Source organism: Oryctolagus cuniculus, chromosome 7, assembly GCF_051225735.1.
Source record: "Oryctolagus cuniculus isolate XC-2025 breed Fujian yellow rabbit chromosome 7, ASM5122573v1, whole genome shotgun sequence".
Taxonomy (NCBI): Eukaryota; Metazoa; Chordata; class Mammalia; order Lagomorpha; family Leporidae; genus Oryctolagus; species Oryctolagus cuniculus.
In genome coordinates this window covers 83,649,491-83,793,669 of record NC_142873.1, presented here as the reverse complement: position 1 = coordinate 83,793,669, position 144,179 = coordinate 83,649,491, and positions in this window count along the sequence as shown.

Genomic DNA, 144,179 nt, shown 5'->3' with positions numbered 1-144,179 from the left:
TGGCCTAGAGGCACAGGGAGATGTGCATGGGCAGATGGGCTTCTCAAATTCTAGGTGAGTTCATCTTCTCAGCTCCATGGATTCCTTGGTTTGCGGAGGGAACAGCAATCAGATAAAGGCCAGGTAGGGTCCTGCAAAGCTCAGTATATAGTGCAGGAGCCCTAGTTGCCTGAGTCCAAGGGAATACCTCCTCAACACTGCTGTGACTTACTTAAAGGGAAGCCATATTTAGCTTTATAGAACCAGCAACTCCTGAGGGTCACTCATGCTTGGTGCACTGTAGGAATTTATGAGGATTAAGTAAATGAGTACATGAACCTTACCTTTCTCTGAAAAAAAAAAAATGGAAGTAATATAGCCTGCCCTGTCTATTTTCCAAAGCTGATGTTAGAGTAAGAAAAGTTATGCAAGACTGTTTTGAAAGGAGTGAAAGTTTTTAAAAATTAATCCTAACAATTTCTCAAACACATAGATGATTCTTTCTAGTTACTCTCCCAGATAAGAAGTAGCAAAAATATTTCATCAAGTCAGTTAGAACAGAATTTACACACACACACACACACACACACACACATTTACTGAACTCAGCATAGGACTGTAAGAATTAGGCTATGTTTATGGATAATAATGCAAGTAGGATAACTAGTATTTTTATTTCCAATTACTTATATTTCTTCCTTTCCCTTTAAAAATGTGAGAAGATCTATAACAGGGTGCTCAGACAAGAAGAACAGAAGTCCATTGGCTGGCATAGGGTGTTAATTTTTCTTAATAAAATGAGATATATTTAAGCTAGCCATCTTTTTTTTATTTTATTTTTTTTTTATTTTTTTGACAGGCAGAGTGGACAGTGAGAGAGAGAGACAGAGAGAAAGGTCTTCCTTTTGCCGTTGGTTCACCCTCCAATGGCCGCCGCGGCCGGCGCGCTGTGGCCAGCGCACCGCGCTGATCCGATGGCAGGAGCCAGGAGCCAGGTGCTTTTCTTGGTCTCCCATGGGGTGCAGGGCCCAAGCACCTGGGCCATCCTCCACTGCACTCCCTGGCCACAGCAGAGGGCTGGCCTGGAAGAGGGGCAACCGGGACAGAATCCAGCGCCCCGACCGGGACTAGAACCCGGTGTGCCGGCGCCGCTAGGCGGAGGATTAGCCTAGTGAGCCGCGGCGCCGGCCTAAGCTAGCCATCTTAATGCTCCATTCTTATTGTGACTTTAACACAGTTTTCTTTTCTGTATGCTTATTTGTATAAGAAAAAACAACTTCTGAGGTTTGAAAATGACCTTGGTAAAATGGAAAGGACAACTAGGATTTAGTACACACAGTTTCTATTCTTGATTGAGCTGTGTTCATTCATTCTTTTGCTACTCATCCATTGTGAAAAACGTACTGAACATTTATCCTGTTGTGAAAGTTGTAGAACATACAGAGATAAAATGGGAAGTAAGTCGTGAGATCTGCCCACAAGGAACTTGCAGTCGGGTGAAAAAGACAAGAGTAAGCCAGGAGTGCCATGCTGGTAAACATGAACATGTATTCTGATAGACAGACCCTTATTTTGATCCTGAAAATCCCAGAACAGCATTAAAAAATTGATGGGGCCAGCACTGTGGCATAGAAGGTAAAGCTGCCGCCTGCAATGCCGGCATCCAATATGGGCGCCGCTTTGTGTCCCGGCTGCTCCACTTCCGATCCAGCTCTCTGCTATGGCCTGGGAAAGCAGTGGGAGATGGCCCAACTTCTTGGGCCCCTGCATCCATGTGGGAGACCCGGGAGAAGCTCCTGGCTCTTGGCTTCGGATCAGTGCATCTCCGGCTGTTGCAGCCAATTGGAAAGTAAACCAGTGGATGGAAGACCTCTTTCTCTGTCTCTCCTCTCTCTGTGTAACTCTGACTTTCAGATGAATAAATAAATCTTTAAAAAAAATTTTGCCGGTGCCATGGCTCAATAGGCTAATCCTCCACCTGCGGCACCGGCACACTGGGTTCTAGTCCCGGTTGGGGCACCGGATTCTGTCCCGGTTGCCCCTCTTCCAGGCCAGCTCTCTGCTGTGGCCCAGGAGTACAGTGGAGGATGGCCCAAGTGCTTGGGCCCTGCACCCCATGAGAGACCAGGAGAAGCACCTGGCTCCTGGCTTCGGATCAGTGCGATGCGCAGGCCGCAGCGTGCTGGCTGTGGCGGCCATTGGAGGGTGAACCAACAGCAAAGGAAGACCTTTCTCCCTGTCTCTCTCTCTCACTGTCCACTCTGCCTGTCAAAAAAAAAAATTTAAAAAGTTGATGAGAAAGGAGAAATCAAGTCATCTAATTCATTCCTATCATGCTGTATGCTTGCTCAATTTTTGTGTGTATTTTACACTGCTCATTCAATGTGATCAACAGACTGAATGAGAAGCACCAAAGCCACAGGATGAAGACTGGCTTGTTCAGCTTCAGTGTTGGCAAGGCTGACAGGATCCTAGGGAGCAGAGACAGTGTAGTCCATTACTCCACTTACCATGAGATGGGTGCCACTCAGGCTTACTTCATTAGCATGAGTTGCTGAATCAGGCACCTGCATTCAGTTCTGACTTGTGTATCCCAGATTCTTATTCAATTGCCAGGAGCTTACACATCCTGTGCCTGCTATGAGAAAAACAAGGCTAACAGAGGCAGGGCTCTTTCTCATCGTTCTCCCTGCCGTGAGCTCACGTTACTATCAATGAGTTACAAACATGGGTTGAGGAAAAAACAGTGCCTCGTTGATTTCTCAGACCCTGAAAAATGACAAGACTCTTACAGGTAAAGCAAATTTGAGAATTAAAACACAGAAATATTGAGAAAAAACAGCTCTATGGCTCTCAACACTTTTCACAGTTGTATGATGCTATGCTAAGAAAATTCTAGCAAAAGGACCAAAAGATCCCAAAGGAGAAAAAACACATGACCTTAATATATATATAGACTCCTGACACTTAATACCTGAAGTGATCATGAACCGTGTTGAACCCTTTGTCACATTGTATATGCAATCTTTTCTGAGTTCCTGATACTGGCCTAGATTTGTTTAACATCAGTCTGCATTTACTCCCTTCCAGCCAAGGGATCGCATGTACCAGCTGTTTACACAGCTTTGGGAGGAAGAGGGGGAGTGGCTAGCTCCTTCTGCACACTGTCTCATGTCATAAAAGTTTCCAAGTCACTGAAGGATGTGGAAGACCACAGAGTTGAAGGAAAGTTTGGTCTTCAGTATTTCCTTTGCTGTCTTCTTACGTTACAAGTACTAAACACAGGCACAGTCCAGCTCTCACTTCGTGGGCAGACTGCATAGCTGTTTCTTGATGACCAGATTGTGTGGCAGTCAACTGTCCAGCCAGTAATGACCCCAAACAGTCCAAAACCTCCCCCAGCTACATAGAATATGATGTCATACACAGCTATCTTGCTATCTTTGGGACTTTTGTTCAGATAGCTTTAAAGATTTACCCAGGAGAGAGAGGGCAAAAACATGCTGGTGGCAAAGCAAAACCAAGAGTAAGATGAAAATTGTAAGAAAATGACATGACGGTGTAGGGAGGAGAGCTTTAACATTGACCTCCTGGATGGCCACTCAGTCTTCAACCACAGTGTCCTCCTCGTGACACGTCCAGGCAACACTTTCTTGTGTCACTCCTGGAAGATAAGTCAATTGTGCAAAGACAGCGCTGTTGTAAAAGGCAGAGAAACTGCACGACTTAAAGCTCCTTAGATTGCATTTGAGTTCCTAAGGCCATTCTGAGAACAGCAAGGTACTTACTATAGGCAAAAATAAATAAATAAATAATAGAGGACTAGTATTAGGAGCAGGAGGCTACAGACCATGGAGGAGGTACTCACACAAAAGACAAGTTCACCAGACTCCTCTTAGAGGACACTGTGTAAACAAGATTGCAAGACAAAACTTTTTTTTTTGTTTTAAATAGAGTTCTTGGGTAAATCAAATGATACCTTTTCAGACACTTAAAAATTTTTATTTATTGATTATTTATTTGAAAGAATTATAGAGAGGGGGAGAGAGAGAGAGAGAAAGAGAGAGGTCTTCCATCTACTGGTTCACTTCCCAGGTGGCCAGGAATTAGGAGCTTCATCCAGTTCTCCCATGCAGGTTCAGAGGCTGAAGGACTTGGACTGTCTTCCACTGATTTCCCAGGCCACAGCGGAGAACTGGATCGGAAGCGGAGCAGCCGGGACTCAAAGCAGCACCCATAGGTGATGCCGGCACTGCAGGCCAGGACTTTAAACCACTGTGCCATAGTGCTGGCCCCAAGCCAAGTCTTATGCTTGAGAAGTTTTACAAAACTCGATGCTAACTTACACTAGGCATTCACTGGACTAGGGGCACTCATGAGTATTAGCTCACACAATCCTTTCTGAGCACCGTAGAGTGGAAAGGACACACTGGGAAACAGACTCTTCTAGGGTAAGTCATGTTTCTCAAGGTCACGAGAGTAACAGGAAGCAGCGTCACAGTTGCCTTCAGATTCCAGCTCCTGGGCTCTTTGTGCTGTGGTAGGTGACCCTGAGAAGTCTACACCTAGGAAGGGAGAACAAATATGCAAGTACCGAGCCAGCAGAAACCTAACAGCTAATACCCTACCAATCTAGTCGCATGTATTTTGTCTCCTTTTCCTTGTTATCCATGCATAAACACATTACTTGTCCCAAACGTTGGTGAATTCAAAATTAATACAACCTATCTTCATTGTATCATCATTGTGTTTTAATCAGGAAGGGAAGATTTCTTCAAATGTGCCCACATGTTTACTCTTGCTCCAAGAATTAAAATGATCAGATCTTCATTGCACATCTTAACACTTCTTTATTTACAATAAAGATCTAGGACTATGATTGTGAAACCTCAGAAGCGAGTTCCTACTTGGAGGCAATGGCATTGCAAGGAAAAGACACACACAGGAGCACACACAAGTCCATGATGTCTCACTAACATCCTGCCATATCCTGCCAGCTATGTACTCAAGATGCAAACGACCAAACAGCAGAGGATAAATCATAGTCGCTGCCTGTTTTCCATTTGGTATGCCTGCGTTCACAACCTTGATAGCAATAAGTAAACCTTCTGTTTCTTTTTCAAAATTTTTATAGGATGCTCTCATGTCCTTTTCTTCCCCTATTCCTCCTCCCACAATTCAACTCACTCAGAAAATGCTATAAAGTTTCAGAGAAGAGGTTTGCTCAAAGCAACTGCAAATAAAGTGCATGTACATAAATAACTTAGCCTGACTTTTTGTTTAATGTCCAAGATGATTGGAACAGATTGTATCATGAACTACTTTCCCTTTGGCTAATTAAATAGCAGTCCCCACTTACCATAAAGCATATTCTTATTAAAACAAGTATCTATAGTCACTGTGCTGGATAAATTACTCCCAAGTAAGTGCCATAAAGCCCATTACATTCCTGCTTTAGGAATGGAGCAGGTCCAAACAGACAATCAAAGGATTTCACTGGGATTATTTTAGATTAGAAAAACTGAGGGAGGCATGCGGCAGTGACAAGATCGTAAAGGCATAAAGGATAAATTAGCGCTTCCATACCAAACAAAGTGCTCTAGTGGTATCAGAGCCTATCCAAAAGTAAAAACAAATTCCTACTGTATTAACCTCCGCCAAAATGGAAATCTGTTTATGCAGAAATAAAAATGTCATGAACAACTGTTATCTCCTGTGCAAATCAAAACGACTATTTTGAATAATAATAAAAAAATCCTTTCTAACCTACAACTATGGAAATGTGCCATCGGAAAGAACATGTCTTCATTCCAATAAGTTGCATTTTGCATGTAATAGAAAAGGTTATGTTATGATTTATCATATTAACGAACCATTATTACATAACCATATTTTTCTTGCAATATATTACCTGCTAAATGATGCCTTTTTATTTTTTAGGAGAAAAAATCTCATAGAACAGATTCTATGAGAGTTTTTCTTGCTGCCAGTTGTTAAATCTTTCAAAAGCTGTCAGCAGCCTCAGAAATTAAGTACAAAATACCATAGGCAACGTGAGTATAGGCATAGGCTGGTCTATTTTTAAATTGTAACACAAAACTGCCAGAGAAATACCTAAACACAAACGATTATTTAAAACGAGATCATCTTATCTAGCTTGTCAATGTAAAGGACAAAGGCAGAGAAGGGAAATTTAACCCACAACTTCTATAAATATCACTAGACATTTGAGAGCTAAGTGATTTTTTTTCAGACAAATTTTTCCTTAAACTCATTATGCACTAGAGCCTGCTTGCACTAATCCCTCACCAACCCTGCCCAAGCCGGCCATGGGGACGTGGGGCACTCAGCATTCCAGGCAGTCAACTGGCTCAATCCCCTACCATGCTCTGGTCCAGCATGCCCCGATCCTTAGGAGTGAACGGATGGCAAAGACGTTGGCATCTGCCCTGGAAACTTTGGCAGGAAGCAGCCATACTTGTGTCTCCAAGTGGCACTCTGGGCTTTCTATGTGTCCGCAGGCACCAGTTTACCATATTGTTTCTGGAGGAGGCTGTTCTCATTGTAATCAGAGCAGTGTCAGCTGGGAGTGAGCGATCTGACGGAAGCAGAGGTGGGACATTTGATGTATCTCCCTGGCCAAGCTGCTGCTGCTGTCATACATTGGGTGGCACAGCACTGGAGAAATGAAAGTAGGTGCTGTCATTTCTTCAGGTCGTGACTGCCTTTGCTGTCAGCTGTGACTTTGCTCACCTGTGACTGCCACTGGTACATGTTACAGCCCATCATTCACTCCACACATATTATTCAGAGAATTTAATATGTGACAGACACATTTTAGGTGCTGGAGACCAAAGAGAACAAGACAGGCAAGACTCTTACTCTCAAGGAACTTTAGGTCTGGTGGAGGAGAAAAATACCAAGAAAATATTCAAATAAGTTGAGTATTTGGAGTCAGAAAAGATGTAGACAGGGGAAAAATCTCTACTCCATTTTTCCTTTTTTAAAAAATGATACAAATAATAGACAAATATACACATGTTGCAAATTACCTAAATAATTTCATACTGTAAAAAGACTGCTTCATTCCTGCAAATTTGTTCCTATAGGTAACTGCTCTGTTGACATTTAAAATTAACAGCTGGGATGTTTAGCTTGGTGGTTAAGGCATCCATGCCTCGTATTAGAGGACCTGGGTTTGATGCCCAGATCTACTTCTTGACTCTAGCTTCCTGATACTGCAGACCTTGGAGGCATTAGGCAATGGTCCAAGTAATTGAATTCCTGCCACTGTATGGGAGACCTGAATTGTGGTCCTGGCTCCTGGCTTGGGCCCAGTCCAATCCTGGGCATCCAAGGCTTTCAGAGAGGGAACCAGTGGATGGGAGCTTTCTCTCAGTTATTCTCTCTCTCTCTCTCTCTCTCTCTCTCTCCTTCCTCCCCCCATTCTTCCTCTCTCACTCTCTCTCTCTCTCCCCACCAAATAAACAGATTCTTTAAAATTTTGAAGAAATTCCCTATGTATTTAATTGTACACACATACAGTTTACTTCTTTTTTTTACATAAATGCGATTCTCCTATAAAGATTGTACAATTGCAAATTAAACCTGGAGACATTTCACAAACTATATTTTTGTAATTAAGTTCCCATATATTAATATAATATAATTAATATAACTATTTCCTCTAGTATTTTTTTTTGTCATTGTAACAAATAACTTAGCACAAACTACATGGTTTACAAGGACAGAAAATTTGATCATTCGAGGTGCTGCAGGCTGAACATCTGAAATCAGTATCATCTGACTGAAACGAAGAATCAAAGGGGCAAAACACCCCCCACGCTCAGGCCATAGGGTAGAGTCACTTTCTCTCTTCCTCCAGGCTGTGGTGGCTGCCAGCATTCCTTGGCTTGTGGCTGCACCATCGCCATCTCCAATCCTAACATCTTCAGATCTCCCTCTTCCATATTTACGTGGTCTTCCCCTCTGAGTGTGCCCAGTCTCCCTCTGCTTCCCCCTTGGAAGGACACTCATGTTTGCTCCTAGGATCCACCTACTTGACCCAGATAGCCTTCCCATCCCAAAATCTTTAACATAAATTTTATCTGTAAAGTCTTGTTTTGTTTTTTTAATTCACAGAAAATAACATTCACAAGTTCTAGGAATTAGAACCCAACAATTTTGAAGGCCAAGTTTCAGACAACTACAGTGGGCATTTGTTTATATTTTAAATACTAACATGAAACAAATGTGATCATTGAACATTTATATTTCTGCACTTGTGACATATTCTGTTCAGTGAGACTCCTAAAAACTAAATTTCAAGATCAAAGACTTTATTCCACAAAATATTGTCAAGTGCCAACATACACTTTTCTGCCTCTCTGAAAACAGAAAGGCAGAAAAAAGGAAGAAGGAATGAAATAAAGCAAGAAAGTAAGGAAGGAAAAAAGGAAGGAAGGAAAGAAAAAGAAGGGTAACATCACTCAAAAAAAATTCAATGGGAAAGGTCATTTTCCCACAATTTTCTCAACATTACATATTTTTAAAAAGATTTATTTATTTATTTGAAAGAATGACAATGAGAGAGGGGAAGAGAGAGAAAGAGAGAGAGAGAAGAGAGAGAGCTCTTGCATCCACCGGTCCCCCAAATGGCCTCAAAGGCCATGGTGCAAAAATTTTTCAAAACCTATGCATACAAGGTGTCTTCAAAAACCTCATGAACATATGTTTTATGAAGAACCATGCATGGTTTTCAAAATTTTTTCACTCTGGAATAGATTTACCTTTTATTTTATTTTTGCACAAACTTTTTGAAGTACCTTTGCATATATTGCAAATATATTTTTAAAGATTTATTTATTTATTTGAAAAGCAGAATACAAAGAGAGAAGGGGAAAGAGAGAGAGAGAGAGAGATCGAGAGATCTTCCTTTTGCTGGGTCACTCCCCAAATGGCCACAATGGCTGAAGCTAGGGCAAGCTGAAGCCAGCAGCCAGGAGCTTTTTTGGTTTTCACACATGAGATCAAGGTTCCAAATATTTGGACCATCTTCTGCTGCTTTCCCAGGTGCATTAGCAGGGCGCTGGATCATAAATAGAGCAGCCAGGTCTCAATCCAGCACCCAAATGGGATGCTGGGACTGCAGGTGCTTGCTTAACTTTCCACTCCACGGACCCAGCACCTGCAAATATTTTCCTCCAATTTATCATTTGTCTCTGTAGACCTGTTGAAATTTTAATCAAATTTGTCAATATTTCCTTTATAAATTTTCAGTTTTGCATCTTATTTAGAAATATTTTGCCTATGCTAAGAAAATAAAAATATTCTTATACACTTCAATTCGCTTTTTAGTTGTCATATATTTAAATTTTGTATATGATGTAAAATAGAAATCTAGCTCTGTTAGTTCTCTTTTTGTGGAACATCAATGACACTTTTACAATAGTTTTTCTTCTGCTAACTTGAAAAATTATCCTTAAGATAATCTAGGTACTCAAATGCACCCTGATCTGTTTTTGAGTTGTATATACCGTTCAGCTATATATGCTATTTTTGAGAGGTTTATGAGGGCAAGATTCTTGTCTGTTTCTCCATTGCTGTACCCTGGTGACACAAACCAAGTACTTGGTTAAGATTCCAGGTGAAGTACAGAACTTGCAGTTAGTTTTGAATTTCAGATAAACAATTAATATTTTAATGACTATCTCCCAAATATTTCCTGGGACATATATGTACAAAAAATTATTCATTGTTTATTTTACATTTAAATTTAACTTGTGTTGACCGGTGCTGCGGCTCACTAGGCTAATCCTCTGCCTGCGGTGCTGGCACCCTGGGTTTTAGTCCCGGTTGGGGTGCTGGGTACTAGTCCCAGTTGCTCCTCTTCCAGTCCAGCTCTCTGCTGTGGCCCGGGAGGGTAGTGGAGGATGGCCCAAGTACTTGGGCCCTGCACCCACATGGGAGACCAGGAGGCAGCACCTGACTCCTGGTTTCAGTGCATCGCCAGCCGTAGCGGCCATTTGGGGGGTGAACCAACGGAAGGAAGACCTCTCTCTCTGTCTCTCTCTCACTGTCTAACTCTGCCTGGCAAAAAATAAAAAAATTTAACTTGTATCTTGTATTTGTGTGTGTGTGTGTGCATGCATTTCATCTAGCAACCCTACTGCTTGCAAGTATTGGGTAAATGAATAAATAAATTATCTTAATTTATAATTACATTTGCTATATTATAAAAGTAGAATTTTTATCGGACACAACATATTCCTTTTCATTATTCTTCTTTTATAAATGTTTCTAACTAATTTACAAATTCTACTCCCTGTATAAAATTCAGAATCTTAAATTTTTGTTGAAATTGTTATTGTGATTTTATTGACATTATCAGTGGTCTCTGTTTTACTTTTTTGTTTCTGAAAGTGTGTTGGAAATAGGATGATTCATAAAAGAGAAAAATCTCTGGCCAATAATCATGTTTAATGGTTTAAAACTAAAGAAAAAGTATGAATGGTGAATTTAATTTTATCCTCTGTAAAAGACAAGGAAAAAGAAAGAGCTATAAATTTTGGAATAGAGAATTTATTTGTCTGTAAGTTACTATTTACTAAACATAAAAAAGAATTCAAATTAATATTAATTTACTTACTAATTTGACTATTTACAAAGTTAAATACACAGAAAGGTAACTTTCATATCTTTCAATTTAAAAGTTTGAAATTATAGTGAAATAAATATTTGTTCATAAGAAAAAATATAAAATATTTAGAAACAAATTTATTGAACTACACACAGAGTCTACAAAGAACACAAAAATGTAAAATTTTACCAAGTAAAGGACACAAGAGAACCATCAAATACATGTGGGATATGTCACATTTCTGAGTAAGAAGTTTTAATATGTGTATTGAAGATGTTATTTTTAAAATCACAATTACATCTAAATGTATCATCATGATTATTATAAGTATAGATGTTATATGTTTTTGTAAGTGTGAAAAAGTTTTCTAACATATTCTATGAATTTCTTTATAATGAAATCATATGACTATATTTTCTAAATTTGTGAATATTTTACAACTTTTATTAATCTAGCTTATTCATTTATCTATCTATATATGTATTTAACCTGAAATGATAATAAAATTGTTTGTTAGCTTTACATGTGAAAGACCAGTTATATTTGTACCCAGAGTTAAAAAATTACATCAATAAAAAGTTCTACCAATATTACCTGAGAGAAAAAATTTTGGTAACTAAATATATAAATAATGCATAAGACTTGTAAAAGCAGATGTGAAAGAACACAACAAAAATATAAAATCAGATTATATATTATCTTATATATTCTTATATCAGGTTTAATATAAGAATAGACAGAATATAGGACATAAGAGAAAATGCACAGTAGTACTAAAAAAAAAAAACAACAATGTACTTTAACACTCCTTGACACTTTTTACCCTCAACGCTGAGATGAAAGTCTTGCTCCAAGGGGTCTTTAACCAGAGCTTGGTTCCAAATGACAGACTTAGCAGGTGACTCTATTTTCCTTTCCTCTATGGTTCCCCTTAGTGTATTTTGTGGGGAATTGGTTTCAGGACCCCTCTGGGAAAACAAAACCTGCAGATATTCAAGTCCTTTACATAAAATGCAGTATCATTTGCATACAACCTAAGCATACTCTCCCACATCTTTTAAATCATCTCTAGATTACTTAGTACCTAATACAATGTAAATGCTGTGTAAATAGTTGTTATACTGTATTGTTCAGGGAATAATGAAAAGAAAAAATATGCTATGAATGTTCAGTTCAGATGTAATTTTTTTGTCTTAATATTTTTTTATCTGCAGTTGGTTAGGTCTGTGAATACAGACCCCACAGATGCGGAGCGCTGATTGTAGACACACATATGCCCAACAGCGCTGGTAACACGGAAAGAGGGAGCAGGACTACATCAGAAGGAAAAGAAGAAAGCCTGGGAGTTAAAAAGCAGGTGGTGCAGCTGGCGCCGCGGCTCAATAGGCTAATCCTCCACCTGCGGTGCTGGCACACCAGGTTCTAGTCCCGGTCGGGGCGCCGGATTCTGTCCCAGTCACTCCTCTTCCTGTCCAGCTTTCTGCTGTGGCCCAGGAATGCAGTGGAGGATGACCCAAGTGCTTGGGCCCTGCACCCCATGGGAGACCAGGGGAAGCACCTGGCTCCTGGCTTCGGATCAGCTGGTGTGCTGGCCACAGCAGCCATTGGAGGGTAAACCAATGGCAAAGGAAGACCTTTCTCTCTGTCTCTCTCTCTCACTGTCCACTCTGCCTGTCAAAAATAAAAATAAATTTTAAAAAAAGCAGGTGGTGCTGGACTGACCAAGAAGACACAACCTGGGAATCCACAGCCTAATGTAGTAGAAGTTAAGAGTATTTCTTCCCAACTAAAGAATGGTCAAGTCCAGGGTCATACATTTCAAGAATTGGTGATCTTTTCTGTAATAGCATAGCCAAAATGAAAGCTTAAATTATAATTTTACAGCTAGATTTACTTTGCCATGGGCACAGTAAACAGGCAAAACCTCCCTTTCTGACAAAAAAAAAAAAAAAAGGAGAGAAAATTTAAAACTGAGGACCTAGCTTTCCTCGTGCGTGTTGTCTACCTCAGAAAAAAAATATTATCAGAACACACCTGTGACTACAGACTTCTAGTTTAGGCCACTGAAGATTAGAGATGGGACTTGAGCACCCCCTTGACTTGCATCCTCTCCTCTGCATTAACAAAACCAGGAGGAAAAGAAAGCTAGGCATCAGAAGCAATGTAAAGATAGGGGGCAGGCCTATTAAGGCAGCTCTGTACAGTGACCTGCCCTCAAAGAGACCCACCAGGCCAGTCTACAACAGTGGCTTTCAATGTGGAAATCCAGGGCTTCAGCAGAAGTCAGTTTATGAAGAGCCCTGGCAGCTCTGCCAGTCAAGAGTTGGATCACTGGAAATGGAACTGCCCTGGAGTCGAAGGATGTGCAGGTCAGAGCCACAGATCTTGCTGGCTTTAAGCTGAAAGTCCTTCACTCAGCTCAACTTCCAAAGTGACCACGGCTGCTAAGGGTATGGCCAAGTAGGGTCAATAACGTTGCAGGCAGAAGGCTCCACCTGCCTTTACCTGGCTAGCTCTCCTCCTAGGCCAGCTCTCCTCCTAGGTCAGTTAGGTAATGGAAGTGAACAGGGTGCCTTCCCCAAGGAGGTTCACACCTCCCTTAGGATGCACCCCGTGTGAAGAGATAGGTAGGTCTAGGCCTCATAACTGGCAAGTCCTTAAAGCCCACCTGATTATAATCAGACCCTTTCTATCAGTTTCTATTTGCCTCTCAATCAGAGAACTTAGTTGATAGCAGCTCTCTTAGGTTCTCCAATAATGACTCTGTCCTTCATTCTAGACCCTGTCTAGCCCACTTGGTGCCTCATTCCTTTGTAATCATAGCCTCTACTCTAATATCAATGGTTCTACTCTCGATCTGTGTGTATTGATGGTCCTCTCCCCCACTTAATGATTGTTCAGAATTTCTCTACAGACAGACCCCTCTACCTGCAAAAGATGAATGGCTATTCTCCCAGTCTTGGTTGGGATCAGCTTTAAACCACCTCCATCAAACAGTCTTCACAAGGGTCCAGAGCCCCCCTCATCTCCTCTCCCCTATGAAATCCTTTCACTACCTGGTTAATGCCACTCAGGATCTCACCCTGTCTTTTATACTACAGTGTCTGTTTAAGTGTTTATAAGAGGTGGTAGTGGAATGAACCAAGGCCTTCAGCAACCAGGTAGTCAACCAAATGCTGCTATAGGGATATACTCGGCTTTCCACCTAGGAGGCAGCGGCTAGGATGGTATTGAACCCAGAACATATAGGATGAAGATGTCCTACGCGGTATCTTAATCTGTGCATGCCATTATAATTTCCTAATAGTTTCCTGTCTTTAACACTCTTTGACTAAGAATTCAAGGCCCATGACCAGCTTCTCAATAAAGAAAGAAGGCTTTTGGGAAATGGATCCCTACAAATCTAAGAGCAAGCTTCTGCTAGTTTCCTACTCTAAGTAGCAGTAACTCACTTTCTAAAAGTGATCTAACCACAAAGGAGAACTAGGCAGTTGAGGAAAACTAACCCCAGATGGAGAAGGAAAAAGATTGACAACAAGATAAAGGAAATTTGATCTTAGTGGAAACAGCAATGTTTCAAAGCGAAGAACAATTTAAACAATTCTAACAAGAATTCTCAGAACTTTTTAAAATCCTCTATCTCTTTCTTTTGAAAGAGGCATACTTATTTATTTAAAAGGCAGAGTGACAAAGAGGGAAGAAGGGACAGAGAGATTTTCAAATCAGCAGGTTCACTCTCCAAATGGTTACAACAGCCAGGATTACACTAGGTGAAGCCAGGGTCCAAGAATTCTAACCTGGCCTACCAAATCTGTGCCATGGGCCCTTTCATCGCCTTCCCAGACACATTAGCAGGAAGCTAGTGGAGTGACCAGGCCTCAAACCAGGACTGTAATATGGGATGCCATTGCCATAAGTAGTGACTTAGCCAGCTGTACCACAACACTGGCCCCTCTCCAATCTTTTACCTGAAAATGTATCTATAAAGTAAAACACATCAGATAATGTCATAAATTATAGTAGATGCAGTAGAATGGAAAAATGCATAGCTTCTGAAAATTGTAAGGCGTACTTCGTTATATAAACACATAACAAAGTTTAAGATTTGGTGACAGGTGAAGAGGGTTAGTTATAAAATGTTGTGGAAGGTGTAATCCCAGTGCAAAACACAGAAACAATTGGAAGAAGGTGTGGAGGATAGATCCCGACTGTTCTGCTTGGGAGGAGGAAGGAGATGGCTGGGTTTTTTTTTTTTTTTTAACTGCTTCTGTGTCATTTGAATCATTTTGCACTGACTATGGACTACTTTTGTGGTTAAAAACAGAGAGGTTAGAAGAAATAATTGCATGCTTCATTGGTAGAACTCTGATAGGTATCTAAGGCTCTGAAATTCACAGAAACTTGAAACACTGCTTTTAACAAAGTTTGTACATCAGCATGAACTTAGTACATGAGAGAGTCTCCATTCCTCCCCTTTCATTCTAAGCCCTTCAAAGCACAGGAGCGGTGTCATCACAGGGTATGAGAATGTCTGGCAACATGAGTTGACACAATGCCTCAACTTTTGCCTTTATTCACATGCGCCCTCGCACCTACCTGATAAAGATAAATTAGTGGGAGTTCAAAGCCACGTAAACAATTGATCATTGGTCTGAAGGGACTGACTCATGAGGACAGACTACGATGACTGAATATGTATTTGGGGAAGTCAATGACAACTGAGCTGGTGGGAGGAAAGAAGAACGTGATTAGGATCCCGAGTACTGGAAAAGGAAATGTTTCAAACACGGAGAGTCGGTGAATGATGAACACCCTGCCATGAAAATCCACTCTGAGGTCACCCTGCAGTACAGTTATTTAATTGTAGATTCTGCCTTAGGATGTTTTTCTGAACGATGTTCCCAGAGGATCATCTCTGGAATGGGAAGAGATAGGGTCTCTGTGTGCTGGGACCATGGAGTGTCAGAGAGCCTGTGCAACCCTCCATGGCTGGCTTGTCTCTGGCATCACAGCGATGCTGGTGAGTGGGTCAGCCGTGGAACTTTGCCCGCCAGCCAGCGTTACCCCTTCTGAGCCCTTGCTGCAGCCTCTCCGCCAGGGCTCCCATGGGCACTCTGCTATATTGTAGGATAGCGTGTTCTTTTGTTTCTATCTCTCCCACTACAGTGTATGGGCTCACCACCAGTTGGCAATTAAGCTTAGAGTCAAGGCACATAGTAAGTGCCTACACAATGTTTATAAATGGAAGAAGTCAAGGAAGGTTGACTATTTGTTAATTAGAAAGTCCAAGTAGAAAAATGTGAAGCATCTATTCCTGATCAGACAGCAAATGGCCTCAGAGTTCTCAGAAAGAACTGAAGGACATGTCAAAGTCAATAAAAGGAATGTGGTGGGGCTACCAGCACTTTAGCTTGACATACATAGAAGAAATCTGGAATCATGATTGCCTGTTCTTTTTATAGTCTGTTTTTTAAAATGTATCTTATAATTCCATTTTCCATGAACTTTAAAAGTTTAAGTTTATGTTCATTTGGTTAGAGAGAAAGATAGAGAGATGAGAACTGGACAGAGAGAAGAAGAGGTCTTCCATCTACTGGTTTACTCCCTGAATGCCTGCAACAGTGTCGGCTGGGCCAAGCCAAAATCAAGAGACCCAAACTCAATCCAGGCCTTTCATGTGGGTAGCAGGGACCCAACCTCTAAATTAAGCCACCAACCACTGCCACCCAGGGTATGCATAAGCAAGAAGCTGAAATCAGGAGCAGAAATGAGACTTAAATCCAAAAACTTTGATAAGGAATGCAGGCCTCCCAAGTGGGTTCTTTTTTTCTTCTTCTTCTTCTTCTTCTTCTTTTTTTTTTTTTTTTTTAACAGGCAGAGTGGACAGTGAGAGAGAGAGACAGAGAGAAAGGTCTTCCTTTGCCGTTGGTTCACCCTCCAATGGCCGCCGCGGCCGGCGCGCTGCGGCCGGCGCACCGCGCTGATCCGATGGCAGGAGCCAGGAGCCAGGTGCTTCTCCTGGTCTCCCACGGGGTGCAGGGCCCAAGCACCTGGGCCATCCTCCACTGCACTCCTGGGCCACAGCAGAGAGCTGGCCTGGAAGAGGGGCAACCGGGACAGAATCCGGCGCCCCAACCGGGACTAGAACCCGGTGTGCCGGCGCCGCTAGGCGGAGGATTAGCCTAGTGAGCCGTGGCACCGGCCCCAAGTGGGGTCTTAACCACTACACCAAATATCTGCCTTGTACCCTGAAGCCAGATGTGCTCAAATCCCAATTGTACCACATACTCTGTAACTGTGGGCAAAATGCTTGTAAATGCCCTAGAAATTTTACCTCTAAAATGGAGGTGAATAATAATGCCTACCTCATAGGATTGTTATGAGAATTAAATGTAATAGTGAGTGGTTGTTAAATAATAAATGGAATTGCCTACAATCAACTTCATATACCTGGTTGTCCTGCCTTACCTCCAACCCCCCATATGACGACTTTCACTAAGGGATTATGTGTACCCTTCACAATTTTCAATTATCCTTGCTAACCTCTCCCTCCTCACCTATCAATTTAGCCCAACGCCACCTCTGCAAAGCTGTCCAGGATGAGTTATTCAACCTAGGTGCAGCCACTTTTTTGTTTTCTCCAGGAGCATATTGTTTACATAATTGCCTATAACAGAGTTCTCACATTGCAGAAATTCTGATATTTATAAGTAATCTTGTGTACTCCTGTGAGGAAGAAGATGTAAAAAGGGAAAATACAATGACTAAGAGTAAAAGACATCTTACCCTGTGCCTTGTGATGATCCTTGATCATCACCTCTTTACTGTTTTACATCTGCCAACTGAAGTCAACCACTCTTACATCTCTGGTATTTGTTACTGGTACTAGCAAATAATAGGAACCCGCCAACTCCCACAGGAGAAAATAGAGAAATCTTCCACAATCTGAGCGTGTTTATCTTACTCCTCTTCACTGATTCATAATATGACATTAAGATCTAGCTTAAATACTGTAACATTCTACCTTTAAAAGAACAGGACTCAGTGGTTTTCAGTATAGTCGCAAAGTTACATAATCATCACCACCATCTTAGAACAGTCTCATCATTTCCCAAATAAGCCGTGTCCCCATTCATAGACATTAACAATTCCATCCTCCCGCCAGCCCCTGGCAATCACTAACCAACCTTCTGTTTATATTTGTTTACTGATTTACCTGATGATTTCATGTAAATGAAATCACACAGTACATGGTCTTTTGTGTCTGGCTTCTTTCACCTTAGTGTCATGCTTTCAAGGTTCATCCACCTACTGTAGCAGATATCCATACAAAACTCCTTTTATGACTGAATAATTCTCTATCGTGTGACTATGTCACAGTTTATCCATTCATCACTTGAAGGGCATTTGGGTTTATTATGCCTTTTCACTACTATGAATAAATTTTTATGGATATTACTATATGAGGTTTTGTGCAGACACATTTTCCTTTTCTTGGTATAAACACAAGAGTGGGATAGTTGAGGTAAATGATAACAATGTTTAACAATTTGAGTAACTGCCAAACTACTTTCCAAAGAGGCAGCACCATTTTACACGCCTATAAGTGATATATAAGGGCTGCGATTTCTCCACATGCCTGGCAAAACTTGCAATTATCTGTCTTTGTTACTATTGCCGTGTGAATATGTGTAAAGTGATATCTCATTGTGGTTTAATTTGTATGTATCTACTGATTCACATTATTCATCTTTTCATGTGCCTACCGGCCATTTGTGAATCTTCTTTGGAGAAATGTCTATTAAACTCCTTTGCGCATTTTTCAAAGTAATTTTTTGACTTTTATTATTGAATTATAAGAATTTTTAAAATAATTTTGAGTAAGAATCCACTTTGCAAATATTTTTCCCATTCTGTTGTCTTCTTCACTTTCTTGACTTGTTTCTCTAGGGAGCAAATGTTTTTCATTTTGATATCCTATTAGAATAGTTTTTCAGGGAGGTTTCAAGATGGTGGAATACGGTGAAAGCTTATTGCTCTAGTCTAGGGGAAGATAGTTAAAAAAAAAAGTGGAGAGTGCAATCTCAGGAAAGAGGGAGAAAATGGCAGAGGAAACTCCACGCAGGACACTGTGGACCTACGTGGAGGTGTGGATGCACACAACTCAGCACCACAGCAGCTGAAAGCCTCAGCACCAACTTTGGAGAGTGAGGTGAGACCAGACGGCAGCAGCCTGAGCCATTGACAATAAAACTGTGTGAGTCTGGCTTGGAGCCCTGTGGGGGACAATGTGCCTACCAACCTAGAAGGAATAAAAAAGAGATATCTTTATCTCTCACTGACCACCTGTTGCTAGTGTCCTGTAACTAGTCAAGAGAGGGCAGAGCCATTTTGAACATACATAACAGCTGGGCCAGCTCATTTCCACATTGCCAGCAACCAGCCAGGAAGAAAGAAGATGAATGCAGAAAATCTCCCAGCAAAAGTACAAAGGAAATCCAAAGTAAACAATAGAAATATTTATAGAAAAATGTTAGTGCCAAGCTACTCATCAATAGTCACCTTGAATGTAAATGGCCTTAACTCTCCAGTTAAAAGATAGACTGCCTGAATGGATTAAAAAACAAAACCCATCTATTTGCTGCCTACAAGAAACACAGCTCACCAACAAAGATACACACAGACTGAAAGTGAAAGGATGGAAAAAGATATTCCATGCTAACAGAAACCAAAAAAGAACTGGTGTAGCCATCATAATATCAGCCAAAACAGACTTTAACACAAAACCTGTTTAAAAAGACAAAGAAAGGCACTATGTAATGATTAAGGGATCAATTCAACAGCAAGATGTGACGACTATAAACATATATCCAGCTAATTACAGGTCACCTGGATATTTTAAAACAAAAATGAAAAAAAAAATACAAAAGATTCATAAAATGAAAAGCTGGTTTTTTGAAAAAATAAATAAAATTGACACACCAATTGCCCAACTAACCAAAAAAAGGAAGGAGAAGACCCCTAGAGATGAAAAAGGAAATATAACAACATACACTATGTAAATAAAAAAAATCAGGAAACCTAGAAGGAATGGATAGATTCCCTGGATACATATGACCTACCTAAATTGAGCCGTGAAGACATAGAAAACCTAAATAGAACAATAACAAGGATAGAAATTAAATCAGTAATGAAAACCTTCCCAGCAAACAAAAAAGCCCAGGACCAGACGGCGTCACTGCTGAATTCTACCAGACATTTAAAGAAGAACTAATTCCAATTTTTCTTAAGCTATTCAAAAAAGAATGGAAAGGGAGGGAATCTTTCCAAACTTCTTCTATGAAGCTAGCCTCACCTTAATTCCTAAACCTGAGAATGATATAACAGAGAAAGAGAATTGTAGATCAATTTCTCTGATGAATGTAGACATGAAAATCCCTATCACAATACTGAACAATGGAATCCAGCAACACATCAGAAAGATCATTCACCTGGACCAAGTAGGATTTATACCAGGTATGCAAGGATGGTGCAACATTCACAAATTAATCAGTTTGGTACATCACATTAACAAATTAGAACAAAAAACATATGATTATATCCATAGATGCAGAGAAAGTGTTCAATAAAATACAACACCCTTTCATGGAACTCATAGAAGAGTTTGATAAAAGTGGCAGGATATAAAAACTTTTAAACGGTTTTTTTTTTTAGATTTTTTAAATTCTGTTTATTTGAGAGGTAGAGTTACAGACAGAGAAAGACAGAGAGAAAGATTGTCCATCTGCTGGTTCACTCCCCAGATGGCTGCAATGGCCAGAGCTGAGCCAATCTGAAGCCAAGATCCCACGTAGGGAAAGGGGCCCAAGCACTTTAACCATCTTCTACTGCTTTCCCAGACCATAGCAGAGAGCTGGATTGGAAGTGGAGCAGCCAGGACTTGAACTAGCACTCATATGGGATTCCTGCACCACAGGTGTATTTTTAGCCCACTATGCCATAGTGCCAGGCCCAGGATATAAAAGCAACACACATGGGGCCAGTGCCATGGCTCACTTTGTTAATCTTCCACCTGCAATGCCAGCATCCCATATGGGTGCTACCTTCTAGTCCCAGTTGATCCTCTTCCAGTCCAGTTCTCTGCCGTGGCCCAGGAGGGCAGTGGAGGATGGCCCAAAAAGTGCTTGGCCCCTGCACCTTCATGGGAGACCAGGAAGAAGCACCTGGCTCCTGGCTTCAGATCAACGCAGTGCCGGCCATAGTGGTCATTTGGGGAGTGAATCAATGGATGGAAGACCTTTCTCTCTGTCTCTCTCTCACACTGTCTACAACTCTACCAGTCAAATAAATAAATAAATAAAAGCAACACACAAAAATAAATAGCCTTGGTATACACAGACAATGCCACAGCTGGGAAAGAACTTCTAAGATCAATCCCATTCACAATGGCCACAAAAAAAATCAAATACCTTGGAAAAAATTTAACCAAGGATGTCAATGTTTTCTATGATAAGAATTACAAGACATTAAATAAAGAAATAGAAGATCACATTTCAGTTAATTTTCAACACTTAAGAATAACTGTGCATCAATTACAGATCTAAACCAGTCATATTAAGTAGAACAGATAAAAAAAAACTACTAAGAGAGATAATGTATTAAGTTGTTCATTAACAGTCAGGGCTATGCTGATCAAGCCACCATTTCCCATAGTGTCCACCTCACTCCAACAGGTTTCCCTCTTGGTGTTCTGAAATGTGATCCCTGTTGAACATGGTGGTGGGAATGGGAGAGGGAAGAGATGTATAATTTGGGACATGCTCAGGCTGACTTGCCCCAAGTGGTGGAGTTGGAAGCATACCAGGGGATTCCAATTCAATCCCATCGAGGTGGCATGTACCAATGCCATCTCACTGTTCCAGGTGATCAGTTTCAGTTCACAGTTGGTCATGGTGAAGGGACTGGGAGTCAAAGGGAGCACATAGACAAGTCTAGTACCTGCTAAAGCTAACTGATGGAGTAAATAAAGGGGAGAGTGATCCAACATGGGAAGTGAGATACTCAGCAGACTCATAGAATGGCAGATGTCCTAAATAGCACTCTGGCCTCAGAATCAGCCCTAAAGGCATTCGGAGCTGGCTGAAAAGCTCATGAGAGTATTTCAGGCATGGAAAGCCAAGACACTCTGGCAAAAGATCTCTGCGAGTGAGATCCCAGTGGAAAGAACAGGTCATCAAAGAAGGAGGTACCTTTCTCTGAAGGGAGGAGAGAACCTCCACTTTGACTATGACCTTGTCTAAACAAGATAAGAGTCGGAGAACTCAGAGGGCTTCCATAGCCTTGGAAACTCATGACTGGAGCATAGGGAGATTACTGATGCCATAGACAGGAGTGTCAATTGGTAAAGTCAACAACAGGAGTCACTGTGCACTTACTCCTCATGTAGGATCTCTATCCTTAATGTGCTGTACATTGAGATTTAATGCTATAACGAGTACTCAAACAATATATTTCACAAACTGTTGAAATCTTTACTTAATGCATACTAAACTGATCCTCTGTAAAAAAAAAAAAAAAAAAAAAAAAAGAAATTATCAATTCCCAACTTGACTCTCACTGGGATTAAACATGACAATAGGTCTGATCTGATTTCATCATCATTTAAAAAAAATCATCTATTATTTTTCACTTTATGTTTCTGTGTGGGAGCAAACTGTTGAAATCCTTACTTAATGTATACTAAGCTGATCTTCTGTATATTAAGATAATCGAAAATGAATCTTTATGTGAATGGAAGGGGAGAGGGAGTGGGAAAGGGGAGGGTTGTGGGTGGGAGGGACGTTATGGGGGGGAAACCATTGTAATCCATAAGCCGTACTTTGGAAAATTATATGCATTAAATAAAAGTTTAAAAAAAAAAAAAAGAAATAGAAGAAGACACAAAGAAATGGAAAGATTTTCCATGTTTATGGATTGCATGAATCAATATCATCAAAAGGTCCCTATAACCTAAAGCAATTAAGAGATTCAATGTTATACCATTCAAAACACCAAAGATATTCTTCTCAGATACAGAAAAATGATTCTAAAATTCATATGGAAGCATAGAAGACTCTGACTAGCTAAAGAAATTTTACACAAGAAAAACAACTCCAGAGCCATCACAATACCATATTTTAAGACATACTATGGGGCAGTGATAATCAAAACAGACTAGTACTGGTACAAAAACAGATGGATAAACCAGTGGAACAGATTAGAAATTCCAGAAATCAGCCCATGCATCTACAACCAATTTATTTTTGACAAAGGAAGTAAAATCAATCCCTGGAGCAGACAGTCTCTTCAACAAATGGTGCTGGGAAAACTGGATAAACACATGCAGAAGCATGAAGTAAGACCCCTACCTTACATCTCATAGAAAAATACACTCAGAATAGATTAAGGACCTAAATCTATGACTTGATACAATCAAATTATTAGAGAACATTGGGAAAACCCTGCAAGACATTGGCATTGGCACAGGCAAAGAGATCTTGGAAAAGACCCCAGAGGAGCAGAAAATCAAAGCTAAAATTAACAAATGGGATTACATCAAATTGAGAAGCTTCTGACTGCAAAAGAAACACTCAGCAGTGAAGAGGCAGCTGACAGAATGGGAGAAATTATTTGCAAACTATGCAATTGATAAAAGATTAATAACCAGAATATATAAAGAGATCAATATACTCAACAGCAATAAAACAAACAACCCAGTTAAGAAAAGGACCAAGGAATTAAACAGACATTTTTCAAAAGATGAAATCCAAATGGTTAATAGACACAGGAAAAAAATGTTCAGGATCACTAGCCATTTGGGAAATGCAAATCAAAACTATAATGAAGTTTCACCTCACCCCTTTTAGAATGGGTTTCATTCAGAAATCAACAAATAACAAGTGCTGATGAGGATGTGGGGGAAAAGTTACCCTAATCCATTGTTGATGGGAAAGTAAACTGGTAAAGCCACCACAGAAGACATTCTGGAGATACCTTAGAAATCTGAATATAGACCTATCACATGATCCAGTCTTCCCACTCCTGGGAAGTAACCCAAGAGAAATGTAATCAGCATATGAAATAGTTATCTGCACCCCCATATTTATTGCAGCTCAGTTCACAATAGCTAAGTTATGAAATCAGCCCAAATGTCTGTCAATTGTAGAGTGGATAAAGAAATTATGGGATATGTACACCACGGAATACTACACAGTGATAAAAAAAATGAAATCCTGTCATTTGCAACAAAATGGATGAAACTGGAAAACATCATATTAGTGAAAGAAGCCGGTCCCAAAAGGACAAATACCATATGTTCTCCCTGATGTGTGATAACCAATAGAGCACCTAAAAGATAATCTAATCTATAGAAATGAAATTAACACTCCAAGATGCAATGACTTTAAGCAGCCCTTGTGTCCATTGTTAAGGAACAGATTTTTTTTTCATATAATTTGTTGAACTCTTTACTTAGTATAGAGTTCACTGTATGTGTATCACATTAGTTTAAAATAGATCTTAGTAAAGGGAATAGGAGAGGGAGGAGGAAGAGGAGAGGAGTGTGGGTGAGAGGGTGAGTATAGTGAGAAGAATCACTACATTCCTAAAGTTGTATTTATGAAATGCATGAATTTTGTATTCCTTAGATGAAAGTTTCTGGGGGAATAATTTTTAAAAAAATAGTTTTTCTCATAGGAAGTTTGCAAATCCAAACCTGTATAGTTCTTCATACATTCATACAGACTTGCTTCTAAGGGTACAGTTTAAAACTTACTTAAGGGACCCCAAACCCCCTTAAATTGGATTGAAAGAAATATAGCATTTTGAGTGTTAGAGTGAGCACGGGGGTAGGATTAAGTGATAAAATGATCATGTAGATAGGACTAAATGTTTGAAAATAATAATAGAAAGAATCAAAAAGAGTGAATGCTGCAACAACATGGGAAGCAGTCCATACAGTAGACTCATAGAATCACAATCATTTCAAATAATGCTCTGACCTCAGAACGCCTTAAGGCATTTGGTCTGGCTGAGAAACCTATGAGAGCATGTTAAGCATGGAAAGCCAAAACACTGTGGCAAAAAGTGTCCCACATAAAGGACTTCTGTGGGTGAGATCCCAGCAGAAATAAGTGGTCAGCAAAGGGTGTACTTTACACTGAAAGGAGGAAAGAACTTCCACTTTGTCCATGGCCCTGTCTTTATATGGAAGGGGTTAGTGGATTCAAAAGGCTTCTACAGCCTAGGCAGCTCATATCAAGAGCCTTGAGTGATCACTGATGTCACACATAAGAGTGCTAATTGTTAAATTAACAACAGGAGTTACTCTATACTAACTTCCCATGCAAGACCTCTCTCCTGAAAGAGTTGGATTATGAGAGTTAATAGTAAAACTTGATTGCAAAAATCTACCTTACTTTAATGTATTAAGTGGAGGACATCATTTATGTATCATAAGCTATAGTCATGTCTAAGTGCTGCAAAAGACGCACCATTCTTGGGTTCTTCTCTAAAGTTAACTCCTTCAAAAAACTAATATATATATACATATATATATATACACACACACATACACATATATGGATAAGTCAATCTCAGAAAGGTTTACTTTTATTGAATTAAAAATACTTTCTTCTTTTATTATACAAAATAAATAAAATAAAATAGTTTTTCTTTGATATTTGTGCTTTAGGTGTCATATCTAAGAAACCAGTGTTTAACTCAAGTTCACAAAAATTGATATTTTATTTCTTCAAAGAGTTTAACAGGTTTAGCTCTTATATTTAGGTCGTATAAAAATTAATTCAAAATAGATCATAGATCTGCTCCATGCTTTCATATGTGAATGTCTAATTGTCCAGAGCTTATTTATTGAAGAAACTCTCCCTATTCCAGAGATGTCTTTATACTGTTATTGAAAATCAATTGACCGTGAATCTAAGAGTTGCTTTTTGGAATTTCAGTTCTATTCCGTTAATATATATGTCCATTCTTGTGCCACCACCACACTGTCTTGAGTGCTATAACTTGATGATAAGCTTTGAAATTGGGAAGTATGAGTCCTCCAACATTTTTCTTCCTTTTCCAAGGCTCTGTTGGCTCTCCTGGGTTTCTTGCCTTTCCAAGTGAATTTTAAGATTACATTGTTAAGTAAAGCAACAAGAATTTAATAAGTGTTGTGCTGAACCTGCCTATCAATTTGGAAATAGTTGCCATACAACAATTTTAACTCTTCCAATCAACAAATATGATATGTCTTTCCACTTATTTAGGTCTTCTCCAATGTTTCTCCATAATTTTTTCTTCTTTTTGATGTATTTTTGTTAACTTTATTTGAGGGTATGGTATTCTTTTAGATCTATTGCAAAAATAACTGCTTTCTTAATATAATTTTTAGAATAATCATTGCCAGCATATCCTGTATACTTACTTGTTTATTGGTTCACATAGTGGCTTTGTGATTTCTTGGGATTTTTCTGAATCTAAAATCATACCATGTGTGAATAGAAGCTATGTTATACCCACCTTTTGAAACTGCATGCCTTTTATTTGCTTTTGTTTTGTTTTTAGTCTAATTTCTCTGGCTGAAATCTCTAATATGTTGCTGACAGAAGAGCATGTTTGTGTCCTGATGTTGGTGGGAGGGAGATGTTATAGTCTTTTACAATTAAGTATGATGTTACCCATATTTTGCTTTTTGGTTTCATGGTTTCATAGATACCTTTGCCTTTTAGAGATAAAAGATATTTCTTCATATTCCTGATTGTGTTGAATATTTTTGCCATGAAAATATATTACTTTTTTTGTCAAAAGCTTATTCTGTTAATTTCTATATTTCGAAAACAGACTTAAACTCCTGGGATAAAATCTACTTGGTCAGGATGTCTGGTTCTTCAAAAAAATATTTCATTTCTTTGCTTGTATTTTGTTTAGACTTTTGTGACTATCTTTGTGAAGGATAACACTTTTCTCATAATGTTTTCTGGCTATTTTATCAGGGAAATGCTGATATGAGGTGGTGAGATTTTCCTTCTTTTCTAGTTTTTGGAAAAGTTTATGTAGGTTCTGTGTTGATTCTCTATAACCAGTTCATAGACTTTACCAACAGAGACTACCTAAGCCTATTTTTGTTGTTGCTATTGCTGCTACTGCAGCAAGTTTTGTGTGAGTGTGTGTATGTGTGTGTGTGCTTGTGTATGTGACAAATAATTTAATCTCTTTATTTGTAAGAAATGTACACAGATTTTAAAATTTATTTTTGAACCATTTTCAATATTTTATGCCCCTGTATGTTATCTAAATTTTTGGCTTACAGTTATTCATTGTATTCCCTTATAATATTTTTTTTATTTTTGATAAACTCATTAGTAATGACTGCTTTTTCCTTCTTGATTTTGGAAATTGAATGCTTTCTTTATTTTTTTCTTTCTTCATCAGTCTAGTTACAGGTTTGTAAATTGTGTTATCTTTGCAAAGAAAGAACAAAATTTGAACATGTTTCCCTGCTATTCAGCCTGGATAATCTCTTTTGATTTTACCTTCATGTCTTTTGATCATTTTACTGCTAGTTACAATTTGTTGTTGAACTCGTCTAGTAAATTTTCATTTTAGTTATTGTACTTTTCAACTCCAGAATTTCAAGCATATTCTTCTTAGTAGCCGATTTAAATTCTTTGTCTAGTAAGTCCATTATGCGGGCATCCTCAGGGAAAGTTTCTACGATCTTGTTTTATCTTCTGTAAGGCCATGTTTTTCTCTTTTTGGTGAATTTTCTTTAATTTTTACTGTGTTTGAAAGTTAGATGTTTGTAAAATATATCCTAGTAATTCTGGAGGTTCCGTCTCAACAGATTTGTTGTTGTCATTTGTTATTCTTATTCTTATTTAATAACTCTCCTGCTGTTAATTAATCCATAAAAGCCTGTTCTCTTTGTTGTGTGTGGCCCCTGAAGGCTGTCAAATTAGCTTAATTGGACAGAGATTTCCTTAAATACTTTGATCAAATAATTCTCCCACCTTTGGCTAAAGGAAAGTGTTTAGATATTTGGGGTCATTTTTGATGCTCAGGCAGACAATTTATAGCTCTGAATTCACTTTTTCTTTTTTTTTTTTTTTGACAGGCAGAGTTAGACAGTGAGAGAGAGACAGAGAGAAAGGTCTTCCTTTGCCATTAGTTCACCCTCCAATGGCCGCTGTGGCTGGCGCACTGCGCCAATCCGAAGCCAGGAGCCAGGTGCCTTCCCCTGGTCTCCCGTGGGGGTGCAGGGCCCAAGGACCTGGGCCATCCTTCACTGCACTCCCGGGCCACAGCAGAGAGCTGGACAGGAAGAGGAACAACAGAGACAGAACTGGTGCCCCAACCGGGACTAGAACCCAGGGTGCCGGCGCCGCAGGCAGAGGATTAGCCTAGTGAGCCATGGCGCCAGCATGTGAATTCACTTTCATTTAGGCCTTGAGGCTTGTAGAGAGCTTCAAGATCAGTCAGAGTTTAGACATTAGGGCCTTCTGAGGTCTTTCATCAGCAGGTGCACAGTCCTACACACAGCGAGATTTTCAGTTTTTCAAGCCCTTTATGACCATCTCATTCCCCAGGTTTTCTTTTTTTATATATTTTTACAGTATTTTGGTAGGCTTCTTGTTTGCTCCGTTTTCATGAGTTTAGGCCACTGAGATGCTAAATAATTGCCATTGTTTTCAACAAATGTCCATGAAAAAAGTCTGTTCTCAGGGCATAAATGGCAAGTCAGGTCAAGTAAAGGCAAGTTTGTGAATGGGTCTTCCAAGGAAATCCCAGGCAAGTCTAATCATCAGAATTCTCTGGAGATGGAGAATTTGGGTCACCTTCTGTGGGTGCTCAGCCTCGGATTTTCATGGCTGTTGTGGTTACAAGGCTATTGATTTTCAAGGCTGCCGTGGAGAAGGGAATATGAACATGCTAAGTTAGAACACCATAAAACTTGCTGTTCTTACTGTGAGTTAGCAGTTTTTCTTGAATAAATACTCATAGGATTTTGCAAGCTTCAGTTAATAGTCACAGTTTTTAAAAGTTGGTTTTTTAACCATTCTTGTCAATATTCTCACTGTTTTTATAGAGGAAAAGAATTTTGAGGGTGGAAACTGTCATTCCAGCAGTGCTGCCCCTTATTGCTACATATTACCAAACTAGGTAAATGTATAAAAGTGAACCAACTATAAACTTCCAGTCACGTCAGTCCTACTCCTGGTGGTGGAAGAACATTAATAAGTAGCAAAACAAGCTTTACAAAATGAACACTTACTGAGAAGAGGAGTACATGTTTTTAATTTTCTCTCTCACACAATAATATTGTTTACTTTGAGACTTGTGATTGTAAGAAATGTAACTGAGAATCTTCATCAGTCCCCAACTCCGACTAATCATCAGACTTCTCTGAAGCTGGGGAATTTGGGTCACCCTCTGTGGGTGCTCAGTTACTGATCCTCATGGCTTTTGTGGTTACAAGGCTGTTGGTTTTTAAGGCTGCCCACAGCTGCTGCATTATAAGGACGTGATCAGTCCCAGCAGCTGAGAAACACTGACACCTCATTCGTGGGGGTTTGCTTTGAGTCCTGCTAGACACTTCCCATTTGTGGACTGCCTAGCTTCCCTTAAACAAGAAATTTTCAGTTATTAAATGAATGTACTAACACAACAGTTGCTGGTACAAGTAAGAGTTGTGAAAATGTGTAGCTCGTGGGGTTATTTCAACATAAGATCCATGTGATGAAGTCTGGATGGTATAACAAAAGAGACCCAGAAAGTACATGCAAAAAGCTAAAAATGCATAGCATCTAACGCAGAGTAAATAGACAACAAATTAATCACAAAGAAATAAATTTTCTCTAAATCTCTTGATTCTTGACAATTGCCTTTTCATGTTTAAAAATGTGTATGTGTCTAATAGAGTCATCTTAACCAAACGTACAATTGTATATGTACAATTCTGGAAATGAATTATTAGAAGACATTCCTTGATGTTATTTGTGAATTGGCTGTTGGTGATGCCAGGGTAAATCCTAAGCCTTTATGAGGAAACCAAAGAACTAGTAAATCCTTGTTTATTTAATTAACTATTAACCTGTTATATGGTCAGATTAAAACTGCTAAGTTTTAGAAATGCAGATGCATCTTGAACCAGCATTGTCTAGGAGAGTGAGTACTTCTGACACCAGTTGGCTCCTCATTGCTATGGTCTACTTCACCTATTTATGATTCTATTGGAGAACATTTGTCATGTGGCTGTTTCTTGATACAACCTTTAAGATAATTCAACTTTATTTCTCATTGAATAGTTGCCCAGAAATACTGTTTTTTTTTAAACGAGGAAGACAATTTCACAAGTCAGAAAAGGTATTCTTAGCAAATATATCTGTTTTTCATTAACAAATGGAGATTCTGAAGTGTAAGTCTAGCACTGTGAATGTGGCTGACATCAGTCAGTCTTCATTTTTACATTTTCTCAGCCCAAATAAACTCAAATTCGTATACAATTGATTCTACTGTGCTCCTTATCCATGTGTGTGATCCTACATCCATGTTAGCTCCAACAAACAGGCACCTGATTTTCAGTAGGGGTTTATTAAATGACTGCAATGACATAAAGGCCTCAAGACTTAACAACTCTATGGGCCTTTCTGGTTATTAATTACCTAGTTTTTTTTTTCTTCTCATCTTTCTGTTCTACCCAAACCCTGTTCTCCACGATAGAACCATCTTCCATTATCCCAAAGTAAAATTGTCATTAAACCACACAGTTCTTAAACCTAGAACTTAGTCCTTAAAAATTGTGCTTACACTAATTCTTTCCCACATGGCAAGAGCTCTTGTTTTGTTTGCTATAAATTTATAAATACATGTCTGTCTGAAAGTTGGGACTCTATTTTTACCATTCAGCTCAGAAACTGGGCTTATTATTTTGTTCTACATTTATTCTGAATATGGGTTCCATAGCATGTCATTTTAGCTTAGAATTTAATAAACAATTATAAAAATAAAACATCAAAATGATGCTTTACAAGCGGTTGGAGGAAAAAGTAGAGGAAGCCATGCTGGGACAGGAGCTGGTAGCCCCACATGACTGTGTCTGTGGCATATCTTAGCCTTTAATAAAAGAGTTTTTATGCACTGTCCTGCTTATCTGTGTGTTCACAGGTGTGTGAAAGACTATCATCTGTAGAATAAAATGGCCTGTGGCACCATGACAATAAAAAGTTGTGACTCTCATCTATCTTTGCCCGAGGAAAAGAAGGCTTGAGCGCACGTAGAAATGGAACACGGAAGAGAAAGGCAAGGCCACAAGCGAAGTTTAAATCGTTTCCGATTTGGGTCAGCAGAAGGAGACGCCCTACATAGAGCCAGCAGGCATTGACCTTGCAGTCCAGCAACGGCACCCACAGACGTAGCAGGACGGTGCAGGACAAGGCCCTGGCTGGCACAGATGTAGCTGGGAACCTGAATTAAGAAAGCAGAAAGACACATTAAAAAAGCAAGATAAGAACCTAATCGCATCTTTCTGGAAAGAAAGAGAGAAAGATATTGTTAATAGAATAGATTGGGGGAAAGGACAAAAGTACAAAGAAGTACCCTGAAGAATAGACAGGTTCCCTTTAAACACAAACTTGAGAAATCCAATTCAATGGGATAAATTTGGCTAAGTGACCTCGGAGTTCATTTATTTTGCTGTTATATTAGCTTCATCCTATCTAGTACATACACCAAATCATTAAATAGGATGAAATGTCTTTAAAGCAGAAGAAAAAAGTTTATATTAAAAGATGTAACATCAATGGTCCAAACTATTCTAAGCCTTTGTTCATAATGAAATATTAAATGAAATAAATGAACTCTGAACTGAAACTCAAAATTCTTTTTGTTTTAAAAAGATTGATTTATTTATTTGAAAGGCAGAGGTACAGAGGCAGAAGCAGAGAGAGGGAGATAGAGAGAGAGGACAGAGGAGAGAGAAGAGGGAAGGAAAGAGAGATCTTCCATCTACTCGTTCATTCCTCAGATGGCCACAGTGGCCGGAGCTGAGCCGATGTGAAGCCAGCAGCCAGGAGCTTCCTCCACATCTCCCGTGTGGGCACAGGGGCCCAAGGAGTTGGACCATATTCCACTGCTTTCCCAGGCCATAGCAGAGAGCTAGATCAGAAGCAGAGCAGCCGGGACTTAAACCAGTGACCATATGAAATGCTGGCTGCAGGCAGTGGCTTTACCCACTACACCACAGCTCCAGCCCCTAAAAAGTCTTTTCCTATTGTTAGCCAACCTACTCAGAACAAGACAAAGTTAGGATAAAGAGGTGAGGAAAACAGCACTCTCCCAATATCTCCACCTCATTGTAAGTCTCAAAGCATTGTAATGTCCCTGGAAGCAGAGCACTGGGGAGGCCTGAAGACTACTATTTCACTTAGGAGGACAATGGCTACGTGAGCAAACAGTCAGGAACTGGGCCTGATTTGAAACAGCACGGCTTCCCCTCAGTTGCTTAGCCAACCGGTAGATGGGCTACCTGTCACAGCACTGGCATCCACTTTCAAAGACTTCATCAATTCCTAAATGGAGGAAAACACACATTCGCAGACATGCAAAATAAACTCAGCGACGCTAAAGGGCATCAATTTCCTTATAGCTGAGATGCTTAAGCTTTTGAGTCAAATATTCCGGGTAAGGGTGGGAGGGGGTGCAGCCTGGAAACAGTGGGGCCGTGTGAGGCTGACAGCATCATGGCGGCAGATGGACAGTCTATGTGCGTGCAGAAGGTGGACACGTTTTCCCAGGTTTCTTCCTCTCTCCACAATTTTACCTTCCCAAGCTTGAATTTCTCGGCTTGGGTTTCATGGTGTAGTTACTGGGTTGAATATCAGAGGGGAGAGTAGCTTTGGTTTCTAGAGGATGTTTGGTGTTTATTCAAGGGAAACAATCTCCAATGCAGTTTCATTTTATTTTCATTTTCCCTAGGCCGGGAGGAGGGGGGTGAATACTGATATTTATGGAATTTAGGGGCCTGGCAGCGCTGGGAACTGCAGAACCATGTTTATCCAGAGTCCAGTTTCAATCCAGAGGGTGCCAATGCAAACTTCTGCAGACGACCACGCCAAAAATGTCCGCCCTGCCTTGCAGGAAGGAGCAGCCTTCCCGAGCACGGAGAGGGGCTCGGAGCCAGCGCAACTTTGAAGCTGGAGCGATGAAGCAAGCCCTAGCACTAAGCCATGCTGTCTCAAGCACAGCAGTTTAAAAATATGCTTTTTATCAGACTTTCCTCATATTGTCTTTTATCACATCAGGGGCCACCTTCCCCAGCTAAACAGATCGTGCCCTCCACCAGGGTCCGTCTTTGATATCTGTGTCCTCTGCAAAGGGCCTTCCCTTCCCCTTGCTCTCTCACTGGGGTCTCTCTTGGCACCCACTGTACTACCGTTACGGCCTCTGTCCCCCAACTGGGAAAGAGGCTCTCTCGTCAGGATCACCTGATTGTCTGCCAACAGTGGGTGCCGTGCACAGTGCAACCCTTGTCAGCATTTTCTTTCCATTCTTGAGACGTTACATCTCCACAGTCCTTGTGGTGTTTCATTCTAGCAGCTGGAAATTCCTGACTTTTCAGTACAATCTGCTTCTTCCTCTGCATATTGCTTGGTAATGAGGCCAACTTTTTAAGGCAGTTTTTAATGAACCCTTAACCAGTGTGTTAAGTATGTTAGGTGAGTTTTCCCATAAAGCTCAGCTAATAGAACAGTGTTGTTTTCTCAGGCGCCCTGGGGGAGTAAAAAAGGCAGGGGGAAGAGAACTGACGGTGGGTAGTTGATGTCGTTGGTCCATTGCCAACTTCATCCAACTTTCAGGACCCCCCACACCACAGGGAGCTGATGGTCTTGATGTGAGCTGTGCTTTCTGAAATCAGGAACTCATCTCCAGACGGGAGCGCAGAAGGACTCCAGCTTCAAGGATCACCCTTCGGGAACAGTGGGACTGCTTGGGAAAGCTAATCTCTCCAGTCAAAGTGAACTCTTTATAACTAGCAGGAACAACCCTCAAAATTGAACCTGATGCTTACTGCTTTCCTTCCAAGGTTTCCTGTCATGGCAGAGCCATCTAAGACCATCACCATGAAACTGTGAGGTTAATCCAATGCGATCCTAAGAAGAATGTAACAGTATTTATCTATGTTTTTTTTTTTTTCTGTTACCTGTGGGATTCTGTACAGTGCCTAGTTTGAAGGAGATTCTCAGAGTTGAGAAATTGTTTGGCTGTTCTTCTATGATCTCATCATTTTTGTTCTGGGAGAGTTGGCAAATACCTGTCAACAGCCAGAGCAGTTAGTTTAAGCCCAAAGCTTTAAAACTGTGAAGCGGGAACATGGTATTGGAAAAAAAAAAAAAAAAAAAGCTAAAAGCTAAAAGAAACACAAGCAGGAAATGAAGTACCATATACTAGCTAGAACCCCCGACTCTGAAGCCAGACTACCTGATTTTCAGCATCAGTCATCACTAGCCATGTGATACTGGGCACATGTTTCTGTGATTCAGTTTTTTTTAAAAGATTTATTTAAGTTTTATTTATTTATTTGAAAGGCAGAGTTAAAGAGGGCAGAGGCAGAGAGAGAGAGAGAGAGAGAGAGAGAAGTCTTCCATCTGCTAGTTCACTCCCCAGAAGGCCACAGTGGCTGGAGCTGCTCCAATCCGAAGCCAGGAGCCAGGAGCTTCCTCCAGGTCTCCCACGTGGGTGCAGGGGCCCAAGGACTTGGGCCATCTTCTACTGCTTTCCCAGGCCATAGCAGAGAGCTGGATCAGAAGTGCAGCAGCCGGGACTAGAACCGGTGCCCAAATGGGATGCCGGCACTGCAGGCAGAGGCTTTACCTGCTACGCCACAGTGCCAGCCCCCCTGTGATTCAGTTCTAGGAATAGTAATAGTATGGACTCATTTTATTAGACTGAAAGTTAATTGAATTGATGTCCGTGGCATCCATGAGAAAGGAATATTTCCTTTTTCCCTTTTACCTCAAAATTGTAAAAGGGAGAAACAGTGAACATTTTATGAGAGCGAGAACGATGGTTCATGGTTAGCGAAGCTCTACGTATTTTTCGCATATTGCTGAAACAGGTATACAGACCTGGAAATTACTGGGCAGGAGTACCTGGCATTCACATCAGATATTAAATAGTTGCAAATTTCCAAGGCATTCTGTCTGAAGCGTAAATGTTTAGTCAGTACTTTTTGAGCCACACAAGTTCTCTTTCTTGTCAGAGCTAATTTGCCCTATCCTCCTGCCAGCTCCCCACATATATGGAGTTCGAAGTCCTATCATCTAAGAGTGACAAGGCGCCTTATAAATTATGGGGTCCAATCTCCTTCTGAGGAAACTGCAGCTCAGCAAGGTGAGGTAACCAGCCTCGGGCCCCACAGATGCTCCGAGGCAGAATCCAGTGTTCTGGGGTTCTTCCCACTAAGTCAGAGGAATGAAGGGGTTTTGCTCAAGTTGTTGGGGAAGTGACAACAGCCATCACTTTTAGGTTTGGTTTGCAAGGCTTGCATGTGTGAGGCAGTTTATTTCCCTTTAGATACCGCATCGACAAGGTAGGCATCTGTCACCAGGTGAATAATGGTGCCTAAGTTGCAGTCTTCCTATGTAGACTGAGCACAGCTTCCGATTTCAGTTCCTGCTTCCGTTCATGTTGGGGGGTAGGAGTGCAAGGTTGTGTATATCATTTATGAAAACACACGCACATTCATTGGCCACTCTTTCTGGTTTAACTTTTTGCTATTTTAGCACTCACCAAATTTATAAGTACAAGGATACTTTAAAAAATCCATGGAAGTGAAATTAAAAGATACATTTTTGGTGCAAAAAAAAGATTTCAAAGAAAATTTGAAATCCATGGTTTTTTTTTTTTTTGTAATCTACATTTTCCGTGAACATTTTGAAGATCCCAAATATGTATATAATAAGCCACTTAACTGTAATAGGTAGGTCTAAATAACTACAATAGTTACTAATCCCAGCTGGACCCAACTTTGGTCTTTTGCTGACATAGAAAATAACACAATAAATTTGAACCTAATCTTGGATTGCGTCTGCCATTCGAGAGTCTTAAGTCAAAGGTGCTTAATCTTCCTGGAGGATTCTACTGTCCTCGGGTTTATACGGCATCCGAATCTGGTCTGACATTCCCTTGCCAGAGCTGCCTGACAGCTCACTTGCTATCTAGGCTCCCAGGCCTACTGTGTAATTTTGAGAAAGGGAAGCACTGGTTTGGTTCCATAGAACTTGGTGATGGAAATTGTTAGATTTCCACCTAGAGTGGAGGAGGACAATGAGTTTAATAAGTTGTTCAGGAAGCAACAGAACTGAGATGTGAAGCCGGATGTTAGGGCTCCAGAGTCCATGCTATCAGACACTTGCAGCCTCTCCAATGAGGCTGTTGTTCCTCTTAAAGGAAGGATGCTGTTCTCGTCCACCTGAAGTGTTCTGGAAAGCTCCAGTTGCTTACCAGTCTCTATGGCAAACCTACTTCCTTATACCTACTTCATATTTAGAGAGCAGGTTTATATTCTGTTGAGTAAAGTATGCATTATGTCAATATCATACATTATGAACAGTATATATTTCATGATACAGATAGGCAAAATATCATGAAATTTTAACATGTGGAAACAAAGTATATATCAGTTTTTAGAGATATTTTATATTACCTTATTAAAACTTATTTGTGTATTTGAGTTTTTTGAAAGTTGTGGTAATTAATCATGCTGTATTTTTAAAAACTTGACCAACCTATTGTGACTACTGAAAAAAGAGAGGAAGTAGTGTACAAATTAACCATATAAAAGTTTGACATAAATTATGCAAAATAGAATGCCTAATAATTGTAGTAAGGTGATAAAGTACAAAAATCAAATAGTAGGTTATAATTGCTATATGATTATTTCTATTACTTAGTAAAATTGAGATTTACTATTCTTCTTTTCATTTTTTTAGCTCCCAGTCTCTGAGCTTCTTCATTAATGGTAGACTTTTTTTAAAAAAATTATTTATTTATTTATTTGAAAGGCAGAGAGGCGGAGGTAGGGAGAGAGAGAGATTTTCCATCCGATGGTTCATTCCCCAGATGGTTGCAATGGCTGGAGCTGCACTGATCCAGATCCAGGAGCCAGGAGCTTCCTCCGGGTCTCCCACACAGGTGCAGGGGCCCAAGAACTCAAGCCATCTTCTACTGCTTTCCCAGGCCATAGCAGAGAGCTGGATTGAGAGTGGAGCATCTGGGACTTGAACCAGCACCCATATGGGATGCTGGCACTGCAGGTGAAGGCTTTACCTGCTACGCCACAGTGCCAGCTCCTATTAGTAGCCTTTTAAAACATATATGATCAGACCTTATTTGCCTACTCACATCGACATGCATCTTAGAAGAAAATATGTTCCACTCGACAAACTAATATCTACAGACTCCTCTACATGTTGGCTTTGTCACGACACAGAGACAGTGCTCTATGCACTGTTTCAATGCCGTCCTAGGACCTACCTGGTAGGTGACCTAGAGCCAAATATGGAGTTGCTTCCTCCCAGATGGTGAAAGTTATCCACTGAGGCCTCTGGGTCCCCAGGCTTGAGAGCAGGGCATTTTGTGCCATTAGTGTGTAGGGACTAAAGCTCTAGACAATAGCAGCATCCTTGCCATGTCAGTTCAATCACCACCCTGCAAAAGGGAAACTGAGCCACTGAGTGTAAGATTTCAAAGAGGCATAGTGGAGAGAGCTTTGTGAGAATGAGCACACCAGGGCTGTGCAGAAAGTAGATCAGCCCTTGTGGTGAGTTGAGGGGGAGAAGACAGGGAAGGTGACAGCGCCGAAAAGGCAAATAACCATGGGATTGGGACTGGGTCCCAAAGGGGTGGATAGGGAGGAGGGGTGGAGCAGGGGTTGAGAAGGTGGTCTAGTTCAGGGAGGGACTCGCAGTCTCTGGTCCCCCAAGCAACAGACTGAAGATTACACTGCAGGCTCTTTTCTGGTCTCCCAGAAGTTTCCCAAGCACCTCACGGGTAGGGGGAAGCAAATATAAGATAATTATTAGTTGGGGGGTGAACCAATGGAAGGAAGACCTTTCTCTCTGTCTTTCTTTCTCTTCTTACTGTCTAACTCTATCTGTCAAATAAATTTAAAAAAAAGATAATTATTCGGTGGGATTATTACTTTTATATTCTCTCTGGAATAGAAAGAAGTGAGAAACATCTCTCTCTCTCTCTCTCTCTCTCTCTCTCTCTCTCTTCCTCTTTCTCTGTAGCCTCTATTATTAATAGCTCTTATCTTCCAGATGGACCCTGATGAGCACATACATTGGGTGATACCCAAATCCTAAACCTCACCTGACTTAACTCCCATGAAGACAAAGATGCTTCCCTTATTTCATCACTATGAGCTATTTCACATTACAATTACAGGGAAAAATATGCAATGTGCTGTTTATTGCCCTGTAAGCAACAACATTTTATTTTTATTCTCACTACATGATTGGGCTTTCTTGTGTCCAAATTTCAATCAGGAGGGGTGTAAAAATAGACAACTTAGACTACCTGAGCCACTGGAATAAGTGTAAGGAGGGAATGCACTGGTATGTGGCCTATCTTAAGAAAACCTGACTATTCTACACTTTCACCTCACAGTGCTTCCTCAAGCTGCCTGGCGAAGCCAAGCCATACACATCCCCAAGATGGCAGGTGGCACTAGGCAAGGGTGTTTGTGTTCTCTTAGCTTCTAGGAGTCTCACTTTCCTCATTGGCAAAATCAGAGTTTTAGTAGGAAATTTCTGAAATCCCTGCAAGTCGCAATTTTCAAAATTGCCTGTGGTTTTTAAACATTTATTTCTAAGCCAGAAAATTTTTTTCTAATAAAATTTGACATGAAAAACTAATAAATAAAAGCCATGTTCTAAATAAAAATGGAACTGAGAATCCCGAAGCCTGTGGGCTCCACCACCTCATCTTTGCGGGTAACCTTAAGGGACCTTCCAGGGGTCCTAAGGAGAAGCTCATACTTGACATTTATGGAGCCCAGGGCAAGAGTACAAATGGAGGCCTCGTGTTTAAGTGTTAAAATGAGTCATTAGAAATGAAATTAACAATCATGAACTGAAACATGTTCCATCCTTCTACATTGTGAAATGCATCTTTATAATGATAGAGAAGACTGCGTTTAAATCTAGAATTCTTGGGTTCTTCAGTTTGTGATGGAAAGTTCTGGAATGAGAAAGACCACTTCTTGGCAACTGGCCCCTCATGCCCATTCCAGAATTGGCTCAACTTTTCTAACCATTCTCAGGTCTAGTCCCCACAGTGAGACTTCACATGCATTCTTAGTACCCTACTCACAAGTAGAACCACTGTCCACCATCTGTAGCCTGGCCTTACGGTATACCCTTGAGAGGCAAACTTGGAGGGGGGAACAGTTCAGGCTCGGATCATTTTTTCAGAGAAATCTATGGTCCCAGGTACCCAGACTGTGGTCTAGAGAGCAGGCATGGAATCCTGATGGGCACATTCCCTCACCTCCCCGAACCCTAGGCTGTACTAAATGGAGTGAGTTGTAGTCACCATGGCAAGGTGACTGACAGTGTTGGATCCTATCCAAACTCTCTCTTGCCCAAGTCTGACAACATAGTGTCTAGAACAAATTTCAAAACCATCCAGATGGGTCCCGAGCATCTGTTTTGAATGCAGTTTTGGTAGGACACAAGGGATTCTAAAGTGTGGTCTTTAAAATCAATCCCATTGTTTCTGCCTGGAGACTGCCCGGTCTACTCTTGCCAAGTTCCCCGCCTACCAGCCTGCCCTACAAATATCAGATCTGCCCACTCACACAATAGTATGAGGCAACTCCTTACAATCAATCGTATATGTCTCCTGTTGGTTCCTTTTCTCTGCAGAATCCTGAAACTATGCTTCACATGTCTGGTGTGGATCATATTGTTGATGTGGACATCTGGGAGCCTTCTCCTTCTTGGTGATTGGCTCTTATAAAGCTGTTTTTTTTTTTTTTTTAACAACAACAGCAACAATTATATCTGTAGGATTTGGTTGATTCACCTAGGCGTAGTCCAACCACTTAAGATATTTTTGGTCATGGCAAAAAGGCATAATCTTTGGCATGTGATAGACCTAAATTCAGATATTTTTTTTTTTTGATACTTAATCTGCTCCATGACATGGGGTCTGGCTTTGACGTCTCTGCCAGTTCACTACCTAATCAGTATCATCACAGTAATAAGAATCTCTGAGCTGATGGAATGCTAAAGTGAGATAAGACAGGGCAAGTACATGGCACTGAGCTTGACAGAGTAGCAACCTTAACAAATACTTATTACCATTACCATTACCATTAACCCCAGGACAAAAGCTATTGTGCTGGAAGCCAGTGAACACGGAGATATGAGAGCTATTTCAGTAGAATCTAGTAAGTGAGGGAACAGAGTGTGGGCTGCAGCCACAGCTGTGCAAGGGCTGTCACCTGCAGTCTTGGGCTGGTTACTTCGCAGCTCTGTGCTCCAGGTTGCTCATGTGTGAATTCTCTCTCATAGAGTAGTTTTGATGTTGTTGTTGTTTTTAAGATTTCTTTACTTATTTGAAAGTTTTGCAGACAGAGAGAGGGAGAGACAAAGAACGGTCTTCCATCCACTGGTTCACTCCCCACATGGCCACAACAGCCCACGTTGAACCAGGCGAGGGCCAGGGGCCTGGAACTACTTAATCTTCCACTTGCGTGGCAAGGGCCCTAGCACTTTGGCCTTCTTTCATTGCTTTCCTAGGCACATTAGCAGAGAGCTGGATTGGAAATAGGACAGCCAGGACTTAAACCAGCATTCCTATGGGATGCTGCGTCAAAGGTGGCTTTACCGTAACACCAGCCCATCTCATAGACTTTCGATGAGAAATAAAAAGATAATGCAGGTGCCGCAGTGAGAACGAGATCTTTGCTTTATACAAACTCAGTATGTTCCCTATTATTACTATCGTCATAATACATTCACTAATTTCTTTAACAAATGCTGAATGAATCCCAACAATGAGCAGCAGAAGCATGAATCCTAACAGTGAGCCAGGAACAGCTCCTGTCCCCACAGTATCATGGCCTGACTTGCAAGAGTGCCAGACTCCTGAGGGTTTACCATGACTAACAGAGCCTGCCATATTGATGAAGTCTGTTTTTAGTGTAGACTCTCAGATTTGGAAAGCACCACCAGTCCTCAAATACAGAGCACAGTCAGTAAATATTAGAAACTGAATGTGATTTGGAAAATCCAGTCTGGCAATGGCAGAATTATATAATTCTTGGATAACAGCATGGCTACTTAAAGGAAACAGCTCATTGTCTCAAACCACTACTATATTCACAATTAGAAATGGCATTGCTGTCAGGATGCATGCAAATCCCTGATGTTCTAACTTACGGAATCTCACTGCATTAAATTTACAAAGTACTTTTACTGGCTTATCCAAGCTGACCTACTGAAAGAAAAAAAAAGTTTAGGTAAAAGGATTGTTTTTTTCCTGACTACTAACAGACACTTAAGGGTATGACATTTAATATGATAATGGCATAAATTCCTCTGTTACTTATCAATTGAAAGTTACTTTTTAAACATAAACATTCTATTTATACAAAGGAAAGCAAGACCAGGAATGACAATTGTCATTTTTATGGAAGCCAGATCTCTCTAAGATAATTGCATGTGTACATTCAAGGGTAGAGATTTATAGCTGAAGCATACTTTGTAGATTTCAATGACAGATACAGGCCTTGAAATACATCTCCAATACAGGAGATCAAACAGATTTTTTTTTTTTAGTTAAAGCTCATGATAGCACAGTAAGAAAATGAGCTGACAACTTACTGAGCTAATCTCTCCTCTTTCACCTCCTCTACAATAGATTGTTCACAGTTCCTACCACTTTTATTGTCTCTTATCTCAGACATTCTCCCACATCACACCTGGAATTTGTGGCCACTGAGTCAGACCCCTGAGTTTCTCCCTGGGGGTGGGCAGCTCTGGCACAGAGGCTGCCCGGCCTGTAAGGGTAATAAGTACAGCTAACAGAGAGGATTAATGTAAACCAAACCCCGGGATTCTCACACCCCTGGAAAACCTGCTTTCACCCCTGGCGCTGGACCTTTGTCTGTCAGTGTTAAACCTTATGGCAACCTAGAGACATAAAACATCTACAGTTCCTGAACTTATGAGTTCATCAGGTATGGAGTGTCAGATTGTTGTGAGCGCCATATATTAATGTATGGAGGTTCTGCGGCAACTTGTACACTTGCTTGTCTGAATAAGAGATCCACAGAATCTCAGCCATGCAAAAGGATTTTTATAGTGAGGAGGGAAAAAGCGGATAAAGCAGGGTTTAAAAGGGTAAGGATGGCAGAGAAAGAGAAAGGAATAGACCAGGGCGGAGCCCCTGGAAAATAGCACGGTGAGAAATGAAAACCCAAGCTGTTCAGGTTAAATCTCACCATATCAAAGGAAATCTTCAATCCCCCAAAATATTTCCAAGTCCTATCAAATGCCTCACTTATGTCAAGGGAGATTTTATATTGCAAAAATTGCCTACAGCAATGGAATTTATATGACCCCCTTGGTGTGGTCTAGAATAAGAACTACTTGGAAAAAAGGAAAGATGTCTTGTAGCCAGATAGACCTACGTTCAAATCTTGTCTCTCTCAATCCAAAACTGGGTGGTTTTGACTAAGTCAATTATTTTATCAGCCTTAATTTCTTCATCTGCCAAAAAGGAAAAGTTTATTCTAGGATCTGGTCTATAATAGATACTCTGAAAGTGGTGGTTATTATTCAACAATATGACCTTAAGCTAGGAAAAAATACTGAGTTATAAACATTGGGCAAAAAATACAAGGCTGTCAACAGGTTGAGTGCTCCTTATCCCAATTTGCTCACGACAGCCTTGTGTACATTGCCTTGGCACAATGATTACCAGAATCTCCTCACGCAGTGGCAAAGGCTGTGGTCATCTTGGTAACAGGCCAAACACTGGTCAGCCAAGGCAGAAATGAGCAGATCCAGGCATCAGGCAATCAAGTGTCAAGAAAGCAGATGGTCCTTTCCTTTTTTCCATGTAGTTTTATTCTAGACAACACCAAGGGGTCATATAAATTCCATTGCTGTAGGTGAATTTGCAATATAAAATCTCCCTTAACATAAGTGAGGCATTTACTCCCTCATGCTCACCTAGGTCAGAAAATGTCCTTAAGTATAAAAGTTTCTAGAAGTTAGTTTTATTTTATCAAGTGTTTGTGGATACCTCCTTGGTGCCAGGTATTACCCTAAAAATGTCTACTTTCAAAAATATCTGGTCTTCTGTACAAGAAAGAGCCATAACATTTATTTCATATTATAATTGTCAAATGTGTTTCATATTTAAGTTGTTCAATTAAAAGGCTTAATGCAAGTCTATTGGGAAACTTCTAAGAAGAATGTAACTTTGCTTAGAAGAAAACAACCATGTTCGGTCTAGCTTTGAAATTTGGATAGGTATTTGCCAGGCAGACGAGGTGAGACCACTGCTTCTTGCAGTGTGAAACATCTAAAGACAAAGACATACAGGATGTCTGACTTGTATGATGATGACATACAGGATGTCTGACAATTCTAAGAATTAGATATGAGAACCGAGTAGCTCTTGTGGATGGCAGAAGGGGCTGTAAAGGTTGCCTGAGTCGGGTGAGAAAGACCTTGTTGAGGTCAGAATAATCTTGAGCCGATCTTGATTATTATATGTAATTAAATGACCAGAGAAGGACGAAGGCTTCAGCATGCTATCAAAACTGAATTCTTGGGTTTATTTTCAGTACAATTCCTGAAAATGAACATTTAGGAGGAAAAAAACCACTTCAGGAAATATGGTGACAGATAGTTGCTCAAGTTGAATTTAACAACCAATAAAATAAACGGAATTAGTTCTCCATGTTGTTGCTTTGCATGTCACCTTCATTGTTTCCAGTGGGCTCCTTTTCTGAGTTAGAGGCCCCTCTAGTCTCACTGTGAAATGGGACATACCTCTTCCACAGGTGTACCAGCAGCTTCTCTCTAGACTGCTGTCAAGTACAAAGTAGGGAGCCATTCTGACCCCTGGTCTAAACTTGGGAGTGTATAGTGCTGTTAACTTTCCAAATATTTTGCTTGTTTTTATCCAGCACCATCCATCTGTGGAAATAGACAAGTCGATTAACAGAATCTCAGACATCTAGAGATAATAAATCTTGCGTGAGCCACATGTCTAAATAGAAGTATTTATCAAAAGTAGTGTGTGGTAAGAGAAATGCTTGTCCAGTCATCTAATCCTTTAATTAATGCATTTATCCAACAAGAACCTATTCCAGACCAAGGAATATTATGGGTTTCATAAAGGATTCAAAGTTTGATGAGCTATGGTTCCTAACTTAAAAGGGAAGATCTGAGATAAACCCAGGAATCCATAATAGAAGGTAATATGCACAGTAGCAGCTTTCTGAGACAAACTGGTGATGTTAAGAATATACTAAACACGATTCTCTCCTCCTCCACGATCTAGAAATGCCAAGTAAAATTGTTAACTTTTCTTTTCAAAAATATATAGCTGAATCTAACTTCAAGAAAGGGAAAACTCTAAATGCCAGAGAAGGGGCCTGTATTTTGGCGTAGCATATTAAGCCACCACCTGTGACTCAGAACGCAGCTGAAGTGTTGGCTACTCTGGTTCTAATCCAGCTCCCTGCTAAAGTGCCTGGGGAGGCAGTGGAAGTTTGAGCCCCTGCCACCTATGTGGGAGACCCAGATGGAGTTCTTGCTTGGCTCCTGCCTTTGATCTGATCTGGCCATTGCTGTTGCTACTGGAGAGTGAATTTGGGAAGCGAATCAGCAGATGGAAATCCTCTTTCTCTCTGTCTCTCCCAATGCCTATCTGCTTCAAATGAATGCATGAATAGATTAATGAATAAATATTTATTTTATAAAAACAAATAAGTTTAGGAAACTGTTGTGATTGCAGTGGAGTTTTATCAACCTCTTGGTAACAGTAGTTGAAACTGCAACCAGTATCAAAATGTAGGTGCTACAGGGAAGCTGTCACAAGAACAAGCTAACTTCCGTAAAGGGAATTCTGTAAATCTCTAAGGTCTAGCTAGATCAAATCCTAAAGCTGGCTGTCCACCTGCGTCCACAATGTAAACAGTAATCCATAATAGATTCTATATTCTAGAATTGAGCTTGAATTTAAGCAATAGGATGTGGGAATACACAGAGCAGAGTTATTAATTAGAAAAACATAGGGCGAGTTTATATAGCAATATAAGAGCACCCTGTACTAAAGACAACCACAGTATCTAGGCCACACATGGAAGAAAATAAACGTAGGATATGAGGAATCCCACTATCAATGGGAGTCAGTGTATAACAGAGGGGAACATTTCCTACCAGGAAATTAGGGATAAGACAGAAAAATAAAAAACAGTGAGATCATGAAACAGGACTAATCAATAAAGAAGACATGAAAAAGAACCAGAAATAAATGAAGATAACAATGTAGTCAGTTAAAATATCTAAAGAGAAAGGTGAAAAGATATAGCTAAAGAGAGAACTAATTAATTGGAAGGTAAAACAGAAGATATCTCCCATAAAAAATACAGAGAAAAAAAAGCGATGGAATTAATGAAAGAAAAGTCAATAAATTTGAGAAACAGAATAAGAATCTCAAAAAAAAACCTGATAGTTTAAAAATGTTTAATTTTTAATTAAGTATAGATTCACAGGAATTGGTAAAAAAGAAACACCTGAGGGTCCAACTATAACATTTTTTTGGTGCATAGGGTAGAGAGATCTTTACAACTACATAAAAGAGAGAGAGAGATAGCCACAAAAGTATATATGTTTTAGAATTATTGAATGTAGGAGAAAACTATCTAAAAACTTATATATAGGCAAGTGCATAAGTAAATATGAATACTTATATGAAAAGCTATACAATAGTTTTTTTTTTTTAAAGTCAACCTGGCTATTTCTTATTTACATAAGTCACTGAGTAAAAAGAAAACAAGAAGCAGAACTGTATATCTGTCATGAAATCATAGTAAAGAATGTCATTTATCATTTGTGGAAGCATATCTAAACTTGTTTTTGTTTTTGCATTAAAATATAGATGGGACAGAATCACAGAAAATTCATAATGATTGCTTCTGGGAGAGAATAACAAAAATATTTACTCTTCAATTAAATATTTATCACTTTTATATAACAAGTAAGACATGTTTGTATAATATTTCTGTTCATATATAAAAGTTAAGTTGTATGTCTTAAAAATATTAGTAGCAAATAGAATGAAATATTACTGATATTAAGTAGTTTGAATGTGAGCTTTGTTTTGTTATTTTTCTCTTTTTTCATATTTTTAAATTTCTAAAAATAAAAAGAGATGAGATGAAAGTTCTACACTGGCAAGAAGCTGGGAAAGGCCTTAGATGGTGGAGGATGGAGGTGCATGGTCTTCTCAGAAGAAGCTAGAAGGACTATGACAAACATTTCATCCAGTGGCTCTCTGAGCAGCCTTCACGATTCTGAAAGGAGGGAAGCTGGCATGGTTTGGGCTGGTGGAGCTCATGGGAACAAGGTTTTAGACACCCATCCCCATTTCAGTTTTCATCTGTTTTATAAAATGGTTTTTCCTATCAGTTGCACTTAAACATACTGACTGCTCCATTGAGAAAGAAATTGTGATCCTGTGATCCACATCGGAACAGGCTCAAGGTAATGTTGGGAGCTGATGGCAGAGGCCAGTTATCCTGTCATCTCAGACTTCCCTCCAGGGTTTTTCTTGGCTGGCTTTCCGTTTAGTTGAGGAAATCAATAAGTTATATGATCTGGACCTAGGGTTAATTCCTAAAATGACTGCAAGATGCAAAATTCTCTGCAGTGGCCTGTGAAGGACCACTAAACTGTGCCAGACAAATTCTATTATTTTGTTTAATACAGAAAGCCACAGATTTGGTACCGGTGTCATGGTGCTGTAGGTTAAGCCATTGCTTACATTGCCGGTAACCCATTTGAGAGTGCCAGTTCCAACCCTGGCTGCACTGCTTCTGATCCAGCTCTCCATGTTGGGAGAGCAGCAGAAGATGGCCCAAGTACTTGGACCCTGCTTCCCATGTGGGAGACCAAGATGGAGTTCCTGGCTCCTGTCTTCAGCCTGGCCCAGCCCTAGCCATTGCAGCCATTCGGGTAGTGAACCAGTGGATGAAAGATCTTGCTCAGTCTCTTCCTCTGTTTCTCTCTCTTCCTCTCTCTCTCCTGCTCTGCCTTTCAAATAAAGAAATCTTAAGAAAGCCACAAATTTTGTTTTAAGATCTTGTATAAAAATAGTGTTACTATATAATTTTGGTTTACTGGTATCTTTAAATTGATATGGCATATTATTCGTTAGGACAAATAACCTTAGTCAAAGCTTTGTTTATGGGATTCAAATAAACATGCTTTAGTCCCTGTGAAATCTAAAGAACAAAGACTATGAAAACATTACATTTTGCTTTTAAAATATTTGTTACTATTTGGTGCACTTTTCTATTAATAAAGTATTTTTGCATATGCTTCTCTGTGATCCTTACAGCATTGCTAGAAGTCGGCATTAATGTCTTCTGTGTTTTATGCACAAGGAGACCAGAGCTCGGAGAGGTGAGTGCCATCCCTGGAGTCCAATTCCGGCATCGGTATTTGTAGTATCCTTACAGTGAGCAAAGCACTAGTCTACATTTTATCTCATGTGATCTCTGCAAACAGATCAGGCAGGTACAACAGAGAATATCCTCTGAAAACAGGCTAATTGCTGTGTGATTCAAGCTCCTTTTATAAGGCATTTTAGGAGACTTTTTGGCTATGTGGATTAGTGCAGTCTAGAAAAGACAACTATTGAACGGAATCTAAGAATCGTGCTAACTTCCAGTCTGAGTACAGTTTTAAAAAATGATTTGTTTTAAGCTTCAGAACATGTAAATATATATATGTGTACATATATGGAATTAAAATGATGGAAATATATATATGTGTACATATATGGAATTAAAATAAATGGAATTAAAAGATAAGTTCATTGTGGTATAGAAAATTTGGAATTCATCCATGGTGTTTTTCATAGTGCACATTTTCCATGAAGTATTTGATGAAGACCCCTCGTGTGTGTGTGTGTATAAAATTTTGAAATCATACACAATTAGAGAACATCTGATACCACGTGGAAAGCTCTGAAATATATTCTGTTCAAAAGAGAACAAATAGGATACAATATAACTTTCATTTGCAAAGCTTCTTTCATGCTAATCATTGCCCCCAGAAGCTTTCCAGATCAATATAATAGGAGGCAGCGGCAGAAAGCATATGGTCCAGTGTAAATTACTAGAAAAAAAGTTATAAAGACATTATATGACGAATAAATTAAAGCATTCAGTCATAAATCCAATAAGAAAGGGGGAAATTAAGAAGTAGTGAATAGAAGGAAAGAAAGGGCTCAGAATTAGCTCCAAGATGAAATAAAGGATGCACGTGACGAATGCGTGTCTCCAAGGGGTAGCAAAAAAAAAAAAAGGGAGTGTGAGAGCCTTGAACTCCTCCAGTAAAGCCTCCAGGAGCCAGAGTGAAATATTGGCAAGAACAGGGCCTCGCCAGGAAAATAAATATTGGGTCACTGCCTAGGATCTAAAAGAAATAAGGTTAAACCTAATGAAAATCAGACATCAGATCTAAAGAAAAATGTATAATATTCTGCTCTTTCTTTTTTCCATTTTGATTGGTTTTGATAGGAACATGTGTTTATGGGAGGACTCTAATCTATGCATGCAGATGTTTGTTTTCTTTTAAAACCCCGAGATGGAGAGGAATAGAAATGGGAGAACCCAGTGCTGGGAAATTGGCTTAAGCCAGTGCAAATTTTGTGGGATGTTAGATGCTGGCATCCAAAGAATATTTTTTAAATTATTTGTATACTTTTTATATGTTTTGGAGCTCAGAGAGCCAGGATTTGGTCTCGGAGGCCCCTGCAAGAGGCAGGTGAGGCAAGAACATATTCAGCACATTTGTGAAGTCCTTTATTTCAAAAATATCGGGGGACTGCATCCTAGAACCGAAGGGGAGCTTGTGCAGGTGACAGCAGCCAGGTTCCCAGTGGTGTCTGCCAGCCACACCATGGCCTCAGAGAAGATCAAAGTACCAACAGAAGCTTGTTTTGCAGTGCTCATAATTCTATTACAATCCATGGGCAAACGTCTATGGATCAAAAGCACAAAATCCTTAACTTCCTGGTGTATGATGTAAACGAAGCATTACAGCTGAAGTCAGCATGCAATAGACACATTCTTACACACGCAAGTGCATAGAAGTTGGACCACAGGGAGGAAGAAGGAAGCCTCAGTGGAGAAGCATTGTCTTGCCAGGAGGAGCAAAGGAGAAGGAACTCAGGAATGAGATCGCCCAGTTAACTTGAAGTTTTACTCATTCATTGGATCACAGACCATTAGTGAGCATGAGCTTCAGACCAGCCTCTGTGAGCCCAAAGATGAGGAAGCTGCTTCCACTGGCCTCTGGCCGCTTGGAATTTCAGGAGCTACTTTCAGGAGAAAAGCTTGAAAAAAAGGAAAGGAAGATGCTTTTCTTCTAAATGGTGTGATTGAAAGTGAAAAGGAGGTCAGCTCCAACTGAAAGAAACAAAATAAAGCGAGCTTGACACCGTTAGAGTGCGGGAAGAGACACGGAGCACAATGGAAAATGACGTCATGGGTAGTAAGAACAGGTCTGCTATCACCTTCAAAATATGAAGAATGTAGAATTTTTGCAAAAGCAAATTAGATTGTGGAAAAAAAGTCAACTTTGCAGGTTTGTAGCCTGCATGGAGAGGCCAGTAGGGGATAAATGCTGCCCAGTTGACTGACTTTCTTGCACGGAGTAGAGCACCCAGTTTAAGGCACATAGTCCATGCTGGCTCGAGTCAGGTGTGCCTCAGGTCTTGCTTGGTGGTGCAGAGTGGCAGGAAGCAATGAATGGCAAGGGGAGAATCTGCAGCCTTTTCCCAAAGGCTGCTGGAATTCCCCAGAGAACCAGCTCCTGTCAGACCTGGCACGCACACCTCCTCGTAGTTCAGAGGTTCATGACCACAGGCTGGCATGGCTGGTACGGCAAAGGTGCATGAAGAGGGCGGGGAGGGTGATGGAAAGAGGAGGGGAGAGAATGATCAGATTTTTGTAAATTATATAACTTGTTTATAATGGTCTGGACTTCTTCACTCTCTTCCTACGATTTTCGTGGAACAGCTAGCTCATAGTTAAGTACAAATTTGTTTACACTACTGTTTTCAGCCAAGAATACTTTAGAAAATGTCATAATTTAGGTTAGAAGAAAAGCTACAAGAAAGGACAGAAATGGAGCATATACAAAAAGATCTCAGAAATAGTTGTTAAGTGGAAGGGAAACAAAGAAAGCAAAGTTGGAGAAAAAGGAAATGTTACTAGTATTAAATTCATATTTAATTCAGTTAAGGCAATACATGTTACCACCTATGAATTGCAACAAATGAAATCAACCACAAATCAAATAATTTTGAATATTTTCTCAGATAGTAGAATGACTATAAATTAGTTTACCTTAAGCTATAAATATATTTTTGTTTTTTTCCAGAAGTCTATGTGAACAAGTTGACAGTGAACATTAAAAAAAAAAAAGACTTCAGAGACAGCTTGATATTTCACTGTCTGCTATTAATAAGCTCTCTAGCAGTGATTTTCAGTATTTATTCTTTTGGATTTTAACAAAAAGAGAAGAAAAAGTTTTTTAAAAGACCAGAGGGGAAGAGAATAACATTTGCATTCACTTTTCCAAGTTTAAGAAGCTTTTTTCTCTTTGCTTCTTCTTCAAACTCCTTTTATTATTTAAAATTTTTTTTATTTATTTGAAAGGCAGCAAGTGATGTACAGAGGGAGAGACTAACAGAATAGCCAGAGCTTCCATGTGTTGGTTCAATCCCCAAATGCCTACAACACCTGGAGCTGGGTCTGGCCAAAGTCAGGAGCACAGAACTCAATCCAGCTCTGCCACGTGGGTGGCAGGGATCGAATTACTTGAGCCTCAGCTGCTTCCTCCCAGGGTCTGCATCAGCAGGAAGCTGGAGTGGCATCAGGACTAGAAACCAGGCACTCCGATGTGGGATGCAGGCATCCCAAATAGTGTTAACCACTGAGACAAAGGCCTGTCCCTAAACGCTAGCAGGTTTTTTATTTTATTTTATTTTTTTTCACCTACAGAGGTCTCGCTCTGGCTCTCTGCTCATCTCACCAGCACATTTCCTAATGCCACCTTCCCTCATTCTTACAAGATCTTAATTGGTGCCAAATTCCACTGATGTATGTGGGAGCCTTTTGAAAAGAGGGTTTCTCTTGGGGTCTAAGTGCAGATCACTGCATTACAAAACAAAGCATTTGACTACAAAACCGATTTACAGCAAGCAAACTGTGCTGCTCTTCAATCACATCACCACTTAGTCATGCCATGCTTAGCCAGACACCATTAACCCGTTACTGTGAGCTATGACAGTGCTTATGTCCAAACTGTAATGAACATTCTAGGAATAATTATCTGTATGCTTGTTCCACTCCCATTGGAGATCAGATTCTAAAAAATGTCTGAGGGTAACTCATGGAGGATGCAGTGAAATTAGAATGGGCTGGGGGAGCATATTGAGAAAGCAGAAAAACACAACCTCCTTGGTTTCCTCTAAAAACAGACAATATTTTCGATGCCTAGGTGCCTCTTTAATTATTCCACTCAAGTTCATTCTTCAAGGGGTCTTGTCAATAAAGTCAAACCAGGCTCTTGGTGTAACGGGGTTTCTGAGGGTCTTTTTTGAGAGCTTCATTAAAAGCAGACAGTTTCTCTAACCTTTTAGCAGAACCTGTTATCTGATGACGTGAATTAAAGTCTCTCAAATGACTAATAATCATATCAGGGCTGCCATGTCAGCTTGTAGATTTGAATAAGAGGGTCTGAAAACATTTGCATGCCTCGATGTGCCAGTGCTAAGAAGCTAATGTGATAGTGCTGTCATAAAGCACTGGAAAGACATGACTTAATGTAATCTGTCATGTCATATGCTAATCTTCAACCATTACTTGAGTGCTGTAAGTAAGTAGAAAGCATTTGGGAGAAATCCTTTCCAATTTCTCTGAGTACCACTTCTGCTGCTGGTCAGCTCAAATGGGTTTTGTGCATTTAATGCAGAGCTCAAGTCAAGTTGGTTTAGGTCACACTTAATTAACCAGCACACTGATGGGCTGGGCTGCCACAGCTCCATAGAAAGTGGGTATTTCAGAGGCAGCCTAACAAGTAAATGTTTCATATGCTGAAGGAAGAGGAAAAAGGACACTTTCTCAGTCCTTGATAAAGAATATGTTCTTTTCAGAGAAAACACTATGAATCTTAACAAGACATCATTTTGGTTTCTGCTTGCCTCCTTCAGTGTTTGAGTTGAGTTTACAAAAAGCAGATGATAAATAGTTAAAGACATTCCTCTCACCCTGATACCAAGAGCTCCTCTGTGGAGAGCAGAAATGGACTCACCCCTCAGACAATAGGCGCTGCTTCAACTCTACAATCCCCAGAAGCAGGGGATGAATGATCAAAGGGAGATATCCACTTGGCACGTTCTTTAACAAGATGACAACATCTCTTAATACACAGTCATTAAGAAAGGAGACTGGGTCTCTGAGCTAAGTACAGTGTGTGATACAGACAATGAGTGAGATCAGAGGGACTGACAAATTCTTGTCCCCCTCCCCCCTTTTGAAGGAAAGTGTGCAAGGGATTGTGATTCAAAATATGAAGTTTATTTTTATCAGCCACACTGAGTCAAGTCAAAAAGATGCTTAAGAACTTGAAGAACTGCCTTCTGGAATAGCATTTTTGAGGCTGCTGAGCAGATGGCAGGAGTTTGGCCCCAACGATACTGCCTGAATTTCCCAGTATTCCTAGGAGGCCTGCTATTGGTAACCCAAGGGATCTTTAATGCCTGTGGGAGCTGGTTTTTTAATAGGGTCTAATTAGAAAGTACAGGCAATTCCTACCTACAGTATTTAAAAAAAATGCTTCTGTGAAATACTTTCCCTTGAAAAAATGTGTGTCAAATTCATGAAGAAGAAACAATTTGAATCAAAATTGATAGAGATCTGTGATGGTCATCTTTTCCTTTTGGCCAAGGATTCAGCTATTTCTCTTATTATAGAAATGCAGTGTTTTTTGTACTATTTGCACCTCTTGCACAATATCGTGACAATTGATCATGAGCTGATAGTTGACTCATATGGCTTCATCCTTTTATGTCTGCTTACAAAGTTGCAATTGACATTTAAAAGAGATGAAGGATTTGGGTGATTCTTGGTGCTAGAGAATCATGGCTTTGTATCTGTGTGTTTTCTTCTTTTCTTTTTCCTCCCACACAACCTAATCACCAGGAAACCCTTCTGAACTTTTCAGCTCTTATTCAACTGTGAAAATGGGTCAGATGACTCTGGCTGGTTAGAAGTTGGTCTCATTGGCACAGGTTTGCAAGGCCAAGGCCAATCATCGTTTGGACCATCCTTTTTGCAGAGCACTTTCAACTCAATCCAGGCATCTTGTGTTTGTACATTGCTAGCTCTGGGAAAGTTCGTTATTATTAAGAGAACAAAGTAACACATTCCTAGGGTTTGAGGTCAATGGCTTCACCTTCCAAATGAGGGCAGTAAAATGTCTTCTGCATCCTCCAGGGACTTATCAGCTTGAGGTTAACATAACAGAAATTTGTATGACTGAGTCCCAGAAAATTACTCTTTCTAACAACAATTAACCAAAATAAGCCCCCTCCCCACTTTTGTTCCATGTCTGCCTGTTCCTCAAGAACTATTCAAATCATCTGCTGCAATTTATTTCAACTAATTGCTGAAACTTCCCGATGGGCTCTCGAACTCCTGACTCCCCCACATGAAATTATTCCCTATCCAGAGTTCCTTCTGTTCTCTTTTCTAGTGCTCGCACCATCCTGAGTTTCATAAACACCCTTCCCTCCTCCTCCCTGAACCTTCCCTCTTACAAAGGAGACGCCTGCTACTTTTGCGTCCCTTGACTTCTTAGGCTGTAACCTCTATAAGCAGATTCAGTCTCTGTGAAGCATCACGTCTTGTCCCTTTTCATACTTACATCAAAATTTTTTTCAGTTTATCTGGGAAATATTCTTGGGTTAAACCAATTAATTATTAATATTATCATTGATGCTTTATTGGGCATTCTAATCCATTCACTCAATCAACATATATAATTTAAGCTCGTCTACTGTGTCAGGTATTGGGCTAACCAGCAGTGAAGGTGGCAGAATAAGGCAATGATTTTCACTTACAGATTCGTCTTCTGTTAAGTAATATGACAGAGCACTAAATATGTTGGTTGTCTACTCTTCTATTTGACTTTTTATATTAGATGCGCCGAAGGGTCCTGTTCAGAGATGTTTTTTTGACCAGGCCTACTACTTTACATTCTGTAGCAACATTTTCTTGTTCTTTCTCAGCTTCCTGCCTTATGGAACAGTCCGGTCAGTTTTCTTGTGGCGGTTCTCAGCTCCGTCCTTCAAAGACTTATTGACCTTTACGGGTCAACTCTGTAAATAGCACTTTGTAGAGCACTGGGTGAGATAAAAATGAATCATGATACACGTCCCTGATATCAAGTGGCTTTTCATCTTTAGTAGAAGATAATATTTGTACATCAGACAACAGAATGACTCAAAAAAGAGCATGAAATAAAGTGCCACAAAGAATCTGATCAGTCTGGATTGGTGGCAATGCTAGAGAACGGAACATAGGAAGACAGATGGCCGGAGAAATGAGGATAAGCTAGAATCTTCCAGAAAAGCCTCACTGCATATTGGTGAGAGAAGATATAAAGTAGCCTTATAAGTGTCTGCAAAAGTGTCATGAACTAGTTTTATCATACAGTATTAGAGAAGCATGAACGTCTGGTGTGTAGGATCCTAGTAGGGGTAAAAGGGAACAGCAGGTCTGAGTAGGAAGATCCCATCTTAACGTGAGGGGAGCAAAGGCAGGAAGATATAAAACCAAAAGGGGCCTTGGAACTCTGTCTGAGATAGTATCACTCCAAATACTCATTTTTCGCTTTATCTCCAAAGTCAAGCTTCTTGTTTTCACAAATAAACCAAACGCATGTCCAGTGGTTTAGACAACAGGATACCTTAGGTTGACTCACCTACTAGAGTATTTAAGTCAAGTCCGAGTCACGCCCTTGTCTGATGCAGTTGTTATGGTATAGTTCTAGAGATTATGGTCTTGCTCATCTTTCTTCCTATTAAGAGTCCTGACTTATGGGATAGCCATGAGATAAGCTCTTAACCAATTCCTGCTGTGCCTTCTTAGTTGAGGGTTTTGGGTTTTGCTGAAGGCTCACTGGTAAAGGCAGCTCATTCATTTCTAAACCAAGTTTTTGCTTTTTAGAGGCCTTAGTGCCTCTTCAACCCCTCTTCAGCTTCCTGTTGTGTTTCTGTCCAAGAACTTAATTGTTAATGGCTCCCAGCTGTGCCACAAACAGCATTGCTTTAACTCCTTCCTTCCTGGCTGCCAAAAGGTATCCTGTGCTGGAGAAGCCAAGTTCTCAAAGTGAACTTTTTGATACAGGCAAAATGCTGATGCTCAGATTGGGAGATTTAAGGGAACCCAGGAATTTTACTAGATCCAATGCTGTGTCATATATACGAGGCATCTTCAAAAAGTTCATGGAAAACGTGTATTATGAAAAACGATGCTTGGATTTCAAAACCTTTTCTCACCAGAATAAACTTATCTTTTATTTCCATTGTCCACAAACATTCCACAGGCACCTCTGCAGTTCCTTAGATGGAGGTGAATTTGTGAACTGTCCCTTTGAGTCTTGAACAGCAGCATCAGAAATCTTTGTTTTTTTTTTTTTTTAAAGATTTATTTATTTGATTTTGAAGGTCAGAGTTATGAGATGGAGAGGTGGGCAGGGGAGAGAGATCTTCACTCACTAGATGGCCACAATGGTCGGTGCTGGGCCAGGCCAAAGCCAGGAGCCAGGAGCTACATCTGGATCTCCCACATGGGTGGCAGGGGCCCAGACACTTGGGCTGTCTTCTGCTGCTCTTCCCAGGCACATTACCAGGCAGCTGGGTCAGAAGTGGAGCGGCAGAGACTCAAACCCGTGCCCACATGGGATGCCAGCCAGCAGCTTTACTCACTGTACCACACGCCAGCCCCGGAGGTCTCTTTTCTTACTCTTGAATATTCTGGAATGATTTTTTTTATTACATATTTACTTAAGCATCAACTGCTTCTTTAAGCTGTTATCTATAGTCAATCCCTGCTGGCAGTTCTTCAGCTCTGCCTCCATGTCTCCATCCTACCTTGATGAGTGATGATTTTCATGATCTTCAGCTCCAACTCCCAGTGAGTCCTGTTGTCAAACCTTACCCACATCAGCACACCACCGTCTCAACACCTGTGAAAGTCATCTAATTTTCTTTTACTTTCTGTGCATGCATGCTGCTGGTTCGTCTTGCAAAGGATGCTGCTGGTACACCCATGCAGAACTGGTTTTGTTCTTCATTCTGTGCTTTTTGTCATGATAATCGTCTTTTTCTTTGATGGAGCTGCCTGAGATTAAGACTTCGCACCACCTCTCTTTCTTGTTCTTCCAACTCCTTTAGGAACTTGTTTGTTCACTTCCTACTTTCTACTTAGAATCTTCCAAAATCTGCTAGGCCCCAGGTCTTTCTACTACTTTTGCTCAAGTTCTTTTCATCAGTTGCCAAGCTCCATGGCCCTGGATGCCCTTTCATTCAGTGTGCCAATTTGACCTGCTCTTTTACTGTGAACCTGGTTGCCAACACTCAGTTTGTTGTGCCCAGATTGTCGGATCCCCAAATGCTGCCAGAGACTTGAACACACAGAAATGCAAGAAGTACAAGGTGCAGCAGGGACCCCGTCTACTCAACCACACAGCGGAGGGCAGAGGAAGGCCCCAAGCCGAGCTTGGGAGCCTCTTTTAAAGCCTGGTTACATCATCGAGGGGTGTGGGGTAACAGTGGATTGGCTGGGGTCACCTCTGGTACTTCCTGATCGAACACGGTTGTTCCTGATTGGGTCAGACCCCGGGGATTTCCTTATATGGTGAACACTGGCAAGCTGTTCCCTTGTCACTTTGGGTTTCCCCAGAGTGAGGCTGCTTTTAAGGGAAGTCGGGCCTGCCTCTCTGAATGGAGGCACGTTTTTGAAACATAGTTACTCCAGCCCTTCAAGTTCATCAGAGGCCCCCTTCAATTGCCAAGTCGATTGCCACAATTCACACTTAAAGGTAGGACTTCATGGTCAGTTAGCATGTGGTCAGTGATCTACTTGAATGCTAACAAATTCCCAAACCTTTACATGATAACCTTATAAACTCAACAGTTCCAGCATCTCTGTGAGTGATAGCCTCACTTAAGGAATTATTTCCGTATTGAAAAAAGAGTGATACTAATATTTATTGCCCACCATTTTAGGCTTTGTATGTGATTCTTTATAAGTTGTGTGTTGTTTAAATAATTAATCTGTATACTAATTAAATCAATATCTATTATCTAAAACTAGCCTCTATTATTCCTTATCCAGGACTGGACTATAGCACTTTATCATCAGTTTCTTATCTTCTGTCCACATAACTCTATAGGGTAAACACACTTAATGTATTCACTTTATAAGGTAGGAAATGAGGCTCAGAGAAGGGTAGTCACTTTTCCAGGGTTACTCAGCTGAAGGCATTCACGTGGAGTCTAACTCCAAAGACATGTCCTGAAGCAACAACCACCAGTGAAATCGTCATAGTGTATGTCCTCTTACAACTTAAACTCTAGTGGGAGGAGCCCACTTTACACAAATAGTCATAAAAACAAATAATTACATCTGTGGTTAAGGTTTCAAAGACCAAGAATAGGCTCCCATGATGGTCAGAGGCCCTGACTGGTCTGTCGGTTTGGGGGGACACCTTCCTCAGGATGGTGACATTCACAACGAGATGTAAGGGGTGGAAACTAGGGAATTGGGACAGATGGGAAGATCAGTTCAGTCAATAGAACCAGCAGAGTGCACAGGATCTGAAAGGGAAGAGGCCTGGAGTACAGACAAGTCAGTGAAGACCTGTATTGGCTCAATGTTCATTATGAATGGAGAAAGAGGAAGTAAAATGAGGTCAGTGAGATGTGTGTCATGTGGGGCCTTAGAGATGAAGGCAAAGATTGTATTCTGTCTCACATACAGTGAGAGACCTTGGATGGTTTGTAGGTAAGAAAGTGGCATAGATTTATATTTATCACTATTGTTGTTGCTAGTATTAGTAGCATTTTATTTATTTTGGAGGCACAGAGACACAGAGACAGACAGAGAAAGAGAGAGCCCTCTTCTACTTGTTGACATTCCAAATTCCCAGAACAGCCAGGGCTGGGCTGCGAGGTGGGAACCGTATTCAGATCTCCCACTTGAGTGGCAAGAACCCAATCAATTGTGTGCTGCTACTGCTGCCTCAAAGGGCCTGAAGTGGCCGAAAGCTGGAATCAGAAGCCAGAGCTGAGAATTGACCCTAGGAACTCTAACATGGGACATGGGCATCTTAACTACAAGGCTAAACCTCCACTCCCTAGCTTTACTTTTCAAAATTGGCATTAGGACGATAAACTAAAGGAAGCTGGAAGCAGATACATTTCAATAAGGAGAACCATTGACTAGACCAGTGATATTTCAATGTAATGCCTATTTTACAAATGAATAAAATGTAAAATTCATAGAAGCTGAATACAGCATTTGCATAAGTTGACATAATTTGTGCCAAAGCCAGAATTTGAATCCAGGTCTGTCTGACACTCAAGTCATATTACTTCTCACTTTATCAATCTTTTGCATGTGAGAATGACTTACGCCTCTCTGTTCACAAAATTTAACATGAGGTTAGCACCTAGGAGGCTTTCAGGAGCACACACCTGGTAATTAGCACACTGCAGATTTTTAACTCATGTCTTAGAGGCCAAATAGACTGCTCTTTTCACGTACTGCTGCCTTTTGCTATTAGCCCAAACCTGTTTCAAAATGATCCCTCTTTATGACAAAAATGGAAACAGTTAAGTCTTAAATGACATGGCAGCATAAATACAATGTATGAAAATACCTGCCCAGTATATGGCACAGGATTGTTATGAGGTTGAGATAATATGCATTAAAACACTTCATAAATTGACAAGTATTACACAAAAGTATGGCATTACTGATGTTTGTTACATAGGAAACCAAAGTACCATGGCAACTTGTCCAGTAGGAATGAGACCTTTATCCTGAATTTTGCAACAGTTGTCAAAAGGGCTCAGAGATTATAAAGTTCCAGTGTATTTCAAAGACTTTTGCAAATCAGGAACGGGGCCAAGGAGAAGCATTTGATACCCCTGTTTCCACCGTACTCTATTACATGGCATGCCTATTTGGAGTTCAATTGGATAATCCCCAGTATAATTGCTTGTTCGAAAGAAACCTGTGAGTCCCCAGAGGGCTGCCTGATGTGTCATTATTGGAAACTTGTATTTTATGAGGCGAAGGTATTTTTAAAAACACACCTGAAGCTGGGAATTTATCTTTGCAATTTAGATTCTCAAGGAGAATGAAACATGGATACACAGACCCAAATCAATAGTCATCTTTCTTCCATTAAAGAACTTTTAGAGTCTTTTATAGGATTCCATTTCTTATTATTAGCCCATTCCTAAAGATACTTTTTGTCTGACTTGGTGTTTTTCAAACTGCAGATCATGACCCATTGGTGGGCTATGAAATCAACGTAATGGTCATACTCAGTATTTTTTAAAATGAAATAGAAGAAGGAGAATATATCTGAGTATATTGAATATGGTACAGGTATTGTCTTAGGAAACATATGGTCTTATATTAGGTCATAACAGAAAATCTCTGTTACTATAATTCACTATAAAAAAAAGTTTGCGACACACTTGTCAATTGCATCTAAGAGAAAGATTGGTGATTTTACACATTTATAAACTATACTAATGTAAGCCAATTTCAGGATGGGGAGATACAACTCCGATTTAATGCAGAGTTATCTGCTCCAATTTCAGTACGCATTAAAAGAGTTCTAAAATCCACACCACGTGGAGAAGTTGTGAGTGGAGAACTAGCACTTCCCAGTAGCTACTCACTAAAAGAACCCTCAGCTGATGGCTCCTCTAAGAAGCTGAGGAACATTTCAGGCAGCAACTAAGAATAGAACTTCATCAATAACACATAAGGGAAATAGACTGTATGCTGGCTTTATGATTTACAAGTTGATTTTATTTATTTCCTAACCAGTTGTATAGTACTCATTATGTGCCAAGCCTTATTCTAAACGTTTTACATACATTAATTCATGTATTCTGTGCGGCAGCTTCTGTGGCCAGCCCCATTTTCTAGGAGGAGAAAGTAAGACATTGAGTAGTTAAGAAGCAACAAAGAAAATACTCTTCAACAATATGTTTACTCTTGCAGGGTTCTTCTTGGTTCCCATTCCTATCCTCCTGAATACAAGGGTGTGTTGTCATTCACTCTGATTCAATTTCTACCCTTAGATCAAGGCTGTGTGTGTGTGTGTGTGTGTGTGTGTGAATGCGTGTTCAACAAGTATGCACTCATGGGTGAGAGTGGTGAGAAAAGCAACCAGTGAAAAGCCTGCCAAACTCAAGCCTAGAAGAAAGCCAATTTGTTGTAGTTTACCAAAAAGCAGTAGCTTCCTAGACTTACTTTGGCTCCTCGGACTGTATATAGCTGGCTAAAATAATAACAATAAAGGTTAACCGTTCAGCCTAATTGTTAAGATTCTGGTTGGGACACCACGCCTCCTGTTGGAATGCCTGTGTTCAGGTCTTTGCTCTGCTCTTCATTCCAGCTGCCTACAAATGCACACTCTGGGAGATGTGATGGCTCAAGAAATTGATTTCCTGACATCTTGGCGGAAGACCTCGATTGAGTTCCTGGCTCCTGACTTTGGTTCCAGTGTTGGGGAGGGGATGTTGTGGGCATTTGGGGACTGAATCAACAGACGGGAGCTACATTTCTACCTGTCTGCCTTTCAAGTTATTTAATTAATAACAATAAAAAGGTGGACACAATCCCTTATTCACACATATACATGAGGCTCAAGGCCAGTAAGATTTAAGAGAAAGAGTACCTCTGCCATGGGACATGGGGCTCTTGAAATAATTGGACTGAGCAGTGGAGGGGAAAGCGAGAAGGGGATTTGGAGGGAGAGGGCACATATGCTTAACAGGCTTTTACGAGGCAATGTTACAAGTAAGGGATGAAGAATAAAGCCTTAGGATTTGGGTATAAAGGGCTCCCAAGGTGGGTCAAAATGGTTGAGCATGTTCTACAATCAGAAAAGAAAGCTGAGGGGAGGGACATGGGGCTAAGAGGAGGGAGAAATGAACAGGAAAAGAACTGCAACTCCATTGCTTGGTGTTATGAGACGATGAGTGTTATTTATCCATCTGTCACGTGTGAAGTAGTAGATTGTGTCCTTCGGGGGGGAAAAAAAAAACATCCAGTGCACCTAGGCGTCATGGTTTCCAAGTACATAGTAAGAGAAAAAGAATAGACTCAAGTGAGAGAGAAAGGAAACTTCTCATCTGGTCAGGGGAGATCACAGCCATGTTTTAGTCCTAGGGGAAAATAAGATAAGGGAGCACCCAGAGCCCCTGACTGCCATTAAGTAAGTTACTGAATGCTGCCTGTTGTTTCCCCAAGTTCTTTGGTGTCTATCACTGGGTTTTTCAAGACAGCAGCATATTAGACTTCAGCCCTAACTATGAGGAGGGTGATGTCAGGGGCCAGTGCTAACTCCATCCCCACTGCATAGTCTGATCAACTGGCAGGCATCCCAGGAAGCCGTCCAGGTTCTCCTGGCCAGCAGTGATTTTCCTTTTCTTGGACTGCCTTTATATTTGTCTGTTTCACCTGTGCAATTGTTTTGCGAAAAAAAAAATCATTTGGTAAACTGATCATCATCTACATTAGGGAGAAAGCACTTTGAAGGCAGGGACTGTGCTGTCTGTCTTGCAGTATGCATAGCACAGAATGTTATGCTATGTACAGTGTTAAACCCTTAAAAAATGTTCATTGAGTCATCTCACCAGGTACCGTGCAGGAAGACTGTGTATATACCTACAGGTATCACTTCCTTGCCTTTAGTTTTGATATCATTTTTTAAGAATTATTTATTTACTTGAAAGAGTTACAGAGAGAGAGGGAGCGAGGTAGAAAGAGAGAGAGAGAGAGAGAGAGTTTTGTCATCCCCTGGTACACTCCCTAGATGGCCGAAATGGCCTGGGCTGAGACAGGCCAAGGCCAGGACCCAAGAGCTTCATCTGAGTCACCCAGGTGGGTGGCAGGAGCCCAAGCACTTGGGCCATCTTCCACTGCTTTCCCAAGCACATTAGCAGGGAGCTGGATTGGGAGTGGAGCAGCCAAGACTCAAACCAATGCCTATATGGGATGCCAGCATCGCAGGTGGCAGCTCAACCCAGTATACCACATCACCAACCCCAGTACTGTTTTTAAAAGCCTTTAAAACATTCATTTTCATAATATCTCTGTCTTTTTGAGTGTAACAAAATAGAAACTTAGCCAAAATAATTGTTGAATAAATAGGAGAACAAGCAACCTAACCTTGCATTAAGAGCTATGCAAAAGACCAACAGGAAGGTGGGTCACATGATAAGAAGTCTGGGCAAGATGAAGGATGACTTTGAAATTCATGAAGTCACAGAGAGCTTTGTTCACACCTGCACTGAGGGAGGGAAGCACAGGCCTGTCATTTGACATACCAAGTCACAGATTGTTCTCAAGTAAACAAAATCCAGTTGGAGACCAGCTCTCCCTACCACTACCAAGTTGTTAATGGCATCAAATCAGGAGCCACTAAGGATAACAAAGACACAGAGAAGATGGTCATCCCAAAAAGCAGTCATCCTCTTCTATCTGTGACTCACTCTACAGGTGCTCCTCTGTGCTTTGAAAATAGCCCCAGGTAAGGGGTCACTCCCGGGCACTTTCCCTATTTCTTTGGAAGTGCGGTGCACAGCTTGGCTGAGGCTGAAGTCAACCTCTTAGAAGCAGGATCACCATAGGCTTCCACGCCCACAACCTGCCATAGTCCCGAAGGCACTCACAGGCAAAGTGGCCTCCTCTGCTGTAAGGAACAAAGAGTATAGACCCTACAGGTCCTGGGAGGTGTGGCAATCCTCACAGGTCAGCCAGTTGTGTGTAGGGCAGTATAGGGAGACAGCGAACATGGGTTCAGGCTGTGCAAACTACTCGTTACTCAGAGCTAACCAGGCACATCAGGAAAGAGTGCAGAGAAAGGTCACCAGCTCCCCATTTAGTCCTTCTTCATACGTAATGTTTCAACATGAAATGCCAGCTCCAGCTTCCACAGGTTGTCTGGGTGTGGATAATTTATGAAGTTATCTGGTGTGTAAAGGAGACATTCTGGAGGCACCTCTGGTCTAACACCACCAGAATAATGGCATGAACAGACAGGAGGGATGGAGAAGAGGACAAGAGAGGAAAGGGAAAGAAGAGCTCAACACTTTGCAACACAGGTGGGATCCTGGACATCGTGTTGCCCATGCTCTGTATCCCCTTGGCTTTGTAAGGGTCTCAGCGCAGCCAGCAGCCATTCCTTCGTAGGCAGTGCTCAGCTTCCAGCTCTGCCAGTTTCTCCAGTTAGATTTTCTTAAGACTGGCTCAGGATCCAGTGTGCCAGAGATGACAGACCCGTGCTTTCCTTTCTAAGTGCAGGCCTGAACCAACCTCTCTGCGACTTCACACACTTGAAAGTCATCTTCCTCCCCATCTTACCCCAAGCAGCCTTCTCCTCATGTGGGCTACCTGACAGCTGGTCTTTTTGCTCAGTTCCTGAGACAAGGTTAGTTTGCTTATTCTTTCATCCATTCAGTCATTGTTTTTACTGAGTGTCTGCATTGGAAGCATCACTTTGCTAAGTGCTGATGATCCAAAGGTGACCAAAATACATTCTCTGCTTCCAAGATGCCCCTGAGAAGTCAGATCCATATGCAAATAATTTAAACATTTTCTTAGTATGGTCTATGCCAGGTTGCTATGGGAACATATAGATGAGGCGCTTAACTCTGTCTGGGGAGGAGATGGTCAAGGGGGAATTACAGAGAAAGTGGTGCTTTGGAGGTTGAGGATGAGTAGGAGTTAGTTTGAGAACTGGTGGGAGGAAGGGAAAGGAAGAGAAAGAAGGAGGACATTTCCTGAAGCTTCTGTCCAGGGAATTGCAAGTAGCTCAATATGTGGGAGCATTAAGTCTAAGACCGGAGAACGAGACATAAACCAGCCATGAAGGCCCTTGGACTTTATCCGGAGGGCTGTGGGGAGCCACAGAAGGGTTTTAAGTGGGGGCCTGACAGATCTGATTTGCATTTTGTAAGGATCTCTCCAAATGTAGCATGGGGAGCAGACTGGAGCCAGAAAGGAGGCTGGCTAGATGGCCACAGCAGTAATCCAGGGGAGCGTGTCAAAGCCTGGCCTCAGGGAGCAGCCAGTGGAAGGCGAGACATGGTTACATACACAGGACCAGGACGCAAGGGAGAGGCACCGCCCATTCTGATCCCTGGGCCCTGGGGATGGCACGCTGCCAGCTGCCAGCATGCTAAGTGGGCGAGACACACAAATATCAGGACACATGTTATCTTTCCTTTTCCTCTCGTTATTTCAGCATTTTTATTTTATTTGTCTTTTTCATATGAGAAAATAACATTAACTCAGCTCTTGGCTGTGGCACTAACTCTGGAAAGCAATAACAGCATGAAAAGATGAGACAGAGCAGTAGAAAAGTTTAAAAAGAATATTATTCATTTTTTTTCAGGAGGGGAAAAAAAAAAACCTATGCCATATGCAGAAAGTTTCCAATTAGGTTAATGTACCTTAAACTGTATTAGTAATTAAGTGCTTTGGGTATTAAAATACCTAATCTAGCTTCAGGCTATTTTTGATAAATCCTTTGACATTTTCCCAACTGAGGCGGGGGGTGGGGGGAGACAGAGCAGAGGAGGCCTCGTGTGGGATTCTAGAGCTCTTGGCGCTGTTCCCCAGCGTTCAGGGTTACTCTGTGACCTTGGCAAACGTGTCCTGTGTCCCCAGCCTTTAGATGCCCTACCTGAGAAATGGCAAAAGTAAAATGTGTAAACACCCTGAGCACAGCTGACCATGAAAGTAAGTCCACTTAGACAGGGCCTGGTATTCAATAGGGTAGTTAGGTTTGCCTGGAGGGTTTTTTTTTTTTTTTTTTTTTTTTTTTACTTTTTTTTTTGGCAGCGGGAGAAGGATATTAATTTGGGTTTGGCTGTTGTTATTCATTTACTTAGTGACATATTAACCTGCAAGTGTCAGAATACTTGATATTTTTGAAGTGTGTGTGTGTGTGTGTGTAAACATGGGCAAACAAAGATATCCATACAAGATGCCTGGAGCTAACGTTTTAGCTACAGTGGCTCAACCAACGCAACTCACTATCCTGTATTTCCACCTGGATATCCTTACCACTTGTTTTTTGGCTGTTCAGTAGCTGTGTCTCTGAGCTCCAAACAAAGGCACTTCAAAAAGTTTGTGGTGGGACTGGCATTGTGGCGCAGAAGGTTAAGCCTCTACCTCCAGTGCTGGCATTCCATACAGGCACCGGTGCAGGTCCTGGCTGCTTCACTTCTGATCCAGCTCCCTGCTAGTTCACCTGGGAAAGCAGTGGAAGATGGCTCAAGAATTTGGCATCTGCACCCAACCTGAATAGAGTTCCAGATTCTTGGCTGTAGCCTAGCCCAGCCTTAGCCATTGAGGCCACTTGGAGAGTGAACCAGCAGATGGAAGATTCTCTCTGTCTCCCCCTCTATCTGTAACTCTACCTTCAAATAAATAAATAATCTTTTTTTGTAAAAAGTTTGTGGGAAATGGAGTTAAAAGATACATTGATTTTGGCACAAAATATTTTTGAAATCCACACATAGCTTTTGTATAATACTCGTCATCCATGACCTTGTGAAGATTCCTCATATGTACATTGGGCAGGAAAAAAGGAAGAAAGGTTGTGGCAGTCTCATCCCTCCAATTCATCAGGAAGAAAGCGGCTTTCCCGGAACCAGCACCCCAACTGCACTAGGCTATGAGTGGGCACTCACCATGGAGCTGCTGCCGCCACAGCGATGGGGGTTGGAAGAAAGGGGTTGGGATAGACACTGAGTGAGGAAACCAGCAGCAACTGTCACATAGCCCCACCAAGAAGTGGGACAGCATGTCATCTTTGTAGGGGAGAAGCATCGGGGGCTAGGCTATGGCTGAGACTATAGAAGGGCAGCCTCCCTCTGGGAATTTATATCATTCAGTAGAAAATTTTGAGCAAAATCTTTGACTTAAATTTGTGAAAATCTTCCCCATCTCAGAAAGTGAATTATAGGAAAATCTGATTTCTTTATCTCTCTGATGGATCTGACATTAAATAAAGATACAAGCGTTTGGTGCAACAGTGCAGGTGCCTCTTGGGATGTCTGTGTCCCATATTGGAGTAATTGAATTTGAGTCCTGGCTCTGCTTCTGGTCCAACTCCCTGCTATTGCTAACCCTGTGAGAAAGCAGGTGAAAGTGTTCGGGCCCCTGTCTCCTATGTGGGAGACATGTATTAAGCTTGCAGCTACTGGCTTCGATCTGCTCCAGTCCTTGCTGTTGCAAGCATTTGGAGAGTGAATCAGGAGATGGAAGATCCTGCTTTTTTCTCTTTCTTTCTAGATAAAAAAAAAAAAAGCAAAAATTGTTTCAGTGAAAGTAGAAGCAAGCCATTTCCCAAAGAAGCCTAGTTTATCTTCAACTGTTTGCACTTAAACTTACTGTAGGGTGTGACAGGGAGACACCAAGTCCAAGGGAGAGGACGGAATTGCATTCTGGGTGGTGTTCTTGAGGTCGTTGTGGATGCAGCATTTGGAGATGCAAGCTGAAGAGGTCAGAACAGTTGAACAAGTGTTCCCGATTTCCATCCTGAGATGTCCCTCCAGTGGCCCATGATGCTCCACGGCTTCCCTGGAGAGATCTTGCCTCTGCTTAAGACAAGACAGCAGGGAGTATGCACGTATGTTTTCTCCATCAAAGCTGACGAGGGTCTCAATTTCTTTCAGATTATCATTTAACAAGGCTTATTGTTCATGCTTATGTGCCTTAGGCAGCCTATTAGGGCGGTCAAGAAAATTGCCCACTACTTATTTTTTTAACCTGAAATCCAAACATGTAGACATGCAGTTTCTGAGATGAGGTTTGGCTCCCAGGTCTGACCACCCATCCCCTTCTGCGCTGTAGGCTCTGATCCCACATGCTGGTGAGCTAACACTGGGCTGTGGCTGCAAAGCTCTCAAGCTACAGGCTACCTTTCCATTATGTAAGAATCAAAAAAGGAAAAAGCCGTTTAAAAAATCAGCTGCCTCAGTGTGACTGTCACTTCCCCTTTGCTCCAGTGACTTGTTTTCCTGGAGAGAAGACGGTGTGCGTTTTCAATGTCCTGGTTGGGCCCAGGACCCCAGCTGGGGTCAGCAGGCCTGGGGCGAGCACGGAACTCTCTTGCACACTAGAGTAGGGCAGGGGCCTCGGCCAGCTTGCTGAGGAGAAGCAGATTCCTGAGCTGGTGGAAGTGCACTGGGAACTCACTTTCAATGACACGGGAGACTTACCAGGGAGCCTCCAGCTGCCCAGGGAAGGCTTGTCTGTGTATTTTTGCATGCATTTGTGCCACTCCTAATCTGTCTGCTTGGAATGCAGTAGGCCAGCTCCTTTACTAGACTGAGTCCATGCAGGAGGAGAGAGCAAGCCCGCACACAATTCGGACACGTGTGTGGACGATACAGTAAGTGAAGGTAAGGTTAATAACCACTGGATGCATTTTCACATCACATTGCTAATACTCGCTGCCGTGACTCAAAGCCCTAATGCTCATACTCTGAAAATCTACCACAGAGACACCATGGTGCCCCCTCAGGAAGTGTCCAAGAGCTTCACAAACTCGTGACAACGCATCAGAGACCCCTAGGATCGTGGTTGCCAACACCTGTTTGAGGGAAAAAGCTCTGGTTCCATCATCCTTCACTTCCTCCCAGAGATGACGTGCAAATACCCTGAGCAGCAAGAACAGAAATTCTGAAAGAGATTCTCATTGTGGGGGCCGGCGCTGTGGCGCAGCGGGTTAACGCCCTGGCCTGAAGCGCCAGCATCCCATATGGGCGCCGGTTCCGGTCCTGGCTGCTTCTCTTCCGATCCAGCGCTCTGCTATGGCCTGGGAAAGCAGTAGAAGATGGCCCAAGTCCTTGGGCCCCTGCACCCACGTGGGAGACCTGGAGGAAGCTCCTGGCTCCTGGCTTTGGATCAGCGCAGCTCCAGCAGTTGCGGCCAAATGGGGAGTGAGCCATCAGATAGAAGACCTCTCTCTCTCTCCCCCCCTCCCTCTGTCTCTTTCTGCCTCTCCTCTCTCTGTGTAACTCTGACTTTCAAATAAATAAATAAATCTTTTTTTAAAAAGAAAGAGATTCTCATTGTGAATGTAAAATAGCACTGAAATCTCACTCCATCACATCAGGGGTTGGGAAGGACAATGAAAATGGGTTTTCGGGTTTGGGAACAGGGGTTTCATGGGGAATGCATGGGTCTATTCCCCTCCCAGTCCTACTTCTGCACCCTGCTCTAGGTATGACGCCATGCTTTGATCTCCTCAGAGAACATCGCGGTCTGAAGGGATGGCCCACAGCAGCGCCGGAAATCCTCCCAGACGTGGAGGCAGCTTCTCTGGATTCATGGTGCAGGGTAAACTGGCATCCAGCTCCCTGGTAAACTAAGAATGTTCTCTCTCTGCTTTTTCAGATAGCCCTCAAACTGTTAGGACATGATAACATTGCCTTGGCGACTCCTGGCTCTTCCAATAGCCCTCTGTCCTGTTAAATGAACATTGGATGACATGACATATACCCATTTAAGATTGGGAAAACTGAGGACGATAGAAAATTTTCTAGTCAAGCCCTTGGTTACTTTCCAACAGGAGCTCATTTTTTTCGTTCCCACATTTTATTATAGTTGCCCGTCATTTTTGAATGAAATATCCTTCAGGAAGATGCAGTTTACTAGTTACAGCCTTTTTTTTAAAAACAAATTTCATTTATTTATTTTCATTTTATTTGAAAAGCAAACAGAGAGAGAGAGAGGGAGAGAGAGAGAGAAGCAGAATCTGACAGAGAAGTCCCATCTATCAGTTTACTCTCTAAACGCTCACAACAGCAAGGCTGGGCCAGATCGAAGCCAGAAGCCAAGAACTCCATCTGGGTCTCCTGTGTGGGTGGCAGGGACCCATGTACTTCAGCCATCACCTGCTGCCTCCCAGAATGAATTAGCAGGAAGCTGGATAGGAAGTGGTCCAGCTGGGACTCTAACCTAGCACTGCAGTGTGGGATGTGGATATTCCAAAGAGGGACATAACCACTCTGCCAACTGCCTGCCCTATGTATGGCATCTTTCTGAGCTGATGAATGACCTTGATTTCACTTTTGTACCCCCGTGGTCTCTCTCATTTGTCCATGTGCCCTTGGTTGCTTTGAGAGCCCACTGACACCTGATTGCTTGGCTGTTAGTATGATCAGATAGGCTGTTTGACCCATCTCTGGGGTTTGGGGCTGTTAGGCATTAGCTTTGGGGTGAAGAGCTGTTAGCAAAAGGTTCTTCTGGGAAAGAAAATGGAAGTTGTGTCTCCTTAGGGGCAGTTCACAGACTGTTTCTTCCTGGTAGCCATAGCTCCCCCTGCTGCCCAGTTGCAGGCAATAGCTGCAAAAAGAATCTGAAAAGAACCAAAGCAGAGCCTCCCTGGAGTCAGGTCAGGCCCAGGCCCAGGAGCCAGCAATGGAAGGCAATTGATTTAGCTGTGCAGTGCCAGGTCTCAAGCAGTCCTCTCGTAAGAAAAGGCATCGCATGATTCAGGGAGGCATTTTTAGCTCTTTGAGCCTCGGGATGAGATAAGAAGGGGGATTAAATATTTTTTTTTTTTTTTTTTTTTTTTTTTAATTTTTGACAGGCAGAGTGGACAGTGAGAGAGAGAGACAGAGAGAGAAAGGTCTTCCTTTGCCGTTGGTTCACCCTCCAATGGCCGCCGCTGCAGCCGGCGCACCGCGCTGATCCGATGGCAGGAGCCAGGATCCAGGTGCTTTTCCTGGTCTCCCATGGGGTGCAGGGCCCAAGCACCTGGGCCATCCTCCACTGCACTCCCTGGCCATAGCAGAGAGCTGGCCTGGAAGAGGGGCAACCGGGACAGAATCCGGCGCCCTGACCGGGACTAGAACCCGGTGTGCCGGCGCCGCAAGGCGGAGGATTAGCCTAAAGGGGGATTAAATATTTTAAACGGGACTACCAAACCTTTGGTTCAAATCAAACACACAAACAGAAGCAGGACTCGGATTCAATAAAAATGTGGTTAACCAGCAAGTTCTGCACGCCTCCATTATATGAGTTTGCCTACCAGAAGATAACTGTTGTTCTTGTCTTGTGATATCTGCTCTACCTCCTATTACCTGGGGGCACACTGCAGAATTTCTGCCTCACTTTTCTGGTCTGTAAAGGGGATTTATTATGATGACTCAGTGGAAAATAAGTGTATGTTTATCACGAGACACAGGTACTTGTATGGAAGGAGTTAACACATATTGGCTATTAATGTTAGTTTTCTTTAAACTATCAGTTCTCAAACATGTTTGTGCATTGGAAGAAACTGGAGAATTTTTTGGGATTCTGATTTGATTAATGTGGGTGTGGTCTGAGTGCCGTGAGTATCTGAAGCTCCCAGGGAATTGTAGCAACAATTGATGGAGTCATTGCTTGAGGGTTCCCCCTCATCCCTCCTTACAGACCAATGTCTCCAATGGAAAGGGATGTGCCAAGGGGATCGAGGGGTCTCTGCAGAGGCAGACTAACTCTAAGCCCAGGGAACATTCTTAACTCTTTGCCGAAGTGTGATCCTGGAACCAGCAGCATTGGACCTACCTGGGAGCATTTTAGACTCTCAGGTATCACCAAACACATACTAGATTCTAATCTTAATTTTTTAAAAAAATTTATATATTTGAAAGGCAGAGATGCACACACACACACGCACACACACAGACACCTTCCATCAGCTGGTTCACTCCTCAAGTGCCTGCAATGGTTGGGGCTTAGCCAGGCCAAAGCTAGGAACTCAACCCAGGTCTCTCATGTGGGTAGCAGAAGCTGAACTATTTGCGCCATCACATACTGCTTTCCAGGGTGCATATTAGCAAGAAGCTGGAATCAGGAGCGGAGCCCGGACTGGAACACAGGCCCTCCGGTATGAGGTGTGGGCATCTTAACAGCTAGGCCAAATTCCACCCCTCCCCCTGCAAGTCTTCATTTTAACAAGATCCCCAAGTAAATTGCGTATATGTTCAAGCTGAGAAGCCCTGCTCTAGCTCATGCTCTCTCTCTCTCTCTCTCTCTTTCTTCTCCCCCTTGCCTTGGTTTTTTTATTCACCATTGAAATAGTGTTGAGTGTTTTTGACAAGGAAATATCTTACAAAAAGACTCCAGTCTTTATTTCAATAATCTCTTCAGATTCAAATCTCTTTAGAGTTAATGTTTTTTTCAGTTGCTAGACATAGTTTGAGTGTCTAATACCTGTTTCAACTCACAAGCACCCACTTCATGTCTGCTAAGAGGTGTACACTGGGTCTGTTATGCAGCTTCTAAAAATATGCGCTCTAGGGCTAGTGCAAATGCACCGATCGGGCCAGCTTTGGTTAGTGTTGAGACTGGGTCGACATTTGATAGAGGATCTTCGGTACATCACAGTTCTGAGACCAAATTTAGAGGTTGCTTATTATTTACCGGAGGCTCAGAGAGGAAATAAAATCCTCCATCAGGATCTAGCCGTTAAGGTTAACAGTAAACCATAAAACGAATGGAATGTTAGCCTTGTGGACAGGTTCCCAAAAACAGACAATGCAAATATTTTTAACTAAAATGTGGGGAGACTGGACAGGACTTTGGAAGAAAAAGAGGGGAGTAGAGTAAGTGATTTAGTAAAGAGAATAAATCTCAAGAGGAATTTTGCTTTCATGGCATTAGCATAATTCTATAACATTAGTACTTCTTCCTCCCTCTCTCCCTTAACCACCCATTTCAAAATGAAAAATACTTAAGCATGAGTTGAAAAAGATCCGTATCGAGGCACAAATAATGCAAGAAATACTATTGCTGTCTTCACTTTTCCCCTCTTGTCTTTTCTTTCTGGAGATACGATGTCCTCTTTATGATGCTTTCATGTCTATAAACGTTTTAGGGAAGACACTGAAACCAAATCCGTAAACGTGCAAGGCTCCTGCATTGGTGGGGAGGGGGGCTGAGTGAGGGGGAGACACAAATTGCACAGAGCAGAATAATCAGATACAGAGGGACTTTGATCTTCTGGAGACCTAAGCTAATAGATGTTAAGTGCAGTTCAGTGGAAGTAATAACCCATGAAGAAAACAAAATCTGCAAAATGATAAAACGCTGCAGTCTACTGATCAAGGAAGACATTGGAAAATTACTATGAAAGCATCCTTAGCCCAGCAGAGCCAAGGTGAAGAAAGGGCTGCGCCTGCCAGCCAGCGACCAGACATTCCAGGCAGCCTTGGCCGGCTCCCATTTTGTGGCCAGATTAACACTCTGTGTAACCTGAATGCTTTCTTGCTGAAAAGGCATGAACTGGCCCCATCGCAGCCCTGGGCCTCATAATCTCTCCCAGTGACGCCATAGTGAACCACCCGAGGCTGGGCATGCACTCTGTGGGGTGTTGCCAGCGCCTTTGTTTCTATTCATCAATTAGCCAAGGGGAGAACTTCTGCATGGACTCCAGATGAAGTGCTCCTCATTTTTTCATTTTTTTTGTTTTGTTTTTGACATACATAAGCAAGACATAGTTAAGACAAATAAGACATCTTTCAAGAAATTAAAATCTTATCAAGCAAGCTACTTGGGAAGAGATCAGGAATTTATAGATATTTAAATGTAACTGAAAAACTCAAAAACTTTATAAAAGGGAACTCCTTAACAGGAGTTTCTTTGAACACTGTTTTATTATAGGTTCCCATTTACTGAGAGTGACTACATCATACATATTGTATAAGGTAGGGTAGAATTAATCTGTCTATAGAATAAATTAAACTTTTATTATCCAAAGAAAATGTAGAACGCAAAGTAGTTAGATAAGTTTGGTCTGGACAGACTCTTTATTGTGAAAAAACAAACAAATAAACCCATACACAAACCAGAGAATGTGAGTTGAAAGTGAGGACACTGGGAGAAATGGAGAATGCGTTTTGAAAAGCCCCACCTTTTTACATTTCATGTAATGGCTAATTAAACATATGGAATACATTATCTGAACCATAAATTAATGTGTTTGGATAGAGTGGGAGCAAACACGGGCAAATAAAGGAAAGCTATGCAGTTGTAATCCAGGCATGATGTGGACAAGCTCCACCGGGCACCAGCATTTGGTTCATGTTTGAAAAACTTCAGAAAAAAATTTTTTTTTTGGACAGGCAGAGTGGACAGTGAGAGAGAGAGACAGAGAGAAAGGTCTTCCTTTGCCGTTGGTTCACCCTCCAATGGCCGCCGCGGCCGGCGCACTGCGCTGATCCGATGGCAGGAGCCAGGAGCCAGGTACTTCTCCTGGTCTCCCATGGGGTGCAGGGCCCAAGCACTTGGGCCACCCTCCACTGCACTCCCTGGCCACAGCAGAGAGCTGGCCTGGAAGAAGGGCAACCGAGACAGAATCCGGCGCCCCGACCGGGACTAGAACCCGGTGTGCCGACGCCACAAGGCAGAGGATTAGCCTAGTGAGCCGCGGCGCTGGCCTAAACTTCAGAAAATTTAAAAGCAACATCTCACTTAGAGGAATCTCTTTCTCAAGAGGAAAATTGAAGATGGAGAATCTTAGGTAACAATATGAGCTAGTACTATTTATAAAGGAAGGGAGGGGAAGGGAGGGGAGGGGAGGGGAGGGGAGGGGAGGGGAGTGGAGGGGAGGGGGAGGGAAGGGAAGGGAAGGAAGTGGGAGGGGGAGAGAAGGGAAGGGGAGGGAAGGGAAGGGAGGGGAGGGAAGGGGAGGGAAGGAAAGGGAAGGGGAGGGAAGGGGAGGGAAGGGAAGGGAGGGGAGGGAAGGGAAGGGAAGGAGAGGGAAGGAGAGGGGAGGGAAGGGAAGGGAAGGAGAGGGAAGGAGAGGGGAGGGAAGGGAAGGGAAGGGAAGGGAAGGGAAGGGAAGGAGAGGGAAGGAGAGTGAAGGGAAGGGAAGGGAAGGGAGGGGAGGGGAGGGAAGGGAAGGGAGGGGAGGCGGAGGGAAGGGAAGGGAAGGGAGGGGAGGGGAGGGGAGGGGAGGGGAGGGAAGGAAAGGGAAGGGAGGGGAGGGGAGGGAAGGGAGGGGAGGGAAGGGGAGGGAAGGGAAGGGAGGGGAGGGGAGGGGGGGGAGGGGAGGGAAGGAAAGGGAAGGGAGGGGAGGGAAGGGAAGGGAGGGGAGGGGAGGGGGGGGAGGGGAGGGAAGGAAAGGGAAGGGAGGGGAGGGGAGGGAAGGGAGGGGAGGGAAGGGAAGGAAAGGGAAGGGAGGGGAGGGGAGGGAAGGGAGGGGAGGGAAGGGAAGGGAGGGGAGGGGAGGGAGGGGAGGGGAGGGAGGGAGGGGAGGGAAGGGAAGGAAAGGGAAGGAAAGGGAAGGGAAGGGAAGGGAGGGGAGGGGAGGGAGGGGAGGGAAGGAAAGGGAAGGGAGGGTAGGGGAGGGAAGGGAAGGGAAGGGAGGGGAGGGGAGGGAAGGGAAGGGAAGGGAGGGGAGGGGAACAAATTACACTACTGATTTATTCTGAAGCACTCAGACTCTCTGTTAGTCTCACTTAGACTCTCTGGATGAAAGAACACTCGTGCTGTCTCTCAGTGAAGATATTTACCAAAAGACCAGCTCTTTAGATCACCTCCTACCTGTGGGGACAGCTAAGACCAGGCCTTCATGAGGCCAAGGGCAGCTCATGAAACATTAAAACCCAGGGCCTTCAAACAATCATTGGAGCAGGTGTTTTACAACCTATGTGTATTTAATTTTTAAAATGAGTCGAATCCTTGTCCTTAAGTCCTGGGGGTGCGAGGTTGGCTCCCAGTGCAGACCAGCCGGGTGGGTAGGAGAACTCCCACTCCAGTTACAGTCCCTTACTCAGTGCTGGGCCACGCTGCCTCTCACCGCCCCTCCTTATCTAACACACGCATAGAGCACAGTGTAGACTAAGCATGCTGAGTGGATTAACGAAAGATCGCAAACCACTTTGGAAACAGAAAATACCACATACGTGCACCGAATCCGTAACGACTAGATAATAGGCTGTCCTAAATTTTACTTTTAATTCAAATAAACCTTTGCTTGATGATGAAAATTGTACTATTAAACAAAAGACTTCTTTTTTCTACTGGAGGTTTTCATGGTATTTTCATTTGAGTTGAATTTCTGGTCTTCAGACCCATATTTCTGCCAATTTCTATCTCTCGTGCTTTCTCTGGCACAACTGAAAGAACAAAGTTAATAACAGAGAAAGGACAAGCTTTAAAAAGTGCTGCATTTATCGTCCGTTGTAATTCTGCTATTAAATGGTCTTGGCATTTGGGAAATTCTTTACAATCTTACTTTTTTTCTTACAAGAAAAAAGCCCCAGAAAACATGGAATTTATACCAAAAATAATCCTTCTCCGTCTTTGACAGCCTCAGACTTTTCCTCCTTGCTGCCTGCCGGTGACCGCTGCCTCTCTAGAATGGTGTGCGAGATAAACACCCAGCCTTTGTTTCCCCTCAACTTTTCTAGATGTAGCACATAGTCAAGCTCTTTCACGCATGCGCACACACACACACACACACACACACACACAATTTGTGTAGAATTCTTTTTCACTCGGATTTCTTTCTCTGGAACAGATTGAAGATTTTCCCATCCAAAACTCACAAAGAGAAAACTCCTCCTGTGGTCTTCAGTATTTCCATTCAGTTGATTTCCCTGCCAAGTCCACTGACCAGTGCCGCCGCTCCTGATGGTGGGGAGCATATGGTACTGCCGCGAATAGTTTCGCTCTCACGGCTGTGAAATCCCACGCCTTCCTACAGAATGTGTTCGCAGGAGCAAATGGTGAGCGGCGCTCGGCAGCAGGGCTCCGTCTCCGCCTGGGGAACCCAGTCCGTGCACAGCACGGCAAAGTCCTCCCTGCAAGTCTTCACAGGCTCTGCCCCGGGAGGGAGGATTATCTTTTATACACCGCGGATTTACCACGATGGTCAGCCAGCCGACTGACCATCATTTTTGCTTGCTTGTTTGTTTTAAGTCTCCTCTTTCTCCTTCTCCTCCTCCTTTCGGGCAAAGACAAAGGTATCTCAACATGGGACAGAATCTCTAAGTTAAAGGAAGGCTGTGGTAAAGGCGCCGGGCTTGGAGTTAGGATGCCTGGAATGTCCACATTGACTAGCTCCCTAACCTTGGGCAAATGTGCTCTGTGCAACAGCCGGCGCGGGCCTCTAACATCCCTTCCAGGTCCAAGCCTCTGTGTATTTGTCTAACCCAGCCCCACTCCACTCCCAGCCTCATCTCCGGGAAAGTCTCTTTCTAAACCATCCAAAATAAATTGTTATCTTTCATTTTATTATCCAGCTTGCAGGAACTCACATGGTTGCCTGTTTCTGGGTTTGTTCACCTCTGCTGTCAAGTGGTTCTTCTGTATGTTTAGCAAAACCCTCTCCTGCTGCAATCTAAGACCACTTTCTCCTTCTGGCTTTTGTGAAAACAGAGAACAACCCTTTGGAATTTTGTTTATAATAACTCTTCTTATTTGTCCCGTGTGTTATTTGAGTCCTGATTTTTATGTGTTGAAGACCTGCGTTCTGAGGTTCCCGTGGTCTCTTGTTTTCTGCGTGCTGTTTCCAGCGCTGCTGCCCTGTTCTGCTAATGCAGGTATGTGCTGGGTGAGCAGCCGAGGCTGGGGCTGCGTGGAGGCCTGGGCACGATTCCGCGTGTGTCGCAGCTGCAGGGTGTGCAGCCGGAGGGAGGAGGCGGCACGTATCGTTCGGCTGCTGAAGAGGGTGGTGGAAACTGAAATCACACGCATGTACTTCAGTGAGAGCAAGAGGATTTGCCCAGATGGGAAGCTTCAAGTGCAGAGGCACTTGTTCATCTCCTTATCTTGCGGCTCAATGATGCTGTTTATGATCGAGCTATTCAAATGGAGGAAGAAACCCACGGAGAAGGAGAAATAACAGGTTGGAGTGATTACGTACAGGAGGAGAGGCCCTTGTAGAAGTCCAGTGGGAAAGGAAGAAGGGAATAAAATTAAGAATGATTAATGGCAGATCTCTAATGGTGTCATTGGATCCAGAGAAACGGGGCCATCCTAAGAAACACTTGATGCAGGGAAGCAGCATGAGTATGAAGGAAGATGTATCGCATTTGCAGATGGAGACAGGCTCTGGAGGCTGGGAAGAGTCCCTCAGGGTGGGAAGGAGCTGTCCCTCCCACGCACACAGAGGTACTCTCGTGGGCTTGACATTCACTCCTGGCCTTGCTGAGAAATCCCTTCCAGTTGCCTTCTAGCAGGGCCAGGATGAGTAACCGTGGCCTTAAGATGGGCGATGAACCCAGAATCATGGGTTTCAACCTTTAGGAAGATTTAATGTAGTGATCCGGGCACCGCTCCTCCTAAATGAGTGCAGAAAAGTGTTGTAAAGTGGTTGTGTGTGTGTGTGTGTGTGTGGTTCAAAATAGCTACTTGAGAATAAGAAAATAAATTTGATTTTTAATTTCTTAAGACTTAGTGTTGGTCTCCCTCTAATGCACTCTGCATTGCTTCCCACCTCTCCCACATTGACTTTACAATTGCTCTAGTATTTCAAGACACACAGTAGGCGATATTATCAACCACTTGTGAAGATCTTAACATGCCTCTATTCTATTCAGCACTTTTCATGTCTTTTCACATTTAATCCTCATAACAATAGATGAGGTTTTCATAAACATTCACATAGAGCTTTATTTAAAAAAAAGATAAGTTAATTAATTTGACAAACAGAGTGACAGAAAGAGAGAGAAGGAGAGAGATCTTCCACCCACTGGTTCACTCACCCAAGTGGCTGAAACAGCTAAAGTCTGGGCCAGGATGAAGCCAGGACCTTGGAGCTCCATCCGGGTCTCCCACGTGGGTGGCAGGCCATCCTCTGCTTATTTCCCAGGCACATTAGCGTGGAGCTGGTTAGGAAGCAGGGCAACTAGGATTCAAACTGATACTCATATTGGATGCCAGCCTCACAAGAGGCGGGTTAACCTGCTGCACCACAACACTGGCCCCTACACAGTACTTTTTAAAAGCCAGCCCATATGCCAAGTGCTTTATGCATGTATTAATTAGTACTATTAGTATCCTTTTTCACATGAGAAGATTGAGGCACCAAGATGGAAATAACCCAGGGCTGGCCCTGTGGTATAGTAGGTAAAGCCACAGCCTGGTGTGTGGGCATCCCAAATTGGCACCGGTTGGAGTCCCAGCTGCTCCACTTCCGATTCAGCTCCTTGATAGTGTGGCCTGGGAAAAGTGGCAGAATATGGCCTAAATGCTTGGCCTCTGCCACCCATATGTGAGACCCAGATGAAGCTCCTGGCTCCTTGCTTTGGTCTGGCCAAGCCTTGGCCATTGAGGCCATCTTGGGGGTGTAAACCGGTGGAGAGATATCTCTCTCCCTCAATCTGTCTGTCTGTAACTCTCACTTTCAAATAAATAAAAAAGTAAATCACCATTAAAAGTATGTAAATAACTCATCCACATTCAACAAACTAATAAATAGTAGTGTAAGGATTCAAAACTCATGTGTCATTTATCACATTGGACTTAATGCCCTATACTAATACAAATCGCATTGGGTTTTACAAACAATTTTTGCCTCAGTGCTTGGAACACAGTTCACTCTAAAACACTGGCCAAGTGATTGAATGCAAAGCCTAAAGCATTACCTTCTATGCAATATCAAGTTTGGTTTTCTCCCAAATCAAGTGAAACGCAACTAGGTAAGAGATATAGCCAGGGGAAATAATATTGCATGCAATCTTCATTCATTCAGCAAATGTTTATCAAGTATCTACTGTATGCTGCCCTGTGCTAGGTGGTACTTTCTTTTTTTAGTATCACATGCCTTGCCCCAGTCTCTCCTGGGACCCAGCCAGGTTTGCATCCAACTTTTCCTCCCAAGGTTAATATGGGCGTACCTCAAAAAGTCATGGAAATTAAATTAAAAGTTTATTTTGGTGCAAATAAATCATTGACATCCATGCATAGATTTTCATCATGCACGTCTTGCAAGAACTTTTTGTAGACCCCACACATAACAGGTGTGGAGACATAGGCAGGGCAGTTTTGATCTGATACACGCAGCTCTAAACCGTATTTCCCTTGTTTTCCGTAAGTCTGTGGCTTGTAGGACCCACTGGGGATAATGACTCAGTGCTGGGGAGAGCATGGAGGTTGCAGGTAGCAGAACTCAGAGGGAGGGACAGCAAATTGGAGGCATTGTTATTGTTTTCTCCTTTTTTTTTTTTTTTTATTCTGAAAAGTTTCCAAAAGGAGAGATCTATTTGAATGGTTTGCAAAAGCCATCTTAAGGTCAGCTCTAATTCGGTCGGGCCCTGGCAGCTGTGTGATTTTTAGCACTGTGACACGGCTGCCAAAGCGTGCTCGATGCCCACGTTCAACCTCAGCAGTGAGACTCGGACTGGCGGCGCTGCTCCCGCAACTTCCCAAGCCAAGTTAGCCTCGTGGAAGTGGGGGATGTGTTCAGTGCCAGAAGAGGAAAAGCCGTCCTATAGGCTGGTAGAACAGGATGGACCCAGGAGTTCAGAATTTCATGTGTGGTGAATTTTAGGGAAACAGAGACTCCCCCCATTGCATCACACAGTGGGTGCTGCCTGACCTTCGATTTCTCCTCATTTCTACAACGCCCGTAGGATTTTAGCAGCAGAGGATTGCATCCACACCGCCCCGCACACAGCAGGTGTTCAGCAAAGGTATGCGTGATGACAAAAATATATAAGAGGATACAGCAGATGAGGAATCAAGAGATTCAGGTTCAAGTTCCTGAATTTCCTATTAATCGGTAAGGTTTTTTTTTTTAAAAAAAAAGTACAGAAAATTGTCTTCCTGGGGCTCAGTTGTTTCAACTACAAAGTAGGGAGATTAGGTGACAAGAGTTCTGAAATTCCCCTCTGTTCTTAAATTTTACAATAGAAATGTTACTAGAGGCAGCATTATGTAGTAGAAAGATCAGAAGCCAATGCCCAAGAGCCACAGGTAGAATTTAACTACATTCTCTGCCACTGACCAGCCCTCAGCACTTAAACATGTTACCCAACCCCTCTGAGCCTCAGTGTCCTTATGTGTGTAATAAGGATGTTGGATTATATTTTCGAGAATTGCAGGGAGATAATGAGTAAAACGTTACTGCCTGGAAATACGGAAGGGTATTTTTTAAAATTAAAAAAAAAAATATTTGTTAGACTTTATTCTTCATAGAACACTGTCATGACCATCGCAGTAGATTGTATTCACAAACCTGTGCCTGCCTGTGTGCTGATTGCCATGTCCCTCTGCAGTGCTCTTCCAAGCCCTGCCTCCATGTATGGCTAAGTGGCACCCACTGGCCAGTAGGATGTTAACAGAGGTGATACAAAGAGAGACTTCAGGATAACTGACTTAATCTTTGTTGCCTCTGCCATCGCTATGGTCAGGTTCTCAAGGAACCCATCATTGCCAAGAAGAGGCTGAGAGACACATGGAGCAGAGGCAATGCTTGCAAGGATCCACCTAGATCAGCAACACCCTAGTTAAGTCAACTTTCAACAGCTTCCTAGATGTCTGTGTCAAGTCACTGAATTTCGGGGTGGGTTGTTTTCCAGCAGCTATGTGGCAATAGCTAACTGGCACACTGTTGGTTTATACAAGAAACTAGCAGTGGTAAGTTTCCTTTAGAATGGGAGTAGAGTGCATTAGTGGAATCTGCAAAGCTATTTACTGTCTCATATTTGGTGAACCGTCAGACACATATTTGGGTAAAATTTTCTAGGAGAGAGAAGACAAAAATTTGCTAAAATTATCTTTCTGTTCAAATGACAGTTTTAATGGTGTCTGAAGCTTTTTAAATTGTTAAATAATGAATGTTTGAACACTTGCCATTAAGTCTGAGTATTCTAAATCTAATTTTGGATTTGGGAATTTTTAGCAGAACTTAATACATGCAGGCCAAAGCCAGATTACAGCGGATGTCTCTATACTGTCCAATACCAGTATCCATGTGTAAAACTTAGTCATTAAAATAACAATTTATTCCTATTAATGAGATTTTAAAAATAGAGTGACAAAAGGTAAACCCTGATGTATCAACAGGGCCCTCTGCTCGCAAGGCTGAACACATCTCCTTCTCTTAGAGGGACAGGCTCTAGCAGAAACAGTCACCTCTGGACTAGCCCGGTCACTTTGCAGGCAAGTCAGTGTGTTCACCTGCAAAACACATGCTGCCTTCTTCCGAGCCTTGGGACTGAAAGGAGCAGGCAAGCTGCTTCAAGGAAGGGAAGAGAATCCATATGCATAACACTGGATTTAGGATTGTCTGATTAGCAGAAGATTAGCCCTGTTTTCCAAGAAGAGCAAGATACAATCAGCTCCTTATTACTGAAGATCCAGGCCAAAGGCTACTCCACAAGGAGGAACGTGGTTCCCTGGAACCTGTTGGACCCATGTCCGTGTTTGACTCTGCCATGAAGCTATCAGCTTTCCAGAGATGTGGGATGTGTCACATACATCTTAAATCTCCACTGCCACCCACATACCTTGTACATGATATGAGCTTAATATGGTTTTAAAAATAAATGACAGGGGCTGGCTCTGTGTAGGTTAAGCCTCCGCCTGCGGTACCAGCATCCCGTATGGGTACCAATTTGTGTCCCCGCTGCTCCTCTTCCAATCCAGCTCTCTGCTAATGGCCTGGGAAAGCCCTGAAAGACGGCCAAAGTGCTTGGGCCCCTGCACCCACGTGGAAGACTGACAAATCTCCTGGCTCCTGGCTTCCGATTGGTCCAGCTCTGGCCTTTGCAGCCATCTGGGGAGTGAACCAGCAGAGGGGAGACCTCTCTCTCTGTCTCTTCCTCTCTCTGTCTGCAACTCTGTCTCTCCTTCTCTCTGTCTGTAATTCTACCTCTCAAATAAATAAATAATGTCAAAAAAAGGTGACAATATAGCCCCAATTTATAAATGAGGAAGCTGTGGCTCAGAGATATTAATTAATTAATCACACATCTAGACAAAGTTAAGAATCGAATTTGACCTCAGCTTGGGATGCATCCACAGTCTACTTCTACAGCACTTTTTAGTCAGGATTCCTATGGCAATCGCACAGTGCATATAAAGTACAAACCACAGTAACAGATGCTGAGCAAAAGTTACTTACCTTTGTCGCGTTTTATTCCAGAGCCAGGAATCCCACCATCAGAGATTTACCTCCATGTGAATGGTTTTCTCTTAGAAATCACCAGTTTATTGTTGGGTGAGGGAGATGGTAAACAGGGCACACAACTTAATACAGCAGTGGCTAACTGATAGTATGAAATACCAATTGCACTATCATATGTTTATTAATAACTATGTACAGAAAGGATTTAAAATAACATGGAGGGGCAGGCATTAGTCTAGCAGTTAAGGTACCAATTAAGATGCCTGCATCCCACAACAGAGTACCAGGGCTCCTGACTCCAGCTTCCTGCTAATGTGGACCTTGGATGGCCGTGGTGAGAGCTCTAGTAATTGGGTCTCTCCAACCCATGGGGGAGACCTAGACTGAGATCTTGGGTTTTGCAAATTTTTTTAAATCACAGTTTAAAAAGAATATGGAAAGGCATTCAATAACAGTATGCAAGTCTTTTGAAAGCAGCATCGTATTTTGAACACATGCAGTATATTTGTAGTATTATCAAAACAGTGCTTTCAAAACTAAAAAAAGGGATATTCAGAAAATACTGGAAGAAAACATTCATAGCAATTGACTTTAGGTGTTAAGAGTATGGATCGTTTTTCACAACTTTCTATTTTTCTCAAATTTTCAAGTTTCAAAAAATAAGTGAGTCTTCCTTTGATATGCTCAAAGGACTTCATCCTGATCTCTGTGTTGCCCTTTCTGTTTCCGTAGCTGTTTGTGGTAGATGAGCCACCGGCACCAGTTTGCTCCCATTTTTATCCGTGATTCTATACTGTGATCATAACATCTACAGCACTGTGTTGTACATAGTTATTTCATGTTGACCTTCCCTGTTATCTGACAGTGAGTTTACTAAGGGTAGCAATTGTCTGAATCCTCCGCGTATCCCCAGCACCTGACTAGTACACATGCGTAGTAGGCTCACAAATCTTTGTTAAGTGAAAGATGTATCTCATAAATAAATTAATCCTTTGACCTTGACCTCCAAGAAATGGGAGACTTGGGAGATTGTGTATATTTATTTGTGCATGCTGCGACAGCCAGAGCTTGCAAACATTGCACTCCATGTTTTCACGTGTATTATTCAACTTCCTAATTTTCATTTATGAATTAGGAAGTAAAATTTTATAATCTGTTGATCTTTTATTTCCACCCACATTGCCTTTTCTGAGTAGTGATGAATAGTGTTCAATACGCATGTTCCTCTGACGGGAAATCTGTAAAATTTCTGAATGCAGGCAAAATGTATGGAGATTATATCAAATCTAATTTCAATGTGTTTCCTTAAAATTAGGATGTATAATATTTCATTTCCTAAGCAGAACAAATAGTACAATTAGTGTTTATTCTTTGCCTACTCTTTTACTAAACAGCTCCATTAAAAACAGCATGCAGCACCCAAGTATGGTGCTTCCCAGCCACTGTTCCAAGTTTCATATGTTAAACAAAGACAGACCAACCTTAAACCTTTTGATAAATATGATGCTTGTGGTAACTGCAGCATTCACTTCGTATCCCATTTCTCCAAGTTCCTGTCAGCCAGATGTCACTTGCAATGCAAACAGTAGAAAAATATGAAATAATAATTTCATACATCATCTATGTGTGCAGGAGCCGGTCAAACATTCAATACAAATTCAAACTGCTACTACACACAGAGCAAATATCATCCAAATAATATTTAAAATGATTGAAAGGCTTTTGATTTGGAAGTGTATTCTCTTAAGCTAAGTGGTCCCCAAGACCATCTAGAAAATTCAATTGTTTCATTTTAAAAATGTTTTCTGCCCAAAATTATATCAAACCCTAATGTCTCAATAGAAACACATGGGATTGGATTGCTGACTGGGCGCCTGATGTCAAAGGAAAAATCTAATTTCACAATGGCATTTCCTCATACTGTCTCACAAAAATACAAAATTGATAAAATTTTAATGGATAATTTTCAGAAACAGAATGTTAACCATTGGGAAAAAATGAAGGGAAACTTAGCATTATACCCTAGGAGAAGCAAAATGAAGGAAGGAATTGACTATAAATACAGATACACAATGCTATAGAAGAAGCACTCTTAAAAGCTTTCTCTTATCAAAACCAGAACTTGAACTTTAAAACAGCCCTTAGTATCAAAATAGAAGCTGTTTTTGTGTGTCCATTTCTAAGTTTCTCTTCCCAAATCTTTTCTATTTTGCACAATGATGCAGGGAAAAGGATTCACACCGCAGGCTAGACTATTAGATATACATTTGCACGGTGTTGATTTCTACTTTTGATGTTAGCTCCAAAAGTGGGTATGTGTTCCCCTGGCTTCAATTAGGAGATAAGAGAGAATGATATTAGGTTCAGCCCTGCTCCTTTTCACTGAGGTCCTAAACATCCTCTCCGGCTTGCTGTTTCGTGGAGAATGTCCTGCTTGTCTGCAGAGAAGAAGGAGTCTAAAATCCTCTGTTGCAAAGGTGGGGAATGTCCAGCCCAAGGACTGCTTAAGGCTAGCAAAATCATTTGGCCTGGCCCTGCCATGGCAACTGCAGGTGGGACTCGAAATTCAATCTATAGCAGGTTGATTTTCAAGTTGATTCCTTTTTTTAAGATTTATTCCATTCACTCATTTGACAGGCAGGGTTACAGAAGGCAAGAGATAAAGAGAGAGAAGGAGAGAGAGAGAGAGAGATTGCATCTACTGGTTCACTCCCCAGATGGCTGTAATGGCAGGGCTAGGCCAAGCTGAAGCCTGGAGCCAGGAGCTTTTCTCCTGGGTCCCCCATGTGAGTGTGGAGGCCCAAATATTTTGGCCATCTTTACACTGCTTTCCCAGCTGCATTAGCAGGAAGCTGGGTCAGAAGTGGAGCAGCCAGGACTCAAACCATATCCATATGGGGTTCCAACACTGCAGACTATGGCTTAACTCGCTGAGCCAAAGTGCTGGCCCCAAGTTAATACTTTTGTACAGCCCACAGGCAATGATATAAATATCCAAATGACCCTTGGCAAAAAAATAAAGTTTTCTTAAAGGTTTGATTGAGGATTTCAGAGCAGATAAACCCTCCCTTTAGCTCCACGGCCTCCAGCATGTCCCTGACCATCTTGGAGCCTCTGTGTTTGCATCTGTAAGATAGAGGTAATCTCACTTTACTGTTTTCTGGAGATGCTTAGGCATAAAACCTACAAGATGTTTGATACAATGCTTGATATAAAGAAAGCACTCAAGTATTACTTTATGATTATCTTAGTCCTTCCTGATCACCATCTTTCTCACACAAGCGAGCAGCTATGGGCCGCTGAGAGAGGGGAGGGAAAATTTCCTCATTGGACAAACTTGCTAAGATCACCTTGGTCATCCGTGAAGTGAGTTCTGTGACTGCAGACTGCTGAGGGCCAGGGGCTCAGGGCACTGGGGACGCTCCAGAGAGGCAGATGTCCACCTCCCACAAGGAGGAATCTTCTTTTTCAGAGAAATTGAGAATATTCATCAGCTTGCCTTGTTCAGTACCCTTCCCTCCACTGGTAGCCCAAGATATCAAAACAAAAGTAACTGTTATACCAATGTTTCTTTTTAAAAATATTTGTTCATTAATTTTCATCTACCGGAAAGGTGGAGTGACAGAGGGAAAGAGGTCCTCTATCCCCTGGTTCAATTTGCAAATGTCCCCGCAACAGCCGGGGCTGGGCCAAATGAAAGCCAGGAGGCTGGCACTCCATCCAGGTCTCCCACATGGGTGGCAGGGGCCAAACACTTGAGCCATCATCCATTGCGTCCCAGGATGCCTTAGCAGGGAGCTGCATCAGAACTGGAGGAACGAGGTCTTGAGCCAGGACTTCAATGCACCTTTATATGAAATGGGGATATCTCAAGTGGATGCTTAACCCACTGTGCCACAATACCTACCACTCTATTTAAAAACTTGAGACCAAATTCACATACTGAGAGTCTCTTTCTTTTTTTTTTAAGATTTATTTATTTTACTTAAGAGTCAGAGTTACACAGTTACACAGAGAGAGGAAAAGCAGAGAGAGAGAGAGAAAGAGAGAGAGAGGTCTTCTATCTGCTGGTTCACACCCCAGTTGGCCACAACGAACAGAGCTGCACCAATCATCCTTATTATTTTATAAAGTGATAAGCTTCAGAAATTCTTTAAATCGTGGGCTCTCTAGAGAATTCCAAAAAAAAAAACCGATAAGAAAGAATCCGATCTACAAAATAACAGTCAAATAACCAGTTCAGTAAAAAATGTGCTACCCAAAGTATGACACAGGCATTGCTCATGGCTCTGAAACTTCCCTGCCCCTCACATGAGAGTCGGCTTTTCCAGGCCCTGTGATTCAGCAGGCTAAAAGACTTTCAACAGCAACTATTGCCAATGTGCCCTCTTAGGGGCGGTGGCCAGTCGTGAACTTGGTTGCTTACAAACAATATAGGCAAGGGTTTTAAAGACATGTTTTCTTCCTTGCAAATTCAGTGCTGTTGCTTCTGGGAAGCCTGCGATGTGGTGTCGGATAGGATTCAATGGAAAGTCTTTGTATGAGAAAATGTCCCTTTCAAGGCAGTCTAGCCGAGGATCGCTCTATTTGGAGTCTGTCCAGTGGTTGTTTCCAGAGCTACAGTTGGCTCTGCTTGACCAGGGAGAAGCTGCCTTCTGCCCCAATTCCGGGAAGGAAACATTTCCATGTCTGAAAGAGTTAGGGCCCAAGACCTCAGAATATTTCTATATTCCTCGCTGGGTCTTTCTGGGGGAATCAAGGCTTTGGCTGACAGAAGAAAGCAGGTACTGTCCACTTCCTTAGGCTCACATTCTCATGTAAACAGCGGCCACATACTCGGCACCAGCTGCAGCTCCTGGGTGGTCCTGCTCCGGAGTTCCAAGTGGACTGCAGAGCACTTGTGTAGGCTGGTGGCCACAGGGCTGCAGCAAGCATCCGTGGGAGGAAGCAGAGGCAGGGACATTCTCCACGCTGTGTTCTCTGGTGGGAAAATCGCAGTCAAACCTGACTTCCTGGAGAAGTGTGTTCTGCAAAATTAAAAAGCAAAAAACTGAACCATGGAGCCAAAGAGAGGGAGGATTTTTCTAGCAAGCAGTCCTTGTTATGAAGGCTACCAAGTTCCGCTCCTCATTTTCCCCTTGGGCGTATGAAGTGGAGCGTGCGTAACCATATTTAGCAGATAGGTACTACTGCACAGGAAGTTGTGACCTTGTGACGCCTCCCAGCATCTGTCCTTAGGAAGGTAAAACAGAACTGCAGGGCTAAAAGTCCTCCTGCGCCACTCATTGGTTCTTTGACAAGTCATCTAACCTCTCTGTGCCTCGGCTTCCACACCTGTGCATGGGCAACTCTAACACTTCCTCCAGGGCTTGCTCTGAGACCGTAAATGACACACTGATAAAAAGGTTTAGAACACAGCCTGGCATCCAGTAAGCCCTAGTTAACTGTTGTCATTGCATTTAAAATAGCATTAATAATTATGTTCTCTATTTGTCCAGTGCTTTATGGACAAAGTATTTCTGTCTCTTTCTGGTGGATCTTTAGTCAGGGGAGATGAAGCGAGACTGAGAGATCTCCATTTCTCGTAATGGGGATGAGGAGAGATGGAAGTAATCAGGTGGTCATTTGCGATGATTCCAGTTGGAAAGGTTGCGGTAGGTGACTCAGGAAGTACAAGAGGCAGATTCCATAAAGGAGATGCTGAGGTGGTTGCAGGGTTAGAACTGAGAACCCAGGTGAGGGCAGCTAGAAACGGATAGAGATGAAAAATCAAGTATCTACAAGTAGCTTACCAAGAAAACTCAGGAGTCAATAGGGTTCACAGACAAATAAGGTCTTACTATTTTACATTTTGAGAAAAAAATATTTCATTGGCTCTTCCCCTTACTTCAAAGTCAATTACAGATAAGAGTTTAAGAGTTGAATACATAAAACATTAAAGAGCACAGGGTAAGCAGATCAGAAGAAAATCGAGAATGCATCAACCATTTGGGGTAGGTACTTGCTAAGTCTAGAATTAAGACAAGACTGATATAGTGTGGTGTTGAACGAATGTTTCTGAGTCCTCACACTTCCACCTTAATACCCATGAACCAAATCAGGTAACACTTCAGTACGGGCTCTTGATTTCTCTGGATTTCCTCTTTCCATGAAGACCCTTAGGCTGGTGTTACAAAATCTCTGGGACCCAATGCAAATTGAAAATTTAGAGATTTTTGTTCAAAAAGAAGGCAATAGGTGCCATTAAATGTACTAAATTATAAAACTTCTTCCTGTCTTCTGTGGTCTCTCTATTGAATTTTCCTGGTGTTTATTTTCTAGTTAATGCTATTCTAACTTCAGAAATGTTAAAATGTATAATTATTAGCATGAATTTTACTATTCATCTTCATATTCTGTGATATTCATTTTAAATGTTAAAAACATCTGTTTAAAAGGTTTAATTTGTTTTTTGCAGATTCTTTTTATTACTTTAATTTTTAATTAGTTTTTAACAGATTCAATGTGCCTTGTAGATACAATTCGAAAATTCTTATTCAGCATTTAACTTGTATATTACTGAAGTTGCACAATTGTGTTTTGTGGCTTGTACATGCATATGTATCTCCTTACCAACACAGTGGAAATGCTGCACAAAACTAACTTGACTGTTGCTATTTCACATACACATTTCATGAACACTCTACTCCCTGCTTAGTAAGTGAATTAGGAAGGACCAAAGGACAAGGAACTGTGGGCTGTCCTGTTATTCCCTTTTATTCCATGCCATCTTTCAAGCAGAAGTGGTTAGCTAAGATGCGGAAGTAACATAGGTAAGAAAAGATCTGATAAAATTCCTTCATTGGCTACATTTCTTACAATTCTATGCCTTCTTTTTGTGGTCTGTTTTTGAGGCAAATTTTGCTGGAAGGGGAATTAGGGCTTCTAGTGGATGCCAGTGTCCCTTACTCCCATGTCTTCATTCCTCAAATACTCTGCGTTAGACGTTACACACTTATCTCACACTTGTGTGGAGTCCCCTTAATTCGCACATGCTGTGGGGTCACCAGAATTTCATGCTCATGGGTCATTGTGAATGCTATTTACAAATGAGACAGCAAGGAAAGATGGATTTGCATGTTGTATGTACATATCTCTTCTGTGCGCATGCTCTACTGTCCCTTTGGAAATCACTTACAAAATATAAATTCAAAGATTGAATTATAAAAATTTTCAAGATGGTGACAGAGAATTAAACCTAGTGTAAATCCCGTACGACTACACAATTCTAACATCTATGAAGCTTGCTGTGTCCCAGCTTGGACCGGGTCTGTTGGAGGCATCATACTGGGACAACTTCTGTTGCAGTCATTGTACTTTCTTTGGAATATTTTCAGTACTTGTTGTCCAAACAAGCCTTATATGGTGGTTTTGATACTTCAAATCTGTAGCAGCTTTCTTATACTCATCCCAAGCCTCTAGACATGAATAAACATCTTTTAAAGAATTTGATATCTTTTATAGCATTTTGCATCTTCAGGAGATTGAAAAGTATCCTTGTGCACAACAGACACTTATTGTGGGCATGGATGGTGGTGAGCACCCACTCTATCGCCAAGGACATGATCTGACTCATAGAAACTCTGAAACTATGAATTTGCAAGTGACACGGGAATAAAGTTCCCTAGCTATTACATCTGATATTCCTTTTTAACCTTTCATATCTTTAAGCATTGTCAGAATTCCACCTGTTGGGTGTAGGTAAACTTCTGGTTCTTTCTTCGTTCATGAATACTAGCCAGAGGGAATGGTGATGGGGGAATCTGGGTGTGCAGAGCTCACCATTCTCTCTCAGTTCAAAGAATTGAAGGATGCTTCTACCCCTTCCAAATACACCTGCTATGAAGAGGCACTGTGGACAGCCAAAGCCGTGGATCCTGGACACTGAAATCTTTGTGTATATATGAAACAAATTCCATGCACACAAATAATTTTGAAGAAAAGACTGTTTGAAGAAAAGACTGATAGCATATTGTCTTTAGGGTATACTGACATGGGCCAGCACACTACAGTGAAAATAAGACATTCTGAATTGAAACAAAATTGATGCATTTCCCGTGCTCCTCTGCTCCCAAATCTGGTAACTGAATAGGAGAGTACTGAGAAATAGGCTGATAATAGCTCTGATAGTCATCATGGGTGACCCAAAAAGGAGAGACTTGCAGGTTGGATCCTGGGATCTAGAATCCATGTAATAATAATATTAAGAGTTAAGGAAGTCTAAATGTCTACCTACACCCCAGGAATGAGGATAAGGCCAGAGACAGGAAGTCAGACCAAGAAGAAAAATGACACAAAGTCTAGAATTTAATATGCAGAAAATGGAGTGACACAGAACACACAGTTTAGGACAACTACTGGGGTAAGTGATTTAAGGGAATTTAAAAGGAGCAAACCTGGTCACCTAGATACAGGTACAAGGATAAGCCAGTGTGGTCACTGACCTTTTGCTGAGAAAGGCAGGGTTTAAGGAAAGGAAAAATATCAGGGAATGTTATCCATGTACATACTTGTCAGTGCGTATCAGGGGAGGAAATTCAAGGCTACAAAGGGAGGGTATAAATCTGTTCAATGAAGCAAAATGTTGCAAGAAAAACTGAATAAAGAAAAAAAAAAGAGGGCTAGAGTTGTGGCACAGTGAGTTAAGCTGCTGCATGCTACACCAGCATCCTATGAGTCCTGGTTCTAGTCCCGGCTGCTCTGTTTTTGATGCGGCTCCTTGCTTAAGCACCTGGAAGGGCAGCGGAAGATGGCCTGAGTGCTTGGGCCCCCACCACCCATATGGGAGACCTGATGGAGTTCCAGGCTCTTGATTTCGGCCTAGCCCAGCCCTGGTCATTGCAAACATTTGGGAAGTGAACCAGGGGATAGAAAAATCTCTGGCTGTGTCACTCCCTCTCTTTGTAAGTTTGCCTTTCATTTAAATAAATAAATATTTTAAAAAAGAAAGAAAGAAAAAGGAAGGAATAAAGGGAAAAAGAGAAGGAAAATGATTATATGAGAGCACTTCAAAAGTTTGTGGAAAATGGAATTAAAAGCTACGTTTATTTGGTGTAAAATTTTTTGAAATCCATGCATACTTTTCTCATGATTGCCATTTTCCATGAGCTTTTTGAAGACACATTGCATTTGTGAAAGCTCTTTTTCTTGCACAAGGCCTGATACATAGTAGTGATATTATTTGAAGTTAGTTGAAGATTAGAGAAATTAGAAAAGAAGAAAATAAGCTGTGATTTACTTTGGTGCAATTTTTCTCTTTGAACTTGGCTGCTAAAAATGTCATAATTTACCCCATGATGAGAAACTTAAAGGATAAACACTTAATTGAAGTAGGCTGACATCTTTCCTAAGGGTACTCATTTTAGGACTAGGGTGAAGAAAAGAAGGCGAGATGGAGAATGGAGGAGAGAATTGAGAGTTCACTAATCCATTTCCCATCACAAAGAGCTGTGCTACCCAGAGGGCAGCTTGTGTCACGCAGCTGCCAAACAAAACACGGAGAAGTGGACTTGCCATGATCCACAGAGAGGCAACCTGCTCTGAAAGGCCAGCTCACAAAGCCCAGAAAGATCTTCTTCGGAAAGCTTCTCCAAGGGGCCATGGTTTCTATGCTCATCAAGAATCCCTGAAATCCTAGAAATTTGGAGGTAGTCAGAATTGATTTAATCCTTTTTTCCTATAAATCTCATTTCTGAAAATGATTAACAGAGGCAGAGACATCAATGGCAAAGTCTCGAGCAGGGGAAATGCTGTCAGCGTATCATCTAGATAGATTAGAAAATGAACGCTCTGGTTTCTGTGAAGGAAGACTAATGACATTAAGTCAAGATGAAATAGAAAGGAGCATCACACGGGCTCAAAAATCATAAACCATGCGCTCGCCCTGACGGAAGACCCTCAACAACTTTCTGAACTGGAAAATGATCAGGAGTTGCGTCTGAGAGTATTTTCTTAGGCCTCATTTCGAGTCCCTGGCTTGTTTGGGTTGGTCCTGAAGTTCTGGGAATTTCTTTGCCAACGTTCTGACATTTGCATAAAAGTAAGATCCTTCTGCCTACAGCTTTCAATGCAATCAATTGCACGCTCAGAAACCAGCACTCACTAAAACAATAAATAAACAGTTAGGATACTTCCACACTGTGCAACCATCTGATTTTCCAAGTGTCATAATTCCACTGTCTTTCAGAAAGAAGACAGAGCCCTGGCCCTGAAATCAGCGGTGACTGAGACCAACGTCCTTTGTTTAAGTTAAGATCAAATAGTGAAGCAAGTATGTAAATTCCTGCCAAATGAAGCTAAAGCAGGCATTCTGCTCTGTTTAGCAGTGGGAACAACCCTGCACATCTGCTTCACATGCGCTCTATCGCTTGATTACTTAAGCTGAGTCGCCATTGAACACAGGCAAGCACACACCCTCACACACACACAAGCACTCCTGTAATTTTTGGGCTAAACCAGTAAAACAGCCTCCAATCCAAATATCAGTTTGCTAAAAATTCTCTGTGATTTGATAGACTAAATCTATTTTGTTCTAATACAGTCTGAGTTCACTCACTGTCCTTTCGAAACACACAATGACCAACTGGAAATGAATGATTCTATCATCTAAAAAGTTGGGAGTCCTTGCAAACTAACTGCAAGCCACTCTGATGCAGAGAGTGTCCAGGCCCTGGCATTTGGTGTTAAGGTGCTGGCCCTGTGGCTAGGCCAAGGTTCATAACAAGCATCACAACACACCACTGTTTTTTTATGAGAAATAGGACTATAAACCTAAAATTCAAGGTAAATCTTTATCCAATTTCAGAGTTGGAATGGTTATGTGAAAAGTAATTCCCCAGACCCTTTCCCCCAGATTATGGCTACAACATTAGAAGATAAAAATAGATTGTTCCTCATTTTAAATTTTCAAAAAATACAGTATTCAATAGATAGATGGGGAGTTAGGTGGTAGATAGATACTTACTGTTCAATTCTAATGTTTCTGACTTAAAATTTTAAGGTCATTGTCTCCCTTCTGACACCTCTCACTACATCCACATCCCATTATATCATTACAGACTCATGAAGCAATGTACTTTTTACATTTTGCAGGATAATGACTCTTTTGTATTTCATTTTTATCATAATATAAATCTTGAATTGCAATTTGCATATCTTTTGTTTAGAAAAAGAGACCCCTATTTAAGACTTTGTCATTTTAATACATAGGCTTTAAAGTGCCTTTTTTTTTTTTAAGAAATGCACCAAAATGTTCCAATTTATTCTTCAACTGAATCTGATTCTACTTCTGCCACTGCATCAATAAATTAGCCAATGTTCTGAACAATACATTTCCAACAATGATGGCTCAACTGCTCAGGCTTCTGTGGCAAAAGTGCTTTGCCTGGGAGAAGTAGGGTTGTAAATCGGCAATGACAATTGGGACTGGACTCTGCAGACAGAGCAGGGTACTTCAAAAAGTTTGTGGAAAATAGAATTAGAGTATAAAGGTTTGGTTTTTGTTTTTGGTGCAAAATAGTTTATTCAAAAGTCAGAGTTAGAGAGAGTGGATTAGAAACAGAGAGAGAGAGAGAGAGAGAGAGAGAGCGCGAGAGAATCTTCCACCTGCTAGTTCACTCAACAAATGGCCACAGTGGCCAGGCTGGACCAGGATGAAGCAGGAGGCTGGAACTCTATCTGGGTCTACCATATGGATGCAGGGGCCCAAGGACTTGGGCCATCTTCCACTGCTTTCCCAGGCATTTTTTTTTTTTTTGACAGGCAGAGTTAGACAGTGAGAGAGAGAGAGAGACAGAGAGAAAGGTCTTCCTTCCGTTGGTTCACCCCCCAAATGGCTGCTACAATCGGCACGCTGTGCTGATCCAAAGCCAGGAGCCAGGTGCTTCCTCTCCCAGGCATATTTGTGGGGAGCTGGATTGGAGTTGGGACTCAAATTGATGCCTTTATGGGATGCTGGTGTTGCAGGCTGCAACTTCACCTGTGCCACTGCATTGCCGGTCCCAATAATACACATTTTTATGACCTTTTCGAAAGCCTCCTTATATACATGGATTTCAAATTTTTTGCAAATAAACATTTTAATTCAATTTTCATGAAGTTTTTGAAGTTCTGTTGTGGATACACACACACAATGCATGTATATGTATGTGTATATATATTTGAGTATATATTTGAGACATCATTGATTTCTATGGAGTACACTATTTATGTGTATACTATATGTAAATGTATATATGTATAGACATATGCATGTTTGTTTTAGATGAAGAGCACACTTCTCATCAACTCTTTTGTGTTCTTTTTTCTGTGTTTCATCCAGGTGGTAGGACTCTCTCTGAAGCAGTCTGGAAGATCCATTACTGTGACAGACCTCGGGAATTCTTTAAGAGACAGAGCCTGGGAGCTTCCTGTCCTCCTCAGCTGAGCAGGAGGGAACAGACACAGTGCTGAAGTATCCAGTATTTCCAGTGCCAAGCACATAGTGGATGCTTGCCAAATAGTTGTTGAATAAATAAATAAATAAATAAATAAATAACAGAACGAAATGGGCCACATGACCTTTGTCTCTCTTCACAGACAAGGATATTCGGGTCCTCCAGGTGCAGGAAGGTGTCTCTCACATGACAATTCTCATGACCTGCTGCAGGGGAAGCTCAGAGAATGCTTCCTGCCCCTGTTCGTTTTCAGATCCCTTCAGCTTAAAATATTCAATATGCCAAGCAGCCATCTCTTAGGGTAGCGTAGCCTGGACTTTGTCAAATCATTGCTCACTTGGCTTCGCTCTACTTCTGCCCATCCTATGTTGGAAAGCTTCCTTGATGTACTGAGGCCAAGGGTTAAGACCATTGTAGGAAAGCTATCTTACATGACAAAGAGCCACCCCCATCTTAAAAAAAGAGTTTACCACTGTACTTTCTAATGTCTCAACTACACAACTGCACCAACTGCTTGGGTTGAGTGAGTGGCAACTAGCTGAAAAACAGGAGTCTGTGTTGTATGGAGCTCTGAACTGGGACAGGAAGCCAAATGAAACTGGGTTTGAACCCAACTCTCCCATTTGCTAGCTGTTTTAGTTGCAGTAAATCTACTTAATTTCTCTAAATGTTGGCGTCCTCATTTGTAAAGTGAGAAGAGTAACATCTGATCTCCAGGCCCTTGTGAAGATGCCATGTGACAGTGTGTGGAAGTTTCTATGTAGCCCATATCATGTTCGTGGAGTGTGTTGACTTCCATTCCTGCCACATAATCCTATGTCTTTTGTTTCAAGTAACATCTCCCTTCTTCCTGGAGAAAATGGAAAATTCAAATATAACTTCAAACATGGTCAGAAGGAGGTGGATAACGCAGATGGAAGAAGAAAATAGCCAGGACTGAAAACAAAATCTGATTCTCCCAGGTAACAGCCTTCAGCCATCCCATGAGCTGCCCCTTAGACCAGGACGTGCTCCCTGGACATGCCAAGAAGGCCACAGTTGGCCATCCTGGCTGACAGGGATGCTGTGGGGAGCTTTGCAACCCTCCATAAACATAGGCAATTAAGCCCCTAAAAGCTCTTAGGCTTATTGCCCAGTAAACTCACCATGAATAGCAACCTTAATAAATGTTATAAATCTCACCTCAGAGCCAACAGGAAATTCAAACTTTTGCATGTGTGGGAGCCCAAGTGCTGCTGAAACAAAAGGGAGGTGTGTGGACAAGGAGAACATTGTGCTCAGTCCTCCACTCCCCTGGCAGCACCAGGGCGCCCCAGGCCTGGGAAAGGCCCTTAATTGTATTTTGTGAGGCAGTTCCCTGGCCACCTCACTCCTCCCTGCCTTCACCTGCCTTAACTCTTTCCTCTCTCACTGGCCCAAGAAGCAATCTACCCATACACATCTCTTACGGATTGAAATAAAGGATGTCGAGGGTTGATGTGGCCAAAGAACGGGCAAGTTCCTTTTTTATGTCAATGGTTTAGCCAGAAACAATCTTAGAAACGCAATTAAACTCTAAAACTAAAATTCAGAGCTATAAAAAGGGCAAAGGTATATCAAAGAAGAGAAATCACTGGATATTTTGATCCACACCCTCACAAAAGGGTGTTAGTTTTAATAAACAGTCACAATTTGGGGCTATTATGAAGCATAAGGCACACTCTGGCCATGTTTCCAATTTCCTCTCCTGCCTTTACTGCTGTTATATTAAGGTCTGTGGTGAGGTAAAAAGTTTATTAAAAAAGGTGAGGAGAGCAGTATTCCAGATTAGATGATTTTACCTGTCCTGAGTGTTTACCAGCCAACCGGAGGACTTCCCAGGGGCTGGGAGTAAGCTTCCTACCTCTGGCATGGAGGAAGGGGGAGGTGGCAGCCGCGGTGACAACATGAATCCAGATAAGGTCATTTCCATTACCAAGTAACTGAATATGCAATGCATTGCCCGGTCACAGACAGGGGCAAACAAGTGCATGTAGATCCTCCTCCACGACAGAGATAACACAGTGGGACTGAATAGCATCTCAGGAGGCAGAGCAGTGAGCACAGGGACTTGGAACAGTGACCCCAGACCATACCTTTCATCTCAGGGGGGTGCAGGAAGGGAGTCTTTGAGGTGGTTTCTTATGGAAACAAAGATTTCTTTCTCTTGGAAAACCCAGTTCACAAAGAACCTTGCTGGAACAAAATGGAGAAAAATGTTGTGCAGTTGGAAAGTGCCTAGAACACGATGTAGTCCACACGCAGCCAAATTCCACTACACCAATGCATCTCCTTCTCTCGGGGACGTCTTCAAAACGGTAGGCTTCCTTACAGCGAACCCTCAGGACTTCCAAGTCCTTTCCTTGTTCCTGAATGTCTCTGATGTAGGCGTCTCTGGAAAGTCCTTGCAGATAATAAAGGAGTTTTTTCTCTATTCTCCAGCATTAACCCTATTACTTTATACTTCTTCCTTCTCTTCTTTCAGGTACAGTATGCCTCCATTCCAAGCCAGTATGGCAAACTGAGCTAAAATCCATGCAGAATGTTAGATTAATAATAGTAAAATTGGCAGTCCCAAGCCAATATGGCAAATAAATAGATTTTGTTGAATGGCCACATCTGTGCACTAATACGTGGTGTTACCACAGTATCCTGTAGACTTGATTTTAGGAACATAGATTTTCAGATCCTTAATGGAAGTATCCATCTGGGATTCTCCCACATTCAGCTACATCAGGCTTCCTGATGTGAACAGGCCAGTGGGACCCAACAAAAGTATAAAGCGCACAACCAATACTAACTGCATATGTGACTTTAAATCTTTTAGTGATCATATCAGAAAACATAAAAAAGACACAGTTTCAATGAATTTTAACAATATGTTCTTTAACTCAGCTTATCCAAAAGACTATTATTTTAATATGTAACCAATATAAAAATGTCCTAATGAGATTTTGTTTTGCTTTGTTTTTATACAAAGCCCTTGAAGTGGGTTTTGATTTGACACTTCCAGCATGGTTCCATTCAGACCTGTCAAACTGTAAGTGCCTCCTCCTCACTGCAGTTACCCCTAGAGCAGCCCGGATTCCCCAAATTACTAATTCCAATTCTGACTCTGATTCTGCCCTTCCTTTTATTGGCTTTGGTATATGTCAACACTGCCGTTTCCCTACCAACTGCGACTGCTTTCAAACCTGCCACTGGTCTGAGGAAACCCAGGCACCTATCACGTAACAACACACCCTTGTGGTCCCCATTGAGATGAACCTGAGACTTCCAATGTTTACTCTGAGAACGTGAAGTCCTCATCTTCTAAGATGCTTGTTTTCCTCATGTGTGTTCCTGAGAGTGTCAGTCCATGCACACAAGTCATCATGGAGAAGAAGGGGCAAAAAAGAAAACCACACATATCCCGTTATTGGGGTTTTATTGAGGCATGGCACTAATTTCCACCTCCTGCCTCCGTCTGGTTCTTTCAGGGCAGTGTGTGCACCCAGCCTGGACTTGCCCGTCCTGCCGCCGCATGTCGCTTCTGACAGGCCGGCACCACAGGTCAGTAATCCAGCACGCTCTTCACCTTGACATAAGCAAGGGCTCTGTGGGTAGCTTTTAAGTACAAACTTTAGCAGATATATTCAATTTCCCCAACATGTGTTTCTTCCTTTCTCCCTTCACCCCATTCCAATGACAAAAGTAGAAAAAAGTTTCTCCCTTATTGTTTCCCTAGGAAAGACTTTTTAACGCTTCTCTAAAGCAACCTTAAAAATCCCAGTCAGTGTAGACGACTGTGTCCTCCAGCCTTCAGGAAGTGTCTCAGAGTTTCACAGAATGAACTGCGAGGTGGACAGTCACCTGACAAGAGTCATCTGACAAGATCAGGGAGCAAATGGGATTTGGGGTGGCTCCTTTCCACATTTCTATTCTTGGGGGAAAAAAAACTCAAAAAGTATCCTGCAGTCCTAAAGTATTTTGACTTATTGCTAAACTTACCTTATGCTCTGTACTTCAGAAGTCTACTTGTATAGCGAGCTTTTTGATTTCATATTTCTTGAAATACTTGATCTCAGGAAAGACCTCAGAATATGAGTTGCTTGTGAAGGAAAATTCAGGGGAAGAAAGAGCCCAGCATAACTGAAGCAGAGATCCAGCACTTGGATTTAGTGGGAAAACTAGACAGATTCTTAACTGCTTCTATTTTTTTTCAATTTTTTCCAATATTGTCTTTCAGTTTCATTTGCTATGCAATTACTGATAGTTATTACTTAATGAAACAATAGGTTGATTCTTATAATAGGGAAAATGTAAAGTAGAAGGCTTACGTTTTACTGCATTCTTCCTGTCTCCCAGTTACCTGTGTCTGGTTATGTGCCACTATAACCCCTACGACCATTAGACAAGAGCCGACATCCACCTGCTATCAACTACAAGAATTTGCAGGCACTATTGTCAGTTAGAAAAAGAAAAAAAGAAAAGAGAAGAAAAAAAGGGAAGGAAGGAAGGAAGGAAGGAAGGAAGGAAGGAAGGAAGGAAGGGAGGAAGGGAGGGAGGGAGGAAGGGAGGAAAGAAAGAAAGAAAAACTCCTAGCACTACAACCCCAAACCTCTAAAATAAGGGCAGATGCCACAAAGCACATTCTTCAACCTTCCCCCCTGCCAGGACTTCTACCGCATTCTGAGCTGGGTAAATATTGCTGGGTCCAGATAATATGTCTTTGTTCAGACACAAACTCCAGGGGCTTTCCAGGTGAGTGCAGAGCTCATGGCTCTGACACTGCTTAGGCTTAAGCAGTACAGGTCCTGTGTTCTCCGGTGGTGTTTGCTGAGCCATAATGCCTAGCTTGGGCCACTGCAAATGTCCTGAAGCACTATGAAGACAGCTCATCAAGAACGAATTATTCATCTCTAAAAGAGAGTATTGTCTTTCTTGTTTAAAAAAGAAAACAACACAAAGATTTTACCATGGAAGCACATGGAGGAGAATTAAATGCTTATCACTAAGTGAAGGAAGTAATTCTGAAAAAGTTACATTCTGTATGATTCCAACCCTATGACCTCCTAGAATAGGGACGACTATGGAGATAGTAAAAAGGCAGTGATTGTGATTGCCAGGGATTCGTAGGGGATGAACAGGCCCAGCACAGGAATTTTAGGAGAATAAAATTACTCTGGAGGACAGTATGTACAAGGGACATAGAACATTTACACTCTGCACTCTGCACATGTATGTTGGTATAACACAACCTATGTGGTGGGCATTGAGAACCTGGGCTGGGCTCAGAGACCCTTCTCCCAGTTAGACTCAGTCCAGGTTCCTGCCTTCTGCACAGAAGAATGCAACCAGGAGACATAGATAGCATTGAATAGAAGAGGAAGATTTGTTGAAAAGCAGAAAGATAGTACACACTCAGACGTGAGTGTGGGGAGTGTGGGTAACCTTAACAGAGCGAACCATCCCCACCCGGGCTGGAGCCATCCTTTTATAGGGTGGAGGGATTTTACATATGAGAAAATCAAGGTTGGAGGGATTGAGGGATGTGTGTAAGAGAAAGCATGGGATTAAGTTAGATTGCTGCTGGAGATGGTAGGGAAATGGAAGTAAGGAAAAGTCAGTCGAGGTCTACCATTGGAGGAGCAGCTTGTGCCTCTCGGGTTTTCTTTTGTAAGTTGAAATATCCATTGCATCTCTGCTATAATGAAAGTAAATACTTCTTTGCGACTATCAAATGGCTAGGTGGCCAGGACTGGCTAAACGCTGTGTCTTTGCATTACATGGAAAAAACCTGTGCCACAAATATAATTGCTTTTGATGCTTCTTGTCATGCTCAGTTTCCTGAGAGAAGAGAATGCGCCTCTCTCTTCTGAATCTGTCCTCCGCTCCCAGCACAGTGCCTGGCACAGGACAGAAAGCTAATAAACAAGCTCTGAAAAGCACCTTGCTTTCCATATTGCATTCCTGAAAATGCATAGGAGGCCTCCCAGGAGTTCCCTGGAGGAAGGGCTCCTCTGTGATTGTGTCAACTTTGCATCTGAATTATCAAGAGCCATTCTGCTAAGTCATTCGTGATCTGAACCACAAACATACATGCAAAGATGGAGCTTTATTCCACCAGATCTTTCTGCAAGCCACATACCCTTCCAGCTCTGGGGAGGACTAATGGCTGCTCTGTTGGGTAAGCCTGCGTATATGCATGCATCTTGTTGTTTTAATAGCCAGTCATCTGTCCAAGCAAAGGGATAGGCACCATCAACACAGAACAAAAGGCACAGCTCTGAGTGCTCCTGGGCCCTCCAGCAGTCCTGACAAGTGATTAAAAGCAGAGGGGGCTATGCCTCAAGAACTCTTGCTCTCAGCTGCTCCCCTTGAACCCTGGGAGACTTGGTTTGCCATCAATTCTGCACAAAGTGAGGCTGTATTTTTCAGTTGAGAGGCAGTCAGAGGGACAGAGACAAACACCTTGGTATGTCAACCTTGAAGTACCACCTGGAGGGTGAGGGCCTTTCACAGTTTAATAGTGGACAGAATGTCATGGTGATGATCTGGGTCAGGTGGTGACTGAAGCAGTCACGGATCCTGAAACAACAGATGTCGCGGTGACAGCTGTAATATCCAAGACTTATTTTTCTCCTTCGGTAGCACCACCAGATACAGGGAACAGATCTGATCCTAAGAGGAAGTGCCGCCTTTCCTGTATTACTTTTCTCACTTTGGCTGCACAATATTCATTCCTCACACTGTGTGTGCTACATTTGGAGGAGTCCAATGTTTCTTTAAGAGATGAAATTGTGCACTGGGTAGTAAAGATAATCGCTAAATTAAAATAAAACATATCTTGGCCTGCTGGTCACCAAATTCTCCTTGGTTTCCACTGAGAAAGAAAAAATTTGACTTTTAAAAGCTGGCAAATTGGGAAACAATGACTGACAAAGCAGCTCTCTATCAATAGTGCCAAGTCCAGCTCATGAGTCCAACATACTGGATAGGCTATGGGACTATCAATTCCACATATTTATAAAGTGCATAAAGCAGTTTTATAACACTAAACACTGAACAAATCAAACTATGTTGAGTGTAATACCCAGCATAGTAAGAACTCAATAAATTTTAAATTTGCATGAATAGTGTATGATCCAGAATTGTTTCTGGTGCCTTAAGTGACCATATGGTTGCCTTATCTGTTTATAACTTGTGCCCCTCTTCCTCTGACCTTAAATACCATTCTACCTGTCTCTTCATATTCACCTTGCTAATTAGTGCTATTCTAAATAATATGATACACTGGATTTTTAATTTTTTTGCGTTTAAAACATATGGGGTTCAATAAAAGTAAAAATAAATACCACAAGTTAAAAAAATTTTTAAAGAGAAACCAGCATCCTTTAAAATAGATTTTCAAATGCCTTCCCTGTCAGAAGAATAGCCCTGTGTTTCTTGGCCTGGGTAGAATGGAGTGACTGTCCCTTGTCGAATGTCTGTGCTTCCACTCTGAGGCTGACCCCCAAGAATGCACTGGAACTTGCTATCACATTGTTACCTCATCCCTAAATTGCTTGGGTAGATACACCTCAAAGTTTCTCTTCCTACCACAATCTTGTCTGCGTCAGTAGAGCAAAATCAACAGCCACTATCTTTCCGTCACAGATAAATTAGGCTAAGGTTTTGGCTTTAAGCCTGAAAGTTCGTGATGGTCTTGTCTTCTATCTGGTAGGAGTCAGGGACAAACAGGTGGAGACATGGCCTCATGACCATGCTCTTACTCTAATGAAAAGTGGAGCATCTGCCATTTTCTGGGTCCTGCAGACATTAACAACTAGAAAACTCAGTGTCCTTAAAAGATGTCCACAGGAAAGTAAATGGCAACGTAAGGTAGCTCATGAAAACAGCCCAACGGGGTGCAGCAATACTTGTTGAAGGAGGACAGGAGGAAAAGTGTCATGGGGTGGCTGAGCCCAACATCTGCAAGATAAGTAAGTTGAGACCAGCTCCTAGAGAAAGAAAATCATGAAATGCCAACAAGGGTTAATGCTCTTTCAAACCCAAGTGAAACTCCTGAAATCCAGAGAACAGATTTCTATATTCATATCTACCCTGTTCTAAACTAAGCAGCATGCGGGACTTCGCAAGAGCAAGTTCGATTGCATGTGATTGACAGTGTAGAAACTTTCAAATAATGTTGGAAAATTCCAGAACTTCTGGGAGTCTCTGCCACCAGTCCCTCCCACCTACCTGTAGGTGGCCAATCCCATCACCTGAACCATTAGAACTAGATGTGGCAGGTCACAGCTTAGGTGAGTCCTAAAATCGCAGTGCTAAGAAGAGAGAAGAAAAAAAAAAGAGATCCTCAGTGGGATGAAACCCAATTTTCAGCCTCTAGAGCATAGACAAGCCCCACTATTCATTAAGGGAGCTCCCACCAGCTATTTTCTCAGGCAGCTTGTCTTCACATTAATGAATGAAAGAGAGAATTTTAATGTGTACCTCTGAGAGAAATAAGACCCCCAAAAAGTTCATTCCCAGATCCCTCTGGGTTTTGGGTTTTTTTTTTCCCCACATCTCCCTTTTCTAGTGCATAGTAATGAGGTTTTCCGTTTTTGTCAAGGCAGAGCTGAATAGCCAGGTTGCACGTTCACAGGTTCTCAGCATCGTCATATGTCACCCGCACTCCCTGTACTGGCCCAGCCTCAAGGGGCAGGAGGTGCAGAGATCCAGGCCTCCCCGGGGGGCAAGGAGAACCCAAGCCCCTCTTGGAAGCTCCCTATCACGCCTTTCGTACAAATCTAAACAGACCCCAGCCTTGGCAGCTGTCTCCCAATGTTTGATGGCAGTTTCTCCAACCTCCCTTTCTCCCCAGAAAACAGAGAGTAAATTTCTGCCAGACTGTATAAGAAAGGCTTAGTGCAGAGAGCCAGAGGTCAGGATGTCGATCTTATTTGCCCTGAAATATCCATGAACTTGTAGAAATTCATATTTGTTTATGTTATAAATGTACTAAATGAGCTAATTACAGTGATCATAACTCACAATTAAAAACAAACACCGTTAGAAATTTCAAAGACTTTCAATATCTTTTCTTTAATCATTCACCCAGGCTCAAAATATGCATTTTTTAGATTAAAGCATTAATGTTGCTAATTATATTCTCAGAACTAACAATTATTTCTTTACCCTTTTACTACCTTCTTCTGGCAACAAAAAATGTCAGCACTGATTTAATTTTTTGTTATTATAGGATTAAAAGAAGTTTCTAAAAATGCAATTAAATTTGCCCTATAGCTAGAGTAACTTCCCTATCAGCATCTGAAACCTCTTCCCTAAAACAACACCATAAAAAAAAAGAAAAAGAAAACGGTTCAGACTTTCTAGACTTTTGTGATGCATTCCTTCGGTGATTATCTCCAATAACAACTCTAGAGTTTTAATGAAACTCCCTGTACATCACGTCCTGGTGAAAGGTAGAACACATTAGATTAATAAAGAAAATGAAAGCTAAATTGGCTGTTGGAGTGTGACGCCTTGCCCGTGTCAAGCGTAGGTTCTTCACCTTGGGGAGCCTAGTTCAACTTCAGCCCGAGGCCCTAAGTGAAAAGTTCAGTAGTCTTGAGTATGTCCCCACTTAATATATCACAAAATCAATTATTTGATGGTGGTACACTTGGTAACCTGTGCTCAGACAGAATCAAGTTCTGTTCCCACTGGGGATTCACCAATTATCTATTCAGTGAATTATTTTCGGAGAAGGCAGCAGCACCTGCTGTCAGCAGAGGGAGCACCTGCCTACTGCGGGTCTCACTCTGAGCCTGACGTGTTGCTGCATCCGTCACGTGCAGCGTGGCACTGCGAGACTTGGGATGGATTTATCACATTACCGAGATGCTTGATGGGACATCAGCGCATGATTCAGTGCCCAAAGTGAGAGCTGAAATGCTGCGGCAAAGAGATCCAAAATGAAGCCTCAGAAAAATTGGGGAAGGGGGTAATCAAGTGTGCAGATGCTGCAACTCATCTGTCTTGCCTTCTTTCCAATAAGTCAGCACAAATAAAAATTGTGATAATTCAGCACAGTTTCCCTTTACTGGCTATTGACCTGGGCCAGATTCAAAGTAGGAACCAAAGGAGGGCTCCACGGACTTTGATTCTAAGATTGGAACAAAGGTCAGGCTTGAGCCCAGCATGGTTTATGAGGGCTGCTATCCCTAACCAGCCACACAGGGAGGACTTTAATTCTTTCTCTTTCTCCTTAGGAGTCTGTAAGCTTCAACACACTGATGTCACTCACTTTTTTGCTTTGGCAAAATTAACAGGAATATCTGAAACTGAAGCAAAATAGCAAACACAACAACAATGTTCCTCTCTAAACACATTTTCATTTCTAAATCGCTAAGCCTGCATTTACAGATGTCAGTTCACATACAGAACCAGTGCAGAATACTGTTTGGACTTACAGAAAAAGCAGGGAACAGTAGGCATGATACTGAGATACTGCTGTGTGCTTGTCTCTGATTCTTTTCTTCACCAAAATGTTGTCCACCAAAATTACCAAGTCAGGAGCCATGGGGAAAACTACTGGTTCCTGGTTTGGAGCACAGTTTCTAGAATCAGACATTTTTGGATTCGAATCCTGAATCTACCCAGTTGACAGGTATTTATCAAAATATTTAAACCGGGGGCGACGCTGTAGTGTAGCAGTAAAGCTGCCACCTATAGTGCCCGCATCCCATATGGTTCAAGCCCCTGCTGTTCCACTTCCGAGCCAGCTCTCTGCTATGCCTGGGAAAGCAGCGGAAGATGGCCCAAGTCCTTGGGCCCCTGCACCCACGTGAGAGACCCAGAAGAAGCTCCTGGCTCCTGGCTTCGGATTGGCTCAGCTCTGGCTGTTGTGGCCAACGGCTGGTTCACTGGGGAGTGAACCAGCAGATAGAAGACCTCTCTCGCTATTTCTCACTCTGCCTCTCAAATAAATAAATGAAATCTTTTTTAAAAAATTCTAAGCTCTCAATTATTTTGGCTAATAGAATGAAAAAGAATAATCTGAAACAAGAGCTGACTCCACAAGCTAGTATTTTTTTGATTGCACTCCCGTGAGTGTACATGTATACAGCCTGTCAGATTCTGCTCTGCATCCTGGCTCTGTCTTGGTCAAGGTAGATGGCAGGAGCCTGAAGCTGAGCTGATGTCTGGGACAGAATTTGGCTTTCCTGGTGACTTCCCTACCACTCTCACAGAGCCCCACAGGCCTCGACCACGGAAACACTTCAGTGGGATTCGACTTTACATGTATTGTCAGCCACCCTCTACCCAAAATATTCTCCCCATCCCAGCTCCCTAACTTATTATTTTAAAGCTAGAAAAATCTACTCTAAAATAAGCTCTATTTTAAATGTCTTACTAGATTCTAATGATATACCCTGCATGGAGACAAATGAATTTTCTCGAGCAAGTGTAATTTTTCTGGGCCTGGCCTTTCTTTTGGATCTTTGGTTCCCAACTCCAGCCTTTCCCCTCTCTGCTGCTACCCACCCCGCCACGGCTGTCATCTCGGGGCTCTCAGCCTTGGCCAGCACCACCAACACAAAGGAACTGTCTCTCAAAGACGGAGACAACTTCCCCCACGATCTGGGCAACTAGAAGAGGCAAGTGTTCCCAGGAATCTAATACGAAACCACAGGACATGCTCCAGCTGCGTGTTCCTCAGTCAGAAGTTAAGGCAGAGTACAAGTGTGAGAGGAACTTCAGACACATACCTGTTCCAAATGCCATCTTTCCAGCTGACCACTACAGGCGTTTCCCTCTGTTACCGTGGTACTCAATAGAGCAGAGAGCTGAACTGCAGTGCTTTGACAGAAATCCATTCATTACACAAATAATTAGTCAACGGTGATTTATTCAGTCCTTCTACAAATATTTATTCTAGCAGATACTGTCCTAAATCTTGCAAGAAAAAGATGCTAAGATATGGACACAAACATCCAGCCAGTGATTCTTACCTGGTTGTAGGTTTTCTCCTGGAGGATGTCTCGCAAAGTTCACAGAAAGTTTTGGTTCTTACAGCTGGTGGGTGACATAATTGGCATAGAGGATCATAAAGTGACCTAAGAGGCACTGATAGCTACCAAACACACTACTATACAGAAGACAGGCCCATATGATGCAGGGCTGTCCGGTGCCACATGCCATAGTTTTGAGCTTGAATAAAACTGAACTCTAAGACATCATAAGTTACATTTGTTATCAGGAGGCAAAGGAACACAAGCGAAAGAGTTAAATTCATGCATGTCCTGAGGTCCAATCTAATCTGGGAAGGTCTACAGGGGAAAGAAACATTTGAGTATGCCATGAAATGTGAATGGGGCTTTTGAAGGAGAGATTACAGAGTTAAAGGAAATGGAGAATAAATTTCAGGCAAAGAGAAGAAAAAGTATGCTTTCAAAAATCTGTTGAGGTCTGGGAATGCTCCAGTAGTAAATGAAACAGCTAGAATCATTTGAAGAGTCAGACAGAAAGGTAGGAAAAAGGAAATAAAATTCTCAAGGCATTAAGTATTAGACTACACGATTTACTTTATCATTATCAGAGACTGTCCATTAAAAATACAAAATTGGTAGATGTTAAATGAGCCAACAATTTTAGGCCCTGATGTGTATGCTATTCTGTTATATCATAATCATATACATTTTGATTTAAAATGAATTCTTGGCATCTTTTGGTCAAATGTCTGTGTTTTACTGGTGAGGATGCTGGAGCCCAGGGAAGCCATTTGTACAGAACCAGTTGTGCAACAGCCCAGTTGTTTTTCCTTTATTTTATGCTGGCTGGCTCCAGGAGGTGCTGCCATATTCATGCTTAATGTTCTGGTTTGCATTGGTTTGCCTGGGTATAATTAGTGTTCATACACAGCTCCATATTGGCTAGGTCCGGGAAAGTACAGCAGACAGCAGCTTGGGGAACCGAGTCCAGTGATTCTCAGCCGGGTTCGGAAAATCGTCATGGAGGATGACAGAGGGAACAACCATATCTTCACGCTCAGTGGTGGGTGTTTCAGAATCGCTGGGCGTTTTCTTCAAATTCACCGCATCCCCATAGGGTTTCTACTATCCCACCTAGAGATATTCAAGGCATCTACATGGGCAGTTTGCAGAACCACTGCTCTAGAGAACCACTGTTGCATGGGATAAAGCCTGAGAGATAGTAGAACAGCCTTTTACACGGAGCACAGTCTAAAGTATCAAACTACAGAATGGCCTTGCAGTTCAGTTTATCTCGTTTCCTACATTGGGAGACAGCTATAGTGCTATTATTGCATTAGTTCCCTAATGCAAATCATTCTAGAATCTTCCAAAATTCTTCATGATCTATTTATTTTTACATAAAATTAAACCAAATTTATTGCATTTTGCATCCTTATCCCACCTTTTGGGATGTGGTAGCCAACATCTTTGAAAGCACAGAGTCTATATGGGCAAAAAAAAAAAAAAAAGGAACAAGGAGTTCTTATTAGTGAGAAGGCTGGGAGTTGCTCAGTTACAAGTATACTCCATTTTTTCTCTATTAGGTCTTGGTAACGGCCTTTTCTGTGAAAATTTAACAACGGGGTTAAAGGTCCGATTATTCACTTCAATCCTGCTCTGGTACTAATTAGCTGTGTAACTTTGGGCCATCATGTAACTTCTCCATGCTTTATAGGAATGTCATGATGATAAAATTAGCTTTTATATGTGTGTGTGTGTGTATGTGTGTGCATCATACTTATTCACAATGATGCTACAGGGTTCGCCACATAGTAGGCCTTTCTTTTTTTTTTTAAAGATTTATTTATTTACTTGAAAGGCAGAGTTAAACAGAGAGAGAAGAAGAGGCAGAGAGAGAGAAAGAGAGAGAGAGGTCTTCCATCCGTTGGTTCACTCAACTGGCTGCAATGGCTGGAGCGGACTGATCTGAATCCAGGAGTCAGGAACTTCTTCCCAGTCTCCCACATGGGTGCAGGGGCCCAAACACTTGGGCCATCTTCCACTGCTTTCCCAGGCCATAGCAGAGAGCTGGTTGGGAAGTAGAGCAGCCGGGACTCAAACTGGCATCCAAATGGGATGATGGCACTGTAGGAGGCAGCTTTACCAACTACGCTACAGTGCCAGGCCCGTGTAGGCCTTTCTTTGTGAAATGAGTAGATTATAGCTCCTGTTCTTGCTTCTTTGCTTTTGTATGTAATTAGATCAGCAGTGTGGTTATCCTTTTCTGAAAAGATGATCAGTGTGTGTTAATGCATGTCTCTTGTGAATAAAAATGGGAAAATAAATTAATCATGTCTTTAAAAAATACAGATTGTTCAGTTGGCTAAATCTTTTATGGTATGGACTCCATGTTGGAGGATGGGCGAATCAGAGTACCTCTTTGGCAAAAAGATTGGAAACTCTTGGAGTCCAATGTGTACATTGCATTTCCTTCCTTCCTTCCTTCCTTTCTTGCTTTCTTGCTTTCTTTCTCTTATATTTGATTACATTTCTCTATGAAATAAGAAGATGATGAAAGTCTCCAAACAACATACCCGGTATTAGAATGGTAAGTGCTGTCTGACTGGCGCACAGTGCCTGGTTGAGATGTAATCTTCTATGTGCAAACTTAACACACCCGTTGTTTTATTTAGGGAGAGAAAGGAGGGGTGGATGCATTAGAGAGAAAGTCCACAGCATAATTAGGAAACAATCAACACGTTTTTCTTGCTGTCCTAATTTTTTCTTCACTTTAAAATGCTCCATTGAGTTTAATTAAACTTGCCCTAGGCTTATAAGCCTAGCAAACTGGGGAACATTTTTTTTTTTTTTAAACTCGCTTTCCTGTCAGAAAGGTTTTCTTCAAGCTGGCCCAGTATTGCTGAAACTTCAAGGTTTCAGGGGATGTTAAAACAACTGCAACCAAATTAATGTAGATTATCTTTATTTTTTTTCTATTGATTTGAGCAGAGGGGACGGGAAGCTGGGCACTGCCAAATCAAAGACTTCTCCAAGGTTATTACAGATGCTTGATTTGGGAGGCAGAGAGGGGGAAGATGGTTTCATGTGATTATGAAAGTAGGGATAAGGGGGCATGTCAATGATGAATAATTACTGTTATTTCAGTGGACTGCTATTAGGGATGTCATTTCTTCCCTAGTTTTTTATGTCAGCATCTTAATTACCACGTCCCCATTCCATGGGGTCACAGAAGGACTGTCAGCTCTATGGCTCTGCCCTCCACCAGTCCCCACCCTCCTTTGGTAAGAGGGTAGAGGGGCAGGGGATCATTCTGGGACAGGGACAACCGTTTTCTCCCCTCCCCCTTATTCTTGTCCTCCCTAACCCTCCTCTCCCTCTCCCCACCTCTCTTGCCTCCCTCCCTCTTTGCTAATTTGAATCTTTCTCAGAGAGGCACATCATTAGGAGCTTAACATGAGTCATTCTCATTTCAGGGCCATGTCGAGTTGGTCCACAGGCCCTCACTGAGATTCCTGATGGTCTCCTAGACTCCAGTCCTTACTGAGCCCAGCATACTCGGGTTTTCATTGGCTTCTGTGAGTTCTTCAGGATTTGTGTTCATGAGATTGCGCTCAATATGCTAAGGTAATAAACAACCTCCAAGTCTCAAAGGCCCACAGCAACACAAATTTACGTCTTGCTCATGCTAAATATCACTTGTAGGTTGCCTGTAGGTTGCCTGAAGCTCTGTTCCACGTACTTTTCACTGCAGGTCCAAGTACAACTTCTGTTTGAAAAACGTCTATATTTGTAACAGAAAGAAAAGTGAGATGAGGAAAACACATGATGTCTACCAAGGGAGGTACCTGTTAGGAACAGACAAAAACAGAGAAGTAGCAAATACTTTGAACAGTATAATCTGAATTACAACTCTACCAGCAATTAACTGTGCAACTGTTGGGGAATTGTTTATTCTCTTTGAGCTTCAGTCTCTACATCTTTTCAGTAGTCTCACCATTATCCAGTCCCCCTTTTCCCTGACTACATGGAAAAATACATAACCTGGAACTATTATAGTTTGGATCAGGCTATGTGACAAGTCTTAGCCAATGAAATGATCAAGAGGGATAAGTGCTGCTTATTAGTGACAAAAAGTGTTACTGTATTAGTGTTCTAAGATTGTCCAGAATCTCTCTGATCCGTGAAAAATCCCACAAGTTCCAACTGGCATAGTCTCTGAGTGGCTGTGTAAAGTAAATTTCCTGCTATTGACCTAAGGTGAATAATATAGTGAAAGAAAAAAGGCAATATTTTGTTATGTTAAACAGTGAGTTTTGAGGTTAATTTGTTTCTACAACATAATCTAGATATCCTTGCCTAGTATAAAAATTGGTATCAATATTATGATCCTTGGATATCTGTTGTTAAATTTCTTCCTGTTTGAGATACCTAGAGTGGTTTCTGTTTTCTGCAATAATCTTTAGTCCAACCAAGAGACCATCAGGAGAGAGCTACTGAATAAAGTGACACTTTAGCTATGTATAAAGGGTGAATAGAATAAGTGAAGTAAAGAGAAAAAGGACAGTCCAGACTATAGCAAGAACAAGAACACAGAATAAAGTCACAACATTATGGGAATTTATTTATTTATTTTTTTAAACAGGCAGAATTAGACAGTCAGAGAGAAAGACAGAGAGAAATGTCTTCCTTTTGTTGATTCACCCCCCCCCATGGCTGTGTATCCTGCTTCCCTTGTTGAATCGTTCTCTCCCTTTTTGATTCTATCAGTTAGTATTAGCAGATGCAAGTCTTGTTTGTGTGATCCCTTTGACTCTTAGACCTATCAGTGTGATCAATTGTGAACTGAAATTGATCACTTGGACTAGTGAGATACACAGCAGACTCATAGAATGGAAGATGTCCTAAATAGCACTCTGGCCTCAGAATCAGCCCTTAAGGCATTTGGATCTGGCTGAAGAGCCCATGAGAGTATTTTAGGCATGGAAAGCCAAGACACTCTGGCAAAAAAAAAGAGGACCTAAATGAAAGATCTCTGTGAGTGAGATCCCAGTAGAAAGAATGGGCCATCAAAGAAGGAGGTACCTTTCTCTGAAGGGAGGAGAGATCTTCCACTTTGAGTATGACCTTGTCTGAATAGGATCAGAGTTGGTGAACTCAAAAGGCTTCCATAGCCTTGGCAGCTCATGACTAGAGCCTAGGGAAATTACTGACGCCATAAACAGGAGTGTCAAATTGTTAAGTCAACAACAGGAGTCACTGTGTACTTACTCCCCATGTGGAATCTCTGTCCTTAATGTGTTGTCCAATGTGAATTAATGCTATAAATAGTACTAAAACAGTACTTTACACTTTATGTTCTGTGTGGGTGCAAACTGATGAAATCTTTACTTAATATATACTAAATCGATCTTCTGTATATAAAGATAATTGAAAATGAATCTTGATGTGAATGGAATGGGAGAGGGAGCAGGAGATGGGAAGGGTGCAAGTGGGAGGGAAGTTATAGGAGGGGGAAGCCAATGTAATCCATAAACTATACTTTGGAAATTTATATTTACTAAATAAAAGTTTAAAAAAGGCAACCAAACAGACAGAAGTTGTTTGGGTGGTATTAGGGAAAATATCCATTGTATTTGATAGTGAGGAAGATTGCAGTAGGATTTAGGAGAGAATTAGAAATCAAGCATGGGGAATAGTCACAACAAGTATAGATATATGAGATCAATGGAAGAAGAAAATTATGAACATGTTTCTAAGCTTAGAGAAGGAGCTCTAAAAAATAAAAAGTAAGGGCAGGTGTTGTGGTGCAATGGGTTAAGCTGACACTTGGACTCCCACAACTCCTACTGGAGTGCTGGTTTGAATTCTGGCTACTCTGCTTCCAATCCAACTTCCTGCTGAAGCATCTGGGAAAGCAACAGATAGTGGCTCAAGTCCCTGGATTCCTCTTACCAATTAGTAAAATTCAGATGGAGTTTCAGGCTCCTGGCTTTGACCTTGCTCAGCCCAGGCTGTTGTGGGCATTTGGATAATGAGCAATCAGATGGAACAGCTTTCTCTTTCTGTCTCTCTCTCTGTGTCTTTGCCTTTCAAATAAGTCAACAAGCAAACAAATCCTTTTTAGAACGAGAAAAGCTAAAAACTATTTATAGCAAAGATGAAGAGAAAAAGATTAAATCATCAGAGGGCAGATGAAAAGTTGCTATCAGTTTCGCTTAGACCAGATGAGATACCTTAAAGAAGAGGGAGATGAGTCAGGTCACAGGTGGGAGAAGTCTGCTAGTAAGGCTCGGGAAGGAAAGGTGAGAAGCCAGGATGTGGTTAACAGAGTGAAGACACAGAGAACCGTAGGATTTTGAGGTCTGTAACATTTAAAGAACAGGTACCTAGCTAGTGATCTCACATGATTAGGAAAATAGGAAGCTGCTAGAGGAATAATTAAGATTCAGCAGCATTGGCCCCAAGGTTGTAGAAATAGCATCAACCATTGTGGGTGGTAATAAGTTCAGAGAGCAGAGAGTGCCATTGCATTGTGATGGTGAAATGAAATGTAGACAAAAGTCTTTAGAAGTAAACAAGACAAGCCATGAGTTCACAATTTTTGCATTACACATGAACTTATGGTGTTTTTGAACTTGGAGTAGGAAGGAGATCAATGAGAACTCTTTTAAAATCTCCCATGATCAAGAGCCAGGGAGAACTGAGTTGATAAAACAAATATTAGTGAACATGATCTCAAAGGATTAGAAGTTTTTGTTGAGAATAAAGGAATATCGGTGGAGAAGTCACATGAGAAATACTGAGTCCGTTCCCCACTCGAGCCAGAAGTATCCCATACTGGATGATGAAGTCACCATAGATAAAGGGGAAATGGATTTGTACAAAACACCAAAATTTCAGCTAATAAAGGAGAGAAGGACATTTTTGTTCTGTTTTGTTTCCATCAAGATATCGAGTGCATTCTGGGACTATATCTGCACAGTGGCCAGGTCTCTCCATAACTGACTTACCACAGGGTCTTCCTTGCTCTCTGTTCTGGAATTTCTTTTCACTATCACATCACACTTATTCCATTCTCACTGTCCTCAACTCAAATGCCTCAACTAATCTCTCTACCTACATCTGAATCTTTCCAGACCCAGTTTGAATTCTATTTCTGTTATGAAGCATTTTCTGATTATAACAGCCTGTCTGGACTCTCTGTGTTAGGAACCACTGTGCACTTTTGGGATATGTCAATGTGGGGTGCATCATTATAAGCTGCTCAGGAAGCACTGTGTTAGCTTTGCTCCTCTAAATAGCTCGTGGGCTCTTTGAGAGCAGGGCATCCGTGTGGTGGTTATTTGTTGTTTTGCCTTCATTTTACTGTTCCATTCCCATTTCTTTGGACAAACCGCCGCTTGCCAATTTTAGCTATAGGTTTCTGTTGTATGTCAAAATTGTGAGTTACAATAGCCTCCCCCCACCTACATCCTTCCAATTATAGAAATAATGAGGTGCTGAGTCTGGATCAATTATAATTATTTTACCCTGGAAGTGATGGTGACTTCGCCATAAGATGACTAACAAAAGTACACCTCTAGGATTTTCCAAAGAGGAGCTGCAAGAGAAGATATCTTGCCTCTTTGGTTCTCAAACCATAAAGATGGGGCTTCTTTATTGATTGATTGATTGATTGATTTAATTTGAAAGGCAGAGCTACAGGGGAGGGAGATGGAGAGAAAGAGGGAGAGTGAGAAGGAGAGGGAGACGGAGAGGGAGACGGAGAGGGAGAGAGAGATCTTCCATCTGTTGGTTCACTCCCCAGATGGCTGGGAGAGCCAGGACAGAGCCAGGCAGGAGTCAGGAACCAGGAGCTTCTTCCAGGTCTCACTCGTGGACAGCAGGAGCTCAAGCACTTGGGCCATCTTCAGCTGCTTTCCCAGGCCGTTAACAGGGAACAGGATCAGAAGCAGATCAGCTGGGACCCAAATCCATGCCCATATGTGATGCCAACACTGCAGGCGGTAGCTTTACGTGCTACACTACAATGCCAGACCCTGTGAGAGTTCATTTTATGTGTCAATTTGGCTGGGCCATGACACACACAGATGGTTTATTAAATATTATGCTGGATGTTTCTGAGGGTGTCTTCGAGTAACATTAGCAATAACTTATTAACAGAATGAATGAGTAAAGCAGATTGCCCCCTCAAATGTGCATGATGTTCCCCACAAGAACCAAAGTCCTGAAAGGAACAAAAAGACTGACCCTCCATCAAGGAACAGAGGATTCTCCCTGCCTTGCTGGAACACTGGCCCTTTCTCCTGCCCTCGTGCTCAATTTGAAATGCCGCCTCTTCCTGCTGATCTTGATTCTGCTGCCTCCAGGCTGGAGCTACATCATCGGCTCTCCTGGTTCTGAGGCCTTCTAACTCAGTTTGGAATTAAACCAGCAGTTCTCCTGGGTCTTCAGCTTCACACTCTCTCTCTGCAGATCTTGAGACTTGCAGTCCTCCTGACTCATATGAGCCAATTCCTAGTAATTGATTCATTAATTAAGGAGAATGAAACTAATACCTAGGGATAAGAGCAGAGAGAAAGCAAAACATGGTCTCAATGCAGGTGATACTCCTAGTTGATGGCTGCAGTATTGTTTCCTTCAATTCAATGGACTAACCCATAATCTTCCAGCAAATGACCATTGTTGATTTAACTAGCTTGACTTGTACTTGTGTAACTTATAACCAAACAACACTGACTGCAACAGTCTGTGTTTAACATCTGTGTTCTTTTTAGCACTTGGGACTATGCAGGGCGTGTGGTTGAGTCAATGAAAAAGTTTATTGATTGACTGATTGATTGATATTGGAGTTAGATTACTCCTTTGCTTAGTTTGGTTCCTGTTAAACTTCTGGCCTTCTCCATATTCCATTCTTGGCCCTAAACTGAAGAAAATTTATCCATCCAGCTCTTAGGAGATAATCCCACTCTCAGAAAACAAGGCCACTGGCAATAAAGAGCCTGGGCTCACAAAGAATAAAACAGATTAGAGTAACTAGAAACTTTCTGGCTGAAACCACAAAGATTATATTAGCCAAAGGGAATGTGGTAGATGATTATTTGATCTTGTATCTTGATAATGCACATAGCAAAGTGCTGCATGCAGCATCTTGTGAAATCTTGATAGCTAAATTAATTTAAATTGGCTGAATATGTAGATCTTAAATATCTGAATACAGCAAGCTTGGGATGAGTATAATGTAGGAAGGTGTCAGGTTGGAATGTGCAGACTGGCTAATCAGATAATGGGGATCGGTTTAACTCTGTTTTATTGGACCATCTTCACTAACAGCATCTGACAGGATAAACAGCATGTTAATGAAATCTTCAAAGCAATGGTAAGAACATTAATAAATTAAACAAAGAACTTGGAGATGAGAGATATATTCTGACAAAATAAAAGTTAAGCTATTAGAGAGGAAAATATTCCTCAGATCACTCAGATCCCACATGCGTAATTAGAAAGGAAAGGAAAGTGAGTGAGACAAAGTTGTTGAATTTTGAGAAGTTGCTAGGATTACTGTTAAGTCCATTTCAGGCAAGCTGACGTGATAGGCTGGAGGGACAGAGTGTGGGTGCAGTCTTAGTATTTTTCAAAAAGAAGGGAAAATGCATGTCAAATCTTCTAGTAGCAAAAGGTATTTAAAGCATGAAACCAGAAGGAGTTCATAAAGAAAAGTTTTGTTAACTTAGAAACCATATATTGCTAAGTATTTGCGATAGAAAACTGATAAAATATAACAAAGGGATGATTAGGCTTGTTTTTGTCAAAAGCTTTTCAAATCCCAAAAGAACAGTACAGGTGACCCCAACAGAAAAATGATCAAGTTTCCTGCGAAGAATGTTGTATAAAAAACAAAAAGTAAATCATGAAAAACATAGGAAAATGTTTCAGCTTACTATTTTTTAAAAGAACGAACTTTTTGACTTTGAGAATCAGCATGTCTTGAAACAACATGCTCTTACTCGCTGCTAGTGGAAATAGTATTAAAAGCCAACAGAGTGCTTAATGGGTGACTTAAAGCCTGAGCATTTGGAGGGCAGGACAACAGGGGGATATTAAATTAGAATAGGTTAGCCTGTAGTGGTAAGGAGCACCAAGACTGTTAGTGGCCAATGAAAGAGGTGGTTTGTTTAATGATTTATTTATTTTCATGTAGGAGTCCTAGTTGGGTGTTCAGCTTGGTGAAGCAGCTTTTATCTGGTCATCTAAGAAGGCTGGCCCCTGTTGTGTTTTTGTTCTACGATCCATGTGTACTTTCATCATCTGTATCCAGCTGAAACAAATGAAACTGTGTGGAGAATGAGTGAAAGGTTTTTATAGGATGTTCCCGAAAGTGGCGTGCAGCATTTCTGATGGCATTCCACTGGAGAGATGGCAGTCAGAAACTGCACGAGGTACGAGGGAGCCTGGGAAATGCAGCCTAGCTGTGTTGAAAGGAGACAGTGCGGTTGGACAGTCATGCAGTTATCCCTGCTGCAGAGACTGAAGGGTCAAGGTCCTGACTTCAAGGAGTGATTAGCTACAGGAACAAATTAACTTATTTGCATTTATTAACTCCTCAGGGGCTGTTTCACAACATTCCTATAGTCCTCATAAGATCTCTGTAAGTATGAAAGTTTCCACAAGGAAAATGAAGGTCTGAGAGTCTTCATAAGTACCTTTAGGGATAGGAATTTGGCCTAACAGTGAAGATATTGCTGAAGATGCCCCGGTCTCACATCAGAGGGCATAGATTGGATTCCCAGCTCTGGCTCTTGATTCCAGCTTCCTGCCGATGCAAATCCTGGGCTCAAGTGGTTGTGTCCCTGCCACCTACACGAGAGACCTGGACTGAGTTCCAGGCTCCTGTCTCCAGCCTGAGGACCAGCTCTGACTGTTGTGGGCATTTGAGGAGTGAATCACTGGATGGGTGATGGGTATGTTTCTCTCTCTTAAAAAAAAATAAACAAATCTTTAAATAAGACAGCTAATGCATGGTGGAGTTGAATTCGGGCCTGTCTGATTCCACAGCCAATTTCTTCATTTTCTTCAGTCTATACCACAATGAACCTCAAGAACCCCAGCTGCTCTTGGATAACCACTTGAAAGCTATCAAAACTCAGTCACTCACTTTCAAGTAAACAGTTCATAGGAGCTTGCTGTTTCTTTGGATTTGAAGCCACTGAAATTAATGTGTATTATTTCTTTCAGTTCTGCAACTAACCCTTGAGGAAGACATTTTTATTTCCCATTGTTTATTAACTTGGCAAAAGTCATCCAACTAAAGGGCAGTGGATCCCGATTGTAAAACCCAGGTCCCTCACCATTAACACCAGAATGTCCACTCTCACGTATACCTGCTTCCCCAGTGAGGCTACATAGAGACAGATTCTGCTATAAGATAGTCTTTAGGCCGGTGTCGCGGCTCAACAGGCAGCGCCGGCACACCGGGTTCTAATCCTGGTCGGGGCGCCGGATTCTGTCCCGGTTGTCCCCCTTCCAGGCCAGCTCTGCTGTGGCCCGGGAGTGCAGTGGAGGATGGCCCAAGTGCTTGGGCCCTGCACCCCATGGGAGACCAGGAGAAGCACCTGGCTCCTACCTTCGGATCAGCGCGGTGCGCTGGCCGCAGCGCGCCAGCTGCGGCGGCCATTGGAGGGTGAACCAACAGCAAAGGGGGACCTTTCTCTCTGTCTCTCTCTCTCACTGTCCACTCTGCCTGTCAAAAAAAAAAAAAAAAAGATAGTCTTTAACAATAGCTCAAAGTACTAAACCTACCACAGTTCTCATTGGCCTACAAAGTAGATGAGAAGACAAACCACTCACGTACACTTCGGTGCACATACTCAGTACACATGCATAAAAGGTGTGTAAGCTGAAGGTGAAGGCAAGGGTCTCAACAGTTTGTATTTCAGAGAAGGCCAGCCTGCATGCATATTGACCTTGTACAGGACAGCTTCTTGGAATCAGAAGGATCTATTGGTGGATTGAGAAAGTCACGGGAGACAGTGAGAGAAGGAAACAAGGCACAGGTCTTCCAAGGGAGAACAGAGGAGCACAGGCAGGAGACTCAATAGTCAGAGTTGGTCCCACACATATAATTCCCATGAAGCACTATGAGGCCCATAATCAGAGGTTAAAATGAACAAAAACATTTTACATGTACAGGTTAATAAGGTCTTGTCTCAGTTATTTTCTCTTCCAGGGTGAATGATCTGGATCCTAACTTGAAGTTTCCTCTGCAGGGGTCCAACTCTTAGTTTGAAACACTTCCCCCCCCCTTTTTATGAATGTGCAAATGTTATAATGCAAAGGTGAACTGAAAAGCTCTTTGTCTTCAGAGACTGAAATATATTGCCCTAATATTAGTTGGTGATATTGCTCTTGCAACAGCTGTTTTCCTATTAATATATGTGCAGTTTACTTTGTTTAGCCAGGCTTACACCAAGAGATCTTACTGGAAGGCAGAGTACAGACCTCAGGGAGATGGGAAGAGAATTTCTTGCCTCCAAAAATCATATTTTAATGTGTGACCAAATTGCTTTCTATCCCAAGAATGACATGAATACATCCTTTAAGAAAAATATACCAGGCCTTCAGGGGTGGTATGGGGGGATATGTTTTGTTTTGTTTTGTTTTGTTTTGTTTTGTTTTGTTTTGTTTTACAAAATGATCTTTATAACTCCCCTTGATCAAGAACCTGTATTTAGAGGGAAATGTCTCACAAGGTATTGACATTTTAAAATCCATACGTAGGTTTGTTTAAATAAGGTGTTCATTCAATCCTTACCAGGCATGGTTTGTCTTCTGGGTACTTGCTGAATGATTCAGCTTTGTTTCTAAAGATCTCAACCAACGATGGGAAGATAGCTTTCCCATGCATGGCCCTTTAATACTCTATTCCAGGCGTTCAATCATTTAATATTTATTTCCCTCCCACTGTGAAACACACACATTTCTGGTTATATAGAATATAGCAGGAAAAGTAACAAATAATCTACACTATGCTAGATTTTTTGAAGCAGAGAAATAACTCAAGACAACTAGATGAAGACAGGGAGGTGGTGCTATTTGGAATGGTTTGGCCTCTATGGTAACTTGAAATTTGAGCAGAAGTGATGTGAATGAAGTGAACAGGCACATGCTGAGGATATTTGGAGTAATGCCATTTAAGACAGCCCTAAGTAGAAGGTCAAAGGGCTGAAGGAGGGGAAGACTTGCAATATTTGAAGAACAGCAAAGTAGGCATTGTGACTGGCAAACAAAACAGTGACTAAGAAGAAATTGACAGGAGCTGAGTCAAAGAGAAGATGAGGAACAAGACAAATGTGGGTCAACATTACTCTGTGTCATGTTGAAAACTGTAGAATACTTTGAGTGGAGAAGTGATATATCTAACTTATTTTAAAAGTGCAAGAACTGCAACAGAGGAATCACTTGAGAGGCTACGGGAATAACTCAGTAAGGGGAAAACGGCAGCCTGGACTTCCGGACGGGAGTTGATCGTGAAGACAAAAGCAGGGTAGAGAGCTACCGGTAGGCAGCCAAGACCGGCAGTGGAGGAAGCTGGCAGCTAAATTCTGTCTGTGGGGAGCAGCCAGGGTCCTGAGGCTGGAGGGGCTCCCTGTGTGGTCAGTGGTGAGCGCCAGTGCCGCCTCCTGGCTTCAGGAGCCCTCTGGAAATGGGTTTGCAGTGGCTGCTTCCACTTCACAGGCCATGTGAGGGCAAATGGCCTGAGTTTAGAAGGAACACCTCCCGGTGTCCTGTTGAGGGCAATAAATAGTCTCTGTGGAAAAAAAAATAAGGGCAGAAGTGATGGAAAAATCGTTTCTGGATATATTTAGACATAGAACTGGCAGAATTTTTGGTCAACTGTATTGAGAGTATGAGGGAAAAAATACAAAATCAAGGATAAATCCAAGACTATGGTCTTGATTAAATGAAAAGTAGGGTTGGAATTTAATAAGCTAGGGAAGGCCATCGGGGGTGAGATGCTTGGAGTAGAACTCTGTTTCACATATGAAGTCTGAAATGCTGATTAAGTATATAGTACTTCAAAAAGTGCATGGAAAATAGAATTAAAAGATAAGTTTATTTTGGTAAAAAATTTTCATAATACACATTTTTCATGAAATTTTTGAAATCCTCATATACATGGATTTCAAAAATTTATTGCACCAAAATTAACTTATCTTTTAATCTTATTTTCCATGAACTTTTCAAAGTGCACTCATACAGAGTGACAAGTGGAATGGGTGAGTGTTGGGAAACAGGAATCAATTTCAAGAAGGAAATCAGAGCTGAGATGTAAATAGGAGAGTCATCAAAATATAGTGTAGTTTTTAAAACACCTCAGTAGATCAGTTCTCCTAGGAAGTAAGTGCAGAATAAAGAAAGGAAGAATTCTAAGAAAGGAGCTCTCAGGCATACTATTACTTTATGACTGGGAGTATAATCAAATCAATTGCTCCCTGGAGACTGAGAAACAGCAGTAAGCAAGATAGGAGGAAAACCAGGAGAGAAAAGTTTCCTGATGGCCAAGTGGGCAAATTATTTCTGAGAGGAAGGAGAATTGAGAGGTGAACAGCAACCAGGGCTCAGAGACGAGACTTCACAGATTTGATGGTTGATGACTCAGTTCTTGTGGTTTCTGATTGCCAAACAGGGTTCAACTGCAAGTTACTTGATGGTGGATACAGGGCTCAATCCCAGCCTTACTCTTGCTGTTAGTGAATGCAGCAGCTCTCAATGCATACTCAAGTTGATACCTTATTGGTTCAAATCATTACCAAGGAAAGAAGCAGAGCATGCAAGCATTCCATAAAAGAAGCGTGATTATACATCTGCATTTAACTGAGGCTTTCGTCATCATCATCATCATCATCATCATCATCACATAGTCATTGTTGATGTCTTCATCATAGCATCATTTTGTGGACTGTCTATATGTGTCACTGAACTAAGCTCTCTACATACTTAATCTACTTTAATCCTGGCAACAACAGAAGAGTTAGTTACTTTCCTTTCTATTTGAACACATGAGAAAACTGAGACGGGTGGTAAAGTGCTTCCCCATAACTGGCAGACCTAGGCCTCCAGGTTGCCTAAACCATGTCTGTGCTCTTAATCAGTCTCCTTCTGATTTGTTGACTTTCATGTATTTGACTTACTCTTAGTAACAGAAATTTTATTTCATTTAAAGAAAAAGGAACATCAGGACTTAAGCAAAAATTCTGAGAAACAGTTGTTATAAAGATTTTACAAACCCTTACCCATCCATCTCTCAGAACAATATTCTAGATTTGCCAATTGTAAACTTTCTATTTAGATGTTGTGTATGTTACAGGATACCACCTCCATTTCCATCCTCACCCTCAAGAATTTCTATGATTGCCTGTTAAGGTCTGGTGGATGTTTTTAGTTTTGTTTTTGGTAAAGGGTGGGCAAATAGCTCAGTGTTTATGTCATTTCTCCAAAGTTGCATTTTCAATGACTTGATCTACAAACTTGATTTAGAGCTAGATTATATTTATTCACAAATATCTGAGAGAGAGAATTTGATATCCCTCCATTACAGTTATTCATTTTGAATCTCTAAAAATGTTAACATTCATGATTTATACCCTTGTTAAGTCATTATATTTGTAGGTGTTTATACATATTGTGCTCTGTTTGGACTTTTTTGATACTTTTTCTTCTATTCCACATTTATAGTGCAAATACTCTTACTAGAGCTTTCATTTCATAGACTATTTGAAAATCAGATCACCATTTTTGATGGTGGAAAATGGAAAAGTGAGATTTGTGCTTCTTCTAAACCAATGCAACTGGGCTAAACTCCACTTACCTCTTTACAAGATATCCATTTCACTTCTCAGTTTAATGAAAACCAGAATAATATTTTAGTAGCCATGGAAATTGTACCCTACCATTATTTCTGGTTAATGCATGTTTTTTGTTCTAGTTCTAGGATTTTTACGTCGTCATAAAACTTTCATTAATATTCCATTGATTTTTTTTCAAATAATGTCCCTCAGAAACCAACGGGACATGTTAATAACTTGATGGGGGCTTGGGCCCAACTGAGCTTCTCATTATTTCCAACAGGTCAATAAACATAAATTCAGAACTTCTGTCTTAGTATTTCCTTTTCAACATTTTCTCATCTCTCCTTTCTTATATCTGTCATTTTCATTTTTCCCATCAAAAGTGATAAATTATCTCCAGTCATATTAATTTCTTTCAAATTTCTTAGTCACCAAACTCCTCAACTTTCAGGTTTCCACCCAAAAACTCCTTTCTCTGGAGCTCCTACCCTGATGCCCAGAGTAGGTGCAGCCCTTGTTGGATGTTTCTCTACTCTTTCTGAATCTTTTGGTATCAGAAAATCTTTGCACATTATGGTTGCTTTGATTGAATCTCTGCAATGAGAACAGTGATTCATGATTTTATCTACTAGATTATTTATCACATGTTACACACTTCATACATAACTGTATTTAAAAATTAAGGGCAACATTAGAAGGGGTGGATAAAAAAAGAATCCATATGATTGTATAGTGTGATTTCTCAGAGGTCATATTTTCTTGCAACTGAGAGTGCTGGATTCAAATCTTAGCTTGGGTACTTACTAGTTTAATTTACTGGCCTTGGTTCAGACCCCAGAAGCATAGGAAACAAAGGCCAAAATAAACAAACAAGATTTTATCAAAATTTAAAGTTTTTGTACAGCAAAAGAACCAATCAACAGAGTGAGAGGTAACCTAGAGAAGCCAAGGCCTTTAATGCCTGCAACCCATGTTAGCACTGGTTGAAATCTTGCCTGCTCCTCTTCTGATCCAGCTCCCTGTTAATATGCCTGGGAAAACAGCAGAAGATGGCTCAAGTGGTTGGACCCTTGTACCCATGTGGGAAAGCTGGATGAAACTCCTGGCTCCTGGGTTCAACCCAGCCCACCCTTGCTGTTGTGGCCATTTGTAGAGTGAATAAGCGGATGGATGATCTCTCTCTCTCGCTCGCTCTCTCTCTCTGCATCTCTGCCTTTCAAATAAATAAATCTTTAAAAAATTCAAGATGTAGTCTATGTATTGAAACAGAGAAAGCTAAGGAAATAGCATGGCAGGGAAAATAAAATCAAAGAAACAAATAGAAAATTAAAGTCATTAAACATAGCATATTAATTATGAAAATACATGCAAATACATGATACATTCTATTAAAAACAAGATCTCTCCAAATGATATTAAAAATATTTGATGTAACTTTCCAGAAGAACAAAATAACTTTATCAGTATATTATTAAAATGAATGATTCATTATGGATAATCATGAAGCCAATCTTCTATAATTTCAAGTTTCCTCGAATAAGCAGCTATTACCTCTTAAATTATGGAGAAAGTGGCTTAAGTTAATATCTGGTGGAGACCTCAGAAGAGTACTTGGAGCAGAGAAAGCTTTATCCACCTTTAGGTCACCTCAAAGTACTGGTCATTGCTATGGTGGCACTGGTACCACCATCGTCACCTATAGCATCACCATCGTGGAGCACCCTGAGCTTGAAGGTGCAGTTGGTCAGAGTCCTGGGAGGTTCCTCGTAGTGATTTCAGTTACTTGTGGTTTGGCTCACTCATCCTCATCACATCCCTTATTTGTAGACTAATGGGTGGCATATAGTTGATACTTACTTTCATTATTTTCACTAAAGTAGCAATAATGACATTTAAATTGCTCTACAGTTTACAAAGTGATTTTATCTCTATTACTAAAATAGTAGAAAAATTAAGCAAAATTAAAAAATGCTTTGCCCACCCCATCATATAAATGCAGCTATTATATACATTTAACTCATTCATTGATGCATTTGTCTGTTGTGTACCAGGCATTGTGCATGCATGTAGAGGTGAGATAAAACCATGGTACCTGCCCTCTGAAAGCTTGTTGTCTATTAGGAGACAACAATAAACTTATTATCCGAACTGAAGGCAAAAGCGTGGATTTGTGGGACCACATAAGAATCCTATTCCCACTGACAGCGGCAAGGGCAGGCCAGGGTTTTCACAGATCTATGATAACCAAAGGATTATTGTTAATAATCTTATCGTTAATATCTTCTCTGTCATCTGCATGCTTCAATTTCTCTTTCTGACATTTAGAGTACTCATTCCCAGGATAAGGAACTTTCTATTCAGTGGATCCTTTGTTTTCATCACTCACACTAACTCTGTGATAGACCCATCAATTTAGACTTTGTTTTATTGATATCTATGTATTACGGATTCTGCAAAATATATGTTGTTCATTCCTAAGTCAGTAGAAACCACATATCACTGCTGGGGCAGGGAAAAAGAACAGACAGAGACAAGTATTTGGCCCCATGGTTAAGATGCTGCTTAGAACACATACATCCCATATCAGAATGCCAGCTCTGCTCCTGCTAATGCATACCCTCAGAAGTGGCATGTCAACAGCTCAAGTACCTGGGCTCCTGTTATCTACAGGGGAGACCCAAATTGGTTTCCAGGTTCCTTGGTTTGGCCTGCCCCAGACTTGGCTATTGTTGGTGTTTGGGGAGAGAACCAGCAAAATGTTAGTTCTCTGACTCTCTCAAATAACTAAGTAAAACTCAAACTTATAAAAAAAAATCACTCCTCCATTGGAGACAAGAGTTGTGGTACAGTAAGTAAGCTGCTGCTTCCAACACCAGCATCCCACATTAGAGAGTACTGATCTGAGTCCAGGATTCTCCACTTCTGGTCCACTTTCCTGCTAATGTGCCTGAGAAGGCAACAGAAGATGATCCAAATATTTGGGATCCTGTCCTCCATGTGGAATACTTGGGTGGAGTTCCTGGCTCCTGGCATCAGCCTCACCCAGCCGTGGCTGTTGTGGTCATTTGAGGAATGAACCAGCAAACCAGCAGATAAAAGATCACTCTCTCTCTCTCTCTCTCTCTATATATATATATATAGTCTGTTTTTGTATATATATACATATGTATATGTCTGTCTTTGATATACATGTTTATTCAAAAATAGACACACTGATGACATGGGTAAGTAAAAGTTGTAGAAAAGGTAGTCAAAACATTTTTAATGCAAAAGATTCTTTAAATCCATGCAATTTTTTTCATAATACAGATTTTCACAAACGTTGTGAAAACTCCTTACATATTCAGAGGGAACACTTTCAAATAGGGCTACCTTGGGGAAGGAGACACATTGCTTCTTATTCAATGCACTGTGTTCTAGCAATGAGTGGAGGATTTGCATAAGGTCTGTTGCCCTGTGTTGTCCCTAGAACATGGGCCATAACTGCAGGGATTAGGTAGCCACAAAGGAGAAAAGTCATGTAGGGCATTTCCACAGCCCTCTTTTTTTAATATTTTATTTATTTATTTGAGAGGTAGAGTTACAGACAGAGAAGGAGACAGAGAGGTCTTCCAACAGCTGGTTTAAAAAATTTAGCCACAATGGCCAGAGCTGAGCTGAGGAGCCAGGAGCTTCTTCTGGGTCTCCCATGTGGGTGCAGGGACCCAAGGACCATCATCTACTGCTTTCCCAGGCCACAGCAGAGAGCTGGATCGGAAGTGGAGCAGCCGGGACTACAACCAGCGCCCACATGGGATTCTCGCGCTGCAGGCTGAGGCTTAGCTCACTACTCCACAGTGCCGGCCCTTCCACAGCCCTCTTAGGCTCTTGTAATACTAGAAACAAACTTGTAAAATAATATTTTAACTACATGATGGCTGAAAGCACATAGATTAAAATGTCCTTTGACGATCGCTCCTGACCTCCTAAATCACACACTATCAATAGCGGCAGCTGCTCTTATCAGTGTGGTGGGTTTGCTTTGGGAACTTTTTCTCTGAATTTACATATACAAGTGCATATGAAGGTACTTCAAAACATTTGTGGGAAAGCGAAATTAAAAGATAAGTTCATTTTGATGAAAAAAATATTTAAATCCGAGGCTGGCATTGTAGCAAAGTTCATCACATGTACGCCAGTTTGATTACCGGCTGCACCACTTCTGATCCAGCTCCCTGTTAATGTGCCTGGGAATGCTGAGGAAAACGGCCCACATACTAGAGGCCCTGCCACTTATGTGGGAGATCTGGATGGAATTCTGACTCCTGGCTTCAGCCTGATCCAGCCCTGGTCATTGTACCTATTTGGGAAATGAACCAGTGGATGGAAGATCTCTCTCTCTCTCTCTCTCATTCTCTCTTCCTTTCTCTGTGTCACTTTGCCTTTCAAATAAATCAAATCAAATCAGTAAGTGATTTTTTAAAAAAAATATTTAAATCCATGAAAAGTTTCTGAAAGTATCCATTTGGATGAACTTTTTGAAGACTCCTTTTATGAAAATGCACAGAATTAAACTAATGTTTGAATTCAATTTTACACTAACTTTTTACCCTTAGAAATGTGATACTAAGTTCTATAGTTTTGAGTTTTCATACAAATAAAAGTATTCTGTAGATATTTTTGGAAACATTTACTTGACAATAAAAACAGGTCCGCCTTTTTCAGTTTTATTGTTGTACACTGTTATTCATTTCCCTATTGACAGGCATTTAGACTGTTTCCTATATTTTACCCAGTACAAACAATGCTGCAGCAAAACATTCTTGTGAACATGCTAATGGGTCTTTTTCTAGGCTATCACCAGATATAGAAGTAAGCTTGTGAAAATTTTGGAAGTGTTGTCTATTGCTCTGTAATTTCACAGTTAACTAGCAATGATGTAAAAAAGTTGCAAAATCATCAGGCACCGGTACCCACCAAGCAGAAATGAGGTGCCAAGAAGCCAGGGCGGTGCCACCAAAATCTTTGATTTTGCTCTAGTTGTTCCTTCTGCCCAAATATCTACACTGGGATTTGAGCTTTCAGGGTGGCCATTTGAGAAACAAGTATTAGTGATCATATATTTATCTATGCACATTAACAGTGGTGCTCATCTATGGCTAAAAAGCACAGAAGCCAAAGATGTGTGTGTGTTTGTGTGTGTATTAAGGTTGGTATAGAAATAAGGATTTATCATTATTTTTAATAAATATTATAACTTAATTAAACTATCTAAATAAGGTAAATGGCAAACATTTACTTAAGCATGTAGATTTAGAGGAAATGTTTTAGAGAATAAGACAGAAAAATATGTTGTTCTTTCTTTCAGTAAATAGTAACTACTTCTCATCTATTCCAGTCCTAATATTATATTCAGAATTTGACAAACGATATTTCATTCTAAATCATTCACGTTTTTAGTTTGGGCATTTTCTAGAATGTTATGTGCTTCATCAGCTCCTCTCAGAGTTTCCCTACTTTTTAAATATAACTATGCATTCTTAAGCAGCCAATCCAATGACTACTCAGCTTTCACACTTGCAGGGAAAAAGCCATGAGTTCAATAGTCTTCTACCTAAGGGTGTTTCTTTCGTCTGTTCCGTGGCTTAGTATCAGAAAAGGAAGGAAAAGAAATCTGGGGGTATTCCCTTTGCTGACATTTCAGAACTCCTTGTGAATACTTCAAAAGAATCTGAAAGAAGTAATTTTTTGTTTAATTAACAAACAAGAATGAAACAGTCTCTTCCATAGCTTTTCTTTTAGGGTAAAAGGAAAGAATAGTATGACACATTATAGTCTTAGCATTCCCATCCACCACATGGAAACTCCTAGCAAGTTACAAGACATCACAGAACGCTATTTCTTTAGTAGTACACTAGCAATGATTTCTGTCCCTACATGCAGATGATCTCTTGCCAAAAGCTCTCATGCTCTTACAATATTTTTAAATAAGTTAAATGAGGATTGGCAAAGCAATCAAACCTGGTTAACTGATGGCAGCCAAGTGAGGGAGGTATGGGTCAATGCTATTTTTCATGTACTTCCTCCAGTGACTCAGAAATCCTGTTGTTTTGTGCCTTCTTGTTTCAAAGCAATTCCAAGAGGCCAGTGCTGTGGCTTAGTGGGTAAAACCCCCGCCTGCAGTGCCAGCATCTCATATGGGCACCAGTTCGAGCCCCAGCTGCTCTACTTCCAATTCAGCTCTCTGCTATGGCCTGAGAAAGCACCCACGTGGGAGAACCAGAGGAGGCTCCTGGCTCCTGGCTCCTGGCTCCTGGCTTCATATTGCCTCAGCTTTGACTGTTGCAGTCATTTAGGGAGTAAACCAGTGGATGGAAGATCTCTCGCTCTCTTGCTCTCTCTCTCGCTCTCTCTCTTCCTCTGCCTCTCTGTAACTCTGCCTTTCAAATAAAAAAAATCTTTAAAAAAAAGCAAATCCAAGCTGTGTTTTATTCAAAGTACTCATGATAGTGGGATTTTGGGAGGCAATTTCCAACCTTGTGATTTCAGAATATATTAAACCTCCCTCTTGTTCTTATAATTATCTTCACATTTTCTCCATTACTTTATATAGATAGAAGAATAAAGAAGCTGCAGTTTTGATTACAGGATTGTTTTAATCTCATTACTTCCTCATATCCACTTTTTCTTTTTAATTTCTAATTTAAAACATATTAAAATAAAAAAAATCTTTCAATGATTCTATGACTAATTATTGGGCAGGTCTAAAATTCTAAACTCTCAAACATCTTATTTTAGTGAAACACATACAATTTTAAGCATTAAGGAAAATAATTCTCATCTTATTTTATAAATGCAGATCATTATATTTAATTTGATAACATACCAGGCTATTCAAAGTGAATTTAAAGGAGAGAAAGAGTATACTGTTGGTACCCCCCAAATCCAAGTCTCCAACTCTTTGGTGTACAGATAAGCCTGGCGTCTTTCATTTAAAGCTTTCATTCTATGAAGTATGAGATAGACATATTCACTGGTTATACATAATTCTGATCTAGGCACAGCATCGGGCTCTTGCATACAAAGATAAAGATTCTGGCTTTAAATGGCTCATAATACAAAGATACTGCAAAAAGTTTGTGCAAAAATTGAATTAAAACATTGTCTATTTTAGTACCAATTTTTTTAAAATTCATGCACAATTTTCTCACAATATGCATTTTCCATAAAACACTTAAAGACCCCTTGCATAATGAAATACAACATGGATAGCATTAAAAGGTATAGGAAGGTTGTGCTGGCTTAGCATTATAGGACCAGTGATTGCTCCCCACTGAAGTAGGCATGAGAGGGTGCCATGGGAGTGGCAGTTTATTAGAAAGAGTAGGATTTCCAATGAGCAGATAGTGAGGTATATTTTAATGATTTTGGGATATAATTACTAAGGAATACTTGAGGATGGTTTATCCTGAATATATATATGTACAGCTCCCATGTACTTCAGTAGATTGCAAGTCTGTGTCTGCAAGGCTCTGGTAAAAGGAGTGAGACACACACCAAGTGAAGTTTGATTTTCCTCCTCTACTTTCTCTTCAACACCTACCCAAGTTTCCCCAAGCAAAGCTTTGCTTTCAACTCTGTTCTACATATGGGATTATGCGGCAATAATAATGAACTGTTTTGTAAATTCAGACTGTTATGTGTGTATACTTGTGATAAGTTTATATATGTTAGTATATATGTATGTATACATCTATGTTTATGCCCACCTTTAATAATAAACACACAGATGGACATATATACAAAAAGTTAAGGCTCAGGCCTTGAAAATAGTAAAAGACTCTCCAACAACACTTTTACATTATTCACCCACCTTAGTCAGAGAATTTGCATATAATGAGAACAAGGAGGTCACAGAAGTGGAGCACACATTATCCTCAACACTTACTAAGACAGTGACTTGCTAAGACTGCAGCATTTCACAGTTGAAATTATTCTGTGAAATTACAGGCAGATTTATCCACCTTTTTTTTTTTCATGAATTCTTCAGCATAGCACATTAGTTAAAAAAAATTCAGAGATCTCTTCTAGCCTTTAGAATAGCATTTTTGAACTTTGAAATCTATCTGTGGTCATTTTAATTTGCCATGGCAATCCTTTCTTTATTTTGAGAAAGAAAATAGTTCCTTTTGGGAGCACCATGTTTAAATTCCCTTTGGAGCAATGGAAAAAGAAGAAGAGGAGACCAGATTTCCTGGATTGATCATTGCTAGAAAGAACTTCACATCAAAATTAGAGATGATCAATGGTTTAAGTATCACAAAAGTTTTAAAAGTTATTTGCTCAAGTTGAGAAGATTCTGTACTGCAAAGAAACAGGAAAGTGAAGAGGCAACTGACAGAATGGGAAAAAATATTTGCAAATCATGCAACCAATAAAAGATTAATAACCAGAATCTACAAAGAAATCAAGAAACTCCACAACAACAAAACAAACAACCCACTTAAGAGATGGGCCAAGGACCTCAATAGACATTCTTTTTTGACAGGCAGAGTGGACAGTGAGAGCGAGAGACAGCGAGAGAGGTCTTCCTTTACCGTTGGTTCACTCTCCAATGGCCACTGCACACTGCGGCCGGCGCACTGCGCTGGTCCAAAGCCAGGAGCCAGGTGCTTCTCCTGGTGTCCCATGTGGGTGCAGGGTCCAAGGACCTGGGCCATCCTCCACTGCACTCCCGGGCCACAGCAGAGAGCTGGACTAGAAGACGGGCAACTGGGACAGAATTCGGCACCACAACCGGGACTAGAACCCGGTGTGCCGGTGCTGCTAGGTGGAGGATTAGCCTATCGAGCCGCGGAGCCGGCCCTCAATAGCTATTTTTCAAAAGAGGAAATCCAAATGGCCAACAGTCACATGAAAAAATGTTCAGGGTCACTAGCAATCAGGGAAATGCAAATCAAAACCACAATGAGGTTTCACCTCACCCCAGTTAGAATGGCTTACATACAGAAATCAACAAACAACAAACACTGACAAAGATGTGGGGAAAAAGGCACACTAACCCACTGTTGGTGGGAATGCAAACTGGTAAAGCCACTATGGAAGTCAGTCTGGAGATTCCTCAGAAACCTGAATATAACCCTACCATACAATCCAGCCATCCCACTCCTTGGAATTTACCCAAAAAAATTTAAGTTGGCAAATAAAAGAGCTGTCTGCATCTCAATGTTTATTGCAGTTCAATTCACAATAGCCAAGACATGGAATCAACCTAAATGCCCATCAACAGTAGACTGGATAAAGAAATTATGGGATATGTATTCTATAGAATACTATGAAATTCGGTCATTTGCAACAAAATGGAGGAATTTGGAACACATCATGCTGAGTGAAATAAGCCAGTCTCAAAGGGACAAATATCATATGTTCTCCCTGATTGGTGACAACTAACCAAGCACCAAAAAGGAAATCTGTTGAAGTGAAATGGACACTATGAGAAACGGTGATTTGATCAGCCCTTGTCCTGACTGTCGAGGAACAACTTACTACTTTATTCCTTTTAGTATTTTTTGTTCTACTTAATACTTTGGTTGAACTCTTTAATTAGCACACAATTTTTCTTAGGTGTTTAAATTTAACTGAAAAGTGATCCCTGTTAAATATAAGAGTGGGAAGGCCAGTGCTGCAGCTCAATAGGCTAATCCTCTGCCTGCAGTGCCAGCACCCCGGGTTCTAGTCCCAGTCTAGCACCAGATTCTGTCCTGGTTGCTCCTCTTCCAGTCCAGCTCTCTGCTATGGCCCAGGAGTGCAGTGGAGGATGGCCCAAGTCCTTGGGCCCTGCAACTGCCTGGGAGACCAGGAGAAGCACCTGGCTCCTGTCTTCGGATCAGCACCATGCGCCAGTCGCAGCATGCGTGCCGCAGCGCCCACTGGGGGGTGAACCAACGGAAAAGGAAGACCTTTCTCTCTGTCTCTCTCTCTCACTGTCCACTCTGCCTGTCAAAAAAATGTAAGAGTGGGAATAAGAGAGGGAGGAGATGTACAGTTCAGCACATGCTCACTAGAACTTACCCTTAATGGTAGAGCTAGAAACATGCCAGAGGATTCCAATACAATCCCACCAAGGTTGCATGTACCAATGCCATCTCACTAGTCCAAGTGATCAATTTGAGTTCACAATTGATCACACTGATACGTCTAAGAGTCAAAGGGATCACATAAACAAGACTAGTGTCTGCTAATACTAACTGATAGAATTAAAAAGGAGAGAAGGATCCAACATGGGAAGCAGGATACACAGAAGACTCATAGAATGGCAGATATCCTAAATAGCACTCTGGCCTCAGAATCAGCCCTTAAGACATTTGGATCTGGCTGAAGAGCCCATAAGAGTATTTTAGGCATAGAAAGCCAAGACACTCTGGAAAAAAAAAAAAAAAACAACTAAATGACGTCATAAACAAGAGTGTCAAGTGTCAATTGTTAAATCAATAACAGGAGTCACTGTGCACTTACTCCTCATGTAGGATCTCTATCCTTAATATGTTGTACTATGCGAATTAACAATAAAACTACTACTCAAACAGTATTTTATACTTTGTGTATCTGTGTGGTTGCAAACTGTTGAAACCTTTACTTTATACATACTAAGTTGATCTTCTGTATACAAAGATAATTGAAAATAAATCTTGATGAAGAATGGGATGGGGGAGGGAGTGGGAGATGGGATGGTTGCGGGTGGGAGGGAGGTTATGAGGGAAAAAGCCGCTATAATCCAAAAGTTGTACTGTGGAAATTTATATTTATTGAATAGAAGTTGAAAAAAAAGTTATTTGTTCAGGTTGACAAAGTAGTCCCTCATTTATGTCAAGCCTCAAAACACCATCCAATATTATTATCAGGCTCTGCCCCCATCCAGCTCCAAAATGGCCTTGGAGTTATAAATGCCATTGAGCATTGGCTAGTGACTCTAGGGACTAGTTTACACTGGGCAGCTTCTCACTTCCTTGTGCAGGAGTAAGGCAAAAATAAGTGCTCTGGCAGAGTGACTTGAAGTCCAAAGATGGCAGCTGGCTAGGGCAGGGAATTGTCTTCCTTTTCCTATATCTCACTTGGGTTGGATTGGAGGAAATCAGACAGGCAGACATCTTCTATCTGAACTTGGAAGATCTTACTATCATCTTAGAGGAGAATAATCCATTATTTTCTGTCTTTGATTGCATTGAAAAGTCAAGAATAGGAAATCTTGTTCTCTGAGGTTTCTCTCTTTTGATACAGTGGAACTTCAAACCTCTTGTCCTGAATAAGAGAGGATTACAGGTTTAAAAGGGAATGTGCACAGAGAGTCACACTGGTCATCATTTAGCAAACTCAGCCAGCACATATCAGTTATTGAGCATTATGATGATTCACTCACTGGGATGAAATTTACTTTTATGAACTATCAAGATTTTGATAAGCAAAAGAAAGAAATTGCATACAAGGGTACTTCAAAAATTTTGTGAAAAGTAGAATTACAAAGTAAGTTTATTCTCAGGCAAAACATTTTGAAATCAAGGTATAATTTTTCGTAACACACATTTTTCCATGAGATTTCAAGGAGCCCTGGTAATTGGGCCTTTGACCAGGTGTTGGCCATTTTTCCTGGCATTTTTTTATTCATAAAGCTACAGACACACAGGATCTCAGCACACTGAGCTTACCCCCACCTCAGGGTCTCACACTTGCTCATCTATCTTCTTGAAATGCTCACATCTTCACAGTACAGGTTTCTCTGAGGACTCCCCATCTAAAAATAGCACCTAATAGCCCCCAAACACATGGTCACTTTCTCTGTTCAGCCTACCACTTATTATGTGAAATCCAGCCATCCTATTATCTATTTGTCCATCTGTGTATTATCTATATATCTTTATCATCATTGTCATCACTTATCACATTCCATCACTTGTTACTTTTACAGAATAAACTCAGCAGAATCTAAATTCCATGGAAACAAAAGCCTTTACAGACTGTTCCTCCCCATGCAGAACAACATCCCCAACACATAGTAGGTCATCATAAATGGATAATATAATCTAAAAAGACATTTAGGTAGCATGTTCATTGGTTGTTCTTTGTTTCCAATGCATGTCTTAGTAACAAATGATTGGAGCAATGAAACCTCTAGCTAAGATATTTTTTGCTCACGGTCTAATAAAATTCTGCCTAGCATGTAGTAAATTTATATATAATTTTTAATCTTTGCAACCACTGAGTTCTTCTTCACTAAAATAGGTTGACTCTTCCCCAAATGAATATTAATTATTAAGTTTTTAGTAACATGATGATTAATGAGTCACCAAATATCTCAAAATCTCTTTTCCTTTGTTAAATAAAATCTAAAGGAAATGACTAATTAGTCAATTTGAATGATTTCCAAATAACACCACCAGCCTGTGTTTGTCTATACTACCAAAGTGAATTATTCATTAGCATTTATGAGAAGTGCCTGCAGAACACTAGCAGTGGGAGTAAAACAACCTGGAATGGTTTTTAAATGACCTTCCAAGCCACTTGGATGAACACTAGCATTATTCTCCCCGTACAAATCGAGTTAAAATTGTCCACGTGGCGGGTCTCAGAAGAAGGCAGGGAAGGGGTACCGCCACGCAGGAATGACCTGCCTCGTCTTCCAGCAATCAGATTCCACTTCTTTTCCTGGGTGGTGTGGTGTGTGTGTGTGTTTGTGTGTGTGTGTGTAAGAGAGAGAGGGAGCGAGGGAGGGAGGGGAGAATCAGAAAGACAAGGAGAGGGAAGGAAAAACAAGGATGAGAAAGGAGCAGGTATGAGAGGCATGAAGGACAGAAGAGCCAGCAAGCAGAAGGAAGACAGGAAGGAAGGGACCGGGCGGGGACAGGAATGACAGATTCTGAAGCAGACTTTCCGCGGAGTCAGCACAGCAGCCCGCCAGACCCCCAGGAGCTCTCCCAGGTGTGCGGGGTCACCTGACTTCATACTGATTAAAAGTGTAAATCGCAGCACAAGAAGAGACAAAAGTAATTGTCTCCTTGTTTCTCTCCTGTGAGCTCCCTCTCCCTGGCTGCCGCAGAGCCTGCTGCTGGGCACACCCCTCTTGTTTAATAAAATTGTATTAACTTTATCCCTGCCCTTGATTTGCGGCTTTCTCACGTTGTGAGGAATAAATAATAAATGATTGTAAAGCACTTGTACATATGAAATGCCACATAAATGCTTAATAATAATCAGCTTAGGCCAGGAAGCCAGGGGGGTTGAATAGAAATCATTGCACACGGCCACTCTTGTTTATGTGGCTAAAATCATCCTGTGGGCTGTCTTCCCTTCAAGTTATGCAGCAGATTTAATTTTCATACATTCAGGAATCCACTTCTGTGCACACTAAACAACCCTGGTTCCTCCACCCCTACAGTCATGTCATTTATGGCAGTAGACTATATCTGCAAACACATCTTGGCCTTCATTTCAGCTTGGTTTTTTGCAATCTCTTTCCCTCCTGTTAGCAACGCTAAACCCCCACATGCATGATTTCTAGTCATCCTTCCCTACTCCACTGGGGAGGGCTGTTCCACTCCAGTTACCTTTGGAAAACTGTCTGACTCTTATATTGGGATTGCTTTTTGGGAGACCAAGAACGAAGTTGGTTCTTCCTTGATGGTTTTCATTTAGGCATTCATTGAATCATTTATTCATTCAATATTATTGATGGAGTGTTTTGGTAGACAAAATGGATATAATGGAAACCAAGTCAGAAAGAGTTTGCATTCTGTAAAGAGAGACAGGTCATAAAATGCAATGATCAGAGTAACTATAGGGAGCTAAGGAAAGTCAGCATGTCAAACACATGTCGGGAATCCTGCACAGGTCTAAGCTGATCTTTTCTTTTTTTAATTTTACTTTACATTTTTATTAAAAGTCTTTTGTGTACTATTGAACCTAGCAGAAACTCACCCAATTTAATCCGCAGTTGTCGAGAGAAGGGAGTGGTTCAGACCTGTGGAAGTAATGGAGGCCTGTCCTCTCCATGTCTGCGTGCAGGAAGAGGCATGGGCGATCACCTCTCTGTGTCTTGCCAACCCAGCTTGAGGGGTTGGCAAGGACTGGCTGTTTGCTGAGATTTTTTTTTTTTTTACCTAGAGCCTATAATTAAAAAAAAAGTCTAGATATTTATTGGTACATTCAATAACAAAAGGAATAGTACATGGTTACTGTGGAGGAAAAAAAGTTAAAAATACAGATGAGCAAAGCAAAATGATCTAAAACTGAGCCACCTGTTGTGGACCATTTTTGTCATTTACTTTTTTATGTTTTATGCTTATATTACATATAAATATGTGCTTATATTACATATAAATATATGCTTATGTTACATATAAATGTGCCTTAAGGCACATATTCCCAGTCTTAACATTTCTTACCAATGTACTGTACTCTGTATCATATTATTAGTTTATTACCTTTTTTAGACAAAACATATCAAAAATAGCTTCCTATCAGAATATCTTTATGATTCCAGTAATTGCTTCATATTGTATTACACAAGTGAATTATTTAAAAATTTTAAATAAGCCAACACTGATGACACCAACCTCATAAAACTGAGCATAGTGGGTAGAGGTATTGCCAAATCGCACTCGGGAAAGGATGGACTGCCTGACACTCTGATCTGCAGTGTTTCAGACCCCTGCCCATGACTCGCTGTACGCCCCCTCTTAGCCCGCATGCACCCTTTAGCCAAATGAAGTACTCTCATGGAATTTGTGCTTGAAGCGCAACCATTTGAATGTTTTTTGTCCTTTCCCATTCATTCCCTGGTGGCATGAGGCTTAGCGAGCCTTGGGTTTTCAAACAGGTGGAGTAGGCTGTAGGGTGTATAATTGCTTTTGGTGAAACCATCAGCAGCCACGTTTAGTTCTTCCTGCTCCACTTCCTCCAATTCAATTAGGCTGTTCTAACCAGAGGGAGAGTTTTCAAAACATCAGATGAGGTGTTACCTCACGATTAATAATTCATGAAAAGAAATGAAGATTGGGAAAGGTAATAATGCCCTCCAAGCTGTTTTTCTCCACCACTCCCTTGTTCTCCCTCACATAAAATGCTCTTTCTCAATCGGTCCAGCAAACATACAAAGTTTCACTGCACCATAAACCAAAGATCCAAAACAGGATTTCATAAGCTTTGGAAGTTGTAAGCCCCTTTGAGAATCTTGGGAAACCTACAGACTCTCTCTTAAAAGAAAAAATGAACACTGTAGCATGCACAGATATTGTACTTCTAGTTCCCATGGATCGGGCACCCCAGGAAAATCATCCAAAGACTCCCTAGATTTAAAAAAAAAAAAACATTAAAAACCCCTCTGGTCAAATAAACAGATGAATCAAGCCCAAAAGGAACCAAAACAGGTGGACACAAAGGTTAGTATGCAAAAAGAAAAAAAAGAAATTTCTTCAACTGTCATTATTTTTACTGTTTTCAGGTATTTTGCAAGGGCACCTGTGTGGTAGGTGAGAATTAGAGGAGCTGATCGTGGCAAATGCATATAATATAAGGAAAATCAAATAGGGGTGGGTGTGGGTGCACAGCTGATGTTGAAATCTATTTGCAAGGCTATCAATGAGGATGAATTTTTTTTCTTGCCAAGTGCTATCAGCCATAAAATGTCCTAGGCACTGGGTCACACCCACTGCTTCATGCTCTGCTACTTGGCATTCCTCTAAGTTCTTCCTCGATTGTCATATCTCCACAGGCCATAACAAGGGACAACAGTCAGCAGCAATTCAATTTCGACCTCCATCTGCTGGCAATAAGAACATAAGGGGGAAATTAATGTACACTCAAACACTTGTCATTATAATAGGCCAAATTTGTTTTTATAGTATGACTTTCTTCCAAGGAAATCAAAAAACAGTTTATGTTCAAATTTCCAAATAGCAACTCACCTGATAGATGGCTAAAGCAATCATCTCTATTTTTGAAGGCACAGAGATGCTAAAAATTTGTCCACAGCCACATAGCATGTCCATGGCAATATATGTGTATATATATATATATACACACATATATATATAATTTTATATATATATATAAAAGAAAACCCCTCTGGAAAATATTTTGGCATTTGTTAAAAGTCTACATTTAATATCTAAGTCAGGAAGCAGGTTATATTAACAGATAATCAGGTTATGAAATCATACAGCAAAATATTTGTGTTCTACTACTTCAGATAGTCTTTTCACTTGTTTTTCTCCCCTTTCTTTTCCTTTCCAATAACCAAGACTCATGATGAGCCATTTACCAGCTCTGTGATTTTAGTGAAGTTACTTGATTTCCTTGTGCTTCTATTAGGAAATGAAAATAATAATAGAAGGCAACTCATAGATTTGTTATAAGGATTAAATGAAAGATTCCAAGACCTCTCGACATGTATAGGATATCCATAAACTCTGGAAACATATTTATCATTATTTTCTGTTTTTCACAGCCTGATGTAAGATGAATGAATTGAGCTGATACAGGTAAGCGAATGAAAGGGCAGATAGAACAATGAGAGCAGACTTCTTCATTAGATGTCATCTTGGGCCTGTCATTTCCCATAGTGCAGTTGGAAAATCAGCTCAAAAATTCAAGGATATAGCCAATGTGTTGGACAGCATTTTTTGTGAACAATTATCTATTTCTAACTCATACTCAAAGTCATAGCCAAAGGGTTAATTTACCAAACATCCAAAAAATTGGAGGTGCCTTACACAACTGCTCACGAGCATCCCAAAACGTGTGTCTCTGAATGAGAGGAAATGAAGTTTCTGCAAAGCTTATCTAAGGATGACCCTGACCATCATGCTGAGAGGCATGACCCTGAATGTATCAGGTAAAGCTACTGAGCAAGCCATGTATCATATATAATGTAAATCATCACTTATTATACCACCTGCCTGTGTTTCCAGGCCTTTGGCCACCTGCACTATGTGCTTATTAAATATTTGTTATTATTATCAGCATCATTGTTTTTGAGGGAAGCAAGAAAGAATAAGATGTTCCACAATCCATTGTCTTCATTTTGAAATAATCACATTTTGGCACCAACAAGTAGGTCACTTAGTACTAATGATTAGACCCAATTCATATGTGGCCCTTTATTGACATCTTTCTTCATTGGCTTACCAATAGGCTCCCAACCCTTTAAGGAAACATTAGTGGAACAAGACTACCTGTGTGGTCTTTATCCACAGTGCCATAAGGTTTGCTCTCCTCCCTATTGTCAGTGTCCTTCTCACGAAGACATACTAGTCTTAAGTTTGACTTTGATTCAGGAAAATATTATACATAGGGACTGAACATAATTATACAAATAAGTCGAGTGTCTTTATAGACACACAATAATAGCAGCAATTTATTTCTGATCACTTGCTTTATGCTCGCTGGAGAAGATTTAATGACAGAATTCTGATGAGCAATTCCATAAAAGCAATTATGAGCAAATCATATATGGAGCGATTTTGAAAAACCTGTCTTTGCTTATGCTCATCCCTAATCAAGACAGGGAATTTTCCAAACAGAAGATAGGCACATACTGTGTACTTTAAATAATGCATATCACAGTGTCATATCAAATGGACATCAGTTCGGATGATCTTAATTCCTTGGCTCCAGGTGCTCAGTGTGATGCAGTCTAACTGAAGGGGAAACTCAAGAAAGGTCTGTTGTTCGGATGCTAATGCACCTTCATGTCAACAGGTGTGGTCAAGTGTAAAGAGGCAAGTGTCACAAGAGCACCAGCAGAGAGCCTCTCCACAGGACTTTCCAAAGAGAAGCCAGGCTATAAAAAGGTGAAATACTCCATCATTCTGCCAATCAGCAAGTTTATCTAAGTTTGTGTCTGCTACCTGGCAGAAGCTGAAGATCCAGGAAGAGAGAGAGGCTAGACATATGTAACCACACAAATAATAATTCCTATGAATATGGAAATTTTGGAGAAATAAGAGTACATAGACATGAAAGAATAGCAAAAATGCGGGCATGAGGATCGAAACCTTCTGAATAGATTAATAACTGGTTGAATAACACTAAAGAATGCTATAAATGGATTTAATCAACCATGAGGGAATATTCTAATAACTGTCCACAGGTATTATTCTTATCTTTGAACTACTTATAGTTATTAAAAATTGGCTAGAAAAAAAAGAAGGAATTAGTAAATTTCAAGATTGCAGAAACCTGAAAAAGGGAGATAATAGTTTTTGAAGACAGGGTGTTCAATATAGAGAAGGAATAGACTGAAAATTTTGGTCTACAAAGAGTAGAAAGACTTGGGGTATTGCTTCAATTTCCAGTTGAAAGGGATACTCATTGAATGTAATTTAAGAAAGTTGAAGAAAGGAATTATTTACCAAGGTACAGGCAGAGTTTAAGGAAACCACAAAGGATTTTCAACTCTAGGAAGGAGTAATAAGGGCTCAACTACTCCCTCCACATCTGAAAGTGCGGGGAGGTGTGAATTGTGACACCATGGACACACAGAAGGAGGGAAGGAAAGGGCCACTGACTGAGACTAGGTTGTATGGAAAGAATAATGGGAAGAAGCACTTTGAGCTCATTTTATACCTACCCCCACTCTCCTACCAGTGCTTGTCATCTACCAAGCTCAACTGAAAATCAGAGAACAGATAACTCACTGATGCTAAGTTTACTGGGGAAGGATCTAGAAATCCGGTACAGTTAAAGATTTACATGAATCCCAAGGTTTGAGAATGACTAAAGTCCAGTTCAAACTGTGAGTCTTGCTCACTTCATGAGTCAGAAAATTCATTCCGTAAAGGGCCAGATGGTACACATTTTAGGTTTAAAGGGCAGGTAGTCTGTGTTTCACCTACTCAACTCTGCCTTTGAGTAGCAGTCTATGAAAAATGTTCTTGGCCATATGTGGCCCTCAGCAGGCTGGGTTTGGAGCACAGAAATTTGATTACTCCTGCTCTGCTCTGTGAGGACCAAAATATCTGTGCATTGTTGTGTGCTTTATCATCCTTGCCTTAAAAAAAGTAGAATTCCTGAATAGTCTCCAATGTTTAAAAGTTTAGACATGTATTTCTTTTTTTAAAAAAGATTTGCTTATTTTATTTGAAGGGCAGAGTTACAGAGAGCAGAGGCAGAGAGAGAGAGAGAGAGAGAGAGAGAGAGAGAGGTGTCTTCCATTTGCTAGTTCACTTCCCAGATGGCTGCAACAGTCAGAGCTGGGCCGATCTGAAGCCAGGAGCCAGGAGCCTCCTCTGGGTCTTCCATGTAGATGCAGGGGCCCAAGGACCTGGGCCATCCTCCACTGCTTTCCCTCTCTGTCCCAGAGAGGCAGACAGGAAGTGGAGCAGCCAGGACCCAAACTGGCGCCCATATGGGATGCCGACACTGGAGGCAGCAGCCTCACCTGCTAAGCCACAATGCCGGCCTTAAACATGTATTTCTTATAAAATTGAATTAAAAGCTTTTAAAACATTGCCTTACTTACCACCAGAATTTATTACAATAGAACTTACAAGTCCTGAAAAACCATTTTGAAAATCCCAATCCCACCAGAAGTGAAATTTGATAAAATTCTCCAAAATGGAGGTCTTATATCCTAAGATGATTTATTGAGATATAATACAGAATATTAGGGGTGTTTATTTATATTTACTATCACTTTCATTTTAAATTTCTATCACCAAATATTTTATGATATATTTAAAGTATCAGTATTACAGTGAATGCTAATATTTACCAATTACATCAGTCATTCAAGTTATTGGAATCAGGTTTGACAAAATGACAATCTCCAAAAATTCAGACCTCCACCAAAACATCAATGAAAATTCTGAAAAACAGGGGTCAAAACCAACTTTTTAAGGCTTGCAACAATCCAGGGAGACGTTATTCAAGAAAAGTGCTTAAATCTCAGTAAGAATATTCAGCTTTCTGGCATTGAAATTTGCCCTATTCCCAGCCTCTTCCTCCTAGATCTCTAGCAGACTCGAAAAACCATCAGGTTTGGAACTGGTTCATGGTAACTTTGAAACATTATGGAAAAGCAGCTACCAAAGGGAGCAGAATGAGCTTGGAGCTACCCCAAAGATCTCATCTTAAGAGAATTTTCATTATCTGATCTGTCCTGCAACTATTTAAAAAAGAAAAAATTATCAGGGCTTGTCTTTATTTTAACACACTAGAGCTCACTAGATGAGGAAAGTTGCTATTCACAGGGCATTTGTCAAAAACTAATAATAATAATCAAAGGCAATTGTTAAACATCACGGCTGCTAAGGATACCAAGACCAGCTGAGATTTTCAAGAAGCCAAAAACAAAATTAAAAGGAAAGGAAAGATAATGAGACCTCCATAGAGGCTTTTGAAAAGCCCTTATATCTTCTGGGAAATCTATAAGGCCACCTGCTTGTGCAGGGCTGTGTCTATGCCAGAAGACTTGAGAACACTCTACCCTTATCCGGGACTCATCTGAGGTCCCGTGAAAGCAAGGAGGACCAATGCTTGGTTGTACACTGCTAAGGCATGAAGAGCATCCCCAACCCACACACTGAACCTTTCAGTAAAGCGCGAGGGACTTGTTAGTTGGAGCATTTAAGGAAATCTCTATGCAATTGTTACTTGACTACTAAAATAACTGACTTCAATGTTCAAACAATAAAGAATTCACGTGTTACAGAATTCGTCCAAAGAAGCACAAAGCAGCAGAAAACAACAACGAAACCAATAACAAGCCCTCAAGAAGGAACAGATATATAATTTACAGATTTCTCATTGATATCATTTAAAACATCAGAGTTCTAACAACAAAAAATTTGCCAGATGCAGGAAGGAATAGGAAAGCATATCCAACATACAGGAACGAAAATAGTGACTAGGAACCCAGATACTGAGCTTGCATGACAAAGACTTTATTCAGATATAATTCGAGGAATAAAATAAAATTAATGAAAGTATGAGTTTCACTACTCTTAGGTAGCAAAATAAAAAATCATAAAAAAGTTGGAAAATATTTTAGATTAATGAAAACAAAAATACATGTTCCAGAACTGATAAAATGTAAGTAATGCAGAGCTCAGAAGGGAAATTCATTGCTATGCTAAAGGCCTAAGTTTAAAAAAAGAGGAAGATCTCAAATCAATAACATAAACTTTCACCTTAAAAACAAAAACTATGCACTATGGCACAGTTGGGCAGGCCATGGTATCGGTTCAAGTCTCAACACTACTTCTGATCCAGCTCTCTACTAATGTGCCTGGGAAAGCAGCAGAGGATGACCTAAGTGCTTGGGCCCCTGCACCCATGTGGGAGGCCCTGGGGAGGTTTCTGGCTCCTGGCTTCAGCCTGACCCAGCTCCAGTTATTGTGGCCACTTGGGGAGTGAACCAACAAATGGAATCAATCTCTCTCTCTCTCTCTCTCTCTCTCTCTCTCTCTGTGTGTGTGTGTGTGTGTGTCTGTCTCTCCTTCTGATTTCTG